This window comes from Augochlora pura, chromosome 4 (assembly GCF_028453695.1).
Source record: "Augochlora pura isolate Apur16 chromosome 4, APUR_v2.2.1, whole genome shotgun sequence".
Lineage (NCBI taxonomy): Eukaryota > Metazoa > Arthropoda > Insecta > Hymenoptera > Halictidae > Augochlora > Augochlora pura.
In genome coordinates this window covers 27,558,338-27,699,653 of record NC_135775.1, presented here as the reverse complement: position 1 = coordinate 27,699,653, position 141,316 = coordinate 27,558,338, and the positions used below count along the sequence as shown (strand labels likewise).

At 49.9% G+C, this 141,316-nt stretch overlaps 5 protein-coding genes, 1 long non-coding RNA gene and 4 other non-coding genes across 21 annotated transcripts; 5 read left to right on the top strand and 5 right to left on the bottom strand.

The window, feature by feature from the left end:
- Positions 1 to 16,082: 16,082 nt before the first annotated feature.
- On the top strand, positions 16,083 to 18,530 carry LOC144468975 (ceramide-1-phosphate transfer protein). 2 transcript variants are annotated; one of them, XM_078178807.1, is made up of 5 exons: positions 16,083 to 16,224; positions 16,996 to 17,295; positions 17,471 to 17,679; positions 17,753 to 17,928; positions 17,995 to 18,530. In XM_078178807.1, exons 2-5 carry the CDS (start codon positions 17,168 to 17,170, stop codon positions 18,115 to 18,117), a joined length of 636 nt encoding a protein of 211 aa, XP_078034933.1. In that variant the 5' UTR covers positions 16,083 to 16,224; positions 16,996 to 17,167; the 3' UTR covers positions 18,118 to 18,530. The 2 variants fall into 2 exon arrangements, with proteins under 2 accessions (XP_078034933.1, XP_078034932.1); XM_078178806.1 differs by lacking the exon at positions 16,083 to 16,224 and having other exon boundaries at positions 16,958 to 17,295.
- Positions 18,531 to 18,675: 145 nt separating this feature from the next.
- Positions 18,676 to 23,590, bottom strand: Cnt2 (Concentrative nucleoside transporter 2). Its single transcript, XM_078178805.1, has 12 exons — positions 23,140 to 23,590; positions 22,463 to 22,522; positions 21,790 to 21,958; positions 21,152 to 21,320; positions 20,908 to 21,073; positions 20,452 to 20,646; positions 20,156 to 20,317; positions 20,001 to 20,094; positions 19,761 to 19,920; positions 19,420 to 19,606; positions 18,998 to 19,337; positions 18,676 to 18,934 (listed from the first exon to the last, which is right to left on the bottom strand). The coding sequence occupies exons 1-12, from the start codon at positions 23,164 to 23,166 to the stop codon at positions 18,843 to 18,845; spliced, it is 1,821 nt and encodes a 606-aa protein (XP_078034931.1). The 5' UTR covers positions 23,167 to 23,590; the 3' UTR covers positions 18,676 to 18,842.
- Positions 23,591 to 31,224: 7,634 nt separating this feature from the next.
- Positions 31,225 to 41,924, top strand: LOC144469205 (uncharacterized). 3 transcript variants are annotated; one of them, XM_078179213.1, is made up of 6 exons: positions 31,225 to 33,953; positions 34,206 to 34,232; positions 38,746 to 38,867; positions 39,039 to 39,278; positions 39,354 to 39,586; positions 39,976 to 41,924. In XM_078179213.1, the coding sequence occupies exons 1-6, from the start codon at positions 32,557 to 32,559 to the stop codon at positions 40,030 to 40,032; spliced, it is 2,076 nt and encodes a 691-aa protein (XP_078035339.1). In that variant the 5' UTR covers positions 31,225 to 32,556; the 3' UTR covers positions 40,033 to 41,924. The 3 variants fall into 3 exon arrangements, with proteins under 3 accessions (XP_078035339.1, XP_078035337.1, XP_078035338.1); XM_078179211.1 differs by having other exon boundaries at positions 39,354 to 39,590; XM_078179212.1 differs by lacking the exon at positions 34,206 to 34,232 and having other exon boundaries at positions 31,226 to 33,953; positions 39,354 to 39,590.
- Positions 41,925 to 42,387: 463 nt separating this feature from the next.
- On the bottom strand, positions 42,388 to 74,412 carry LOC144469206 (NAD kinase). 7 transcript variants are annotated; one of them, XM_078179218.1, is made up of 9 exons: positions 74,020 to 74,412; positions 69,488 to 69,541; positions 51,861 to 51,944; positions 48,350 to 48,479; positions 47,773 to 47,898; positions 47,509 to 47,680; positions 46,535 to 46,887; positions 45,500 to 45,582; positions 42,388 to 44,606 (listed from the first exon to the last, which is right to left on the bottom strand). In XM_078179218.1, exons 1-9 carry the CDS (start codon positions 74,130 to 74,132, stop codon positions 44,414 to 44,416), a joined length of 1,308 nt encoding a protein of 435 aa, XP_078035344.1. In that variant the 5' UTR covers positions 74,133 to 74,412; the 3' UTR covers positions 42,388 to 44,413. The 7 variants fall into 7 exon arrangements, with proteins under 7 accessions (XP_078035344.1, XP_078035343.1, XP_078035346.1 ...); XM_078179217.1 differs by lacking the exon at positions 45,500 to 45,582 and adding an exon at positions 45,360 to 45,442 and having other exon boundaries at positions 74,020 to 74,411; XM_078179220.1 differs by lacking the exons at positions 45,500 to 45,582; positions 69,488 to 69,541 and adding an exon at positions 45,360 to 45,442 and having other exon boundaries at positions 74,020 to 74,411.
- On the bottom strand, positions 54,209 to 58,416 carry LOC144469207 (uncharacterized). Of its 3 annotated transcripts, none has more exons than XR_013493932.1 (3): positions 57,868 to 58,415; positions 55,432 to 55,559; positions 54,209 to 54,338 (listed from the first exon to the last, which is right to left on the bottom strand). It is a non-coding gene; the product is annotated as an uncharacterized LOC144469207 (long non-coding RNA). The 3 variants fall into 3 exon arrangements; XR_013493931.1 differs by lacking the exon at positions 54,209 to 54,338 and adding an exon at positions 54,767 to 54,895 and having other exon boundaries at positions 57,868 to 58,416; XR_013493933.1 differs by lacking the exon at positions 55,432 to 55,559 and having other exon boundaries at positions 54,211 to 54,338; positions 57,868 to 58,403.
- Trnae-cuc (transfer RNA glutamic acid (anticodon CUC)) lies at positions 59,754 to 59,825 on the bottom strand. Its single transcript has one exon. It is a non-coding gene; the product is annotated as a tRNA-Glu (tRNA).
- Positions 65,306 to 65,377, top strand: Trnag-ucc (transfer RNA glycine (anticodon UCC)). Its single transcript has one exon. It is a non-coding gene; the product is annotated as a tRNA-Gly (tRNA).
- On the top strand, positions 65,836 to 65,906 carry Trnag-ccc (transfer RNA glycine (anticodon CCC)). Its single transcript has one exon. It is a non-coding gene; the product is annotated as a tRNA-Gly (tRNA).
- Trnag-ucc (transfer RNA glycine (anticodon UCC)) lies at positions 72,868 to 72,939 on the bottom strand. The gene has a single exon. It is a non-coding gene; the product is annotated as a tRNA-Gly (tRNA).
- Positions 74,413 to 81,677: 7,265 nt separating the features above from the next.
- On the top strand, positions 81,678 to 127,903 carry LOC144468995 (uncharacterized). The gene is made up of 3 exons (XM_078178834.1): positions 81,678 to 82,991; positions 124,547 to 124,749; positions 126,178 to 127,903. Exons 1-3 carry the CDS (start codon positions 82,889 to 82,891, stop codon positions 127,723 to 127,725), a joined length of 1,854 nt encoding a protein of 617 aa, XP_078034960.1. The 5' UTR covers positions 81,678 to 82,888; the 3' UTR covers positions 127,726 to 127,903.
- The last annotated feature ends 13,413 nt before the right edge of the window (positions 127,904 to 141,316 follow it).

Below are 141,316 nucleotides of genomic sequence, written 5' to 3'. Positions count from 1 at the left end.
GTCGGGTCGGCCCCTCGTCCTTCCTCCCCCGTCCCACGATTTCTTTGATCGTCTGCCCCGCCGCCAAGTCCTCCGCCACTTTTGCAATCGCGTTCGATCGACTTCTCATCGGCGAGACATCGGAAGAAAACGCGGCCTCGATCAACCGCTAATAACCACACCGACACCCTCTAACAGGTGTTAACTCCGGACCCCGGATCATCGAGTCCCGCGGAACAACACTGACCCCACGTAGACACCATCGTCCCTCGCTAAATCATCTCACTCTCTGTCCCCTGCAGTCACCGACAGTCCGATTCACCGACAGCCCCGACCACCGACAGTGGACCACGCGGTCGAACTCTTCGGGCACCAAACAATTTTGTCGCGTAAATTCTTCGACGCGGTTCGTCGCACTTTTAAAGTCCTCCGCGAGAGCCTGAACACTGTCTCGCGGGTCTTCGCGGGTTGCGGAGGAATCCTTCGTCGGAACTATCACTCGATGGCCCGTCACACGACGCTGTCACGTTGCTGATCCGTGCCGTTCGGAGCGCGGACAGAAGTCGCAGGTTTTTCTGACCGATCCGCTGACTGACAGCCGACCAGTGCCACGGCGTAGAGCGAAGGACACTTCTTGGTGGTCGCTGGCTCGGCGGCAGCGGCAGCGGCAACTTCCACGGGGAAGTAGGATAGGGTGTTTAACTCGCGCGGTCTCGTTTCGGTTCGGCGGTGGAAGATGGCGGCTTCTGCGGTGGAGCCGCGCGGTGTGGTTGCGGTGTATTTTTGAGGCTGCCGCCCCCAGCCACCACCGAGACCACCCTGGGTAACCTACCCCTCCGTGGCGCGCTCTCTCTCTCTCTCCCTCTCGCTTTCTCGCTCGCGCTCTCTCTCTTTCCACGCCGCCGCCACCGCCGCCTGGCCGTGCTAGCCGAGAGAGAGCTGGTGGGGGTCGGTTTTTCCAAGCGGTGGGGAAAAATCTCTCTCTCCTGCTGCACCCTCTTCCGCGATCCTGATGCTGCTCCTGCTGATCGCGACTACCCGATGACAACACCCCCTTCTCTACCCCCTTCCCCTCTTCCTCACTCCTTCTCACTGTTTGCCTCTCTCCGTCTCACTCACTCACTCACTCACTCTCTCTCTCTCTCTCTCTCTCTCTCTCTCTTTCTCTCCTTCGTTCTCTGTATCTATCTGCTGCTGGTCGTCCCTCCGCCCCGCGCCCTGGCCCTCCTGTTGCCGCAGGATCGGAAGAATCGCGGAGGAATGTCTTTCGGCCGGAAGATTCTTCTGAATAGGATCTGGAATTTCTTTTCGCGTAGTCACTGTAATTCGAATCCCCGTGCACAATGGTTTTTTCGGGACGGGAACCGTTCACCGACACGCGCAGCATCGGTGTGTGCACGCGTCCCTGTGCTTATGTCTATAAAAATAGATTATAGAGCCGAAGTGGAATCGCTCGGTTGGAAACACTGTCACGGACGCGGAGCTCCCGGCTCGCGGTGCCTCCTTTGATTTCGCGATCGTTGGAATTCAATCGGTGGCTCTAACGCTTCCACGCACTCGTGGCCACCGGTCGCACTCTTCATCTTGATCGAAAGTTCTTCGCAACGATCAACGCTTTGACCAGTGTCTCAGCGATCCCGAAAGTTCCATAAAATCGAGGCGGTACAACGGCGAACGAACACGCGGAAAAATTACGATCGGTTACACCGACTCGCGACACTGTTCCGAGCTGCTTTCATTTTGCAGGTTAAATCCCACTGAGAAGTAACCGGGTTTGTTGTCATCGAAGACAGAGCACTGTGTGTGTGTGTGTCGATAATCCGAACTTCGCACTCTTTGATCACCGTTTACGAGTCCTTTGAGCAGCAGCGCTAGATTAATTACGCGTTGTAAACACTGGCTTAATTTCACTCGAACGATGGCCAAACATTTCCATAAGCTACGACGAAATCATCGAAACGTTTGATAGATTCCACGGTGTTCTTTAGTCGAAGGTTGTAACGAGGTCTCCGCTGTGTCCAATTACTGTCTACAAGACCCCCGACAATCTCCGTCTAATGGCCAATCGTAAACACAAACATAGGTCTGTCTCCGAATAACTCACCTTCCAGCCAATCAGGTATGCAACAAGTCAACGGTTCGAACACAGACCTGCCAAAGATCGCAGCGGCGATCTATTGAATCACAATCAACGGATTCGAGCCATCCGATGGACTCCGCGTTTGAACTTTGCTTGAGACGTCAAGATCCGCGCCGGCCGAAGGTCGCGGCGTGACGAGATTCCGGTAGCCACCCTCGCGCAGCGTTTCCCTGCGGTCCGCCGGAACCGGAAGAAAAAGGAGGACTCTCCAAGCCTGTAATTACCGAGTCCCTCTGATCGTTTGCAAGCTGCGGTTCCACGGTACACCGATAACGAGCTTCGCCCTTTCCCTGGCCACACCGGAGTTCTCGGATCGCGTCTCCTCGTCGCCCTCGCTCCTTCTACCTTCGTCTTCCTCGGACGATCTTCCTCACTCTCCCTCTCTCTCTTCGCTTTTCCTTTTCTTTTTTTCCTTTTCCTTTCGGCCCTTGTCACGGAGTCCTCGCCGCTTCCGTCGTTCAACGACCTCCCCGCGCGAGACTGCAAAACGACACTGGGAAGAAAGGGAAAACAAAGACGGCAGAAAGGTCCCTCGTGTAGTTGCGTTTAACACCGAGGGACAACGACGGCAGCCGGGGGAGGGGGTTGCGCGATGCTTGGGGGCTGTTCGAGGGTGCACGAGCGGAACGGAGACCCTGCGAGGGAGAGCAACGCGGAGGGTGGGCGAGGAGGGGGAGGATGGGCCACACTTTGTCTTAATGCCCCCGTCATACGTGCCCGCGCCGTGCCCCCGTGCCTCGGACTCCAGAAACGAATCTTGCCAGATTGCGAGGGTGGAGCTCCTTCAAGTGGTCACAATTATCGTTATTGCGAGCGAGACCGAGCTTCGAAGCGTTCAAAACCGACCGTGATCGCTGTCCAGAGTTCCGACGATGTCTTTCGCTACTTTGCCGAACACCCGCGGTCGTTAGAAACCCTGGCAACTTTTCGATCGTTGCCGATCGCGATGTGTTCGCTCGAAATTAATTTCTAGTCGAGGTATTGTCTTCCGATACGCTGCTTGGACGGTAGGTGAAACCTCCACTGCGATTGAAAATAATTTTGGAACCCTGTGCAGTGCAAACGGAGAGGTAAAATGTTCGAAGAACTGCTAGATTGATTTGCCGGAACTCTGCAATATTTTGGGGAAATAAAAGTACGACAGCGTACTTCCGGTTAAGAAACAACAAGGACCAACCATGAGAATGGTAAAATATAGAGAACTTCACTGACACTCGCGAAACTGGAATTGCAATTGAAAGAAGACCGGACTAGACGAAATTAAGTTCGGGCCAGCATAGACGCGTTTCTCTTTCGACAGACGACAAAAGACTATCGATCATGACGGATCTGTAGCAAGTCACGAGGATCCCAGAACGGGAGAGGCCACCCCATATAATCCTACACCCCTACGGGTAACAATGCAACGCCTCCGCGTCCCTAAATGTCGTGTACCCGAGATGCATTTCGTCATACATCGGACCCTCCGGCGATACATCGCCTCTTTTCCAGTGTTCCAGCATTTTTTTTTCGCTCCCGTTTTCGACACGCGTCCCCATCCATTCTGTTTAGGATCCCGTGTAAAAAGGAACGCCATAATTCCGTGATCGTTATTCATTCGGCCGGCAATTGCACGACATCGTTCGTCGACCAATTCGCTTGAAACGTTTGCTAGGATCTCGAGAAAAAAAGAAGCGTCGATAATGATAACGATGACCGTCTATGTTGCGCCATGAAGAAAGAAATAATGCAAAGAAATAAACGTCTCCGTTGCAGGGGAAAAGAAGAAAAGGATATATGAATAAAAATGTCTAGAATATCAGCCGCGACATGTCCACGTCCGACCTGAACGTCGCACGGACGTGAATCAAGTAAAATAAATATACGAATGATCAGAGAATATGAAAAAATTGAGTATTTCCGGCGACAGCGAATGATTCTGGAAGACGAGGACTGGTGAATTCCGGTCGCGTTCGCGGGATCTCGAGAAAAGGGCCGGAAAAATGAAATTGAAGACAAACGCCGTTCGAATTCGCAAGTCTCGCGCGGCCCTCGGCGCGAATCGAATAGAATTCGAGGACAGAAGCCGGGGCGCGCGAAAGGCATCGAATATTTCGAATAAAAACCGGCAGCCGCGTGTAGAACGGTGGTGGCGCGCGTCACTTTTTCACGGGGACGAACAGGTATTTAATTATACCGTCCGGTTCGACGTGATTTCGTGTAATTAAATCCTGTCGCCATAAAATTACCAGCCCGAAACGCAGCGACGATATTTTTCAATTAAAAGAAAAATATATTCGATTACATCCGGCCGGGGTTTCGCGCGCGCTCGCCCGCCCCCCTTCGATCCCTGCGGCCCCTCCTCGGATAACTATTTTTCCCCTCGTTCCACCATTTTTCTGTTCTCCGTTCGTTTTATTACATATTCTTTTTTATCCGTTTTAGCGCACTCACGGGGCGGCGGACGCCCTTTCGACGGTAACGATATTCCACAACCCGCATCCGACACGGTCCACATAATCGGTATCGCGGCGGTGAATGCTAGGCGATTATCGACGCACTTTTCCGTACAAATTAATTGGCCCAATTATCGGGACCGAACAATTACCTACTGGCGACCAATTAGATCAACGCCAGTCGTTGCTCGCTCGCTGTTCGCCGCTCGTCGCTCGCCAGCTCGCCCGTCCCCCTCGCGGTCCCCGGCAAGAAATAATTGGTGCTCCCGTTCGCCCGCCCGCCCGCACGCCCCTCCGGCCGCCAGCCGAAAACCGTCGACAAAATCACCCCGAAAAAAAGCTCGCCCCCCCCCCCCTGAATAGGGGAAAAAGCTGGGCGCAAAAACCCGTGGAGAGATAGAGAATCAAACCGGATACAAACAGCCAGAAATATCGGAGCAACTCACGCTGAAGCGTTTCCCTCGTTCGCGGTCCTCTTCACGATCCTCTGATATCCAACAGAATTCGGCGACGGCGGCGACGGTCGTCTCGCGCGAGTCCGCGAGTGTCCGCGGTACGTGGCACTTTGATTTTCGCGCGGGAACCGGTGTCGAGCGTCGCGCGTCCCCTTTCGTCGGATGCCGGCGGAAACGAGGGGGGCGGCGGCAAGGAAAGGGGTGCCGTGGGGTGGCTCGAAGGGTGGCTGCGTTTCCCGAACCGGAGGTAATCACACACGGTTAGCACATGTTAGCCGAAGCCAATTCTCGAAAAAGGCCGCAGCTCGTCCTCTAAGACGACCGCGTCTTGGGGGGACTGGGGGGTCGGGTCTCGCCGAGAGGACCGGCCGCGGGGGTGGAAAAGGGACGCGGAGACGATAGGGAGGCGGCGCCGGAGGCGGGTCGCAGTTTTTCACCGGCGTGTGCGCATGCGGCCACTTTTATACCCCACCAACCGGTCCTCCCGGCCGCCTTGGCGTTCTTAAAGGCTTCTTAGGGTGAGTTTTGTCCCCTACTTCCACGCCAGGCGCGGCGGCTTCGCGCTGCCTCCCCTCGTGCCGGCGGGGGGGCTGCGCGGGGTACACGGGGTGCACGGGGTGCACGGGGAGGGAACAGGATTCCGAGACGATCCCCAAAGGGTTGCACCGACGACACGATGCTTGCGGACGATGACAGTCTCGGTGAACCTCGACCCGATATGCCTTCTCGCTGACGATCGCCGATGGGATCGAATCTATTAGCTAGTCGGGGTTTGGGGTGGTTTTTCGTAGCGTCGGTAGTTCTGCAACGTGGAATTATTACACAAGCTGGCCAGGTGAGCCGATCACGTTTGCTGAATTGAAAAACAAAAATGCAAACAGAACTGCACACAGAATTTTGTATAAATTGTGAAGCTAAACGAATGCGGATAGACTGCCCCGTCTTGGAAGAATCTATCGAACTGTAGACTACGCGTCAATACTCTAGCATGGTCTTCTATGATCTCGAATCTCAATTAAATCTCGATCATCTTTGTATTATAAGTTATCGCAAAAGTCGTCGCAGGCTCGTATTGATTTTGTGAGTAAACGAAGAATCTGGCGAAGTCTAAATCTAGACGGCACATCGATGGACGGATCTTAATAAAACCTCGGCTAAATCTGCATCGCGAGTGATCGTCGGCTGTCGTTCACGATGCACCGAGCGGCGACGGAAGCTAGTAGAAAGATCGAACGCTGGCCACAGCAGTCTGTAAAAGGCCCACCGCCGTCGAATAAGTTCTCCAGCTCTGGCGGATGTTGTGCAAGTCTATCATCAGCAAGGCTCGGCGTTTCCAAGTCCGCGCCGATCCTACGTAACAAGATTGTCGAGAGAAACCAAAGGAGTAGCGCTAAGGAGTTGTCGGTCTGGAGGCGGGTGAAATCAGATTAGTAGCCAGACGCGTAATCGGGGCTTCTCGACAGCTACCAGCGGACATCGCGTTTCGACGAGGAACTGCATCGTCTAATCATCGATGCTTCTCCGTGAAACAACGAACGCCGCCGCCGCCGCCGCCGCCGCTCCGTACGTGGAAACCGTATCCGCGCCGACCTTCGCACGCAACAGCCTGAAACTTTCCTCCGGAGAAAACAAACTTCGACCATTATTCCACCCTCGGATCCTACGCGGAAAAGGAAAAGAAAAAGTCGACCGGCAACTGGCGAGGAAGGAAGAGAGAAAGGGGTTGGCAGGAAAACCATCAATCAGATTCCACCTGTTTACCAAAAGCTACCCGACGCTGGGATCTCGTCACGATTTCCACTGTCTCTACACGCTCGCCGAGGAAAATTGCCAAAGGAAGAAGCCGGCGAGGCGCGGGGCGCTCATTTTTCGATAGGGGTTGCAACCGAGACGCTAGGGCGCGAGCTGAAGAAAGAGAAAAATGGCAAGCAGAGCGAGCGAGATTGAGAGAGAGAGAGAGAGAGAGAGAGAGAGAGAAGGAAGGAGGAAGGACGCCTCGTCGCGGAGAAAATAAGAAAGCAAATTACCTAGCAGTCACCTACCCCTCGGGGGTGAGGTGTCGATATGACATGTAGGGAGACAAGGGACCTACGGCTGGCAACCCCTGGGGTTTATTACAAGGGTGGAATCAAATACACCGGGTGTCAAAAAATGAAACGCCACCCCACACCGCGTGCCTCTCTCTTCTTCGCAGCCCTATCCGCCGCGCCGCGCCACGCCGTCGAGCGTTCCTGGGGATGAGGTCACGGTAAGTTACGAAGGGGTGGCAGAGGGTGGAAGTTGTAACGGAGTCGGGCTCGGCTGGTTCTTCGCGGGCTGGGGACTGCAGATGGCTTTTCCTTTGTCAGCCGATCGAAAAACCTGACTCCAATCATTGCGACGGTGAACCGATAAATAATTGCTCGCTAAATAACCTCGGCCGACAAATAGAGAGCGCAGAATTTTTTTATTAAATCTACAAAATTGTTACATCAAATTTTCTTTTTCTTAGAAGCAAATACTTGCTATCGAATTAGTTCCAGTCACTGTGAAAGATTCAGCTGTTATTCCAAATGTTCTTTTGTGCTTTAAAAATTACTGGAAGCTGCCAAATAATTTATAATCTATCGGATATTTGTACCAATCGCATAATTTTCAGACAAATCCGAAGCTCCTCCGCGAGGATTAGGATTTTGGATTTTCGGGGTAGAACTGGAGGAGAATCTTCGCTACTGATAAATATTGGATGAATCGCAGCAAGAGCCGGTGGCAGGTCCGAAATATCCGTGAAATAATCAATTCTACCCCCGGCTTATTACAGAAAATCGTTGTCTCCCGCGGTACTGCCGTCAGGGGCGACGTCTGAGGGGAGATAGCGTCGTTCCCCCCGCATCGTCACCCCATTTGCCGGCTTCGCGCTCTTGTTTGTTTCGTAATCTTTAAGATCGGAAGGGTTCGAGGCTGCGAGTCGCCGGGAATCTATTGTCTTCCTCAACGTTGCGTTTCCTCGTACCGTTCCCACCGTCTGAAAGTTTCCCTGTCATCCGGCTAGCCTAAATTCTCGAAAATCCTAGCGACTCTACCGGTAGGAAAAAGATGTTGCTCGACGGAGGAAGATGTTGAATGGAAATCGGAATTGGTTCGAATAGCAGGGACGATTCATTTGCCGGGTCTCTCCTCGGCGAAACTTCTTGCTGGCGGGACGCCGGAACGAGTAGTGATTAAATATTATGACCAGCGCAATCTTCGAGGACGCCGCTACGAAAAACGTTACTTAGTATAATTAAAAGGACGTTCCGGCAGCGGAATCCGCGCGGCGGGCTAGCGCACCGGAAACACAATTTTCTCATTCGAGCCCCTTGATCGCGTTAATCCTTCTGTGCAGAACCGGCCCTGTGTTCCGTCCTCCACGTCGTTTACAGGAATGAAAGTGATACATGCGGAACTCTGGAAAAATTTGCACTCGATTACTGCCAGAAAAATTGTAGTTCGCTTTTACAAAAATTGTCTATGGAGTATGGGTTCGTAGGTTTGGCTGATGATTGTGGAAGGGGCATATTAATTTGGAGGCTCGTTCGGCGATTATTAACAGCGGTGTCTCGCTGCGAAACGAGTGTCCCGAATGATGCACGATGAAAACGTCTTCCAGACGACGTTAATGTCGTCTTGGACACAGGCAACCGTGACGAGGGTCCGTTACTGTCAAGAAACGACTCGTCACACGAGGGGTGCATACCCCACACCCCTATCCTCAAACTCCACCTAACTTTCTCACCGTTTCTGAGCAACCTCCGATTACCCTGGTTACGAGAGCGTCTCGAGTGTCTCAAATGTTCCGGCGGTAGCGAATCGGGGATACCTTGGCTCGCCTTCGAATCGCTCGCTCCTCGAAAAAACGAAACCGAACGGGCACAAATTATAGGCCGACTTCTCCGCGGCTTCCCTAAAATTATCAAATTTCTACTTGGCCAATTTCTCTTTTCGGCGATCGTCAAATACCTGATTGGACCTCGTCTGATTCGTGTCTTGTCACGCAAGCGTCGGCAGGAGAGATACATTTTTGTTCGACTCCAATTTTAATCGAAAATTGCCTCGGAAAAAATTCTCAAACCCAGAAAATATCGCGTGGGAGGAAGTTCAAGGTCCGTCAGGAAATCCTCCATTTTCTATGCAAAGAGAGAAAGAAGTCGACGGACAATTCCACGAGGTTATATATGTACGTGTAGGAAAGGTCAACCCCGAAGACATTTCTCCAGGTTTGCTCCGGCTCCTCTTGAACGCGTGTCCACCGTTCGAATATTAAATCTGTCCGAGTGTTCGGAACCTGCCGAATGTAGCAACGTCTTCGCAGCACCTGTACTCATTTACTGGGAGGGTGGTAGTCGTCGTCGTCGTTGCTTGGTGACCTCGTAGATTAAAGACGAGCGGCAAGTACAGCGGTCCCAGGCGACCCTTTATGTTCAGCCACGTTTCTACGGTGCTTGAACTATATAGGGGACGGAGACGGAGAATGAGGAAGGGAGAAACCGATGAGAAGAGGACGGTGCGAGAGAGAGACGGAGAAATAGAGAGAGAGAGAGAGAGAGAGAGAGAGAGAGAGTCGAGAAGATAGGAAAGCTACGGGCTAGGTGGAAGGAAGCAAGGTGGTAAGACTCACGGCAGGATGGCGGTTGGTTGGAGGTTTCAAGGTGGAGCCCTGGCTGCTGTCGTGGCTCTAATAAGCTACCCCCAGCATCGTTCTACCTTACGACCCCTTACATCCCTTTAGGGGCACGCGGGCCGGGCCGAGCCGGCCCTGCAATTTGATAAACTGTCAACGACGGAAGACCTTGCCACCCGAAACTGCCCGGAAAACCGAGTGTGTTCCTCGGTTATCGGGTTTCGTTTCGAACCCTGTCTTGGCTGCCGCGTTAATTGATGCGGAATTGTTGGGGCTAATGTCTGCCGACTATGCGGTTAATCGACTGCTGCTCCGATACACTCTCCCGCCCCGCAACAAATTTTCAGCGTGGAACTCCTGTCCGTGTGTCGCCACAAAAATTGAATACGTGCATTTACCAGTCAGGCAATTTTACACTGTTCAATTCACTAATTTCCCTGGATTAATATTTCATTTAATCTGTCAATTGTTATCACAAATCGACAAAATCGTCGGCTTAATTGCTATCCTCCAGAGTATACGTGCGCTGTAAGACTAGAAGAGCCTGCTCGAGAAGCGCATAACAAGAAGAATCTCGGTCCGAAAAATGGCGCAGACGTTCTCTCGTTCGACAAACGTTTAAGCAGCTGAGATCCAAAAACGAAGACTCCGCCGCGGAGGTGCGGAGAGAGGCTTGGCAGCTAGGGGTGGCAGATGTTGCTCGTTGGCACAATTTCCTCGAGGCAAACAGTGCCGGTGCACGCATCGAATCCAACGAGCCCCGAACGGAATAAAACAAGCGCGGGTAAACTACTCGGCTGAAATCACCGGACGCGGAGTAATTCAGGTGACTAGAGAGAGTCGTCGTGAGATGGTCCCGGTGTTTCGGAATTCGTCGTCGTTTCAGCGTATCCGACTCAGAACGCCCGGCAATTTCCATGCAAATAACCGGGCCCCATAATTCGAGCACGCGGCTTCTGGGAAAAAGATTACAGTCAGTTAGTTCCGGGCCGGGGCTCGCGTCGGATGAAGCTTGTTCTCCTCCCGTATCCACGGAGCGGGTACAACCAGCGGTCTCGTTTCCGTCGTGCGATTTCGTTATCAAGCGACGGAAGCCATCGCGAGTTCCGATACCGGCGTATATCGATCCTTATATACAGTCGATGGACCGAGAGGGCAGCTGCGCTGCAGGACCTTGAAGACCGGCCGGACCCCGAGACCTCCTGGGAAATGATACCACTTTGCAAGGAGCGAATGGAAATCGCCCCTGCATCGCCTCCGGCTACTACGTTATCTCCGTCCCCCTTTCTCACCCTCTCACACCCTCCCTCTCTCTCGCTCTCTCTCTCTATCTAGCTCTCTGTCTCTCTGTCTCTCTGTCTCTCGCGGGTCGTTCTTGGTCAGAGACGATGACGACTGCGAGGGACCGGACGACGATACTACTCTGATTAAGGAGCGGTCATGTCCCTTCGACCGTCCTCCCTTAACTGTCCGCATGCGGTGAACTCTATTCTTTGTAATTGCCGGGAGAAGTGTCAGTTTCAGCAAGCCGGAATCGCGCATTAATTCGTTCGAGACCTCGTTAGAATCCTGCGCTTCTCTAACCTTATGGGGCTGTACCTTGGACTTTGGTTACGCGTAGAGTTCCACTATGTGGTACAATAGCGATAATTTCAATTCTCTTCTCGACGATCTGCTGTCGATTAGGAAAATATAGACAGTCGAGGATTTCGATCTAGATTTACTACGAGGAGTTCACGCAAAATTACGGTGAGTTTAGAGTCATAGTTTTCCGATGTTCCATGCTCGCGATAGTTTCCTTGCATTCGTGATCGCTGCGGAACACGGCATGAAAATCTTCTACAATTTGTGCAAGGAACGAGTAAACCTAGACGGATTTTCCTAAAAACGGTGCTCGTCGACGACGCGCGACAGATCCCTTTGTTTTTTTTATTATCGTTCCCCTTTTTGCCGAGTTCCGTTGCGCGAAACCGTTTACACTGTTTCTCCGGTCCGTGTGTCTTCCGCGAAGGGAATCCTTGGTAATCCAGATTTATTTGTCCCTCGATAATGTCCAGTCGACGGTGCATCGCGAGCATCACGCGACTTTTCCCTGCGTTTTCTATAAATCAAGCAACACTTCCACCCTATAAATAAAGCCGGCGCGCTTCCGATCCCGCGGCGAACGGCGCGAAATTGATCGGCACTGGGTTAAGTCTCGATGCGTGTCGGTCCGCGCGTCACATACGGCATACGGCTACGTACCCGCCGCTAATCGTATCGATCCAGCACTCTTAATCCATTAATGAACTTCCCGGGCTCGTTTTACGCCGACTACCTGGGCTTTTCGCGCCTCCGGTCTCGACACGCGGCGTACACAAGCTGCCCGGTGCCTGGGGAACGTCTGGACTCGCATTCTGCACCCTGTCGTCCAAAACGTTTCATGGAAAATTCATTTTTCATTTCTAATGAATTTAAATCATTAAATCATACCATATAAAAAGGAAAATGTACATAACGCTAGCGAGACACCCAACGAATTATGTAATTACAGATTCATTGTGCAATATAAAAAAAAATTTTCACGAGCGTGTAGGTTGCGCGATGAAAGAAGAAGATTTGAAAAAGGTACTAAAAGATCGTCGAACGAATAGCCGAGGAGAAATCTGAGTTATGATAATTGTTTAGACGGAGGGGTGTGTAATCCTCCCCCAGCCGAATTTACCGCTTGTAATTCCCTCGGAATCGGCCGGTCGAGATATCCTGCGCCCAGGATCCTCTAGCCAGGAGCAGACGACTTCCTATTGATCCCACGGATTGATATGAGCACAGTGTAGCGTGCGGCCCTTTAGACCTCGTATGGGGGTTGAATTTTAAAACTACCCCCTGGAGAGACGCTGGCGCGGACCGTCTTTTTGAATCAGGCTGGTACACGCGGTCCCGGTGTTGCGTGAAGAACTACAAATCCCTCGGGAACACGCGTCGATATCTATTTCCCAAGCAGGATCGACCGGGAGACGTTCGACTCGAGGCGAATAGAGGAACCGCTTCTCCTGTCAGAATCGTGGTGACTTTCGCTGACGTCTTCGGACTCTTACGCTGCCACTTTTCTCACACGTTTGTTCACACTTGTACTTGTTCAGGGAAATAAAGTTTCACTTCGTCGAAAATATCTATAGTAATTTAACAATGGCAAACATTTTAGCCGGAAGAAGACATCAGATGTAGTTGATCGAGGGCAAAGTCAACCCTCGTCAGCCAATGGTATATACTTTAAGCTTTACCAAATGCTTTTCGATTAATTCATGAAGACGGTATATTTTAAGAAGTACAAGCCTCGAATTCAGAGTCATGTTTTCTCACGATAATTACAACCCGCCCCCTAACCCTCGACCTCTGTTTTCATTCGTGCTTCTCCCCTATGCCTGCTGCATACGGGGATTGACTGAAATCGTTGCTTACAGGGCTGGTAAACAAGCGATAGGTCTCCCGATGCCGGGCGTCTTCCACGACGACAAATTCCTCAAATATTTATCTGTCTTTCCCTTCGAACCCTTCAATCGTCGCCGCCCCCAAACGCCACTTCCGTTTCACGGCTCCCGGAGAGTGTGTCAATGCTGACGCCTATCGACGTATGACAAATACCTCGTCCCCGATGCTTGCACTTTCTGTCAGCCCTGACGACCGGGACAAAAGAAGGAGACGAGGGAGGGCTGGAAAGGAGTCGTCGGGAACGACTGTCGTCGCCCAGTCACCATAACCTCCCCTATTCTCGATTTTTTACGCAGAAAACATCCCTTGCTAAACGTCGAATATGACAGCCCGACCCTGCTTCGCTAATAAACTGGCACAGCTATGGCAGAATGTCGAAAGCGGAGCGAGAGGGTGGATAGAAAGCCGAATAGTTTGAAAAAATATTAACAAATTTCTGTGGGACCCAGAAACTTAAAAACTACAACTGAATTAAAAATAGGGCAATATTTTGTATACTATTAAAAGGAGATTCTATTACTTGAAAAACCTGTAATGGAATCAGCAAAAGAAAAATAAATTAATGGAATGAAGAACTGGATCGAAGAACCAAGCGGCCAACTTTTGGGACTGTTTCACGCGTAGTCTTCGGAGTCCCGATCAATCGTACCCATAGCAAGATCCCCGTGTTCCCAAAGCTTAGGCGTGTTCCTGACACACGCCGGCAGTTCGCAATTAATTTATTTTTCTCTAGTCAGCCGTTAATTGTTAAACTTAGATGGGCGGTCGTCGGCAATCCCACGGCGAGACTAAGACACCGTATGGACAAAGACGGGACAGGTGACGGGACAAACGGCAGAAAAGGATCGAGGCAGACTCGCGAGGATGGGGAAGCAAGTTGCTGGAAGGGTGGAAAATTCGCCCAGGCGGGGTGCCTGTAGAATCGAGAAGTTTCGGGAAGGGAATCGAGGCAGGAAGCCAAGGCGCGACACGAACACTGGATTGGGTTACCGAGATAATTAGAATGATGATTAGGAGAGGAGCACGCCTCGTTGACCAATTTCTTTCGCCTACCCTTCGGACCTCGGGGATCGGCTTTCTTCCAGGGACCTCGATGGTCAATGTGGCACTTGCTATTCACCCCCATAGACAGTCTACACAAATAATCAAACCTCTCCGAAAGGTTTTCTCTCGAAACGGGCCGCAGAAAGGCAAGTAAAAGACTTACTTAAGGATTGAAGAAGGATCAGTGGCTTCGTTAATTATGAAAAATATTCCTGTCAATTAAATTTGAAGAAAATGGAACTAAAAGCGGTTCTAAATGTTATGAACGAGGATTTCGAAGGACCTCGAACATTCTGTGTTGGCCAGAGAAAGGCAGTAGTCTCCTGGGTAGCGCAATGAGTATCTCTTAGCCGGTAGCATCGATACTTTATCGAGGGACGAACGCCTCTGTTAGTTACAGGGAAATTTACGTTCGCTGGTCGATGGCCGATAAAAGGGGGAGGAAAAACGCTGAAGCTAACCAAATTCATCGAAGACCACGGGTAACCATCGACCCGGTGGACCGAATGGCTGTCGACAAGCTTCGACCGGTATTACAACACCCAAGCGACGCATTTTTATGCGCCTCAGCGTGATTGGTCGTTCAAGTTGATCCCCTCGGGATCGCTTAACCGGATACGCGTAACCATCGTAAAAAAAAAAGGAAGAAAAAGGAGAGAAAGGAGAAGGAGCGGAGTCCTCCCGGGTTGACAAAGGTGAATATTTAGGTCGTCGAGCGGAATCATCGGATGCCCGGTGTCCCCAGACTGTCTTAAGCAGCCGTAAAAGATTTTGTCGAGGGAAATAGTGTCGGACAGTTACACAGTTTCTGTACTCGACGCTGCTTAGCTCCATCCGCGTTGAAGTACACGTGAATATTTGATCGGCCCTTCAACCTTCGCCTCTTTCGCCCTCCCACAAGCCTCGCCTCTTACCTAACCCTCGGTCCCAGCTGCGGTGAATTATTTAACGCCCCCAGGGACACCAGTTACCAACATACATCTTTGTGTCAGCGAGATTTTCAAACTCTTTGTTCTGCCAGCCGAGTCGATGCCATAATGGACGCGGCTCGCTAAACACCGGCGCAATGTTCAAAAAATGAGGCACCTTGGTACCCCGATCTCCCAACTTCGAAACTGTTCCGAATAATTGCGAGTTTGGTCTCCGCTCTGAGAGCTTGAGAAAATTCTGAAATATTCCAGAGAATAATTTCGTTGAACGAGCGATATCGTACCTTGTTATAAAACGTATAAATGGAACGCGTTTGGTGGAGACGTATCGATTATAATAAATTTTCAGTGATAAGCTAACTGTCCACGCGATTAATGAATATTTTGCACTCATTGCTCCCGCAACGAATGGATTCACGCGAATGAAAACGCGGTTGCGCGTACGGTCGTGATTTGATTGGGTTAATTAATAGGCGCGTACAAGGTGAAAGACAAATTCAGAACGTTTAACGTCCATTCATTTTCGATCAAATTAAGCTAGAATGGAGAGAACAAAGAGACCGACGGAAGCGATGCACGGGAAATTCTCGGGAAACTTCTGAGGAAAGGAGAGTCGGTCAAATAGGAAAATCAATATCTCCGTCGAACACAAAATTATTTAAATACGAATATCTTTTCAATAATATTGTTTAATCTTTACATATTATCACATACAAAATATAGGGGTTTCCAGACAACCAATATAAATTTTGGCAACCAAAATCGGGACTTCAGAAGCCCTATTACCATTTCTACACACATTTCCAAAATTTAAATCCTTATTAAAAATCGGGTATTATGCATATCTGATTTATATGACGACAATTTTGCAATTTGAAAATCCAAAATTCATGCGACATGCATATTCGAACAAATAGGACTTACCGGTAGTGGAAACGGCACCGCCATCTTGCGGCGAAGAATGAAGCTCCTCTGTAATGGCGCCGATATAATTCGAGTGAATGTGCCTGTCTTTCCCGCTGTGGTAATTAACGTATTTCTTATCATAATTAACGACTCCATCCTCGCCGCATGTTTCCGATCAAAACCCAACTCTGGAGCCATCAGGACAACTATGAAACACAATTGCGGAGTGAGTAGTACATTAATTCTAAGCATGTGAAGATACGACTTTGAATAGTATGAGATACGAAATGGACGAGCAAGCTCGTGAATATACGGAGCTGTAACATTATAACATGTAAAAGTTACCTGATGCAGTTGAAATTCATTGTCTCTTGATTATAATAAACATCCTTGGTAACAATTCAATGCACGTTCTCACTAACAAATTAAAAAATTGCTTACTTATTTGTAAGACACATTCCGAAGCTCGATGTGCGCGCGTTGACTCCCAGTCTTCGAATATCATTCGCAATGGTACTTTGACAACTAGCGCCACCAGTCGTTCAAATCAAGTACTTATACCGCCGCAAATAATTCATACCGCATTTTTCAATTATCTTATACCCGAATAGGCAAGAATCATTCGCGTGCATACTTAAACGCAAACCCTACAGGCAAACATAAGCCCTTATCGCATTTTGTTTACACGATGTAAGCAGAGATAAAATTCTTTAGTAAAACATAAACAATTCTATCATTAAATGTATTAAAAATGAATTTATCAATAGATATGTACCCTACCCTCTGCGAAAAATATTTAGTCCGACGGTTAGCTGAATTTATTTAAAAAGATGCGAATATCTGTTGTATTTTGTTTAAAATTTTAATTACATCTGTATTAATAATTTACAAAATACTCGATAAGGGAAAAGCCGTGCGTAAACCAATGGCTATTGTCATTTGAATCCGATTACCTTTGAACCGTCCATCTGTTGAGCGCTGGCATTGATTATTTCAGTGTCACAGCATTGTTTCAGGAAATTGTCTTTGTTGTTCGAGTACACGTAACTCAGTTTCCGTAAGAGATAAGAATGACTTCTTTAGCCAGATAACGTGGCTCAAAGTCGCACCTGCGTGGCAAGTAGTCCGATTTGTAGTGAATTGTCTACCTCGAGAACAGTAACACTGCGATGGCGGAAGGTTCTGAGCTAAGTTTTTTTGATTTGAGGCTGGTGCACGATCATTTTAATCGTGCTATGATAGACGACGACGATATAGATCTCAAAGCCTACTTGGACGCCTATCATGAGCTTTATAAGTAAGTTATCAATTAAACAACTGTTTTCTCCAGCAAACATAACCTTTCTCTGCTCTGTTTCTGAATAAAACACCTTTTTATTCACTCTAAGTCGCTAATAGTCTCTGGAGCCTCGTATTTTCTCATTTCTTTCATACGATTGATACGTGCACTGTAGTTCCATATGTGTCCTCAGGTTTTTCCAGATGATGGGTAGCGTGTTCAGCTTTGTGTCCTCAGATTTAAAGCAAAAGATTGAGATTCTAACAGAATTTATAACTAAAGATGATCAGAATTACATAACAGTCAAGACTATGATATTATATGAGAAGGAGAACGATATTCTAAACAAGAGAGATTATTCAAATGGTGCCCGTACCCTGTTGAGGCTTCATAGAGGATTAGGTAGCATTATATATTGTACTTTATATGTATAAAAGTTTTAGTGCAGAAGTATTAAAGCCTGATTGATTCTCAGATTTTATTAGAGAATTTTTGAGGCAGCTGGGTGATCTATCCGACACTGATAAAACCTCCACATCTTGCCAGGATGCATATAGTAAGACCTTAGCCAAACATCATCCTTGGATGATTAGAAAAGCAGCTGTTGTGGCCATGTACACTATGCCCACCAGGGATGTTTTATTCAAAAAGGTGAATGGCTCGGAGAACCTTGTTTTAGAAAGAAAAGAGTACATTTTCTAGACAAATTGATTCCAGGTATGCGGAACCGAGGTCCAAAGAAACGTGGACGTCTTGCCCAAGATGCTGGAAGTAACCGAAGAAGTGTTCAGTCGTACCCACAACATCTACGACATTCATCAGCTTCACAACTTGCCATAAGATTAAGGGAATTGCTAATTTATTATGGTCTCGATGGTAAAAACGTTGCACTTGCTTTACGGAGCTACTCGCGAAAAAGCACGAGCATTCCGATGTCGAAAATATTGTGATACGCGGAATTTTATGGCGGTACGGCACGACTTTGCCAACCTTTTATACTACACTTATCATTTTACACTTTACACCGTTTATTATGTATAGTTTCTGGTATTGTACAAAACGCACTCGTTTAGGATTTTATTGTTGGTACGTTCCGTAGTTTTAGTTTTCGTTGCATTTTAACAAAACTGCACGATCTGTACAATCCGTGTGATATCAACGCCAAACGGTTCGGTGCAGTCTTATTTAACAATAAAATGTTCTTATTAGAAATCAGTATTGTACAAGAGCGTCGTAAACATCTCCTATATTATTGGTAACAGAGAACAATTTGTGAAAGACACATAATTGGAGTTTGAAAGAGGCAGCGATTCAGTCTTCCGGAGTCTCAAATCTAATATTTTCCTACGATATTTTTCCCATTATTGTTATAAAAACACCCTTTATATGGAAGCACCGACATGAGTGAATGGCAACGACACCGCCATTTTATTTTATTTCCGCGAAGAATTCGTTGGTCGGTACAACGAACCCTTTAGTTCGTTTTAGTTGATATAAAATAGTGTATAAAAATAAAAATCTGCGGTGTAATCGTGAGAGCAACGACTCATTCAGTCAGAATCTCATTAGGCAAACGCGTTGGTAGTATTGGCAGCGATCACAGTTGACGCGGTAGAATTTGTAGGACTGTTGAAGGCTCCTTCAGTGACCAGCATCCCTGAAAATGACGGTGTATCGTCAGAAACAAAGTAAACAATCGACGAAGATGTTAGAATCTTACCAGCGATGCTTCCAGTCATTAAAGACACGATCGTGCCAGCCACAAACGACCTTATAATAGTGCCACTGATCACTTCTTTCTTTTCCGGCGCTAAACTGGTCATAGCGCCTAGCGTGATACCAACCGATCCCGGATTACCGAATCCGCAAATAGCGTACGTCGCGATCGCTTCTGCTCTACCAAAGAGCTTACCTTGCCGCTTGAACTCCCCTAATTTCTGGTAGGCTACAAACTCGTTTACCACTGTCTTCAAACCTATCAAGGTGGCGACGTATTCGCACTGTTCCCATGGAACTCCCATTATCCAACTTATCGGCTTGAACACCTTCGATAATATCAGCTGCAATCAAAATGCAACATATCAATTAGTGATAGAAATTTTGAAGTCTTAAATATTATTTAAAGAGGGGATGATTGCCTACCTCCAGACTTAGAGGTTCGCCAAAAACGGTAGGATCGTAGCCGACCAAGGCGCCTAGCCAAGCCAGCAACGCGTTAACCAGTGCGATGAATGCTACAAATGCGACGATATTGGCAATGATGCCCAGAACCAAGGGGATGCCTGCCATCGCACCCTTGCTGGCAGCATCCACGAGGCTTGCGTCTTCCCTGCGAAATTATAAGCGATATAATTTAACAATTTTAAATTATTATTCGAAATAATATTTGAGAGACTTGGAGAACTTGAAGAACCATGTTTCAACTTCTACCAAGTTTCGCAAGCGATCGCACGTTTGAAAGAACAGTGGCGAACAGAACTCACGATTTCTCGAGATTCACGTTTTCGCGGGTAACAATGACCTCCTCGGTCTCCGGGTAAAATAGTTTCGCGTAGCACAGCGAGGCAGGTGCTGCCATCAGCGACGCAGTTATCAGATGAGCTGGATTCGCGCCAAACTCGATGTAAGCGGCCAGCACCGTTCCTGCGTAGAACCAAGCAGATGTCATGCCGCTGATAAGACTACTCTCGACGATAACTGGATTAACGAATTCTTCAATTAACCTGATATCATCGCGAAGCCTGAACACATGAGAGCGTGGAACTCGGAGCTTGTCAGCTTGTTCAGATACGGTTTGATGAGCAACGGAGATTCTGTCTGGAATCAAGTACAGCGATTACTACGATCGAACTTGAACTCACGGTCGAATCTCTCTCACCATTCCTATGAAGATGTTGGCACAGCTGTACAACGACTCGCAGATCGACGTGCCCATCAACACCTGCAGAATTCGGCCAATGGTCAGGATGATCCATTGCATCACGCCCAAGTAGTACAGTATTTGGATGAAGAAGCTGAAGTAGAAGATCACCGGCAGCACCTGGAATAGAAGTTCTGTCGTCGAGGAAGGATTCTGTTATCGAGTCTCTTTCCGCCACAGTTCGTCAACGGGTAGTAGCTAGATCGTCGAGGATCGAAGGATGGATTCTTTGAGAGTGCGACGTGTACACTTACGGTAAAGGCGAAGACGCCGCCATTAACCAGATCTTTGCCGAAGATGAACACCGACCCGACCTTCGCGAAGTCCAGGAACTCTGCCACCTTGTCGGCCACGCACTGGCAAATTGCTCTGCCGACCTCCCATCGGATCGTGAACAGACCGAAGAGAAACTGCAGGATCAATCCGCAGAGGACTGTCCTCCAATTGACCTACAACGGTCCAGAAAAGACCATTATTTAATTAGCTGCCGGACCGAGCAAGAAGCTCGTTCCTATTTTAATGCTTCCGGACGGAAATCATTAGAATTGCATTATCCTTCATTTAACTCGAACTGGTGCATCGCTCTGCGTTCTCCGTTGCATACTTGACGGCAACGAGTCGAACCAATTCGTCGTCGTCGTAGACTCGTCAAGGCTGAAGGATTATGAAAGCTCGGCGATCCGACGATCGATATCGATATATGTACTCACGCGACCGGGATGCTTCGAGAAGATCCATCCAAAGCATATGAACGTGGCGACCCCGGCGACGCTGATCAGTCTTTCCCTCGAGTCAACGGTGTCCAAAATTAGGAACACCGCGAAAGCGCCGAATATGCAGATGTAAAAGGCCGATTGGCAAATGATTCTGCCGTATCTGTGGAAAAAGGTTTCGTAACACTTGGTTAACAGGGATCGATAGCATTATTTCGAGTGAACGTCATTGACGCGTTACCTGGTGCTCAGGAAAATTTCAAATCTCTTGCTAAAGTGCTTGGCACTTTGACCGAGCCTTTTTCCGAAATGTTTCGCGGCATGATGGTAGGCCACGCCGGCATAACTGATCACAAACAGCAGGAGCAGCATTCCATAACCATTGCACCAATTAAACCCTTGCTCGTAGCCTGAGAAAGATATTTAGATTTTTTTTCCATAGAAGAGACTGATTAAAGAGTGACTAACGCTACGAATGAATCTTCCATTATTCTACCATATCGCAACATTAATCGATTGCTTCCTACAGCAATCTCTGAGCTGCGGTTCTTTGCGCAAACAGTTCCTTATAACTTGCGTCATGATTACCCGGAAAATGGTTGCTTCTGCGAAAAAACCGTGAGAAATCTCACTCGAAGTAGATAATTTTGAAGAATCTCCAATAACGTGGTAAATCTTCCAGAACAGCTAACGCTCGAAGGCTCTAGTTACAAGTGCGTAAAATCAGGCTGGACGTCTTAAACGCCGGATAAATCTTTGATATTTTATCGTTTTCTTTCCGCGCAAAGCCTGCAGTTTATGCCTCGTCAGCTGAATTACTTCGGCTCGGTAGGATTTGTCTGCGCAGAGATTTATCTCGCCGATCGTTTAGATACGTACGGTTGTTTCTCCAGTACAGCGTGGCGAAGACGAAGTATGTCAGCAGCAGGCCATTGAAAGCGAGCCATGCCAGGATCCTGACAATCCTGCGGTGCTTCGACAGGAAGGCGTTCAACGCGAGATATCCTGCTGCTAAACAACCGGCGGAGTCGTCCTCCTTTCTCGACGCCTGCGATCGAAACGGAAAGCGTGTTTCACCAACACCGTCGAAGAACCAAGGCTAATCTATTGTTTAGCAGATAATGAAACTTTGTTCTGCCGATATACAGCGAACGCGTTCGGTTCAACGGTAACGTGCTTGCCGCTAATGCGAATCGTTTTCAGCGAACTTTTCGCTTAAAAAAGGAAGGTAAACGTTGAGGAAAAACGCGGCGATCCGCGAATTGGCGAACTAAAACAGCGTGCAATTTTCTTCGATTTTATATGAATTTTGAATCGAGGATTAAACAGTAAATACGGTTGATTATTTCTTTGCACAATCTCACCTGCTAAACAGTTTAGATTACACCGATGCGGTGGTATTGGGGAAAAGAATATGGAATCTCTTTATCAGTACGTTTCAACAGACAAGATCCCGAGGTCTATTAATAACCGCAATTTATTCCGTCGATTATCGATCTCGGAAAACACCGACATTCCGTGACAACCACGCAGCAGACAAACAAATGCATACCTTATCTTCCACGGATTCATCGCGGCAGCGGTCAATTGCTAGTACGCTCAGCTCGTTATCCTATTAAGATTACAGCGTTTAATTAATATATAATCTATCGGCCCTTATAATTAATTTTAAATTACATATTAGTTAGAACTCGTTTTACTCTTATAACAAGCATACAATTTTCTGTTCGGTTAGATTTTAGATAACCGATCAGTCCCGATATCTTTTTCATTCGGCGGCAAATAATCAAAGTAACGCGATCGAATCTCGTATCGGATTACGGTTTTAAACAATAAAGTAATCCCCCAGAAATGAAGCCAATAAAATTGTCGAACGTGGAATACATTTCCGAGACGCGAGCGTGGGTCTACAGGTGACCAAAGATAGGATAAGAAGCGGGTAAACAAAGGTCACTGCCTCGTTCCAGTCTCAAAACTTTCTAAACTTATTCGAGCCACCGTACTCCCACGAAATTTTATGTATCAACACAGTGTTGCTCCATTTGCTACATACATTATCATGAATAGTTCTAACCGAGTGTATCTATGCTATTCATCGAATTGGAAGCATCAGACGTTGTTAGCGCGGTCTGTAGAAAGCGAATTCTGCAGCGAACTGCGTTAGACGAATTAAAAAAAGAAAGGAGTAGCGTCTAAGACGATTAACCAGAATAAACTGTCGACAGGTACCTCGAACGCAGGATTGGCGGGGGCCATGGTCTGGCAGGTGTCTCAGGCCGGAGAGAAGGTGTCGTCGTGGTCAGCCTTGCCTCAGCACTGTCGGGAGCCTAAGCAACAGAGCGCATGGTCGTCGATCGAGGTAAACGAACATAGTAATTGTACCTGTCGCGGCGACCGAACTTCACCAAGACATTCGTGCGCCTCGTGGCTGGAATAAAAATCGTTCAAGTAGCTATCAGATAACGTTGATAAGAACAATATCGGGCCAGCCACGACCGATCTATCGCCTGAATCACACTTTTCGCGACCGTCCCGCACGCGATCGACCCACTTTCAAAGATCGACCGCGATCCATACTCGCGCAACGATCACCTGGAAATCCCGCGGCATCGGCGGCGCCGACACGCGAACGTGGAGGCTCACTGTGGCCCGGCCGTGGGCCATATCATTGCTCGCGCGAGCGACGATAAGAGCCGTTCGTACGACTGGAATCGGTGACGACTCTGCCGTTCGACTTGCGACTTCGATAATAAGGAAGTAGGGGAAACCGTGCCGATATTAAAATGAACTTCGAGTGCCGGAATATTGCAATTGACCTCGTAACGTGTCGATCCGAATGTCGGTGCTCGTTGCGCGAAGTCGGACGCGGCTTACAATCTATCAACTGTCGCGAATTCCGTCGACAGCCCCGGCAACGCGGTATTTGTCGCCACGATCCGCTTATCGCGCGATTATCAGTTACAAGATTCTCCTTTATTTAAGTTGTGCACTTATTTCGTCCCTGAAAGAATTGGAACCACTTTGCAACGATTCCAAAGGATTGCTGGCATTAAAAACTGAGAACTTTCTTCGCGAGCGTTAAACGTCGATGCGAACCTGACAATGTGACACCTCCGCCTGTTTTCTTGACTCGTGAAAGTTCTATCGACTCGGTCTGGGCTCGAGATTCCTGAGCATTCCTGTCGGCACGCGAGGAATCGCTGATTCTCGGAGACAATAAATCGATTTCTTTCGGCGCATATCGGAATCGCGAGCATTTTTACAAGGTAACGCGATGCAAAAGTCGCGTTAAGCTACCTGTACGTTCGGTATCAATGTGATTATTACCTTCGAGCAATTTCGACGTTTGTAGAAGCGCGATAGCTCGTCGCGCGAGCGGAATTCAGCGTCGCTGAGCAGGAAAAGCATCGTTTTACCAAGAAAAGCCGGAGCGCCGTCGCGCCGCGGCTAATTAATGTGGTAGGAAGAGGTTCGAAGGCTAAAAATATTTAACGGTGAAAGGGCGAACAGATTGAACACGGTGGCCCATAAAAATTCTTCCGGCGCGCGCACGCGTCTACCGACGCGCATTCTCGCATTGCTCGAGCGTCCGAGACCGTGGTTCGTTAATCGGGAGAACCAAACCGGAAAACGTGCCTGTAATGCGCGTGCATTGATGCTGTAACCCACGCTATCTGCCCGCGGATCCAGACGAAACGAAATTACGCGAATCCGCGCGTGTTCCAAAACGGTTCGCGATTTATCACCGGAACCGGAAACGTCTGAGCAGCCTCTCGATCGGAAACGCTAGGAAACAACCACGCTTTTCGCCTGCGATCACAGACTAGAAGCGCTGCGAATCTTCGAGAATTGTCTCTGTAAAATATTGAGTTTGAAATCGTAAAATTTCTGCAGTTATTGTTCCATCTAAATCCTAAGGTCCTGCTTAGGACCTCGTTCGACGAAAGGACGCTGTAATTTTTGAAACATGACACTGTATTGTAATCGTAGAATCTTAGCTAGTTCGTCCAGCTACTAGACACTAAAAATCATGAAAAACGATAGGCCGATGTGACACGAGGTGTCGAATTCGTTGGCGCGTGGATCGCGTGGATCACGTCGATCGCGTTATCAGCTCGTTTATTGAAACCGGTGTCCCTTGACGTCACGGGACGAAACCACGGCGTCTCTCGTATCGAGACTTTCTCCTCTTTATTCAGGAGTCAGCGGCGCAACGGCCGAACCAACGAACGGTCGTTCGACGTCGGACGATTTTCAGCGTCCGGGAGCCTTTATTTGTTTGTTTCGCGCACGCGGATCGTGATCCGAGATTTTAATCGATACCGCTCGTGGGCTGCTGGCTTGTTTGTCTGCACGTGGAGAAGAGAGCCCGAGTAACGGCCGGCCGAGGGCCGAATCTCTTCGGCGTGCGTGGAACCGGCGAAGGTCTTCCTGGAAAGAAATGGTCGTCGAAGACGGATCCCCGGCATCGACCAGAGAACGAACTACGGGCACCGTACGCGTCCCAGACGCGGCCCCAGACGGCGTTAATTTCCATCCTCCTGCCGTGGCATAAACGGCTTGAACGGAGAAAGATACACGTTCGTTCGAGCAGGAGCCCCGAGTCGAGATTGGGAAGATGACGCCGCAGCCGCAGCCGCGCCGCGACGCTCCGCTTCGCTTATCTCTCCGTGACTCGAGCAGCTCGGGCTCTAGTCACGTACAGAATTTCGTGAAGAACAACGTTCGCGCCGCCCTCGGACGCGCTATCTGACCCTGGCAAAGGGAATTCGATTTCCCAGACAGTGCTTATACAGCGGACAGATCGCACCTCGTGCACATTGTGCCCTTGATTCGCCGCGGAAGCGGCCCGGACGGAGAAGGGGCACGAGACCGGCGAGATCTCTTTTTTTCTAAAATCGACGAGGCTACGGGTAATTATCCGGAGAGCCTCGAATCTTAGAGGAAAGTTTCTGCATACGATTTCCAGTCCAGTCACGCATTAATTCGACGCCAAAGCCTCGACTAAACACAGTTGCGTAATTCGACGGTCGGTTCGGTTCGGTTCGGTTCAAACGTGGGGGAAATTTCGTGGGAGATTATTCGAACGATCGCGTTCCGATACCTAATCGAATTTTCCGAGAACGAGCCGATCGTGCCGTCGTCAGGATTATTTCAAGATCGAGCAAAGCCGCGTCGATGTTACGATCGGACGTAGAAAACGTTCACGGTACGCCTAAGACGCAATTTGCATTTTTCGTCTTGATCCGCTCGTCGAACTGTCTACGGCCTTGATAACTCTGCACGGCTCTTCTATTTTCCTGCTCTACGTAGCGGATGGTTAGGCAGGCCAGTTTTAGGTCTCTGGCGCGACGCCAGAACCCGATGAGAATAGCGAAATCTGAAGAACATAACTCGCTGGTAAACATCGCCGTTATACATTGCGTTTGAGGCTACGTCGTCGATCCACCGAAAACTACGGAGCGGGATCCGTCAAACCGAAATCTATCGTTAACGAGGTCTGTCGCAAGCGAGGTCCATCGTAAGAAGCGGCCAGAGCCGTAAAAATTCAGATTGCTGGCGTGACTCTGTTCCAGAGAGATAAAAAGGAACGGAAACCTTCGACTACGCGATATTGGTTATTCCTTGTATTTTATCGATGCGTCGTTCGTTCGGGCATCGTCTTCCCTTCGTTTCGTTGCCGTTTGCTCGTCCCACGTTATTATATTGCGCCATAAAAGCGAATCATATTTTTAACATTAAGCCGAGCTGTTTGACGGAAGCGGAATTTTGAGAACGAGTCGAAGAGGAGAAAGATAATTCCGCGGGACCGTTCGACGTCGCTCCAAATCCAGACGAGAAGGCGCAAATGTCGGCCGAAAAGATGGCGGCCGGTGCTGTGGCGGCAGCGTTTCCCACAGAGGAATGCAACGGGCGGAAACGCGTAGTTGCTTGCCATGGTGGAAACCGTAAACCGGACACGACGCGATAACCGAAGAAAATTGAAGAGCGACCCGTAGACGATGCTCATCTTCCTGTTCCTCATCTTTCCCGATCTTCGCAGCAGCCGCACGGATTCACACATTCTGCGTGCGTTTCTAAACGCGAGAGCTGGATGCGAGAGGAAACCGCGAAAAACTGATGGCCCGATGTAAACGATCCACCGCCGTGGAGCTCGACGAATCCCGAATCGGCAGCGTTCGGTAGCCAACCGTTGCGATCGAGAGACTCTGTCGTTGGTGCGGTGCATAAACAATATAAATTTATGGGTCACTGTAATTTCAGCCTCCTGACAACGCTCTAATGCATTTTTAATTGGCTACCCGCGGCTTCTGGGTACCATTAAATCTTCCCCGGGCTCGATCCGGCTAAATAATTGCGCCGCACCTCGTCCTCCGCCTCCTCGTTCTCGTTCTCCTCCTCCCCGAGGCGAGGGTTCCATCTGGCTACCGTTTGCGACGGAATGCGAGTCGCATTCTGATCCGTCGCAGCTCGCAGCTCGCGGCTCGCAGCACGCGACACTCATCTCGAAGCCCGCCGCGCCGGTGTCGGATTCTGTCCTCTAATCGTCTCTCGCGTCAGTTCCCATGTCCTTTTTATCGGGGATGATGATCGTCTTCCGAAAGCTCGGCAGCGTGCGTCGAATTTATCTCGACGCTCGACGCTCGACACGCGTCCGAGGAACGAGAACGGAGAACGGAGAACGGAGAACGAGGCTCGTGCGATCCTCAAGACAATCATTTTCATACTGGGTCATCGGAAAAGTTCCGTTCCGTCGTCGGAATTACGTCGGAATTACGTACTGGAAAATCTCTGGGCGCTCGGATCGAGAAGAATCTTCTGAAACTCGAGGCATCGAACGCGAAGAATGAAATGTAATTCTATTTCTCTGTTACGATACCAGTCGTCAACCACCAAAGATCTGGATATAATAACTGTAAACTCTTGGGGGTAGTTTCACTGCTGGTTACTACTATGCGTCGTCGACAGATCGACGGAGCAGCAACTCGTGAAAAAGCCGAGAATACGAGGGAACGTGACCCTAAATCTCTCGGCAGCGCTCGACCACGTGAATCGTCGTGTCAGAATTCTGTGGGCCCGATCGGGTTAAATGCTGGAGATCGTCTAGACGGGGCCCGTGTGCCGAATATTTTAGCTGGCCCGGTAAACACGACGCGTGGACAATAAAAGGGGGGCACTCGTAGGTACGAACGGTGTCCGAGCCGATTAGCACAAACGCGTGTTTTTCGATTTCGGCCGATCTCTCCCCTGGTTTCGAGACGAGGCGAGACGTGGCGAAACGAGTGCACCTATGCGTGGGTGCGATTGCGCAATCCGATCCGAAATTCAAATCTCCGTTCCACGAAGACCCCGGCCGAGTGCCGAAGCACCGGCGGGGACCGGGGACCGGAGACCAGAGTCCGGAGGAGAAGAAGGCGGGCCTCTCCTGCCGGATTCCAGGTACGCCTTATCTCGATTGCCGTCTGCCTCCAGGTGGGGGAGGAAGGGATGTGTACGAGCCATGCAAATTGCACCATTTCCATTTTTCCTTTTCTCTCTGTCTTCGCGCGCACCGTTCTCCCCCCTCTTTCCGAGCTCCCGCCGCTCCGCGCCGCGCCGCGACGACTCTTCCTTCCTCTCGTTTATTCCGCTTCTCTCCTCTCTTCTCTTGCCCCCTATTTTTCGGAGTTTATACAATTTCGAAGGGAAACGAATAAACGGGATTGTGCCGCGCGTGGGCGGGACACTGACTCGGATTATTTTCTCCTGCTGTGTTTGGGTGTTTGACGTCACGGGGACTGGCGACGACGGAACCGGGATGTCCGAGAGAAAGTCATCGAACCTGTCTCTTTACAGCCTTGGGATCGCGGAGCTTGCGAGAGGAACGTTCCGATACCCTGGAAGCTCCGGAACAAAACCGTGGCTGCCAGCGATGCGACCGATAGACACGTCTTGACGTTCCTTCATTGTGGGAGGAAGACAAGATGTCATCGAAATGGTGAAGCTGTTGGAACAGTAGTTTCATTTTAATGAAATTAAAGGAATCGTTTCAACTCGACGAAAGTTTCGAGGCTTTTGGCGAGTCGTTCGTCGAAGTTTCGCGGATGGCAGTCGATCCTTCTAGAATCGAATGGCCGAGCCAAGCAGACGATCGTGGCTCTGTAAGCAGATCGGCGAACAACCGTGGCGCGGAGGAGAGTCGCTCGGTTCCACCCCCGATGCACTCGCATCGATGCACTGGTGTTCGCGTGCATCCCGACCCCTCGCGCCCCCTCGCGCCCCGCCGCGCCAGCCACCTTACTGTCAACCTCGTTCCGCGCCGCGAGGTACCCGCGCGCGTTCCCATCGGCCCTGGGACACCGATGAGACACGCAGCGCAGAGAGACACGTGCACGCATTTAAATATACGTCAATCGAAAAAAGAACAATCGGATCGTCGCGGCGAGGCGAAAGAAAGCAACGGACGAGGAGGGAGCGACGCGACGGAGGGACACGGGACAGAGAAGAAGGAGGTCGCGGTGGATGGCAGAATCTCGACGATGCAACGGCAGCCCGTCTCTGACGTCACCTCCGAACAGTCCGTCGCGATTCGGACGTACGGACAGACAATCTGGCGTCTAGACGTGCCAAAATAAATAACGCGCCGGGGCCTTGCCTCGCCATCAAACCGTTGTTTGCACTCTCGTAACACCCGTCCGTCGCGTCGTCCTTGTCGGGCCCCCGTCGGGGATGCCACGAGATCCCTACGTTGTTGTTCGCCGCGTCACGCGGACGTGTGTGCATCGTGCACACCATGCGCACGATTATGCCGTCTGCCGGAACTGGATCGTCGGAGCAATCTGCAGCTTCGACGCTGGAAATGTACACCTCTGCGATAAACCACCCCTCCTAGATCGTCCGAGCACCCACATAATTAGAATCGCTCCGGAGTGCTCTCCTTTTCATCGCTCGAAAAGTTCGCCTCGCAGAGTACGAATAATATATTAGCGTGGCGAATCAGTTGATTCACACAGCTTCGGAAAATGATTCGTGTACTGTGGCGAACTAGAGCGGGCACCGTGGATGCAAAGCCATCGGACATAGTCCCGGTGATAGAAGAAGCCAAGCGCTTCCGGCAAATTCAACGGTGACACATTCCCGTCTGCCGCGAGTGATTTATTTTGCGACGGCAGACGCGCTCGCATGGCCAATGTCTGTTCCACCGTTAGACGGCCAGACAGGTTCAGCCTCGCCGAATCCTTTAACCCAATTTTACGTGGCGGGGCCCCGCCACGATTCCGATCAGGCCCCGCTCGAAAATGCAGATTTCGTCCCTCTCTCCTAAGCATTCCAATTAATTACGCGGCGTCCATTTCTCCAGCCTTTTCCTCTTTCCCGTTCCATAGAATTTCGATCGTCGTTCCATCGATTGCGGTCGCGAACGGTATTTCGGCAAATTAATTACCCAAATTTGTCTTGTCGACTGGGCCAAATCATTTTAATGGTATTTTGTTCGATCGCCCGCGATGAAGAAATTTATGGGGCAATGGCTACGAAGTGGTACGTACTTCGATCGGCAAATAGTCGAAGGATAGGTTACGAATTAGAACGAAGGTAATCAAGAAGTTCGCGGAGGAAGGGCCGCGGAGAAGGGCCGAACAAAAGAAGAAAGGAGTGAAAAATCTTCGGGGCAGAGGGGTTTCCCTTCGCCGGCGATTTGATCTCGGTCGCGCATATTTTTGCCGGCTTCTCTCCGGCGCGTTTCTCTCTTTCCGTCCCTCTCTCTCTTTCTCTCCGTCCGTTTCCCCTCTTTCCTCGTTCCCGTTCTTCTTTTTGGGCCCCGTCGTCGACGTGCGTTGCCACGCATCGTATTTTCACGCACGCACGCGGAGGCTGCATTTATTAAAAGCGATACATTATGATTCAAAGATCATATCTTTCGATTCGTCTAGACGTCGGAGAGGGAGACACCCTATAAAGTCGTGTGCGGCTGCCCCTGAAACGAGCAGCCGAATACAACAAGGTGCCCGGCTCGATCATTTCTCGCGCCTCCGGACGTCGATTCCTTTTTCCTCTCTCGCGACTGCTTCCACGCCCCCGATCCTCGTCCCCGTCGACCAACCCCTAACAAGCGGATCGCTCCGAACGTCCTACCGGCAATTAACACCCGGACCGTGGCAATTAGGAAGATCTGGGATCGCGTCTACGGGAATACCGGGAATCCACGGTTCGCCACCGAATCGAACGACCGTCGGTGTCTGGCCAGCGTCGACCGGTGAAAGGACACGGCGGCGGCGGCGGCGGCGGCGGCGGCGGAGTCTCCTGAATTGTGAAAGGATCACCGATAAGGATCAGTATGCAGACTGTCGCGCGCTCGATAAAGATCTTGGAAGGCTGGGCCCGGTGAAGGAGCATACCGCACTCTCCGGTCTATCGGCGGTGCATCGGGTCGACCAGACAGACAGACGGTCAGACAGACGGAGAAAGAGAGGAGAGGAGAGACGACGGTCGGAGCGTAGCGGCCGCTGCTGTTGCCTGGAGAGAAAGAGGAGAGAAAGAGGAGAGACGGAGGAGCAAAGAAAGGAAAAAGAAAGTAAATTCCGTGCGGTGTCGGGTGAGTAATCGAAGGAATCGCCGAGAGGCCTGCCTACGAATCGAGAGGAACAAGCAGCAGCCGAAGCAGAAGCGGAGCCGAGGAAGAAGAAGAAGAAGAGGAGGAGGAGGAGAAGAAGAGGCAGAAGAAGAGAAGGAGGAGGTGTAAGAGGAGGCGACGCGACGGTGGTTGACGGAGGAGGAAGAAGAGTAGGAGGTCGAGGAGTTGGAGGAGGAGGTCGAGGAGGAGGTGGAGGTACCGGTGGAACACGGCGAAGCGGTGCACGCGGTGTTGTGTTCGCCGGAAGCGCGAGAGCGAGGCGAAGAAGCGCGGCAGCACGCGGTGTCGAAGCGTGCAGAAGCGGATAAGCCTCTATCGCGCCGCGAAAAGGCGACCGGACACCGAGGGAAGGAGGAAGAAGGCGAACAAGACGAAGAAGAAACCGCGAGATAAAGCATCGCGGACCAGAGAGAGAGAGTGTGTGAGAGAGAGAGAGAAAACGCAGTCGGATTTCGGCGAGCGAGGGAAAGGGACAACGTGTAAAAGACGCGGCGCGGCGCGGCTCGGCGGGTGGAGTTCGCCAGCGAGCGGACTGAGCGGATCGAGCGGATCGAGCGGCATCGAGAGAAAGAGAAAGGAGGCCCTCGGAGAACGAGAAGAAGGAAGGAACGAGCGAGGACGACGGAAAAAAATAAGAACCAGTGATCGTAGTAATGCCGCGCGCCGGTCGGCTCTCGCGGGTTCGTGCTTGTCTCGGAATTAGTGAGTAGACAGAATTATGTCTGTGAGCAGGCCGGCACCGCCGCTCAGTTGATACTTACTGCTCAGCCGGTGCACACGCGTGCCACGGATCTCTTTCCTGCTCGCGCCTTCCTGATGCGATTAGCCCAACCAACCGTCTAACCAGCCGTCTAACCGCCAGCTCGTTCGCGTCGGATCGTTCGATGATCAGTGACATGGAGGACACGGTTCGTCGATGACAGTTGTTTGACGCATCGAGACCACAGTGAAAGAGACTCGAACGAGACTCGGCGAACCAGAAAAGTGTAGACATTACGATCTATCGTCGCGAACCACGGAACATTCGGGCCACGATGAAGCTCGCCAGGTGTTTGGTACTGTTGCTGGCGGTGTGCGCCATGGACGGCGTCTGCTGTCACCACCATCACCACGCGGACGACTGGAGGAGGAAGGACCAGGTGGAGCAAGACAGGAGGTCGGAGGACATGAACGTGATCTCCGCGTTGGGAGAGAAGAACAGGAGGAGCCTGACCGGCGAGGAGACCAAGGAGAAGCTGCCGTACAGCGACCGCAGGCTGGAGAAGATGCTGGAGAAGGCTATCCTCAAGATCATCACCGGCGACCTGAGCGCCGGTGACATGCTGCTGCTCAAGAGTCTCAACTACAGCCTGGAGGAGGTACTCGCGATTCGTGAACGAGAGCTGGGCAAGAAGAAGGACGAGGAGGCGAGACGAAAGGACTCGAGGTCCTGGACGAAAGCTTTCTACGGCGAAAGCGGGGAGAAGCGGCCTAGATACTGGGAGCAGAATTCCATGGAACCGAGGGCCGACGGCAAAAAGCACCGTCACGCGGACAGGCCATCCTACAAGGACTTCGACTTCGAGGCGTACAACCGACAGGCGATCCTCGACTACGAGAACCTGCCGACGAACCTAGAATTCCAGCAGTCGAGGTCCGAGGCGAGCCTCGACTTTGAGGAGTCGGCGAACTCCGAGGAGGACGAGAGCGCGCGTCGCGAGTTTGACAGAGCGATGGCTCCGCACGTGGTCTTCAAGATCCGCTACGACGACTCGGAGTTCGACTCCAGCTCCGGCTCCGATGAGAAGAACCGCCGGAAGCATCGCATCCCCAGCTCGAAGCACGCCGTTTCGAGGTCCAGCTCCTTTCACGCATCTCCTACGCCGAGTCTCGCTTCCGTTGCTACTGCTCCTCCAGCTTTCGTGCCGCTTCCTCTGATCGGTCAGCTAGGCAACGGCATTCAGGACCAGCAGACTGTTCGCTCGACCACCGCTTCAGCCCCGATCGCGAGCAGCACCGACTCCGTCGAGTCGCTCGAAGTCGCCGGCACCATCGACGACCTCTCCAGCCCCGGAGACGTCGTCGTTCAGACGACCAGCCCGAGCAACGAGACCAAGCCCGAAGAGGAGCAGGAGGATAGGACTAGGAAGGTCAGCGAGTACGAGGGACTCGAGTGGGTCGAGGACGACGTCTACAGGGTGTTGCCCGAGTTCGTGGACTCCCTCGGCTTCGAAAATAGCGGGGACAACGAGACGTCGGACTACGAGGACACTGGCCGCGATCTCCGCCGCAATTGGACCACGGAGGAGACCGAGAACGACACGTTGGAGTACCAGAACGACACCCCGGACTCCATCAAGCTGTTCATCGCCAACAACAACATCTCCGCCGGCTACATTCCCCTGGCGAACCTGACCAGCTATCAGCAAGTGGCGATAGCTCACCGGCGAGAGTAAGTAGACGCTTCGATCCTCCGGCTGTCTCTGGCCTCTGGCCTCTAGCCTCCGGTCCTCCGCCTCCGAAGCTTCCGATCCAGTCGACGATCGAATTCGCTTCTGATCGTGGATCATGGGAATATGTCCGAGACTCGGACAGAACCTCGCAGAGACGGAGGACGCGTTCTCATAGGTTCACACGTTCATGCTGCGTCCCGCTTTCGCTGTACTAGATTAGTCTCACGAAATGTGCTTTTTGTGTCTTCTAGAGGAAAGCTAACCTCAAGCTTCGACAGGTAAGCACCGGCCCCAGATGATCGCTTTTCGGGTAAGGGACTCGGTCTGCCGATTACGAACACGGATTTTTCTTTTTCTTTTTCTTTCTCTTTCTCTCTTTCTTTATCTCTTCTCTCACCGCGGGCTTCTCTTTTCGGTTTTGGATTTTTCTTTTCGCCGAGCCCTGCGGCCGGCCGCTTTCTTTCTGGCTTCGCTTGCATAATCTAAAAATACATTCTCATCGCAGTTATCTCATTGCTCGTGTTGCACGGGCCGCGATTTCGCGCGATAACGACCAGACTCCTTTTCTCGTGCGCTGCGTGTTGTGTCTGCATGAAAAAGGTAACACCACTTATTTTCTCCCTCCCTACCCTTCTCTCTCTCCCTCTCTCTTCTCCTCTCCCTCTTTCTGTTTCTGCTTCTTGCTGTTTGAGCCTCCGTCCCTCGATCATCGTGACGAGAAAAACTCGAACGGTTTTCCAGCCGTGCAGACGAACACGAGGACCACCAGGCAAATCGTTGCCCCCGGCACGTAAAAATATCTCGATGGCCTGTAAAAATATCGTGACGAAACCGAGAGCCGGGATCCGCCGACAAAATTCCGCGTCTCCCGCTGACCAACTGCCGATTTGCCCTAAACCCTTCGTCTAGCTGCTCCGAAATCAGCTAGGTCCGAAAATAAACGCGAGCCGCTAAATTCATCCTTGGTCCATTTTAACGAGCCGCGGGATTTCGAAACCCTTGTGGAAATCTGAAAAATTTGTCAGATTTCATTTTTTTAACGGCTTTTTTTTTTTAACCGACATTAGAAATTATTCAAATATTTTGGCAGGAGCACTTAACAAATTCTCTTCGGATTTCCACCGAAGGAAGTAAGCGTGATCGGAAGTCGAGAGATAAATGCCTCGAAACACTGAAAGTTTGGCTACAGGTAGAAGAAGGGCGGAACAGAGGGTGTCAGGCCGTTGCTAAGAGAACAGGGAGTCCAGCCAGGAAGGACACACGGTGGAAATTCCGCGGCGGACCCTCAGCTATGTTTTTAAATCGCTCTCCTCCACGCGCGGCCCCTCTTCGCGCGGGTGCGAAGGCGTTTCTTTTATTTTATTAAGTCTAGACGCGTAAATGCATTCGTGTCGGCACTGGCGTAGCTTGCCCGACGAGAGAGAGAGAGAGAGAGAGAGAGAGATAGAAAGGAAGAGAGTTCTCCTCTCTCCGGTTGCGCCCGTCGGATTTCTCGGTCGGCGTGCGAGCACCGGGGATCCACCGACGATCTACAAGCGGGCGACAGATAGGCGGGGAACCAGTTTTTCAATCGGTCCGACATTTTCCAGCGTCTCGACTTCGAGAACATCAAACGAACCGGGACCACGAAGGAGACGAAGGGGTTACACGTGTCGTTCGACGACCATGGGGCCCATTAACCCTCCGACGCGACGCTCTCCTCTGAGAACGATCGCGTTAAGTATCCTTTGTCGTAGTCTTTCGTCTATTCCCCTTTCGGGTCCTTCTACAAATTCTCGACGAAATTTCTTGCAATTTTTCAAAGTATACAGATTGGTTTTCGAAAAGTTGAAAATGTGTGTACGATGTTTAAGGGGGTAGTGCTATATAAGTCACTAAGAATAAGCTTTGCGAATGCTTTTCCAACAGATCGGGAAGCGGATTTTCTTAAAACTCCCAGCCGGGATATTTTCCTCGATATTTCAGAAACGTGCAAAAATGTTTTCGTTGAAAAATATAAGGCAGAACCAACAGGAAAACGCGGTTCCTCTAAACGCTGCCTGAAAGCGTGAAATACCTCGACTTAGTCAGACTCGGTCCCGCAACTTCCGTAATTCCGCGAATATTCGCGCGAAACTGCCTTTGAAATGTCCGCAAAAGCGTCGCGTTAGAATCTCCGCGATTAAAAGATAAGATCGACTCGCCGAATTCGAAGCGGTCGAGCTTGCACCGAAAGGTCGCAGAAATTTCGGTTAGAGCGCCAGCGTAGAAACACCGACGGTTCTGGCCCCGAGATGAGAGTTGAGCACCCCCGTAATCACCGGGTGTCTAGTCAGATTGCAGTCAGGACTGCTCTCTTACGAGGTTACGTAACACATTTGAATTTAATGCGCTGACCTTGTCTATGCGTCTCTCTTCCTATGCGAACGGAGAGGGCGAGAGACGCGCAACCGACGGAGAGAGAGGAGGAAGTTTTCGCACAGTGGCTCTCCCCCACCAAGTGCATCCAGACGCGATGCAACCGTGCATTTTTTGGCGGTGGTGCTTGAATCGCGTCGGGTGCGCACGGTGGTTCTCGCGGTTACACGCCGTAATGCGGGGGCCACTTTTTCCCGGGGCCACGACCCCCCCCCCCCCCCCTCCCCCCCGGCACCAACGATTCTCACCCCGCGGTATTTCTGATCTCTATCTGGGGCCCAAGCCCCTCGGTCTTCCGCGGGCTGACTTTTTCCTCGGGACAATTATAGGAACCGTGAATCACGGGATTGCTCTTCTATTTTCAGTTTCCCCGCAGTTCGCGGAATTCTGACGCTCTTCGCCGTTCCGTCAATGTTGCGCGCGGACGTTACCGTCTTTAGCTGACCTCTTTGACCCTGCACCCGCTTTCGTAACTGTTGCTTACGCGACAGTCGCTTTTCACTATTTCCACGAGTTTTACTTCTGAACTTTGCCGAACAGTTTTCGCGGAGTAAAGATGGAAAAGGAAAACTGTTTTTCAAATTGTAGTTGCAAAAATTGTCTAGGCTGTATTAAGAGAAACATTGCGTGATCGTCGTCGTTGTCGAACAACGCGTTACCTTAAATAAATGAGAAGGCGTTAGGGGTAGGGGCTGGAGCGAGATTGGCTAGGTTCAGAAAACTCGTTGGTAACCGGGGTTTCTTGGAGAAAGAGCTTGAGAAAGGTCGGCTCGACGACGACGACGGCGGTAGCAGACGATTTTCTCGATACGGTACTCGGCAAGGATCACCGGATTCATTCTCATGATGCAACGGCCTCCAGACACCCGAGTCCTTCCCTTTCCCAGACGGCAGACAGACGTGACACGTACGCAACGAGACGGTGTAGAATGCGTGACTTGGACGCAGCTAGATTAACGAGCATGTCTAGAATCGTATACAAGCCGGTGGAGGAGATTTCGTGGGGAGATTTCGTCAGCGGTGGCCAGGTCTGCGCTGGTGCTTCTCTCGCCTGGCCTGCCGCTCCTGTCCAGGTTCCTGGAAGGAAAGGAATGAGACAGGCCAACAGGATAGGGTCACCGAAATTCCTCCACGTTCGCCTTTACCTCTCTTCCTCTCTCTCTCTCTCTCTCTCTCTCTCTCTCTTTCCCTGTCTCTCCCTCTCCATCCGTCTCCATCTATCTAGCAATCCATCCGTCTCTATCTCCCTCCGTTTCTCTTTCTCCTCGACTATACCATCCTCCTAGACATCCTGTCTGTCTGGCCGTCGTCTCGTTCCCTGGAAAAAAAGCGACTTTTGTTTCTCGGCCAGCGACGAGGTCGTTGACGCGCCATTGGCTGCGCTCAAATCTTCGTGTGGGCGTCCAACGCAGCACAATCCTTGCCTGTGACGTAGGGGCAACGACGCTCCTCCTTTTTTTCTCCCTCCCTCCCCTCCTCCCCCTCCCCCGTTCGGTTAACGACTCACAGACGTCATTATGCAATCCCGTAATCTTACCTGATCCGCCGCTCTTGCCTCGGCCGCCGTAGTTTACGGCGCGAGTCCCGTCGCTTGCGGAAAGACAGACGCTGATGTCAGTTTAGGGGGACCACTGCTGCTCTGTTCCAATTTTTTTCTGTCGCGAAGGGCTTGGAAATTGTTTCGTCGGTAGGGAGCAGTCTGGTAAACCTTTAGGATATCTCGACGGATCCCCTGATCTCGTGTCCGATTTTCCCAGCCGAGTATTCGCGAATATTGCTAGGAAATTGAAGGATCCCGATAGATCCCGATGCCCTGTCCTGATTTTCCCAGCACTTCGAAGAGTCTGAACGGTCCTGCCGACCCGTCGTAGATTTTCTATTACCTCGAGAGGTTTGAAATCCGTTTCGTCGATGAGGAATGTGGTCGCTGAGAGGCGGCTGGTCGTTGGAAAAGGCTTGAGACGCGACGGCGCGAAGTGTTAATGCTTCTCGGGTAGATGGATAGATTAGATGATCGTTACACCAATGCCCTCGCCGTCTAGCCAACGTCTAGAACAGATAATAAATATCTCTGACCCATACCGTGGAGTCTATAGGTCACTGACCACCGTCCAATGGCCTGCCCCGCTCCACCCGGAAGAACTTGCATGCAACGCGAGGTGAAAATTTCCACGACGCGATAGAAAAACGACGCCCGATCCCCAGCTTTTAATACGGAATGCTTTTTGACTTGCGTATTCGTGTCCGAGCGTCTCCGCGTGACATTTGAATTTTAATACGGAGTCGTTTGGCGGAACATAGCTTGTGGTCATTGTCATGGGTTTTATAGCTTTTTTTTTGCGTCGGATGCTCGACGGTGTTTTTATTATAACGAGGCTCGTTTTGTCTGTGCAGCCAAGGCGAGAAGGCCATCGAGGATATTAAATCGAGGGTCCTGGCCCTAACAGGACGGTTGAACAATAGCGGGAGCACGAATCAGGTGCAACGGCAGAGGTTGACCATGTTCTCTCCTAGCTGTGAGTCGATTCAGTTCTGCCGATTATGCGGGATGCGCTAAACTGAGGTATCCGTTCGTACAGAAGCATCGAGACGTCTATAATTCGAACTCCGCCAATTTAGCGCACCCTGTAATTGTCGTTTAATCGAAGTCGCAACGAATGTTTGATCCCATTCGTTTTCTTGTTCAGGTCAAGTGCCAAGGAACACGGATCAGGACGCCTGGGCAGACCCGTACACGATGAACATGCACTTCCAACTGAACCTGACGTCTAACGATCACGTAGTCGCCGCGAAATTGAGGATCTTCAAACTACCGCAAGAGAATCTGACGTCGTCGACCGGAGGTACCTTCGAAGAGGACGAGGAAGACGAGAAGAAGATCCGAATATCCGTCTACTACTACACGAAGTCCCTGAAGAAGCATCGATGTAAGTTTCCCGCAATCCGAAATCTTAGCTGAAATTTTGCTGTACTCGTTTCGCTATACCAGCTTGTTCTTCCAGCGAAGAAACGTTTGATGGACTCGGTGGTGACGCCGTTGACACCAGAAGGTACCCATCTGGCCATGGATGTCAGGCAGAGTCTGCGATTCTGGAGACTGAACGCCAGAAATTCCCATGGAACCGGAAGCAACCATGGGTTGGTCGTTCTTGTGGAGGATCAAGACGGGCGACCACTGAAACCAGCCCTCTACATCCAACAACCATCCTGCACGGAACAAGCCGCGGATCAGAAGGCATGTGAGTGTGTGCGCTAACAATACTAACTCCGATCTGGAATGTTTGCTTGTGCATTTTCGAGTGATACTTAACACCGTGTGTCGTAACACACCTGGATGAACATAATTGATTCAGAAACGCGACGCCCGACGTCGCGTCGTCGCGATGATTTATTGGCGATGCTGCACGGTTTTCATGCACAGTTTTATCATCATCGAAATCCTATCGAGACCTGTTAATCTGTTTCACCAACTTAGAGCCTTAGAAATTCTGATTTAAATTCAGATTTGAAATCAATCAGACACTTGTTTTTGGTCTCGTAACGGATAGGACATATTTCCAAGGATTTCGCTTTTCCAAGATCACCAATTAATCATAATGATTGTAATTTCGTTTTTTTTTACAGACCAGCGCGTACCTGCACTTTTCCTCCGAGCCTGTGCTCGTTATGTTCGTGTCGTGAACGGTGAAAGAGTGACGTACGTGAACTGTAGGCACTAAAAATGTTCACGCAACGGCAAACATGAACAATCCGTTGACAACGTAATTTATTCGAACCGACGACGAAATAACGAGAAAAGGGGCAGAGATCCGTTTGATTAATTTGAAAATCAAACGCTCGCATAGTTGAAGCGCGGGGAACACTGGTGGAGAACTGGACCGTGGAAAGTTTAGGTAGTTTCTTCGAGCGTTCGTCGATTATAGTGACTTTTTTTAAATTAAGTAGTCGTCGAGAAAGCGATCGATTAAATAATCGATTATAGCATAGTTTAGTATACCGAGCGTCGTTGTAAAAGCCAGAATTACTTTTCCTCTTCTCTTGACACGTCTGAAACATGTCGCGCCCCCTAGCGGCATTTCCTTTGTTTCCCCGCAGCGTTTGGCGGCGCCACCATTTCGAACAGATTCGAAAATTCGAACCGATCCCAAATGGCTGCATGGTGGTGAACAGTGGTCGGCGTGGTTGCAGATCGCGGATTGCAGATTACGAATTTGAAAATTGTGCAATATTCGTTTCGTCCTGTCGAGAGGTCCTTTTCCCGAACGAGTCCAGGACAGACTGTCAATTTCGCATTGTTGCAACTTAAAGAGAGGAAACGCGTTATTTAAGTGCAGTAGCCGGTAAGTTAACTATGGTTAATACTGATTAAACGGTGTACCCGGTACGAGGCCGGTCGAAACCGGTTAGCGCGTCGCTTTTCCGGCTAACATTTAACGTTTAAATGTTAAACGATTTAACAATGTAAATATCAGCGGAGCCGCGTCGATAGGCGGATTAACTTGATTAGATTATGTTCGTTGACCTCTATGCACGCACACCCACGCATATATGCACGCCAAGCGATGGCTGTATGGCACACGTGTGCGTGTTGCGTGCAGCAGGTCGTGCCCATGACTGATGTAACCAAATGTCAATCCTTAGAGGTAAATATTTATGTCATACTTATTAGTTAAGGAACAGGCTGCCCTTATGGCCCTCTAGTTTAGATTATGGGTCAGACACGACAACAGAAAACTGTTGTCATTTGTAGACTGTGGGTGGTTATGCACTGTTACAGTGGCTGGTGGACTTACGTAACACAGTTATTGAATAATCAGTTAGTTGACACAGTATTTGTTATCTGACAAGCTGCTACACAGTGATTTGCAAAACAAAAGATCCTTTAAAATCAATGACAAATATTTTTGTATCATGATGTTTCATAAATGAGATCAATTTCTTTTAGTAGGAGTTTGCATTAATTATGGGATGATCCAATACAATGTAGTTCTCAGAGAATTATTTGTACTTCTTAGACAAAATAATATTTAGCTTTTACTAGATTCACCTTGCGATAGATTATAAGTATAGTGCAAAATATAGAGATAAAATAAGCATACTTTTAACAGCAATGGATTATATTATCTGTATATTGCAAACTCATTGTTTCGCTATCTGCCTTGACTATTTGTTAGACAATGAAACAATAGTTGAATAAAGGAAGCGACTGACTGAAGCACAGTAAGAATATACAACAAGAAGAAAGTTGCATTAATGCTTTCAAGGAATAATTAAAGCAATATTAAATTGCATTGATCGATGCACATTGATGACGCTGCAAGATTCTTAGAAACAATGAGTGCATAAAGACCTGCAGTCTAATTAGAGACTAATGCAGCAGAAAGCTGCACCAAGAGCTTCTCTTACTTTAGAAACATAATGCATCGGTTCACCCATGAAATTTATGCTACTTATCATTATACAATTGTCCAACGAAACTATGGTAAACCAGCTGATGTAACTTTTACACAATCACTGTATATAATGTATATTTAATTATCTGATTGCGCAGAAATAAATGTATTGACGTCAAATCTTAATGACATTGTTCCTCTATGGAAATCCATTAAATCTGACCTTTGCTAGCTTTAAATTTTGCAGCATATTTTATGAGTGACACTGTTCTTCCCTGATTGAAACAATTGTCCGTGCATATGCAATCGCGTGTGAAAATGTTCACAACAGTTGCTTAAAACCACCTGGCCTTCTTCTAATAGTTCTTCTAATATTCCTCGAATTTCCACGACATCGCACAATTTACACGTGTACCACTGATAAGCTATTGCAAAACTTGTGTGGGCACAGTAATTCATTTCCACTGAATCTGCATTTAAAATGAATGCAATTCTAAGTCCATTCCACCACTGTTCTGGCATTTTAACGATTTTTTCCCAACCATAATTGTGCAATTTTACCGCTGCTCTTTTCGCTATCCTTTTTTTTTACGATTTCCATATTCGAACACGAGTATACAATCCCAAGGACGACGGGGATCGATTCTGTATAAAAATGATTTTATTAAAAATTCTCATTTATAGGACAGTACATTCCACATTTTCAACAGATTGATCCACGGTTAGACCATGTTTGTTGTCGAAACTTAAAACTACCAGACAACGACCTCATTCGTCTTTTTATGTCTGTAGTAATAGTAATAATAATAATAGTAATAATAATAATAATAATAGTCGATGATCCTTGTGTGCATTGCCAATAATCAGCATGTCGCTCATAGAGACGGGAATTTGTACGGTGTACAAATTCGCATAAATCGGCGGCATTGAAATGCATCGAGCAACGTACAATAAATAAGTAATGAAACGGTGCAACTTCTGGAACGTTTTCCTTTTCCTTTTCTTTTCTGTATATCCCTCTGAATTCCGATCGCGGGTGTCGATTTGCTATTGAAATCGCTCGGTTAAAATACAGAGGCAGTAAGATATTGTCTTTTCCGCTCTCTCGGCGCGCAATACTTTGAAGACGCGTCCGCTCGATGTCATTGTTCAATTTAACAAAACAAATTCTCCTCTATCCGAGCAACGAGCGACGCATTGTTGTTACAATCAAAAGAAAAACGATTTTCACCCGTACATAGAACTGTAAATTGGTTCAGTAAAGGATTCGACGAGAATTTTTTCAGAAAGATGCGCGATGAATTTCTACAGTCCGAAATTGAACACAGCGAAGGAAACTCTCTAGACTGCGGATCGCTATGCGAAATAAAAAATTCTCAAGATCATAAAGATCATCATCATCATCATCGGTACAATAAGAATTAGTTAACTCTTCTAATTTTTCTTTTTTATATCTTTGATACGATTGATCGCCGATCGATTCGATTTCGTTTGGAAACAATGTCTCGAATCCGCAGTCTTAGCGTCCCGTTGTGCTTTTCTTTTTCACGAAATTTCGCACATCGCGAACAGGAACGTGCTTCCAGACGCACAGAAGCGAAAGAATACCCGGCGATGCATTTCCCCTCTGCGGCTCTCATGTGTTTTCCGCGCGAAAGCTATTGTGCCCGGACAATAATTCTTCCCGCCGCATCGATCCAATCGGGTGTGTCGATCGTCGCGATCTTGGACCGCGGATCGCAAAAACATATATAATCATGGTCCATGCGAGGCTCCGGTCGCTTCGCGTTCTCACAATTAAACAACATAACAACTCAATCTCACGCGGCTAAGAAGCCTTCAGGAGCCGTTCGCGGAACGGTCCAACAAAGATACTCGTATTTGCATCGTGCACACGCAAAAAATGCTCCTCGACTCTGTTCAATCATTCCGATAGTTGGCTCGATCGGCCGAAATTGCAAACAATTTACTTCTCTTACGCGATTAAGCTCGCGGCTGTTAGAAGAAGGTGCGTTGACTCATGGGTATACGTACAGAGGTCCGATCTAAACCGAATCGCTTCTATTTACACGCGTGGAGTACGATCCATTTTATCGCTATTTCGGCTCAGCTCGTCGTGACAATGCTCCGAAGTCCGTAGAAGTTCATTCGATCGTATGATTGCACGTTTCGATGAAAGAGAAAGAGAGAGAGAGAGATCAAGAAAATTGTGCTCCTGTTGAGGGCATTTTTTGGCGAACGGTCAAGCGTTATAAAAACCTTGGCATGGCCATCGATTGCTCTCCCGGGGCCGTGGAGACCTGCTCTCCGGCAGGTCTCACCTGTTCCACGCAAATGGAAAGATACCGGGCACAGCCTCGAGGTCGCGAGATCGAGAACGTCACACGGCGTTCTGACGACGTTGAGAAGGCAAAGTGCACTCACCACCGGCCGTCAGACCCGGAAGCGTCACTTGTGAATGTTTAAACGGAGGTCCGAGCATCGTGCACGATCAATTGCGCATAGACACGCGTAAGCTGAGAATCGTGAGCTGCGGGTCGTCTCCGCATGAACGAACGGTGTGGTATCTGTGACGAGTCGCGTGGTGGACCCTTTCGACGGGCGCCGAGCCGACGACGGCACGGGGATTGGTTCGACGACGAGAGCCCGTCGGGACTCGCTTGCCTGGCCTAGCTGTCGCGGTCCAGCGAGTCCAGGGTGTCGTTGCTGGACGAGTGGGTCAGGTCGCTCAGCTCGTCCAGGTGCTTCTGCTTCTTGCGAACGTTCCAATGTAGGCATTCTGCTAGCGAGTCGAACCAGTCGGTGATTTGATCGGCCGCGCAGATACTAGGCACCGGGTACACGGACGTCGTCACCCTTAGGCTGAAAACAGAGAAACTGGGTTGATCGTACACGCCTAGAGAAGTCAACACCTTACTTTGTAGCATTTAAAAATTTTTCAAACGGACTGCGGACCTTTGCGCGCTCATGGCACAACTGTGCGGATACCTTCAATCTAATATACATATCTAGTCGGCAAGAGATGTTTCGCTTGTTACGAAAGCACGAAGGTCCGCAGTCCGATCTCGTAAGCTAACGTTGTGTGACACGCAAATTGCAAGATTTCGAAATCGAATAGCAAGGCGAGGGGTTAATAAGAGCAGAACGACGAATCGGAAAAATGAAGCGAATGAAACACGCGATCGGTCGATTCGAACGAATAAATATCGTGATGTGTCCCCCGCCAACAGCCGGCCAGTAGTTAGAATTTAATGTTAAACAGTGGTAAAGAAACGTTCGAGGAGAGATACTAAAAACGGACGTAAATCGACAGAGAACAAGAGAGAGACTCTAAAGAATGAAATAGAGAAAGCCAATACCAGGAGCCAATGAGAGAAAGAAACAGAGAGGAAAAAAGAGAGAGAGAGAGAGAGATCACGAAGTCAGATAGATGCGAGACAGAAAAGAGAAACGGAATTTAAATAGATGAATGGCAATGTGTCGTAATGCGGCGTTGCAGCGTCGTGCAACCCGCCGTTCATGAGAGTAAAGATGAAAGACGAGAGATGATCATTTCTCTGGTATCTTTTCTTTTCATTTTGAATTGTTTGTTTCTTTTTACAAAATTAAACAGACCTATCCCCGACGCGCAATTCTTGCTGATTACGACCGTCGAAAGAGACGTAAGCTGTGCTACGGGCCTTGCTGTTTGCCATAATCTGGAACAATTGCGAGAAAACGCCGACGATTAGACAAGTCAGACAGAATGTTTTTACCTGTCGCCGTGGAAGAGCTCCTGTCTATTTCTACCGTCGAAGGACACCCACGAGGTGTTCCTGCTGTCCGGCGAAACAGAGATCTGCGATAGAAAGGTGGCAACGGTTAAACATAACCAGAACACAACGCTGGCTATATCTTGAGGCAACGATACGATACGGCGAGCTTCGATGAAAAATACTTTGGTTTATCACGAACCTCGGAAAACACTATCGTTATCGTTTCATCCATTGATGGACTTGGGTGCGCGGGACAACGTCCTCGAACAAGAACTTGGTGCCGCGCACCGTCTTCGATTGTGTTCGCAAATAGCTGTACTCGGTTGACTCGTGCTCAACCGTATCGTTACCTCGAAGCACAGGGATCTCGGAGAAGCAATCTAATCGGTAACATCCAGAGCCCCGGTTCGAAACGAGTCCGACAACTCGACCGTGTCGAAACTTTTCGAAACGTTGGCAGCGCACGGTCTGAGAATGCGGGCCGTCATCCGCCCGGACCAAGTTTCCTTCTACGGGGACGACCGGCAATCTTGATGCAACCGCGATAAGAATCCTCTCCGGTGACCCACACGGAAATACTTGGACGCGCTAACGCGAGAAACGCGGCTCGTTGCCTGCAGTTTCTTGTCGTCTGACACGGTTCCGATGCTGGTCCTCGAATCGAGGACTTTCTCGGTTCTTTTGCAGCATTCCTCTGTGGGTGCAGTTGACCCCGTTCGAACTTTCATCGCCCCATTGTCGCCCGAACGAAATCGATCCGAAACAAGGCTTGGCTCAAAAATGAGCCTAGAGCAAAGACGTTCGTGACACGCGTGTATTTTATTGCCGAGGAAGGAAGACCTTGGAAACAACTTGCTCAGCTTCTAAGAAGAGCTTGGAAGACAACTCGAATTTCAAGATCCACCAGAACGCTATAAGGTTCCTTGGATTTGATCGGACCCGAAGATCGTGTCTTGCTCATCGTTCGGATCGACTTATTTCGGGACACTTACGCAGCCGGAAGAAAGAAATCGACGAAGAAAAATTCGCGAATACCTTCAGCTCGACGCCGGCGGGTACGACGATCGGCCTGAAGGACAAGGAGTGAGGGCAGATCGGTGTGATCATGATAGCAGGTACTGAAGGATGAATCATGCTGGCCCCGGCTGCGACCGCGTACGCCGTGGACCCTGTCGGCGTGCTGACTATCAGACCGTCGCCCTGCACGCTGGTTACGTGTTTGCCGTCGATGAAGAGGTCGATATTCGAGAGGTACGGAGAAGGACCACGATCAACGACGACCTCGTTCAGCACCAGAAGATTCGTCGGGGGCTTTGCCGGCTTGCCCTCTTCTCCTTTGCGCATGATGATGCATCTCAGCCGGCTCCTCAGGGTCAAGGCCGCGTGACCTAAACATTGGCGAAATATTGTTAATTAAAAATGGACGCTTGAAGAACCAATGGATAAAAACGGTCCGCTTCATCGAAATTATATGAAGTAACAAATATTTTCATCTCGAACGTTTAACTTCCCATCGGAATACGTCGGTGCACGTGAACGTAACGTTGATCGTCATTTTCACATATCAGTTACTTTATTCCGATTTGTTGCTACAATTTATCACGAAAAGCGATGACTCTGCGACACTTTATCGTCGAAGTCGCGGAATCTGACGGCTCCCGACGTTCCTCTCCGCTAAACCGGAAGATAGCGAGGATTAATTAGCATGTCGGAAACAATGTACTCTCGTTCGATCTACGATAATTCGGCGTACACGATCGACGAAGATGTTTGCGGGAACGTGCGAGAAGAGTTGTTTATCCAGACAGAATAATAATAACAACAACAATAGTATTAATAATGATCGAAAAGTGGAACTCTCATGCGGTCGGGCCAGCACAGGCGTCCGATTGTCGCGTGCGCAATTATCTCGTTGACGAGGGGAAAGCTGCGCGCCGAAGGACGCCGATATTTGCGCGACAATCTCGCCGCAAACAGAGGAAAGTGGGGCTCGGGCCGATTCTACTCACCCTCTAGGACGTTGGTGACTTGCTCCTGAAAATTGTCGAACTCGAAGGGCGTGAGGAAGCCCAGGGAGCCCAGATGGAAGGCCATCACGGGCGGCACGGATTGCTGGAACAGCAAACTCGCGTACAAAAGCGTCCCGTCGCCGCCCAGACAGACGATGAAGTCGATTCGATCCTGAAAACGATCAACGGGTCAGCTGTATGCTCTCGAACGAGGATTCCACCTTCGACCGTCCTCCGCTCGTTAGGAATTTACGAGGCACTCACCTGGAGGTCGTCCGTGCCATCTCTGAAGGTCTGCAGCCTGTCCCGGACACCCTCGAACCTAGGGTCCCTAGCCAGGGCTGGATCCTCCAGAACGGATGCCTCCACGAACACCACCATCCGTTTCTCCTGCGAAACGAAATTCCAACTTCTGAGCTGCTCGATCGATTGCATAAAGATAATGGAGGATATGACGCAAATACTGATCAATGGGAAGAATAAAACGCACCGTGTCGCGTTGGTTCTAGCTCGCGAGGACGCCGCCGCCGCCGCCGCCACGCCGATTCAAACGGCTGCGAAACTTCTACTAGTCATGCTGAATCGATAAACCGATGGAGGCGCGCGCGAGGGCAATTAGACTTGAAAAATTGCGATCTGCCGCGCATATGGTTGCAATTTTGCAAACATCCGAATTTCTCGCGGAATAAATTTAATTTGAATTTGTTGTTGATCGCGAACGATTTGCCAATGAGTAAAAAACTTCGGAAACGAAGCTACGGAAGTGAAGCTTCTAAGGGAGAATACGGAGTGGACCACGGAATCAAAGATGCGTTCTCCAATTGGAGGATTTTCGACTTACCTCGATCAGCCATGTGACTAATTGAACGAACGGCGGTAGTACCGACGAATCGCGGACTTTTTTGATGACCAGGACAGTGAGAGGCGGCTTGTACCACGTCAACCTCTGGGAGGCTGGGTCCTGTATGGTCCTGGAATAAGAGAAGTTCAACGTTCCTGGGTGAACCTTGGTTGCAGAGTCGAGGGAGTCGCGGCTCTCCGCGGCGAAGTTGCAAGGCGAGACCGTGCGCGTCATGAGATAATTAATATTAATGACAAAAGCGTTCTCCGCTCGGCGATTAGCAGGAATCTTCCGCGACCAAGGACGAGGCGAACCGTTCTCCGCTCGGACAACCATCGGACTACCGTCTACAATCTACGGTGTGTGTTGCACGCGAGGGTTCCGATTGCGAGCCGAAGCACTCGATGACCAGACTATTTAATATTAAACGAAATTGACGAACGGTCCCGTACGAAGCCAGAGGGGCTTATCGGTGAATTACGGTCGCCAGAGATCAAAGGTGCGAAGGGATCGATGCATAATGCATCGCAGAGACGTCCGGAGAGGTGCGGGCCATCAGTCGTTCGGCCGAGAACTGATCCGTTTCCTTCGAACGCGACTTCAGAAATTAACTTCCGTTTCCCTTTCGGTGAATCTCGCCGAGTCATCTCCTCGAAATTATTTTAACGACACGGCGGGAAGGTAACCACGGTCGCGATGATCCGGGATCTGTAGTTTGCGACTTCCGTATAATTAATTGTTGCCCGCTACCAATTTTCTATGTTCATTTTATATATAACGAGGCGGCTCTGTGGATGAGTTAAGAACGCCTTCTTAGCATTGTAACTTTTCGTAGAAACAGCGTGCAAGGTGAACCAATATCTAATTTGCAATGTTTCGTAGCCAATTTGAATTATTTTGCATTTAAAACGATATTGTATCGCTCGTATCCAACTGTACGGCAATCCAAAGATTCGCAGAGTATAGAATTATTTCGAGGGAAAAGTTGACAATGTTAGGAACGAGTCTGGACTAAAAACGGTCGGTGCCAAAATTTATTTTCAACCAAAAATTGGCTGCGATAGAAACGTTGCTGGACCAACGATTGGCAATGTTGAAATAATTTTGAAATAAAAACTCGCGCTGTTGGAAATCATTTCGAATGAAAAATTATCATTGACCTCGCTCTAGAAGTTTATCGGCGCGACAAATGATTTCGGTTAAAGGATCGAGAATATTGAAGACGATACCGAACGAAGAACCGACTGGGTCATACCTTGTTCTCAATGGAAAAATCGATCGAAATGATCCTGAATAAAGAATGGCGAATGGTAGGAACGCTGATGACCGAATGATTTATGTTCCAGAGATTCGACAGTGTCCCGAGTGCAACGATGATCCTAGGTCCGATTGCATGAGGACGCGGATTCGAGTGGCCACCGAAGAGCCTACCTGACAGTTCCAACCATGACGTGGTACCGGATTGAGAGTCGCGCTCGCACTGAACGTGGACCGAACACGGCGGTACGTTTTTTAACGGTAAACAATCGGACGACGCGCAAGCGCGCACAGACGGTTTCATATGCACGCGATCCGTGATTATGCGAATAATACGCGCGCGGGGTGACGCGCGACACGAGGCGATACGAGGTGACGCGAACCATCGAGGCACCCGACTCCACCGATTCACGTGCGGCTCTCTCTCTCTCTCTTTCTCTCTCTCTCTCCCTCTCTGTTTTGCCTCGACTTTTCTCCACCGAGAAGCGCGACGCAATCGAATTCGCTACGCTCGGGTATACAGACTTCGAAGAAACACCCTACTTTGCACCGGGGATCGATGGATTCTCTAGTTTCCCTCCGTCGATCCCTGTCGAACGATTATATTGCTTGCTTCGGAATTGCAACTTTTTCTCTCGATCGTTTAACATATAATTGCTATAAAGTCGACGTAACATATTTCTTGCTCCACCGAACACGACGCATTGTCATTCTAGTTACAAATTGCATACAAATTGCATCTTTTTAGACTCGTTCTACGTCGCGACAGGTTAATAATCTTTTTATCGGCTGCCGTCATTATGCGATCGTAGAACGAAACTAGAATCTGATCAACTTGATCGTGGAATTTAATGAACGAAAGTGACGAATCATTTTCGCGGTATGCAAACGCGCCAAATCTATTCTCCAGGCGATAGAGAAATTAACAATAGAATCTGACATGAACCGGAGAGAGAGAGAGAGAGAGAGAGAGAGAGATAAATGCCACGAGTATGCAAAACGAGAGATGTGTAAATGAATTACTGGACAAGTTGTGCACGAAGTGCCGGAGACAATGCTGTCGTGGCAAATAAATTTGTCGGAATCTCCCGGCAAACATTGGGACTCTCGCGCAAATCATGCTAAACTCGTCATCAAAGTCCACTGCGTCCTTTATTTGTTGACCGTTTGACAAACCGACGCTCGCCGATCGACGCCGCGAACTATCGTCGGTTAATGAATTTCGGTTTTTCCTTTCGATTGCTGTCATACGAGTACGTCGCCGCTCCGTCCAACGTAATCGCTACTGCTGAGTAACTAATGAATGATACATTTTTAAAATCCTATTCGAATATTCACAGATTCGCGGCGTACCGATTGTCTCGGACACAGGGAATTTGAGTAACGCGGCGACAACCTGATCGCGAATGACTTGCGTTTACACGAAATCGTATATCGCGGGAATATTAGATGACGACATTTCATAGCAAATTAAATTTCATTTCGACGATGCCGCGTCCGTCGCGAATTCGCGAATGCAGAAGGTCGACGTAAGTTGTTCGTAGTCTCGAGTAGATTCGTTATGCAATAAATTATACAATCAGCGGAATTTTAAAACACGAGGATTAGATTATCCAACTTTATGGGAAATCAAATTGTTTTGCTGTTTGTTCCGCTTACCCTGCGCTCCACGAAATTGCGTCAAGTTTCGTCGGGCGTTACTACTTGAAGACTGAAGCGTAGTTCGCTCATTTTCACGTCCAAACAACTGTTTCGTGTGTACGCTTTGTAAGGTCGCTGTTTTTTTTTAATATTACGATAATAACAAATCCGGTCGCGAGCTGGCCGGAGAAGTCGTTGTTATGGACAATCGGGTCGTGTCGCGACGGCGACGCGTGGCGCGCCGGTTTCGAGCCGAAAGAACCGCGCTTTCCTTCGCAGCCATAACCGCCGGCAAACCGTCTTATTAAAACAAAATCGTTTTTGCGTCGCGCCGCGCGCCGCGCACGCCGTAACAGTTCCACGAGACTTTCTAGCAGGATCGAGCAGTGCCACGGTCTCCTCGGCGGATTTCTAAACAATTAAAACGTCTGCCGATCACCTATCGCCAATTATTTCGTCCGTACGGAGCAATCCGTCCGAGCTTTTTATCGCAATTTCTCGCGGCAGTGGCCGGAAAAGCTTTTCTCAAAAGTTTCAGCGACGAGAACGTGTCGAAACGGTCGGAATTCCTCGCAGAGGGTATTGTAAAAAATAGGAACAAAGTGGTACTTACATGACCATTACAGAGTTTTTCATAATGCGCCCGCATGGGCCGAACTGTTGAATGGGACTGGGCGCGTTCAGACTTCTCGTTCTCCTGAAAACAGACAGAAAATGGTGAAAACATGTTACGAATCCGAGTATCGAGCCTGATTAATCAGCTGCAAGAAATCGGCGTCGCTTCGCTGCAATCGATAGTACATGAAAATACTACCGCAAAGTTGAAGAGCGAAATTCGCAGCAGCCGCGAGTATGTAAATACGAGCTAGCGTATATAATGAATTTCTTTAGTCAATCAGAAGTTATATCATACTCTAAAGAACACGTCAACGTTTGCGCTTCCTTAGATATATTTTCTGTACGGACATCGGAGTACATTCTCGACGCATGGAATTCCGCAAAACTGTATGTTAGCAACGTTAATCCCATTAGCGAACGCTGTGTTTAGTGTCGTTTCTTGATTATACGTGACCGGAAGCGACGGAAAGATTCAGGGACAAAAAACGAAGAAGAAGAGGTAGAAGAAGAAGAAGTAGAAGGAGAAGATTGCTCATGCGAGCGGCTCGAGCGACATAACAGCATGCGAATCAATTTGTGATACATTACGTCGGCACCGGGCAAATCGACTGGAGGATCCCTCCTTTGTATCGCCGTGGACCGCGAGAGACGTCCGACGGAGAACACTCGATCACAGTCGTGCGCGCGATTATTCAAGAAAAAAAATAAAAGGAATCGTAAAATATTATCTCATCAGAAGTTTCAAGCGGTTCCTTAAATCGTTTTCTAACACTCTCGATCGAGAGAACAAACACGATCGTATTAGCGTTTCATCGGCGAAATAAACGTTCGCAATAATCGACAGCAACAGACAGAAGCCAAATAAAGATTCCATTACGAAAATAATCATTTCTCGAACGAATTACGGATAGTATATTCTTCCAATCCTTCTTCGAAATTCCAGTTGCTCTCGATGATTTACACTTGTCCGTCAACGTACCGCCAGGATGATTAATTTTTCGAAACGCGGGCTCCGTTTCTAACAGCGACTTCAATAGTATACACGTGCTTCCTTTGGGAAAACTGCTTATGCGTGGTTTCGTCAAAAGGCAACTACGTTGCTAATTGTTACGCGGCCAGATTTCATGTATATTTAAGAGAGAGAGAGAGAGACACACACTCGCGTCGAGCGGCTATCTGTGAATATGCATGGAACTGCGCGCGACCTATTCTTTGTCTGTGCTTGACGTAAGACTCGTTAAGCGTGACGCTACCTATAGGCCGGCTTAATGAGACCGTTTATTGTACTTGGCCGATCGGCTGACTTCGAGGTTGAAGACCTTCTCTCTCCGGCAGGCGATTGATTATCAACAGCAATGGTCGCCACGCCGATCCTAACTTCGCGATGATAACACGCCGGATCCGAGACCTTATATAACGTGCTCGGGAATGGATCGCGTTGGTTGAAGCGCGATAAACGATACGGGTCGCATCATCGACCGTTCACGTGATCACTGACAACGAAAGCAAATGATAATGGCACACCACGCTGCGGCGAACACGATTATGGCCTTTACTCGCACGGATTCACGACCGATTCTCGATTACAGGCGTTCTCGGTTATATCGGACCGCCGATACGGATAAGCGTCGAATCACGAGATTAGTCTGATTTAATTCACCGGATTCTAGGATTCGTGGCTCGTATCTTGCTACGAGCGGACAAATCGTCTATTATCGACTACAGAGGTACTGGAAAAATATACTTTGCGAGCCGTGCAAACGAAAGAAAAGCTATACAAGCACAAGTGGGCACGCGGTCGGCCGCAGAACGCGCTACGCGCGGAACCATGCTGAATCCGATCAACGGATCGCACGGCTCGATGCATTTACAGCAAACACCCACAGAGATACGTTTCTGTTTCTCATCGCAACGTTTACGGAAGCGGTAAGTTTCCATTCACGGAGCGGAATCAACAAACGACAAGAACCCGCAGTTCCGATCAACTTTTGCCAACGAAACGCTCTAGCGAGTCGACAGAATCACAGAGAGAGCAGTACACCATCGACTGCGTCCGAGAATTCTGCAGTTTCTTTTTTTTCTCTGCAATTTCGCCGACGAGGAATAAAAACGGTCTACCTGAGCACTCTGTTGCGCAGAGCCTGATCCGTCGACGACTTGATCGATCCATCGGCGTCGAGATGGCCGTTGCTTCTTACGTCCAGCAACGGCGACACTTGATCGGTCATTTTTTCAACGCGCACAAGCCGAAATATTCTCTCTTGACGAAGGATGATTCTCTCTTGAGGATTCAAGATAGCGTTGCGAAAGTTTTGTTTTTCACCGGGCGTCCAAAGGTGCGCCTCTATGCAAATCGCCTCGGATCTAGGCGACGCACTTTCTTGGGCAATCGGGGGAACGACTTCGATTAGGGATCCACCGGTGGTGATCTATCGCGACCAGTTACCGACGGAGCTGCCTCGGCCGGCGTCACCTATCGAACCATTTGTTTCATTCGTCAACGCGCAACGATACCGCTCGGTTTGCCAACTGGATACCGCACGGATACCCCCGTTGCTCGCTGAAACGCTCTCGAAACGATTCTCGCGAAACGCCGCCGGCTTTTTTTGCGAAACTTAACCTGCGGAACGCTGATTTATGGCGAATTAACCGGCGGCCTTCGACGGCTGCCTAACGCGTTTCAAGGGCGATTCTTTTTCTCGACGGCGGGGGAGACAGGTTGCAACTCCTTCTTTCCCTCCCACGCGGCACGCGCTGCGACGAAACACTCGCGAGTGATCAAAAGTCGTTTCTCGGTACACGTACAACACGTTGAAAAAGAAATTGCTTCGCTCTTCGATGCCGCTTTGATTTATTTCGATGCAATTTTAATTTCAATCGACCGACACGCATATACATTTATCCAACCATGTGGATATCGATCCGCGGTAATGGCTTGAAACGTTGATAACCTGTTCAACTTTAACATTCGTCTCGACGGAGTTACGTGTCAGTTACGCGTCATCTAGATCGCCGCGGAGTCGCAATGGTCTGCAACGAATGTAGGTCAGGTCACAAATAAAAAAAGGCAAGCACCAGTTTCCCTCAGACGATCGACAGCGCGACGTTTTGAAACGATTTGCTGCACGGTGAACGTAAACGAGACATTGCAAATCTGCAATTTCGCGGCGGAAACAACGACACCGATTTCGACCTTAGCCTCGCGCCGCACTGCGCACTTTTCCGTCGAAACGGGACCGTTTCGCGGCTCGCGTGACGCTTCGCGTACGCATAGAAGCAAATTTTCCGCGCGGTTCTCAGCGAAATTGACCGCGGTGCTCGCCTTGAAATTAATCCGACCGTCGGCGATCGCGCGGGAGCCGCTCCTTTGGCCACTGATTGTCTCGCCGGACGAACACGTTCAATGACAACGGCTGACTTTGTAGCGTCAATTTAGCAGCCTTGAACCTCCGCGACGATCTCGAGTGCGCGGTCTCTAATTGGATCCGTCATTGTTCGAGCCGGAAACTGCGTGGATCCGTCGGAAACCGATCGCGAAACACACTTTTTTCCCGGAGAACTTTCACCTTACGCCGCGGCGAATATACGAGGACGCGGCGACGATCCAGCTGCCATAACCGCCGGCGAGAGCGGCGAGAAGGGACCGGATCGCAAGGTGGCCGACACCGGAATGACCACCGGTCCCCGTAGCGGCCTGCAATTATGGGATTCTTTCTATGGAAGTCCGTCGGATCTCCGCGCACCGTGGCCCGTGCCGACGCTAGTCGAGCCACCACGGTTGCGCAACAATGCTCGATTATGTCATATCTTATCGCACGGTGGATCTTCCACCGAGATTAATCAACCCCTCTCCGCGAAACTACCATTGCGACACCAACGTCGTACGCGTTATCCAAACTAATTGTTGCAAGTGCGCATCTCTATGCAGCACCTCGGCGTCGTAAATCTGCTCATAACTTCGCGAAGAGTCACGTCATAACCATAAACCTAGACTCGTTTCAAAGCCTGAACCTTCTACTTTCATGTCTTGTTGTTCGTTTTATTCTATCGCGGTTCTGCGCGCGCGGCAAGGTGGCTGCAAAATTGAGGACATGGTTTTCCTCGCGAATGATAATTATTCGATCGTTTATAAAAACGGTTGAAAAATTTTTCAACGGATCGAATTTACCATGGATTTGAAGATGGAACGTTCCTCTTTGCTACGACGGTAAAGAAATTGACGTACGATTTTTTTGGGACGGTTTATCGAGCTCGGAGCGAAAGGTGTGCCGGCAGGTGTACAGAAAAACGAGCTGGTCGAATTTGCTCTCTGTTTTTGTCTCATAAAATGGGTCAAAAAAATCGTGCAGCCATTTTTATGTGGGCGTTTTAAAGCAGAGACTTTACTCTTCATTTCCATTGTCAATTCAGCGAGCAAAAAAATTTTTCAACGCTTTCACGTTGGTTACAATATTCGCAATTATTCCTCTGTTCTGCACAGTCTACGTATCGGCCGAGTATATGCGCTTCGATTGAACAAATCGTCCCAGCTAAACGATTCTAGGTTTCGCAGCGTCAGATCGAATTCCGGCCGGACGGATGATCGAAGACTTAATAAGAATTCGTCGCACCGTTTCCAAATCGTTAGGCAACTTTTTCCCTCGGTTTCACTCGATCGCCGCGAGACTTTCTCCGCTCGATTGAGAAACCCGAACGAGCAGAGTGGATTTCACGGGATGCTGCCGAGGGCTCCGCGAAGGGAACCAGCCACGAAAGACAGTGTGAGAAACGGGCTCGGTAGTTCCTAATTTACTAATCGGTGCCGAGAGAAATCCCACGGAGCCGAGAGATTCGTTTCGATCCGGCGAGAAGGAGAAAACGATCCGGTTCGGTAATCGATTGCATCGCCGCGGAATTGCTGGGATTCCGGGGATGGTTGTAACGGGGGCGCCATGGTTGCACACAGCGGAGAGGAGAGCAGAGCACGGCACAGCACAACACAGCACGAGAGACAGCACACAGCACAGCACACAACGCGGTCGGCCTATGGCGAGCCGATGGGAGCCCATGGGCCATCGGGCGCTCCCCAAGTGAAGTCGAGTCGAGAGCCGAGAGCCGAGCCGCCGAGCAGAGAGCCGGATGGAATGCGCGGCGAAAGGTGAACGCGTTCTCGCTCTCGAAGAAAGGAACAACAAAAAACGCTCCCACCCGTGCAGCCCGCGGTTCGAACAGGTACCCGGTGTCTCGTTGCACCCGCGCGAATGCATCGACCACGTACACCATCCACGCTACCCCATGAAGAACCTCCACCCTCCCCCCGAGAATTCGTCGCGAGACGGTCTAAACTTTCTAGAGCCTGCCCGACTCTAAATACTGCAGTTTCGTAGGAAGGAAAAGCGCGGCAATGAAACTGGACTGGTTTTAAAGCTCATAGCATCTACCTTGACGCACCGTTAATTAATTCTCCATAGGATTTTTACGCACGATGCAGCCGTCCAGGAATCGAAGAAGCATTCCTTCTAAAAAATGCTTACAAAAATCGTCTCCATTCAAACGTCTTCCGAAACGTCCAAAAATTTTTTTCGCAATCGAAATCCCCATGAATTTGAAGATTGAAGCTTCCCCTTTACAATGACATCGAAAAAGTTGACGTAGGATTTTTTGGGGGCGTTTTATCGAGCTCGAAGCGGAAGGTTTCCGCGCGAAATTTCCAGACACACCATGATCGGACTTCTTTCGCTTCTTCGCTTCGCCAAACGGTTAGAAAAAATCGCAGATCAAGTTTTAAGGGCTCGTTGTAAGCGGGAGACTTCAAGCTTCAAATACACTGTTGTCTCATTCGCAGAAAAAATTTTTTCACGTTTCTAGAGACGATTCAATTTGCACGGTTTTCGAGAGAAGCCACACCTTCGCGTTCCACTCACTGACTGCATCGCGGAAGAATATTCTCAGAATAAAACGAACGATGCTGTGCGAAAATAGGGGCACGAGGCTTCGAAACGAGACCAATTATATCACCGTACCTCGAAATATCGAGGATATCCAGGAAACTGGGATATCTTGAGTTCGATCACTTTCCACAGACAACAGAGTCCTTCGACACCCCCAATTTCGGCAGAAATGGTCACCCTGGCCATGCACAACACCCACTGCACGTCGTCTGCACGACTACCACTCGGTCCGATAAACAATGTCCGGTCACCCTTCTTCACAGAGCACGAGCAGTAACAAATGGTTTCACGGGGCAAGCCGTGGCACCGCTATCCGTCGGGTTCTTCAAGTCGCGTATTAGTCACTTCACAGCAGAATCTCCGCGTGATACGCTATCGCTACGCGGTCGGCGATACACCCTCCCTTGCGTCGCGTGACCATGATTGCGATCCTGCAGCAGCATCGGCTCGAGTTCCAATTTTTCGGTGCAGACGCACGGCTCGGCCGCCGTAACAGTTTCGCAGTCATCGAACTAATTGCTCGACTTTCGCAGGCGGAGCCCGGCCGAGGCGGATCGACGTCGCAGAATGGAAGCACATGTTACTAGCGAAGATTGAGGTTATCCTGCGTTCGGGGTTCGTAAACCAACACGTGCCCTACCTTAATTCATCCTCGTTCATGGGCACCAATCGTCGAACGGGATTCCGTGTGGGCTGCGACGCCGGCGGACTTCAGAGGGCCACGCTACGGCGAGACACGCACTGGCGATTCGCCGTTCCCGATTTGGCAAAGAAGCTCCCGTGGGGCCTGCCCCATGAGCAGAACGGAGGCCACAACAAGCGCACAGGACGGTACAGAACCGTGCCTGTGCGAACCGGTGCAGAGGAGCAGAGCAACGAGTCGGGAGACGCTGGCGGCGCGGCGCGGCGTCGCGACGCTCGGACCACTGCACGCATGCTCTGCCCGCGACGACCAATCAATTCTATCGCAGTCCGCACCGCGTGGCTATTTTCTAATCGATTTTATTTAACCTCCTTTTACGCAACGCCGTTTTTTCACGATGCGATAATCCACGATTGAGAGACCCCGGATGGAAGCATTGTGTCGATAGCCTGCAGCTAGGCGCGCGGATTCGCTAATTGCCGATTAAAGCAAATGTCTCTGACCTCTCCCGGATTTTTATCGATCGATGCGCTTCCCCGCGATAGTTTATCGTCTACACTTTGCTTTCGTCAAACCCTGGGGGGTGGTGTCGTCTCAGATTTTCACGAGTGGCAATTTCGTCGAGGATTAAATAGAAATTGATATATTTCTTTAAATAGGACTCGATGTTCGGTTTGCTCCAAGTTTCCAAAGAATTTGTGCAGTCAGAATTCGTGTCGATTCATCGATTTGAATCGAGTCGATTATTTACGAGGTGCGTCGAAAAATGGTACTCACCGTGAACGAAGTCTTGCGTTTCCGAATTTCCGTTCGATTACGACGACTCTACTGCCTCGGCGGTGTTTCGGAGACTTTGGAAACTGGGTTTGTGGGTTGCGGCGCGAACCGAGCGACACGGAGGAATAAGAAAAGCCTCGAGGAAGCGTATTGTTTTCACCGTGCTTGGCCTTTGATAAGACAGCGAATTCCCTGTTTTTATGCGATATGTCATGCCGAGTGGTAGGAGCGTTGAGCAAGCAAATGACTTCGGTCAAGTTTCACACGAATCGGAATCGGATTACGCGGTTCCAGTTTAATTACGAAATTGTACTACCGTAGACTGGTTTCGGTACAGCTTCGTCAGTTCTGCTTGCTTTTCACTCCGTCGCGTCGCGTCGCGTCCGAGGACTGCCTGGTCGCATCGCTGTCGACGAACGAAATTAATTCCAACGGAATAACAGTATTTAAGAAAAAAAATAAAATTCACTCCATTGTTCGTATCATTGCGCGAGATACGAGGAGCGTGGGAGGACGTCGTCGCCGGGAAAAAAAATAATTCCGGTACCGGGAATCGAACCCGAGCCTCCTGGGTGAGAGCCAGGTATCCTAGCCACTAGACCATACCGGACTGGGACGAAAGGGTTAATTCGCAACGGGAGAAAATTCAGCTGGGATTGTTCATTATTTTACCGTTAAAAATCTACGGTTTGCTAGGTGAATCAGAAATGCTGCTAGGGTACACAACATTTTTTGAGTGCCCTTTTGCAACGTGCAATATGCAAGTGGATCGCTCAGTGAGTACGCAACGAATGCAAATAGCTGTGAAGAAAATACTCCTAGCGCAAGAATAATTTTTCGCACGCAAAATAATTTTCGGCATCTTTCGGAAAAGATATCCGAGACTTTATAATTAGAACAGTTTGTTGTCCATAGTTCCATTGACATAGAACTTGATCGCCAACTGTCATCGACGATCGAATCGCAAGCAAAATATTCTTCGCGGCTTTCGAACCGAGGAGGATAATCGAGTGCCCTGCATTATACAACAACGCGTTGCCGGTCGGTTACGCGCGCGAACGCCTCTTCCCGTGAAAGTGCAGCCTGTCGGCATGGCATGGCATGGCATGGCATGGCATGGCATGGCAGTGCAACCAACGGTTTTCCAGCGCTTTCGAAAATGTTGTCAAAGCGATTACTCACGGCCATGTACCGGAACGTTTCCGGCGGCGCATTTCCGGATCCTTGTCGTAATCGTCGAGGAAGGGCTTGTCGTTGCAATGCTCGTCTACCGCGTTCGCTGCGCTGTTCCTGGCCATGCACCTCCAGTCGAGCATCTCGCTGACGCTTCGCCGGCGCGGCTTGTCCCTGACCATTTCCATTTCCATGTCCATTTCCATGGTCCCTGGATCACCGTGCGTCGGTCAACGTGCCCTCGCAAGCACTGCGAGCGTTCTGCGCATTTCCGGGGGAGCCTTCCCAGAGGAGAGCGTGCCGCGTGAACCACGCGCGATCTACGCTCGAGCACGACTACCAGCAGCACCATCCGAGCAACACGTGTTCGTTGCCGACGCGGACCGCGCACATGCTCGACACTCGAAAATCCAACACTCTCGTCGAAGTCCTTGCGTGCCACCGTTCGTTAACTCGCTCGCTCGCTCGCTCGCTCTGGAGAGATCGAGAGGAACGTCACAGACCGCCGGCTCGGATCTACCCGGAGACTCTTCCCGCCGGGCGTCCCCCGATTTCTGGAAACGATCGAGGCGACGCGACGGGATCCGACGAGCGTCGATCCCTCCGACGTCGATCAGCTGGCCACGTGACACGCCCTCGCCTCGCGCCGCTTTCAAACGGCCGCTTTCTTTTTTACGCCTCCCTTACGCAATCGGTGGTCGGGGGCCCCGCGCGCGCGCGCGAGCAGCCCGTGGTGGCCCACCGGCTCGGACGCTCCGTGTGGATCCTATTCCTCCGCGTGGTGCTGCGCGCAGAAAAAGGAAAAACTGGCGCGATTCGACCGACGAAACGGTCGTCTAAATAAAACCCCGCCTTAGAAAGCGTTGCGCAACACCGCGCCTCTGACCGCTCGTGCATTCGCGCGTTTGACCGGCCGCGGGCTCGGCCGCCGAAAATCGCGGCAAGCCGACGACGTGCTCGGGTACGCGTTCGAATTTGCCGCCGCGATCCCGCATCGCCGCAGCATTTCTCTGCGGTTTCGACCGGCAGTCGTTATCGAACTCGTTTACCCGTTATCTTATCGATTTCCGCAAATTGTATGCGCGCCAGACGCTACACGTTACTGCAAGGCACGTTCCCGCGACGTCGTTCCAACTGCGAACACGATTTTCGTAGTTGAATATTCGAGCGAATTCGCGATCCGCGAGGACGTTCAACCGCGACCGGTCGGTCGGACTATTTTTAAAAGAGAAAGCATACTTACAAGGACGATATTCTAGCTAAAAGTATAGAAAGTGCGCGTTGCTTAGGGACAACGTTTACGCGGCGTTCTAGTTGCTTTTGACGGCGGGGCTCGAGCGCGCGATGCCTCGCGGGGCCGGGGACGGGGCCGGCCACTCTTTGCCGTGGAATCGATCGGCCTGCGAGTCGCGACACTCGTGCCGGTTTCGAAACGAGGAGCGAGGCCCGCGAAAACGTCGAAACGATGCGAAACAGGCCGCGCAAAACGGTCGTCGGACGAGAGAGCACCGCGATCGACGACCGCTCCGAGTTCACTGAGCAGCACCGACTTTACCGGCCGCAGCCTCTGAAAGGCACTTAGGGCTTTCTAACTCGCGGCACTCCCCACCACCCCGTCTCTCTTCCCCAGTGCTATCTTAATGCGTGCGATAAAAAAATCGTCGCGGATATTACGTTCGTGCTGTTCAACCCTGATCGGGCAGCGCGAGCTCGTCCGATCTATCGAAATTATAGTCGACGGGCGGTTTTAGTATCCAGTTTGTCGGGTAATGCCACTGGCGGCGATTCCGACCAGATTAGTCAGAGGCGAGACCTAAATATTCTTGGACAATGACAGTCGTTTTCTTCGAGGCTACAGTATTGGGTTAATTGGAAAATAAAGACCCGAAATTTATCGTATCCCTTGATCATCAAAATCTGTCCAATCTGATTGGAACACTGTCCCGATATTGTCCTCGATGAGACTTTGCACTGTCTCAGGTCGGAATAGCATTTCCATCGCTTACTATTCCGTTAGAAGAAATGGTCATTACCGATATTTTCGGAAAACTTAAACATTCTCGAACCTTTTCTGACCCGTCATATAAACAGCAGGTAGGCGTTAGTCATTAGAATACTATCATCTTCCTGATACCTCCGATTTCCGACGTTTTTGCCTTGCACGCGAACGACCAAATAATATTCGATGGTCGAGTCGAAGGTTCAAACAAAAGAGCGTCGAACAGCACACTATTTACCCAGTAATTTCGATTCCCATGTTACTACAATGCTCAGGCCTGTTTTCACGGTTACTCGGAAACCTCCAGCCGTGGCTCGGCTGGCTCTAATTGGCGAAAGCAACAATGAGAGGCGAACGAACGATTAACTGGTTCATTTGCGAGGAGACCTTACAGCTGCGCTAGCACCGGCCCGACAGCCTAGACTCTCTGTGCCATGCTTGACCCATTTCCATTGTTCTTTCCCCGAGACACAAAAGAGACCCCCGTCCCTCTTTTCCTTCTTCAGTCCCAGGCCGATCGATAAAATTTCCTTCCAAGCTGCTCGATTTTCGAATCCGAACTCGTCACCCGTCGCTCTCGACTTTCATCCTCGCGGCACTTGAAAAGGGAAAGCGAGACTGAACGAGCCGCCATAAATTAGGATTCTTTCCTACGACAAATCGAAGGTCGTAGAACTGTTTTGCAGAGCCAGGCTTCTTCGCCGGCATTCGCGGAATCATAATTGGTCAGTAATGTTTGCTCGTGACTGCAATGTAACCACGCATTTTGTGTAACTTCCTTGAATACCTGAGTCGACTTCGTTATCGCTTTTTGCGACGTATTAATTATACTGTTTGCTCTGTTATTCATCGCCGAAGCCGGCCGCTGAAACCTTCTTCCTGGTAAAGTGGAAACGCTTTGTAGTGCGGCACTCGTTGCAGTTTCCACTTCTGCGAAAGAGGATGCCGCTCGTCGCGAGATCTCTTCTCGATGCTATTTCACAAATTGTCATTTTGGTTTTTCAGAAACAATTCCTGAGCGTCGCCTCTCGACTTCGGCGGCTTTAGCTGAACGTTTCAAGTTTGTTTCAGACTATTTTTCTTGAACTCGAGAGCCTCTCCCCGATTCTTTTCCCCCGATTATTCGGTCGGAAAGGTTACATCTTGATAAGAAGTTGGTGGTCGACTTCCGGCCGTCGCGGCTCGGTGTGACCAGTGTTGTTGAACCCTGTGTCGAACGGTCTCGTCTCGAACAGGCTTCACCTGCTTCTGCTTTTCTCTCTCTCTCTCCCTTTCTCCCTCGCCCTCTTTCTCTGTCTCTTTCTGTTTCTTGGAGAGGAGAGAACGAGCGTTTCTCGCGGATCGGACGCGCCACCACGATTGCATAATAAACAGTGATACGCAGCCGCGAGAAGTATATATAACAAGCGGGTCGCAAGGCATAATTGTAAACCAGTTGCGCGTAATGCAATTATGGTATGAAAGTGATCAAAATTTATTGCGGCCGCCGGCGCCGCGTTGCAAAACTGGACAGAGTCCGCCGAAATTCGACGACGGAACACCGTGCGAATATATGTATTCTTCATTGCAATAGGCGCCGTAAGAGATCGTTTTATGAAAATATGCTCGCATTTGCATTAGAATTTTGCGAAAATTCTAACGAGGGAAGGATCTCTTTTCATTGTCTGATAGATTCCATGCGCGTATTCTTGCAGTCGAGACATCTGCATGCATACAGTAATGAACGAAGGCGCGCTGGTCTCCGTACAGAAAACGAATACAGATTGTTTTTCGCGGTCGTGCGCGAGGTTTCTGAAACTCGGATACCGCTTCTGGACAGATTTTTTGGAATGTCCGAGCAGCCTGGGAGACATTTCAGATTCAAATCACCGTGCACAGTGAAGTTAACTAGCAACAATTTCCCCCGGAGCTCTCGTCCCCGTCTGAATGATAAACACTTTCTACGAGAAGGAAGCACGTACGGGAGTCGGTCTTTCCTGCATTCCGCGAAATTAGATACTTTCTCACAGAGGAATATAAAACCTGCGGTTTAAGGACGACGATGCGGTCGACAATGAGGCTGCCTGTCCTTCTAGAACTACGTTTGCACGCTATGCTAATGATGACCGTGGAGGGGAGTAGTCGTCATCGGTTACAACTTCTCTATTCCACTCAAATCAAATCGAAGGAGATGTTATATTCTATTCAACTACTTCAGTTTTAATTAGATTTATTCTTACTTTATTTATTATTAATGTGGATTTATTATTATTGTAAGGGTTTTCCTGTAGTGGAAAAATAAAGCGTGGCGAAATAAGGAAAGAGAAGACTTTGAGGGCGGAAGGGTCGATGGAAAAGAAAATAGCTGTTATTGTTATCCAACGTCGGGGATTTTCGTTCGTGGGATTTCCAAATAATAATCCCTACAGTATTATTACTTTAAATGCTATAATAAAGACCAACGTCGTTCCATTAGCTTCTTATCCAAAATCCTCTGCAAGCCATGACTTCACCCTTGACTCATCCTCAAACTCTGCCTCATTGGCGACCATTGTCCTTGCCGCATCATACCTGAATCTCTACCCGTCGTCATCTTCAAAACTATAACCTTATTCTTATATTTTTCCAAACCCCCACCACTTAAGTCGGAATTGGAGAAGAGCGATAATTTGTCAAAAATACTATTAGGAAATAGTTAGACGATTAATGTTTAATTTGTTGATCAGAAAATTGGGAGCAGTTTAATTCCATCGACCGAATGCCTCGAATTTTGTGGACTCGTGTTCGCAAAGGAATATAACATTTGCGCCGCGAAATTACAATAGTGAACTTGACAGCGAACAATTATACAACTCTAACCAACGGCATTGAGTTTAAATTACGCGAAAGTGTGTCAGCGGAAGCCATTTCCAGTGGCAGAATGAAAAGTACTAGCACGTGCGATGGTGGTGTAATGGCGAGCATAGTTGCCTTCCAAGCAGTTGATCCGGGTTCGATTCCCGGCCATCGCACTTAATTTTTATTTTTCGCTTTTTTCCCTGAATTTTTCAGCTCGAAACTTTTACACCTTGCACCATCCATCGTTAATTTTTACGATTAGATTTTTTTAAAGATACCTCAATTATACTCCTGGGTACTTCATACGCAAATAATTGAATAGCTAACATAATTGAGAAATTATGTATGTGATAATACTAGGTGCAGCAGAAATGTATCATTTTTAAACTATCACGTACGCTTTGAATTATACACTTAATGTTTTAGACGATTCGAGTTGGTGTTCATTCTTCGTGCATACGAAAAATTAACAAATTCAGATTTTGTAAATTATGTAGCGAGTGTTTCGGATATTAACGTTGTTGCTACCGCATTATCGTTGCAGTTGCATTAATTTTTAGTGCGATTTCAACGGCATGTTTGCAGCAGCGCGAACCGTATCTTCGCGAAAATAAAGCAGCGTCTGCAAGAAGCACTGCTGGTGTAGCGGTATCATGCAAGATTCCCATTCTTGCGACCCGGGTTCGATTCCCGGGCAGTGCAGGTTTTTTTTTTCGCTGCAAGAAAAATTCTGCACGTTCACGCGTTCCTTTCGCGTACGACGCGTTAGAAATTTTTTGCAAAAATCACGCCGCGGGCACATTCGAAAAATTCTTTGGCATCGAATTCCGACACGTTGCAAAACTGTGCACTCGCTAATTCTGCGATCGTTCTCTAAACACGACACCGACGCAATTATTTAATTAATTCGGCGGTAGAAAAATCACAAATCAGAATTTTCAACCAACTATAAAAGAAGCATAGACAGATCGAACATTCTTGTGGATACACAAGTTTACGAGCCACTCGAATCGCAATAAACTTACAGCTGGCTTTTTTTACGACTCGAAAAGACGCGACAGAAAATTAAATTTAATCTTTCCACGAAATGCAACTCGCGGCGAATTTATCGCCAACGTTCCCCACGATTAAAATATACAATTCGAGCGACGCAAAAATGAATCTGATTCTTCGGTATTCTCTCTAAATTATATAAAATTGGAAAATGTTCGGGGATACAAGCTTTTACGCAGAAGCACAGTGAATTTGTCATGGAGGCTTCTCGCGGCAAAATTTCTGGGATTTCGTCAGTTTTTCTCGTCGATCGACGTGGTACGTGGACTGTGATCGTTGTCCGGCAACGAAACGTGAATAGGAAGTGAACTGTGCGTGTGTCATTCATTAAGAATTCACAGGTCTCTGCGACGGTATCGATCGTCACTGGCTCCACACGTTTGTCCGTTCTACCGACGAATTTTCCGGCGTTGTTTCGCGACGATAGATCACTGTGCATGGTTTACCTGATGATTCGACAAGCGCTCGCGTTTCTTTTGAGCATCACAGCCCTACCGAGGATACAGCCACCACGTTGCATCACTCACTATATACCGAGCGGCGCTCTACTGAGATCGCCTAACAACGTGAACACCACTCGAATATCCATCGGCAAACGGTGCATTGTCGGGGAAGGAAGGAAAACAGAAATTCTCGAACGATAAGCGGGAACCTCGGCGATAACCTAACGTCAAACGACAAGAAAAGATTGTTCCCGCGCGTTCCGGGCACACGCTGCGCGATCCCCGATCGATCGATGGATCCCACACTCGCGGGTCGCTCGTCGTTCACTCGTGGATCGTTCCTAGATCCCCCTATACCTCCCGCTTCAGCCTCTCTAATCGTCGAGGCTGCTTTCGGGAAACAATCTGTCGAGAGTTGGCAACTCGTTGCCATAAACGGTATTGATAGTGAACTGTATTTTCCAGTAGACTGAACTCCGCGGAGCAAAGATACTTTATCTAGCTGCGAGACGGCGTATCGCTGTCACGCGAGTTTCATTCGACCAGATATGTATTCTTGATCAACGATATCGAAAGCTAATGACGAAATTTAAACAGCGATAGGGACGGCAAATATCATTTTTAATTTCCAAGCTATTGAACTTGAGCTAGCTGTACACGCTTGCTTTGCACAGATAGACTCTTCGAGAACTCGTAATCAATTTTTTACTTTCGTGTTCCGCCGTATCGAAAATCGTATCGCGGCGTAATTGCTTCGAGCAAAGGTGAATAATCGTGGTATCGCGGTCGATTAAATTCGCATATGTTCGTAGCAGGGAGGTGGTAAAGCGTTGCCGTTGCCGTTACCGTTCGGCAACGACGGTAGCCTTCGGTCCACCGCGGATCAAGGAAAACCATCGCGGTCTAGCCGTTGTCGTAATTAGCCGTTGTCGGAAGCCGACGCGACGCCTTTTAAGGAGACACGATCTGCCGTGTCGACTGGCGACTGTCGACACGGGCCGTCACGTATCTCCGTGGCCCTATCAGCTGTCAACATGGACGCCATGCTTTGCTGGCGGTTCATTTTGATATCAGCGACACGAAGCTGGCAAACATTCCTCCGCTGATACCGCGCCATTGTTAGATACCGGGATCTGCTCTATCTCGTTACCGTAGCGCGGTACAGCGATTCTTCCAGGGCATCATCTTCCCTCGGATCTTTCATCTCGTGAACGTGACCGTGCTCCCGATGCTCGCGACTCTTTTCGTGGAACTTTCGGAGGCTAACAAGCCAGCAAACCTTTTTAGAAATTACAGGATCCAATTACCGAGGGGTTGACCAATTGTCGCCCTCTTATTCTCTCATATTTCCGAAGAATTTTTCCTCGAGGATATATCAATTTTTCTTTCATCGAACAAATTTTATTTTACGAAATTTGTGTAGCATCGAGTAAGCCAGTCAAAGAGTCGACGATATTTCACAAGTGTCGACGAATTGCCCAGTCATTCGAGATTAATCGTGATAGGGGATTTGCATAAGTAAGGTGTTCGGTCTTTCAAAATTGTCAAGGCAAGAGACAGTCCACGGTCTACGGACTATGTTCTTTACTCTATCGTCTATCGTCTCGTGCTACAGCGAGCGTACATGTGGACGAGACCTTGGACAGGCATTAGACCGACTCCTGAAGGATCGATTTTTCTCCAAGAGCGCCTAGGTCTATGTTTGCGCCGCGTGCTACTGGTTGTTGTCGTCGTCGCCGTCGTTTGAATTGCATCGCGACGCGCGAGAAAGTGCCTTCTAAGGCTCAAGGTTAATTTACAACATACCTGATCGAAAGCTAGTTTCTTTTTTAACCTGTGCGCACCGGCTCGGTTATGAAAAAAAACGTCGTCCTGGATTGCTAAACGAACAAAGGTGACCGGCGTCGATCGCGAGGGACATTGCCAACGCTAGGCTACCGTTTTACTATAGTTCGTACAATTATCCGAGACAGCGGTAGCTAACTTTCTAGCGCGACCAGGTCATTATAGAATATCAGGACTTTTTGACAAGACGCGACTATTATTTTTTCATTTCGTTGATATTTCTCTCGGTAATTGAAAGTGCCTGAAACATTGGTAGCGTGTCAGGATTTTTTCTACCGCATCCCAAGTGCATCGTAATCTTTTTACCACGTTCCTCTGCAATTCTACGTTCTCCCGACTGCACCAGGATTACCTGTGCGATCTTCGGCGCACGAGGATCATTTTTACCCTCGGGGTATCGAGATCCTCGGTGCACCGCCACGTTGGAAGACATTAACAAAAAACATAGACAGTGTCGAAATCATTCTCTAAAACTACAACCATTCTACAGTCGACTACACAGCAGGCTACAGTTTTGCAAACAGGGAAAAACTGGTCGTGCGACAAAAGGACAAAAAACATGTGCGTAGCAGTGAAAAGATGTCAGAGCGACGTTGTGCTGCACGGGAAATTGGGGGGCGAAACGGGGGCGACACGTGCGGCGGAGGAGGCGCAGTTATGCGGCGTTATGTCGGACGCGGCGTGACCGTTCGCTCTTTCCTTTGTCGTCTCGAAAAAGGGAAGAGCAGAGGGATGGACGGCGCGGCGAACGTCACGGCCGAAATATTCGACCGTTACCGATATAGACGCGCCTCCGTTCCCGATCGTGTCCCCGCGTGATACTGTTAAACGAGCAACGGCGTTCGGCGCTCGTCGCGACGAACGGGGAAACGCGGTTGCTCGTCGTGCTGGTGGCGCTAGTTAACAGGGGCGTACAGGCTTTAGAGTAGACAACTGCTTTACCTGCTCGTTTCCGTCATCTTGATGCAATTCACCGTTAACTCGGACCCCGAGTTGCTTCAAGAGAAAAAGAAAAGATCATATATCAGTATACGCAGCACCATCAAGAACAATCGCAGTGTTACGATACATTTATTTTCAAGACTGGTGACGCGAATGCGAGTAATCGACAGTGATCGTCGATGGGTAGCTGCGAGAGTTCCAAAAAGATACCCGAAGAAAAGAGAAGATGCGATAACGGTGTCAGAATGCAAAATATTTGTCTGACAATTGCGAGATAAATTGCGAGAACAGCTAATTATAAGCAGAACATTGCCAACGCAGACGCGTGCATTGTTCCAAGCAGAAATACCGCGTCGCGACGCCCTGTTCTTTTTATACGATAATATTATACTGGAGTTGCAAAAGTCAATCCACGGCGCTCCATCATCGATTAGTCGCTTGGGGAATGAATAAGGTGTCTGTTAAAAAATTGATAAAGAAAGCATCGACGGAAACTATAAGTTATTCGCGTCCGTTGGTCGATCGGTGCATCGACGGACTGCCGATGCATATGCAACCGAAACGGCCTCGAAGTGACAATCGCCAAGCAAGATATCCTTGGCTCCATTGCTTGAAACTTGAAACCCTTCGCGCGTTCTCGTTGGAGATTAGAAGTAGGCCCTGCGGCGATTTAGTCCGCCGCCACGAAATTATGACGTTGATAGGCTCGCAGTGATATAAGTTGGTTGCACAGCGCGCGCCGCCCGCTACATACATATATCGTTTCCAGATGCGTTTCGGTAACCGCGAGGAGACGCCGAGCAAAAGGAAAGACATCAAAGCGAGGCGTTATCGAAGTTTAGCGGTCTATGAATACGATTGCTATTTCCGCTTTGAGAAGCGGCGTACACAAAATTATCTGGAATCTGCGAATAACGCGGAGAGCTCACTTCGAAACTTTACGTATTTTTAAAACGATTAGCATGTTGTGCAAGTCGGGTATACCTGAATAGTGAGTCTACCGACGCGAAAATAGTTTTTCGGCGAGCCGGTGACGGTTGTTTCGTCGTGGCAGCTCTTGGAAAACCGTTGCTAATGGTGGCTGGCTCGATCTCATTCGAATCGTTAGAAACTTTGCCAATCGCGGTGCATCGTCCGCGAACGAATCTATCATTTTTCTTTTAATCGACCAACTTGGCGGTTTTTGAATCATCAACGTTTACAAAAATATAACAGAAAATATATGAGCTTGGAGTGAACGCGAACTATCTGGCAAGTTTCGTCGCTATTCGGTACGATGATCTTATTAGACGCAAACTTAATAATGACAACAACGGTATACGTGACAGTCGAGGTGTGAACTCGTGCTTAGAGGTCTGCTAATCGTCCAAGATATTGCAAAGTAATCGTGACTTGTACTTCCCTGTATGATTAATCGTTAGTGGTGAGAGCGCGCGTGTAATATAATTGGATTCTAATCGTTCAGCAATTATCCAAATTGTTTAGGATACATATAAAACGAGCGCGTTTCCAAGCCGCGAAGCAACGAGCTTAAAGAGACTTTTAACAATTGATCGTCGTTTACCCGGTCGGTACAGAAGGGTTGGCAACGCGTTCTATCGAGGGAGGAGAGAGAGAGAGAGAGAGACTCGCGCGCAGATCCGTCGCTCTACAATTACGTACACATACACGCTGTTCCGCAAGGGAGAGTATTGTCACGAATAAGAGCGGCAAGGTCCGCTGGCAGCCTTGGCCTAGATCGCCCAAGCCCAAATCATCTCGGTGAAGGGATTCGATCTCACCGCGCGACCGAGAACGCGCCGCGCTCCAATAAAAGAAACGAGGTTAATCAATCACCCGTCCAGATTAGCATGCCGCCATTATCACCATGCTGGAACCACCGGGTCGATCGGCCTACCGTTAATGAAACCAGCATAATTAACCCATTATCCGGTGCAGAGCTCATTCTTTCGACGTTTTGCGCAATTTTCAATCGTTTCCTACTAACTTGTTTATTTACAGAAATTTCATCGATCCTTGACTTTACGCGAGGTCGGGATTTTTATTCATCGATTGCGGGAACTACGGAGTTTATCTTTTTTTTCTTTTCTTTTTTAATTTTAACGAGCCGCATGAATATTTTTTGTACACTATTAAGGTAGACGCTTTTTTTTTCTAAAGTAACAGCTATAAATAACGTTTAAAGAAAATGTGCGCACGCTTTGAAAAACGGATTCATGTTTAAGCGAACAGTTTCGCAACTGTTCAGTTCTTTGAATTTTAATGCGCTCATTTCACTTAAGGATGCATACAATTCGCAGTTCAGTCACGACATATTTAATATTTCGGCAGTAAATCGTGACGAGTAGCGTTTGTTTGATAGCAACTTGGCCGAATGAGGGGGCAACGATAAATATCCAATTAAATATAATTATCTGTTCGATTGAAATGAAATTAGCGAGGGCAATATTTGTTATGCCGATATGCACGTGTCAATACGCTCGTGTACTGTGTAGTTAGACTCGCATGGAACTGTTACCGAAGACTGACTGACCACTGTGTATTTAGAGCTTAGTGTTACAAGTGTGGTCTGTTTATTAAATTATATCCTACGTTTTATGTTCTATGAGTGCACGACAATTTCTACCACAAAGAAATCGATTGACGTCAATTTTGCTCCTTAAACAATTGATTTCTGGTTCTACAGCGATAGGTGTCGATCAGAATTACTGTGACAAGAGACTACGAAAATAGAAATGTTGATATATTAAGAATAAGTTTTTGCTTCCACTACCTAATGAATTTCTAATTCTATCGAATAATTTCAGCTTATGGCTTCTGACGTCAGCAATGCGCTTGAAAAAAAATAGTAGAACGCACATATGCAAATTTGCCAAAAAAAAAAAGAAGTACAGAATGCAAACAGTAACAATTGACCTACTGAAATCGTATTTGTAAGTTGCGTTTGCTGTTTGAATGATTAATTGACAATATGGAAGAACTTTGTCAATTTTCGAAGCCCGATACTACTCTTGGCAAATTGGTTTGCAAACGAATTAACTATCGCTGTTTTTTAAAATTACAGGAAATTTTAATTCTCCATGATATTCAAACTGAAGGTGATCAAAAATAGTAGCATTTCATGTTCGGGCATTGAGTCGCAAATAGTATGTCTCTATTCGACACGATTTCCATAAATTCGCATATATTTCCTTCGACGAGACTAAAAATAGTCGTCGATAGTAGAAGCATCGATTGGTCACGCGAAGATTGGGGTGCGCATTATCTGGCTGGCGGATTGAAAGTACACCCTGGCATACAGGTATTAATGTTCGTACAAAAGAAATGAAATAATTAATGGAGGAAACTGCGACGAATAAAGAGAAAAAAAAGTAAACACGTGCGATGGCCGGGAATCGAACCCGGATCAACTGCTTGGAAGGCAACTATGCTCACCATTACACCACCATCGCACTCGCGAAAGGGTTGCCTAGCCGTCTGTGACCTATCGCGCGACATAATCGATACTCCGAAGCTGGTCTTGGACTATTCCGTGGCCTTGACTTTTCCTCGGACTCTCGGGCCGAGAGAATTTCGCTGATACCGTATTTACACGTGGCTACCTGCTGTAGCGGTCCGTGTCCGCGTCCAGAAAACACGATCAATGAGCGGTTCATTTATTTAAGAACGGCGGACGTTAGCGTCGTCGCACGGCAACGAACCAGTTCCCGACCCGCTGCCAATTTTATTTCTAGTCAACCGTCACTATTTATTCTTCCTAGTGCATTTCTCCTCTCCTCGCTATTCTCCAACGAGAATCACAGCCGGCGCGCATGATCGGCCGCAATTCGAAACTGATCCCCGGGAGTGCCGGGGCTCGATCGATCGATCCAGCGATCATCAAAAGTTCATTCCGATTGCCCGGCTTGTAAAACTACGGGCAATATTTATTAGTCCGTCTGTCACGTTCGTCCGTGAATTGCAGTGCTGCGGCAACGTTGTCGGTAGAACGAATGGGTATTCTTATATCGTTCTCAATTTGTTAAAGGGGGAGATACATATATTGCTTTCGAACCTCTGCTTGGTATAATTCATACAGACGATTGAATCGTATTTGGCTAATAGAAAAAATAGCAGAAAAAATAACTGCACATTGTATTCCAAAATTCGACAACGTTCCAACAGCGTAAACAAATTTCGAAGCAACCCCGCGACTTGGTAAAAACTGTGGCGGAGGGTTAATTCCGCGACACGTTACGGCGATTAGGATTTGAGAACGAGAACGTAGTAGAGTGGACAGCTTGGACGACGTAGACGGCATTAAGTCAGCCAACCGGTATATGCTCGCGTGTGTCGCGAAGGGGTTGCGGAGGCGGGAGACGGTGTCCACAAAGGCGCTATCGCGTTACCGACTCCGGTTTGCTTTGGTGTACCGTCACACGCGTTCGGATCGAAAACCACAGTGTCCTTCGACGATCTGTCCACCGTCTCTCTTTTGCATGCACACAGATGATACATACACACGCTCCGTGTTCTCTGTGTGTCTCTCTCACCTGAAGGTCTGTTGCTTATCCTGCATCCTGGAGACGGTGGTCTTCTTCTGCGCGGTGTCCTCCAGCTGGAAGTCCACGATCGCCTTGGCCAGCTGTAGGTCGCTTTCATTCATCTTGAACGCCGGTTATTATCGGTGCAAGCTCCTCTGTTGTGGTTTCTCTCGCGGTGATAATTTCACGATGAGCCCGGCGCACTTCTGGCGAACGGTGTGGTTCGTGCGTGTCTCACAGGGTCAGCACGCGAGAGCGGATCGACGAAGGAAATGCGACGGACGAAAACGACGGACGAAACGACGACGACGACGACGACGACGACGACGGGTGTCTGTCGAGTCGCCGAGAAACTAGTTGCGAGAACCACACCGAGAGATGTCTCGTCCCGTACTGAAACACCAGTCGCCCAGACTTAACCTCACACACGCCGTCCTGTTGCTGCGAACGGATTCGTGGCGTGGCTCTCCTCTAATGGGACACTCTCTCCCTTTCTCTCTCTCTCTCTCGCTCTCTCTCTCTCTCTCTCTCTCTCTCTCTCTCTCTCTCCCTCTCTATCTCGCGCGCGCGGACACCCCTCTCCCGGCCCCTCTACTTTGCCGAATAATATTGTCTTGCAAATGAGACGCACGCTGGCGCACGGCGTTCTATTATCGGTCGCGACCGGGGTCCTCCGTGGTCTGCTCCTCTTCTCACTTCGGTATTATCGGACTCGCCTCCGCGTCTGCACTCTTTGAATCGGCACGCGTTTCCCGCTCGAATCGTTCCCCGATCGAGATCCCCGCGTCCCGGTGTCTAGATCGTTCCCCGGATCGAAGCCGCCGCTCGTTTACTGCGTCGGATGCGCACCGACTAGCAGCATCCTCGTTCTCGTCGTTCTCGTTGCATCATCGAGAGCCGCTTTTCCAATTGCCACGGACGTCGTGTGCAAAATAACAGAGCAAATCGATTCGGACGCGGACCATTGTTTGTTCCGGGAATTGGGAACTATTCGCGAGGGGCGTGGTATTGATCGGTTGACGAGATTTTTATTGCGATTGCAATAGTTTCTTGGTGTGCGAGCAATTATAGTTGTATCGGGGTTTTAAAGGTCACCGAGTCTGAGAGCGCAGATTAGGCGAAGTCGTCTATGAGTTATCGAGTAGATTGCGCTGGCAGCTTGTTCTTCTTTTTATTTCAATCAATTTTCTTTCGCATTCAAGCTCTAGGAACGGAGATACGTCGAACGAAAAGATGTTTCAGCCAAATCGGGTCCAATTTGTAAACGCGGCGAAAGGTATGATGAGTGATCGAATTAGGTCAGCGATATCGACAGCGAATTGTTGCGCTCGTAAACGCGAACGCGATGTAGCTAGAAAGTTGCATGAATTTTGGATCGATGCCCAAATTCAGCTACTTTTCGCTTGAAATAGCCGCCTGCGCGACTCTGCGATTAACTGCAATTCTCGTGAACCGTTCGTCGTAAAACTAGGGAATCCGCTGCTCCGTGGATAATCGGAACGAGCTCGGATCGCCATCTGTGACGGCTCGGTAAAAACGACGCAAACTGCGTTCTCGTTTTGCGCTGTTTAAATTGTTGCAAATCCGCGAAACGTTCGAACGAGTTTAGCCAACAGCAGGAAAGCGGTGTTTGCGATGGGTATTATATAAACGGGAGCACGTGACCAGCCGAGAATAACATCCCCGCGTCCGGTGCTCCGCGCCGCGTCGATTCGCAGACCAATTAGTCAATCGTGATTCATCGGGTTGGCTGCGGTCTTGTTGTTTTCGGCCTGATTCGACCACGAGACGCAGTTCGAAAGAGAAACAACAAAGTGGCGCGTGGGTTCATCATCCGGCGCTCCGCGGAGAAATTGCGCGCGCGGCCCCTTGTGCCACCTTGTCGCTATATTAAATCTTTTCCGCATAAACGAAACGAAGATTTGTGGCCCGCTGATTAACAAGCCTCGTTAGTCACGTACCGCCGCGCCGATGTCAAAGTTCATCGACGCTATCGAGTTTGCATCGGCGACCACGTACGGTCCTGCTGTCGCTAACAAATACGATATCGGACGCGATGCACCGGCTGTATCGGCAAATTGAATCTCCGTCGAACGCCTCCAATTATCCGAAATATGTATCTCCTAATAACGAACGCGCGAGGTCTCGCGTGGAATCATTTTCAAAATTCCTCTTCATTTTGGGAATACCTTCTCAATGTTCTCTGACTCTTCCTAAACGTTCGGCGCATCTTGACGCGAATCGGTGCGTAATAATGATTACAATTAGACAATCTGCATACTGACGAGTCTCGATGATTTTATGCTCTCCGACCCTGAGAAATTGGACACAATTGCTAGAACTGGAACCATGGTTATCCCAATTGCTCCAAATCTACGCTTTCTCACATTATTACCACCGGACGGTTTCGCGTACAATTTGAAGCTCCAAAAAGACTCGAGGGATTGCAGAAATAATTTTCACCGCGGTAGAATCGAGCGATGTACATACTGAGAAATACATCAGCTATGTATACACTGTCTAAAAGGACTGCATATGTGCTGGCAAAAATACATTTTATCGATTGGACAGCTGGTCGAAAGGAAAGAATTCCAATTACGCGAGTCCGAAGCGCGGGAACGAAATTCAGGCGCAAAACATCGAGAAGCGAATACCGCGACGATTTTGGCGAGTCGATCGGCGGTCCAGCGAATTCTCTTGAGCGGAAGCTGGAATTCATAAGCGCGGGTATCAAAAGCGGCGCAGTGCGGCGCGCGGCGTCCCGACGGACGAAATCCAAATTTAGCCGGTTGCTTACGCGTCGTCTGCGCACTCGTTAGGTCGCTCTCGCGACTCCTCGACATACCGATCCCGAAATTTCTCTAAACGTCGCCCCTGCGCGTAGCCCGCGCAGGTCGGCTGGAATCCCGGCGCTCCGTTGACGGCTGTCGATGCCAGCCAGATAATGTTAATCCGTCTGGAAGCTCGCGCAAGCCACGTCGCTTCCGATGGACATTCCAGAGTTTCGAAAGCCGGTGGGCACACGATTGACGGGTTCCGAAGGGAGCTCGTTCGTTATCGTTAACGACCTTTGTAACATCCTGCGACGTGGCATCGGTGAAAAGCTGCCGGGAAAGTTTCCTCGATAAGCTGACGCGGGAAAAGGCCGTTTCCTCCTGTCCCCGGTGCAGTTTTACTCCGTTGAGTCATCGCGCCGCGCCGCGCCGCGCCGCGCGCCGTTGCAAAAGCGCCGACGGAAACGCACGAATTAATTGGACCGTTGAGGATTTTTATGGTATAACGATGACGAAAACGGGGCTCGCCCTGAGCCGCTTCTCAGAAAACCGGTAGTATGGCTAATCGCTTCATCGGTGCCCACCGATTTCGTTCGTTTTATCCGCCGATCTACGTTCGAGTGCTCTGACGTCAATCAGAATGAATCGAGGAGACGATTCGCTATATTTCCATAAAGATCACAGCACAATCAGCGCCCCTTTTTCTTGAGTATCGATTCTCCTTGAAAAGAAAGCCATAGAGATTTAACGGAAGCATCTTGCAACCTACCGTGCATCTTTTGCTTCAATGACGCATTAATATTCGCCGGAAATGACAGCTGTATGATTCACGCGATCGCGTTAGCTTATCGCTAAACCGATCGGTCAAGAACAAAGATAGCAGGGATTCCGTCGATTTCAATTATTTTTACGTTCACGCGAGCTCGTTGCGTCACCTCGACTCCGTCCAATTTCACGCGTGATTCGGAGAGCCTGGCTCCGGAGAGAAAATAAACGAAAATCGAGAAGTTCGGACGCAACCACGCGCCGCGCCGCGCCGGAATCGTTGCTTCAACCAACAATGCCGGCGTTCTTTTGAAATTATTAATCGACGCATTATAATTGATCCATAAAGGTAGCCTGCCGTAACGAACGGCGTGTTACGCGTTTCCTCTATGGTGAAAGTAAAAGTGGACGGTTCACCCGCAGCCGGAAAACCGTCGCGTCGGTTTTGTCCGTTATCGACCCGCACGGCTCTTTCTCGCAGTTCGATAAGCATCATGGGACCCCATGGAACACCGTCGAACTCAACGAGACCCGAGCTTTTCCGTGAAACCGTGGATACCGAGGAAACCGGAGCGAATCGCGGAGAGTTTCTCTCCCGCCCGCACGATTTTTATCGAGGCCTCACCGGGCCCAGTGTTCCGAACGCCTAACCGCGAACTATGCGACGACAATAATTGCATCCGGCCGACCGGCACCGGAAATTTAGAATTTGCTTTCCGGCCACCGTTTTCCAACGGCCGCTCTCTCTCTCTCTCTCTCGCCGTTTATCGCCGCTTTACGCTCGCGCGGAATTAAGTGGTTCGCACCGAGCGCGTTAAATTAATCCGCATCTGGCAACGGACGGACCGACGGACGGACGGACGGTCGCCTCAGCGTTTTCAACTGGGTTACAGCATTGTTGCGAAACGCGCGCATTTCTTTCGCTTATTGGCGGTGCCCGTCGCTCGCCGGGCCGTTGACCCGATTCGGGGCACTTTGCTTTACGATTCAATCGCGGTATCGCAATTTTATTCGACGCGATACGGGAACACGCGAGAACGCGGAATATTTCCGATCGAGCGATCACGGTTCTATCGTAAACTTGATCGAGAAAGAACCGATCCCCGCGCCGAATAGAAACGTGAATTCGATGACCTTATTACCAGGTTGTTGCACACGGGACTTTCTACGAAACGATGCCCGCCCCGTGCGCGTTCGCACCGCCGACTCCCCGCAACAATTCTCACCCCTTCTAGATCTCTCCGTCCCCCTTGTTTAATCGTATTTGCCCGCGTCCCCGTTTCCGTTCGATTAAACGAGAATCCTTTCCTAGTTTTCCCGAGTCAACCGAAAGCTCGAACTTCATTCGGTGTCCCGGCGACCGATAAATCAGTTCACCCCTGTCCCGGAAATTCAGTGAATAAGCCGCGGCGCCACCGGTCGAGGGCTCATTAAAAGGTCATTCTTTTTCGGATACGATCGGATCGGACACGGTCGAACGTCGCCGGTGGAACGTAGGGGGGTACTCGATCGGCTGACGTCAAACTGTCTCAAGACCACCGAGAAGTCTGCAACGGGCAAGGAAAAATGAAAAACACGCTGACACACTTTCACTCTTGAGCGCCCGTGCAACCTGTTACACGCGCTCATGCTTGGACGCTATTGACAATCCCTCTAATTATGCGCGGACCGCGCAAACACATCAACCCGATCGGCGACAGACTGGCTGACTCGGACGTCTCGCCTAGATCTGTCGCTGCATCGCCGCGCTATCTATTCACCATCGATCATTCGCGCGACGTCTCCTTTTTGGTCAAACTACTTTTCACCGGAGTCCGTTCGCCTTCTGTCCCGTTTTATTTCGCCGCGTTTCTAGAGACAGCTCACCGTACCGCCGCGTGATCATTTTCCATTGTGCGAGCTTGCTTGTCCAATAACTGTCGAAACAATATTCGGAATCGTTTCATTGTATTTTAGATCTGTCATTTCGTTGGCTTTCATTCACGGTTCTGTCGCTCTATCTCCTTTCGTTCTCATGTCATTGAATTTTGCACAGAACCGAGATTTTTATATCACGACACGTGACGTCAAAATTTTCAAGTAAAATTTTCTTCACCCTCGTTGCTATTGCCGCAATAATTATTCGTCCCCCGAATCGCTCCCACCGTTTCGAATATACTGATCGCTGCTCGGGCAAAGCTTCGGTTATTTCCGAAGCAAAAAAAAAAAATAGAAAAAAAAGATATTTCGAGCTGTGAAAAACGCAGCGGGGCGACGGCGACGTTACCGTTCACCGTGAAAACCGTCCACGTAGGTTATGGGTGTTGCTTTTATTATCTGCCGGGACGAAACACCATAAACTCCGGAAACTGTCACATAGTGTTCCCCAGCGGAGCGTGGAATTGTGGCGACGACATATTAGCAGCTTCTCATTGTGCGGCCGAAGAAAAGATTCGCCGAGGGGCTGGAGAGAGATGCGACGGAATCAGTCCGCCAAGGGTTGCCACAATACGGACAGGTGAAAAAATAGGGTATCCGATCGACGCGGGGCGGAATAGGATCGCGGGCATCCGGAAATTATTAGATGCAGATCGGGGAATTCACGATGTTTGCTGTTCGCGTTAGAGCGCGGACAATGGGCAGCCATTGATGCGCGATCGGACGCATAAATTATCGTTTCTCGCAAATAGAGAGTCGCCGGAACCTGAAGTACCATTTACAGTTGGACACCTTTCGGGTCACGTGGAGATTCGTAACTCGCGCTTAACTTTATTTCTTCTATTCAAATAATTTTCAAGTAGTAGCTACGTATAATAGACGAAAAAATGGTTACGTTTCCATCGATAGCGGAGGTAAAACCGAGCGATTCTGGAATTCTTGGAGAACGATAAAATAAAATAAAGAGCTCCAAGAGAGTATACATCGGCGCATCCGAGATCGACGAGGGCGGCGCGCGGGACCGAAAATTCTAAAAACAGTAGCACTATTCTGGTCGTCGGCGGTGATCGGAGTGTTAACGCCGCTTTATCCTGATATTTCAGCCGGTTATTTAACGAACGGGCCAATAATGGGACTGTCATCGGTTGGCCGTGCGATCGAGCACGACATAGATAATTGGACAATGCACCGATCCATATCGAGGTTGCATTGTATCGACAATGGTGCAATACGATGGAGAGTTCTCCGATGTCGTCTGCGATTCGATATCGGTTGTTCCCAGCGTATTCGAAGAACAAAAGAACGCTTCGAGTGCGACGCTTTGGCCGATCCACTTCGCAGGGCTCGCTCGCCGAGCGATCCTCGCTTATAACGACGTTGTAAAAACCGAGAGAGAATCGATCGGAGTACCTTCGTTAGAGACGCGAGAAAAATTCAGAGCGAGATCCGCGCCCGAGAGAAGCGTTTGAAAACGAGGGGCGAAGAACGAGAAAAGAAAAAGAGTGCGCGCGCCAGAAATATCCGAAGTCGAGCGCTCCGATTCCCGCGGCGCGAAACCAAGCTTTTCCAGCTGGAAATAAAATTCGCCCTCCTGCTGCTGTAGCATAGAGTACGTTATGCTTCCTGGTCCAGGGATCTAATTCGAACCCGTCGCCGACCCAATAATCACGAACCCGAGAGGCTGAGAAGTCGCCGGGAACGTTTACGGACCACCTTTCGATTTTATCGAGATCCTAAAGATTTGCTGTATCCGCAAATTGCTATTTCTTCCTGCTCTCTGGCAACCGGATTCTTGATTGAATTTTCCGGTTATCTGGACATTTTATTTTACGTTGCCATCGTTTATTCGTTAGATGACAACCGATACAGCGGCGTGTCGAAAAATTTGTCAAAAGTGAGATAGAAACCATAGGTTCTCCTATTAATAAATTATTGTCAATAATTCTTGTTTCTGCTGATTAATAAGAGTGCATCAGAGACGAAACGATTCCAGATCGCTGGCATTATTTTCAAAGCGAAATTCGTCGTGGGTGGTCGATCCGTGAAAAATCGTGGACGCTACGAAAAAGATCGAGTGCCACCGGCGAAACCGAACTCAAAGGGCTGATCGCGATCCAAAGGAGGAAGCTTCAGGGGTTGCCGAAAGGGGGAGAGAAAGAGAAACCCGACGACCGACGACGCGTAGTGGGGGCACGGCGAGGAGAAGCGGTGGGCACGATGCACTCTCTCGCGTCTGTTTAGTTTAGTCGTTCGCCGTGCGCGCGCCATGCTGTATCGACGATGTTAGTTATCCCGGTGTCAGCTGCGAGCCAGACCGTTCTTTCCCAGGGTGATCCACCTCGGGCCCGTGGGTCCCAGTGATCGTTGACAGCGCTCTTCCGTCGGGGGGTTTGGGGTGTCGTTCGCTGCGAGTTTCGTCCCTTGACCACGAAACAACACGGATTGTGACAGTGTACAGTGACGATGAAGAGACTTGACAATGTCTCCGAGTTGTTTCGGAACGTCGGAGCTGCTCCGCGACGGTGAGGAAGAAGAGCGGTGAGAGGCTCTTAGTTTGAAGTGGTTGGACAGTATCCAGGTTGCCGGTGGAGTCGAATCGGGTCGCTTGTAAAAATTTAACCGTACGCGCGTATCGAGAGCTGACCGATACGCGAGCTCATTAACGGCTCGTCGAAGGCGAAACCGACCGATAACGTTATCTCCGGCAATTCCAGGCTCCGCCGCGACCGCCATTGTCGTGGAACGGGAGCGATATCGTTTACCACGACGTCAACAGGTGATCCTATGCCGCATCGGTTCTAAAGCGCCGGCGAAGCTGCGGTGCCCGATTACCCGTCGGTCCATCGAGCGAATCCCGATCCTACGGAGTAACGACATACGATCGCCCGGACGAAACGCTGAAACGCGAGAGAGAGAGAGAGAGAGACGCGCGACGAAATTTCCGTTTGACTAGACTCGGCCGTTCCGTCGGCCGATAAGGTCACGCTCGCATGTGCCAGGGGACAACGGAGATAAGCCTCTAAACAGAGTGTGGAAAGAGGGGCCCGGCTTCGTCTGGCGCCTTGTTCTACGCGCTAAAGTGACACGTCGCCTTGGCCAATAAAGCGACAGACGGTCTAAACTGAACGGATCGGCAGCTGCACTCTTTCGCCGCTGTCCCGGTCCCGGTGTGCCTCGTTCGTTGGCCCCTTACCCGACCGGGTTAATTTCGGACCGAGTAGGCGGTCCCCGCGAGGGAGAAACGATCCTCCGCGCCGCGCTGCGCCGAGCCGAGCCGTGCCGAGCCGAGCCGAGCAGAGCCGCGCCGAGCCGCAAAGGAAAGATAGAATAGAGCAGTGGTTGTGCCCCAGAGTGCCGGATACGAAATGACTCGCCAAAACTGAGCCGCGGGAAAGAGGAGGATTCCGGAGGATATCGGCAGGATGATGATGGCGCCGCAGGTTGTGGGTGTCCTGCTGAAAAAACCAGGACAGCAGAGCCAGCCGCGGTTCCCACCGCTGGATCCGCAGGAGACCAAAATTAGGGGTGAGTTTCGCTATCGCTTATATCCTTTTCATTCGCTGGTTTGTTCATCGTCCTCGAATGAGCGGGGGGGGGGGGGGGGGCAACAGGGGCGACTTACCCCAGCTACATCTGCTACCGTATCGTTTCATTACGGATACTCCTCCATCCTTGTCCAGGAAGTTGTGCGTGCTTGATATATTGTTAGGCAACGCGAGCGTAATCATTCCTAGGCTTTCACTCGTTTAGCTGGGCTGTGTTCGCTCGCTTCGAGAACTGTGTTCCGAGTTCGCGCTGTACTCTGTCGAAGAGCACCGGGCATTACGAAGGAGCACGATAACGCGTCGCTTAGAAATCGGATTGATCGGTATTGCGGAAAATTTGAAATCGTCGCTCGTATCCTCGATAAACATCGCGTAGACCATGTATTAGGAGCGTCCAGTTTGTTCACTGATTTAGACGCTGCACCGCGTTGCACTTTGAACTACGTAATCCAAATGAATCGACAATCGCGAGCAAACTATGTCTAGAGCCTGCTCAATGAAACGGCCGCTAGACTGTCCGTACTTTGAATGAAGTAGGCAAACTGAACGACCATTCGAGAGATACCTAATCTAGTTTAGATAGAATAGGCTGTATCGGACCACGAGCGCGTTTAGAATTCTAGAAGTCACCGAAATCTCAGCTGCTGTTCTCTGACTCATCGTCGAAGCTGTTTCAAGTCCTCCTGCAATCTCTCCACAAAATAATTAGCAAAATAAATAAACGAAGACCCCCCGAAGCGAAAGAAGAATCACCGAATCTATGGAGCACGGTAGTCGCGATAGGGCGACGACCCAAACCTATTATACAAAGTTTCGGGGACAGCAAACTGTTCGCTCGGCAAATATTAGCCCGACTAGAAAATCGACGTCCGAGTCACGACCTAGGCCACCGTTTCGCCAGTCGTCTAATCTTCGTTATCGTGCTACCGGCTCAACCGGGCCTGAATAGCCACGTTTTTCACGATTATCACCGCGTTTGAAGCACTTGGATCGATAACTGGTTGATCAATCGCAGCATCTCTCACTCGTCCCCTCTCTCTTTCCTTTTCTGTCGGGAATCTATTTAGAAAATCGATGTATCGGAGAGCACGTAGATTAGAAGTTTCAGGGATCAAGCGAGCGTTCACTCTCGTTATAAACAGCGCCTCGAGTTACGACCTGATAACACCGGGTGTTGTAACAACACGGCCCAATGAATCATAACATCGATAATATTACAAGGATTGGGGCCGAGGAGGCCGGTGAATGGTGAGTTGATGTTTTCGCGTGCGACGAGGAACGTCCTCGCTCTCCTGTCGCCAAGCGAACCGTGTTTCTTCGTCTAGTTCTAGCAGTTTGTCGTTCCGTCCTCGTCGGGCCATTCGTTTGATCGTTATTCGGCTCACTGATGTAATAATTGGAGCCGTTCGATGTGTATGCGAATCGTTAGGACATCGATTATTAAATCAGCGTGTTCTTCAACGTTTCCCTTAACGTGGGACAACTTTGCTTTGCTTTATAATTCTTGTTTCAATTTTCTTCCTTAACTCTCGTAGAATGATAGAACACTAAGTCTAATATATGTATAACAAATATATCAGTGTTAAAAATATCCACTGCAGTAAGTCCGATAAAATTGCGAGAGCGGAATGGCCCATAAATTCAACTGTGTCAAAAGTTCAAAAATAACGCGATCCGTGACAAATCCTGCACAATCCGCTGCTGACTAAGCAGTTTGGAACGGCAATCCGAATTCGCGTATCGCGCACGGAATGCCAGGTTTACAGGATTCCGGAGGACGCGTCGAACGCGAAGGACTCGAATAAAACTCGCCGGACGTCGCCGTTTATGGCGCGAAATTAGCCCAGGTGTCGTCAACCCTGACATTACGATCGCGGAGACGGTGTCAGGGCTAGGATCACGATCCTCTCCTCGAGCGGGCGTGCGCTGGAAAAAGAAGCGGCGATCGGGCCGCCGCTTACTTAGGCCGGCCAGTTTTCATGTTCCCCGGTGCGGGTAACCGCGTAAAAGTATCCCGTTACACCACGGTAGCCCAGATACCGGGTTACGGTGCACGAATTGTCAATCGAACCCAGAGGTTGCGAGTTTCCGTCTGCTAGCCGGCGGAAAAACGCAGACCGCAAGAATTTCGTGGTGCCGATTTTTTTTTTCCCCGACGACCGCCTCCAGGTTGTTTAGAAACCTCAGTACCGAACCCTTGAAATTCTACTTCGATTCCACTCCGAATCGAGGTCAAACGTCAATTTTCAAACCCAGAAAGGCTTGATCGCTCCCAATCCGAGTCGACGAAATCAATTTTCAAATATCTGTAATCGCGCAGAACACGGTAAAAATTTCTGTAAAATTCCGAGACAGTTTAATCCAATTTGAATATTAAATTCAGGTTGGCGAAAAATAAATCGCGTTCCACGAAGCTGAGTTTTTGCTGGCGATGCACAGTAGTCGGCCGAGGAAGTGGATTACGTGGTAATGTTCCTTTTTTTTTTTTTCGCCGGTTATTCTAAAAATGATTGAACTACATAACTGAGCACCGTGTCTTCTTAACGTTTATCATTAAAGTCCGGCCAACGAGAAATGGGGCGTGTCACCGTTTCCAGTTCGCGCGAAACAACGACGAGGCGCGTAGACGAGGTGTATTTCGATCGCGTACGACTCGATTTATTTGCGCGTCGATATGGAGCCCGTATCTAATCTGGGATATACATCTTCTTCGAGTATTTGTTACGCGGCTTCGTTGACACTGCGATTACAATTAAAGGAGTCATCGACGGAACATAAAGTAATCGAGCGGACTGACTCAAAAGCCATCGAAATTGACACAACAAGAGCGTTCGTCGTTATTTTCGAAAAGTTTTGTCAGCCACGCGGAAGTTGGCGCTCTCGAGAAGCTAATTGGCTTTTTTTCAGATAATTGGAGCTCACTGCTCATTGTTCTATGAAAGAGATAACCAATTGGAGCGTAAAATTGCTATCTCGAGCACAATATTTGATATACCATCTTATTTCACTCTTCCAACTGGAAACCTAATCCTCGAAGTTTTTTATTTTATTGCCATCGTGCGCAATTAACCAGGCTTAGAAACTCTAGAATTTTTCTATAGAAATGAACTTGTTGAAACGCTTGTCACCGCCAACACGTTCCGTTTCTATCGTATACCGCGTAGCTTTGCACCGGTTGGATGGAAACTCGTTTCTTCTCCGTAACTATTTTAATAAGTTAACAACAACGCGGCAACGTTGTCGAATTCCCCCCTCGATACTTTCCCCGTTCCGTCTTTCACTCGTCTCCCTCGGAAATGCAGGAATTCGCAGTCGAGGCAGCGACTCGGTTCGCATCGGCGAGGTGAAAATTAGAGCCGCGCGCGGCCCGGATACGTCGAAATTGACGGATCCCGTCGATGGTTTAGGTCAGAACGTTTGTTATGCGGATGGTTAATTGTAGCCGGCAAGTGGAGTACCTAAATTCCATCGTTTACGGCAGGTCAAGAAACAGTAAAAGGAAAGCAGGTGAGTCTATTAACGCCGTGTACACACCTGTACTGGTTCTGACGCGACCGAGACCGAGACGCCGCGTCGCCGAATCCCTACCAATCCCTGCCGTTCCTCCCCGCGCCCGCAATTATCCTAGGCCCTTTCTCTTCTAACGGCATCCTCGTTGAGCCCGCCGGCTTTTCCGACCTCCCTCGCACCCTCTCTCCACGGAGGGACAATTAATCCCGAGCGTGGTAGGAGACGCTTTTTCCTTTTCACTTGTTGACTGTCGATTATTTCCGAATTCTTTATCCTTTGGACGATCTGCGAGCCGCGTATTGATGGAAGATTTAGCGAGCCTACATTTTATTTCATAATTGGAAGTCTGATTTATAATTTGCTGGTGCTCTCAATGAATTATTAACGATCCTCTCGCGAAACTTATTAAATATGTTTTAACCTCCTCGCTGAAATATTTTTCAAGTTCTTTAAACTCCGCGAACGCAACGCGTTCGAATATCTGCGAAATGAATACTTTATCTACCGGAAACATACTAATAAGCATTTTAATGTACGAAAGAAGCTTAACAATCTGCGTGCAACTAATCTCCATCTCCAAAGAATTTCCTAGATGAAATTGCACCCGAGAAGTCGTTATTTCCTGTATCAAAGAGCCGCACCGGTTAAACAATTTTTAGTTAACGCTAAAAGGGTCCGCTAGAGAGGCGTTGGCCACTCTTTCGCATTTCGAGCGCTCCTCCGTTTCTGTTCTTCCTCGCCTCGGGGGTTCGCGACGATTTTTCGCGAAACGCGAGCTCGAGGGCATGGAGACGGCTTTTCTGAGGGTAAAATAGCCAATGGGACCCCATCGAAGGGGGGCGCACGCACGAGTGTCCGCAAATGGTGACACACGTTTCACACTTCGGTGTCCGCGTGTGCGACAACGGGGAACAGGATCTTCGAGGTGTCGGGGCTGCTAACTCGATTTTTTTTCAGCCGCTGCAACCTTGCCGGAGGATTCCCCATCGAATCCCCATGTCTGGACTACTCGAGGCATCGATCTCGGGACGAGCGCCGGCCGGTGAGACAATGTTGCGACGATCGCAACTGCGTCCTCTCTTCTTCAACCCTGTCGGTGTCCCATTTATTTTACGATTTTCCGTCCTCGCGTCTTCCTTGGAATAATACTTCTAGTTTTAATTTGAAAATTAAAACATTGCTTTCCGTTTAGAATATTTAGAATTTTATCCAATTATTTTTTCAAAACAAAGCCAAAGGCTTACTTTGTCACGAAGAAATACGTTCTATAGAAAACTCGGATGGAATCGAAGAGTTTGCAGTTTTTATAAGGAAAATTGAATTCAACTCGAAGGAGACGCGTATCGTCGGTCCATCGTGCTCTTCGCTCGACAGGAGGATGCAACGTCGACAGAAAAATAGAGATGCGCGCTGTCGGGAACACGGAATCGAAGTGGACGTAGAGTAACTAACGAGGCAACTGGAGCGTGCTCGATTTATCAAGATCGTCGAATCGATCGTAGGAAGGATCCGGATAGATCCGTGGCTGTTGAACGATCGCGGATCCTCGAAAACCGCTTACCTGCGGGATTACTCGGCGTAGATCTATTGACGCGAGAGGGCAAACTTCTCAGGAGGATTGGCCGTGCGCTGTGAAAGGATTCGCGGACAGTCGAAGAAACTCGACGAATGGGGTCCAAACATTATCTCCGTGTATACATCTTAATCCCCGGTCGCAGCGGGTTTTCGTCAATAGCACTTGTGAACCGTACTTAATTCGACGCTCTGACCTAAATCCCCGGCAGCGTGCACGCAACGGGAATCACAGATCGCGATCACGATGCAGCGCCGTCGCCACGAGGATACCAATTTCCGTCGATCTCGTTGGAAACGACGCGCGCGCGTTCCTTCGGTATTTCTGAAATTTCGCTTTAACCCGACCGAAAACGGTGCTCTCAAATTACCTCGATTATCGGATGCGCGCGAGACTGCTTAATTTCGAGCGCTCTTCCAATCGGAGCCTCGATTCGTTAGCTTTGTTTTATCTTGTAATGGCTAAGTGCCAGCAAGCGGGTCGTATGCAGCTATTTATGTAAGACAGGATGCCCGAAGAAACTGTGTTGCAACGGAGGATTGATTAAACGTCGCGAGTGAAATACTCCGCAAAATCTCGAGCGGCAAAAACATAGAAATTACGATGACGCTGAAGAAACTGTCGGATCTGGAACACCGAAAGGATAAAGTGAAATTTAGGAAACGATACGGACAGAACAGTTCTTTCTCGGTGGACAAAGTTTCACTGAGTATTAACTTTCGAGTTTCAAGCGTTATTCGATGCACGGTGATTCGCGATTAATTTCATAAAAATCTGATAGAAGGAAGAGTCGAATAATAATGCTTGCGCGTACCCAAGAATGCAGAAAAGACTGCGGTTGCGAACGACACACTGGTGGTAGGCCGTTCTAACACCTAATTAACGAAATGCCACGGGATCAACGAGCTCCAGAGACACAGGTATCGAAGACACAGGAAACCAGCATCGTTGGAATACCGATCGACTCGATCAGCATCCAGTGACTAATGAAGTCGACGCACGTCGATCGGAACCGTCTCTCAAAGGCGAACGCGATCGCCAAAAAGAGTCGAAGGTGCTTTCGAGCGACGCAACGATCGGTTGTTTAAAATTTCACCGGCGTCCGGGATGATGGAACGATCTAGAGGAGTGGAGGAGACGATCGACCCAAACGATGAAAAATCGTGTGGGGAAAAGAATCGTAGTGGCGACAAGTCGTCGAACGCGAGAGGATCGAGTGCAAGTTGCGAAGAAACGACATCGTGACTTAGGTTCGTCGATCGAATCGAATCTCGGCCACGGAAGACTCGCGTTCTGCCTTTCACTAAATGCTCGGCCGTCTTCTTTTACACTTTACACGTATTCGGGATTCAAATGGTCGACCCCGGTCGTGCCATTTACCATTCGAGGCTCCTCTGTGTGTCGGCACCGCGCGCGCGCGCGCGCCTCGCGCCGCTCTTCTTCGCGTCGAATGGAGACGGAGACACGGGGGACCGCCACGTACGAGGAAACGATCGCCTAAAGCCCTTCTCACACCTGGCGCGAACCAAGATCCCTCCGCGCGGACCATATTCTATAATTCTATAGATGGAAGTTGCCTGCGTCTCTTCCTTTCTTCGAGAAATCTTATTAATCGCAGTCGTGGAGGATCCTTTATTTTTTTTTAAATAAAAATCGTACTTTTCCTCTGTGTGATTAATTTCAACATTATTACGGAGCTGAGAGCTGCACGGTTACGAGGCAGTAGAGATTTTAGAAATTAAATTGAATTGCGTCGAGCCCATTTCTCACAACTCCGTAAAACAATCCGCAGAATTCCTGCAGTCCACTAAATAATTCACTAGGAATCCTATTATCATTGAAAGGAAAGTATTGCTGTAGAAAAATAACGCATTCGAGCAACTTTATGCCCCTTTCACGATTGGCCTGTTTTAGCACGAACAACTATAAATTAAGCGACGTGTTCCTTGCCTTTGGACAAACTTTTGCAAAAAAAATATTATTAGTAAATTTATTGAAGAAACATATTTTTTTAAATCGACTATTAAAGACAAACTAGCGATTGCTTTTGGAAAGAAATATTCGTACGAAAGAATTTAGTACGCTGCGAAGAAAAGCGCGATCGCCGCAGAAGAATGGGACACCGAACAAACGTACGAACAAACGAGTCCTACTCGTTTTCACACGGAGAGCGAAGAACAATCCGCAGGATTCCTCAGAAATCGATACATCTTTTTATCTCGCAGGAGAATCATAGTATTTGAAAGTGAATGCATGAGTAGGTCATTGTATGTAGATAGTTTTACGGAGAAAAGAAAATATCGTCAAGCCCGTTTCACACTGGATGACCCGTTTAATCGTGTAATTACTATAAAGCCCCGATGCTGATTAACATTAATATTGGAAAGTGAATTTATGAATAATATCGTCCTAGATTGGTAATCCCATCGGAGAAAATCGGCGACGTTAAGCCGTCTCCACACTGGAATCGCACGATCGGGTGTACATTACAAAATACGGTTCATATATTCCATGGAAAAGAATACCAGCTGTACTCGGTGCAGAATTACTGTACTCGCTGGTGTTTACTTCGAATTATCGAAGCGCACGAGGTTGGAGATTAATTCGGTAAATTGGCACGCCGGGGATCTTATCGACAATGTAATGCACCGATGCTGGGGAGGCAAAGAGTGCACATTGCCGCGAATGCGCACAATCTACCGTGCACTCGTCGGTGAGTCATTGCAAACACAATTGTTGCGTTCGCAGCAATTCAACAAACGAACTCTGCGCAAATTTACATTTTTATGTAACAATTTAAGCATCGACAGGTTATACAAATTTCAATATTATTCTAAATTGACTTCAGTGATTCGAAAATGAGGAAAAGCTACGTTAAATGGATGTTTTACGGATTCTCGACGATCGGCGCGCATCCGGGCGTAGGAAATCCGCCGAGGAAAATATTTTACGCATTCGAGACACGCTCGGCTCTACGCGTTCGGGCGAAATTTCTATCGGAACGACGAACGAATGACGGGCTGGTCAAAAGCCAATAGAAACTGTGTGTGTTGTCCAGGGGAAACCGTGGAAGCGGAACGAGACTCCTCTTCTAGCTCTTATTTGCAGGTAAACAGGTGTCCGAGAGAGGGACGTGGGCGTCCGGCGTCCGGCTTCGCGCGTCGTTCCGGTGGGCGACTTCAATGATTCACTTTCATCGGCCGCGGGCCTACGTAAAAGAGACGGAACGGCTGCTTTTGGAGGTGTATCGGCCCGCCCGTACTGTGATCTTGAAAGCGAGTCCGAGAAGAACCGACCTTGCTTCGCCGCGGAATTGTAACTCGTGTTTACGGCGGGGCCCGTGCAAAATCTGATCGCTTTTCAACGACCGTCGAAGAAATTCCATCGTGCCGAACGAAAAAGGAAGCGGAGGAAGATAATTAAAATCGCAGGTGCGGCAAGGTGATCGGTAGATCTCCTTCGATCCCCACCACGGTTGCAGTAATCGGAGGTAGTAATGATAAGCGGCGATCGCGAGCATCGGCCTCGGAGCACAACATTTTATCGCGTTACATACCAATGCGAATTTATCGATGCCGATGCAAACCCTGGACGAAAAGTTAATTTTACAAAAAAAAAATTAATATTTGCTGCATTGCTAGCGATTGGAAAATTGCCGCGAAAGAATTCAAGAGATAAACGAGTTTCTAAATGCCAGCGGTGCAGAGGATGCCTGGTCCAGCAACAACAAAAGAAATTACAGTTAATTGAAGGAACACCGTTCGCGGAGCAAAAGCGTTCGAGTCTCCGTGGATCGAGAAGAGAATCGATCACGGATCGATCATGGATCCTGTCGCTCGAATGCCGTGGCACAGGGCCGCGCATTGCTGCGGTGAAATCCTGTCGAAGAAAACTCGACGCGCTTCTTTTTTAATCGATCTCTACCTTTCTGTCTTTCTCCGAGCGTCGATAGATCAGAATTAGCCAATGAGTGGAGGCCTTAATCATATTCGCTTTCTAATTCCAGAATTCGCGGCTGCGGAGCCCATTCCGCCGGCTTCGATCTTTCCGCGATCGATCCGAGAACGGTCACGATTTTTCGTAATTAAATCGACGAAATCGCGTTAATTGCCGGAAACCATCGCCAGTCTTCCGCGTTCGTTCCATTCAAACGTGAAGAATTTATTGACGTTAATTGATTGGCGAATCGATTGATTTTTGGATCAACGTCGACTCTACCCGTTAATTGGACGAGGAATCAAACGACTTCGATGATTGGACAAATAAAACGCAGGGGGCATTTTAAAATTAATTGTATCGCAGATCGCACGGTTTTTTGTTGCTAGAAAAATCGAAAGTTCTGTTCGCGTTAATTGGACGGTAAATGGATCGGTAATTGGTGAAAAAAAGGAATCGCACATTTTTGCGGTTCACAATTTTTCCTCGTCGTCCGAAAAGAAAATAGAAAGAATTAATCCGAGTTAATTAATTGAACGTTCTAATTACAACGTATAAATTACATACTCGAGTAAACAAGTAAGAGTTGACTTTCCATTGACCCAAGGAAAGGGTAATTCGTGTCTGGCGAACAAAAGATGATAGAATTAGTTCGTATTAATTAGTTAACAATTTAAGCCGGTTTCTCCTGTCGATGTAATAAAAGGCAGCGGAATTCTCGGCTATCCACTCGCATAGAAAAATCAAAGAAATTACGCTGAATCGACCGATCGCGATTTCCACGTTAATTGGACAAAGAAGGTCCGAGGAATCGAGAAAGCAGAGCGAATCGCGGGACAACAACAGACAGCTCCTGCCGTCGAAGGCTATCGCGGGACGTGCGCGTCTGCGTACCGCCGCGCCGTCGTTCGTCAAACGTGTATTAATTATTCGCGACGGGCCTTATCTAAATGGATTTTGCATAGAGTTCAACTGGTTAAATACGAGCAACCGTTGCACGCGATCCCCCGGCCAGAAATAGTAGCACAATGGTGCGCCGACTCTTGTTCATACGCAGAACCAGCCGCTATCTCGTTGTTCCTTGCTCGTTATCACGGCCACGGTTGATAAAGCATCCGGAATTATTCAACGTTCAACGAACGCTGGACCCCGACTCCCTTCATCCGCTCGCTGCTGTCAAACGGTGCTGGTAAATGCCAGCTGCCGACAGATTTTTTTCTTTTTTATCCCCAAGTAAAACATCGCGGGCTCCGCCGTTGGTTTTACAAATACCAACAAACGGGGTGCTCTTTTCCGAAGATCCTGTTCAAGTAACCTAATTCGTATCGGTATCTTCGACTGTCGGATGCGGAGCGCAATAATTCAAAGTCGAAATCACGAAGAGAAGAATCAGGACAGCGCGACCTAGACGGTCGAATTTGTTTTCCGCAGTGTCGACAGCTTATTAATCAGGTTTCCCTCGGCCAGTCTCGTTTCCCGGTCGGTGGCGCGCAGACCGGAAACCGAAGCGCGTCCGATCGAGAAGAAATCGTCGCCCGATTATTCGATCCCGCGGTGTAGAACGCGGTGCTTTCGAAACTTTTTGTCGACTCGCCGCGATCTTTTCCTCTTGGAATGTTTATCGAGTCGCTCCCCCGTACCTCCCGTTCCTCCCGTTCCTCCCGTTCCCCACGTAAGATCCTCCCTTTTTTCCCCCGGCGCTAGGCCATTTTCTCTCGACAGCCTCCGACGACGAGTTGCTCGTTGCTCGTTGCTCGTTGCACGTTGCACGTTGCACGTTGCACGTTGCTCGTTGCTCGCGCTCCGACCCCCTTAAGCCGGATTTCTACGAAGCTGCAGGGCCGCATCCTATCTCTCCCAATTCTTAAACGTTTCTTTATCAGCCCCACCCTCCACCTCGAGCTCTTAGCGTTTCTACGAAAATATTCGGCAACAGGTGGGACCGCGAAATCCCTCCGACAAGGAGTGATACCGTTTAAAGAAGTTCTCGCGGTTATTTGTATCGCAAGTTACTGTAAATTGAACAATTGCTTTGGTAGAAAAAGTTTCGATAGCGAATCACGAGTTGCGAAGGTGAAAGTTCAAGCGCAGATAGTCCCTGTACAAATTGATCTCTCCTTTGAATTAGTCGAAGGCCGACCGAGTCCGAAATCGTTCTTAAAAAAGTTCAGTGCCTTTCCGTCTCCTGGATCCATTTGTTTCAATCTCAAACAATCTTCCAAATTTAAAATACAGTTTCAATTAAAATCCGTACTTCAATCAAGCTTCGTACTCTCTCGGTTCGCATGATTTTTCTGCCTTTTAGATCGAAATATCTTGACGACGCTCTCAAGTTAAATCATTGTTGTTCGGTTGAGGCATAGTCGAAGAATTGTTCCGTGGACGGTATAAGGTAGGGCAGAGAATTTTGATGGCTGAAATTTTTGTGGGCCTGGGATGAGACACGGCCCTGAAGCTCGCGGTAGAACCGGGTTCCCTCGCTCCCTGTATTCGCAACCAGTCCTCGCGAGGGAAAAGCGGTTGTGAAAATGTCTCGGCTCGGCTCGGCTCGGCTCGAGTCGGCTCGGATCGAGCGCGAGTCGTGCCCGCCACGATCTACGCGATCCAGGATCTACGATCCGAGGCGAGAAGAGAACCAAGCCTCGTCGTCGTCGTCGTCGTCGTCGTCGTAGTTGTCGTCGTCGTTTCTTGCAGCCTCTTCCGAATCGAATTATATTTTCTTGTTGAAACATATGTGCGCGAGAGCCTTTTGACTGACTGGCTACACTTTCACTGTGTTTCAAACTGTTCCACGATGCTTTGCGCATTCCCTTCTCTCTCTCTCTCTCTCTCTCACTCTCTCACTCTCGTTCGGTCCCCTCCCTCCGACTCTCTCGCTATCTTGCTGCGTTTTTCTCCACGGCTATCTCGACGCAGTTTTTTCGTTACATAATTTCGGAATTATGTTGCCGGGAACGTAGAAGAAATTCCTTGCGAAAAGTTTTATGGTGTGCTCTGGTTCCGCGCTATCTCTCGACTTACGTAATTTCTCGTTATTGGGTGCCGATTGCTGATACCGTGCTCCAAACTGTCTTCGAGGTATCGCTGCGGCAAGTGTTGCAGTTTGTCTTCGCGAATACCGATAACTTTCAAGCGTGTACTTGATTACAGCGATTATAAACAACGATTATACTTGAAAATGTCCCCGGCAAATGCCAATAGATTGTTCGAGGACGTTCTAACAAATTATAGCGTTCGTTACGAATTGGATGGCACCGGGCGCGATCGATCGGTCTCTGTGCAATTTGTTCGAGGATCGGCTCTGGGAACGAAAGAATAATATACAATGGGGAATAAAAAGCCAGGTTTCCCCTTAGACAATCGGCCAGCGGCCCGCCGCCATTATCGTCGCGCCGTTCCGCGCCGCATGTATAATTAATAAACGAACTGTTTAAATGCAACCGGTAAATATTTTCGCTATTGTTTAATCGCGATCAATATTAATGACCGCGCGATTATTTTCACGGTTCGCGGGGTCCGTCGAACCGTCTGAAAACCGCGTAAACGTGTGGGGGGACACGCGCACGGTCGCGCACAGTCGCGCGCGGAGGAACAAGCGCGTCCACACATCCGCGCGCATACACGCGCGTATCTCGACGAGATCGTTTTCTATTCGGACGCACCGTTCTCGGCTTTCTCTTTCCTCTCCGTGTGCACCGTCGTCGTTTACATCGCTCGTCGCCGAGAGCTTTGGCTTTCTTTTCGCTTTGCGCGCGACGTCGCTCTCGCGGTCGCCGCGTTGAGCCGCGTCGAGCCGCGAGCGCTCGCGGACGGAGCGAGGGCGTCTAATTACACCCACTTGAGACCGGCTGCGACTCTCCTCGTTCGTCGGCCGTCGCTAATTAATTTGTGGACGACGGCGAAACACGTGCGTCCGCAAAAAATCCGTCGACTACGCGGCAAAAACCCGCGAAACCGGCTACGACGATCCGAACGGGGCTCTGACGTTTCGCAGACGCGCCAGAACGTATCCGGCGTTTTCATAAAAAGAAGTTCCGCGGAATTCCTCGAGTAGTAGTAGCCTCTTTGAAGTCGGACCTGAAGAGAGGGGAGTCGCGCGCTTTGAGCAACTCCGAAAGATTTTTTCCTCGAACATTCAAGTGGACCGCTTTCAGACTTTCTCGAATTTCCTGCCAGTCTTTTTGCCGTTGGGTATTTTACTCGAGCGGCTGTGTTTGATCATACTTATTGCGCTCGATGGTTCTCGCGAAATTTCCGAGCACGGGCTTTCCCGACGTCTTCCCGCGTACGCGTGCACTCACAGAATATGCTACAGCGTATTTAGAATAATTTCGAATAATTTCTCTAGTTAATCGAATTTTCTAAGCTTCTCTGCTGCTCGCCAGCAACGAAACAAAGCATAGAGCTCTTCTTCCCCGTTTCCTGGGCTTCCCAGTTCCGGCTAGAACGATTCGACGGTAACGAGTCCGCCGGAATATATTTTTGCCGCATGCAAATCATTTTTAGAAAGCGGCGCTACGCTCGAAAACTGATTACAGTAAAATATGATATCTGCCTGCCGGGAACCAGCCGGTTCTACCGGTGAAATGCAGACATCCTGCATCGCCGTTTCCGATCAACTTAACGAGCACTCCTCGAACGCGCGCGTTTCGGAGAACCCTCTCGATAATGCACCGCGGGCACAGATAGCGAGCATAGTTCTGGTGTTGCGCAACGCCAGGTAGGAAAGGAAGCGTGAACCTAATGGGGATTCTGTTTCGGATTCCGTCATCCTTCGGAAATTCTCTGAATCACCAGGAATTCTCTTCAACTCTGCGATACAGTCGTGCCGGCCGAAGAATTTCGATTTTTCCAAGCAGAAACATAATTTGATGTTTTTGTTTCACCGATTACGTATTTACGGTCTTCGACTTCCTCCCACTTTAGCCGTTGACACACAAATTCAACGCGACGTGACCAAACACTCGTTTTATCGTTCCTCCAACACGTACGCCATCGCGGCACCGACAAACTCAAACATTTCATTTAATCAGAAAGCTCTGCGAAATTAGGGACGTACAATCGATTAACGCAGAAGGCGAATTTTGAGTTCTGGGAAAGCAGTTCCGTCAACGATACGTGGGTGTGACGCGGCACTACTCAAAGCGTTAAGCTGACGAAGAGCTTCCATGGAAATAGATACGTCGATGTAATCGAAACAGTCATACGTCGCCGTTCGCTGGCGAAACGAAATAACGTCTGACGTCGACGAGAGCAATGTTTCTGCGTTAAGAGCGAGAGGTGTTCCGAAACCGGTGTTCCCAAGCAATAAAAATCGTCCGCGTTTAGTCAAACGTCCCCGTCCGTTTCTAGCCGATGGCGTTCTAATCGCGGACTGTAATCGGATAATGGTCGGCCTAATCGATTACGAATGCCGCGACTTTCTTCATCGATCCGAGAATAATGGTAAAGGCCGCCGATCTAAACCGGACACGACGCGCGACGGTCCGCGCCGTCCATTAATTCTGTAAAAGGATCGTTGCCAAGTGCCAGTCGAGCTTTCTCGAGATCCGCGAGCGGCCAATAATTCATCGAACCCGGTGTGCCTAGGAGAGGTGTCACGCGATTAATCATCGTTTACGCGGGTTTCTCTGGCTCGGATTCGACGAGCGCGCGCGCCGGGCCCCCGTTGCCGGGTCCGTTCACGTTGCCGGCGCGGACTGTACTTCATCAAGATTGGGTTAACTATGTAGATGGGAAACATCTTGCATAGCGGGGCGTTGGTTCAATAATGATAGAGCAGACGCGATAACGGGAACGAAACAGACGGAGCCGAGTTAACGAGACGAGGACGCCGAGTCTAATCGTTCTCTAGTGTGCCGTTTCGTCGTCCCCCTCGCCTTCTCCTCCTCTTTCGCTGCTCTCTTTTTCTACCCGCGACTCTCTTTCCTTTCCTCGTCCAGCCACCGACTTCTTCTTCTTCTTCTTCTTCTTGCTCTTCTTTCGCGTACCACTTTTTCTCTCCGCTGTCTTTTACTTCTCCACTAGATCTCCGTTCCCTCCTTCCCACTTGTCTCCTCCTCCTCCTATCTTTCTCTCTCTCTCTCTCTCTCTCTCTCTCTCTCAATTTTCCCTGATTTTATCTCGCATATTGCGTAGTCTTCTAATCGGTTAATTGTTCTTTTCCAGCGTTTAAAAATTTCCGACTACGCCACTCTTCGACTCGCTCTTCCCTTTTGCTTCTTTCCCTCCACACCTCGTTCGCCCCGTTTCAATTTTCTACTTTCTCGTTCCAACGTCACCGTTTTCTGTCTTTGACTTCTTCCTCCGCCTCTATCTTTCCCGTCCATCTCTTTAACGCGTTCCCGTCGCCTCTATCTCCCCACCTCGATCTCTCTTTCCTCTCTGTCGTCTCTCTTTCTCCTTCCTTCCCGGCCGACCGTGTCTCCCGTCTCTGTCCCGTTCCCGAACAGCTGATGAGAATAATGGGTACTCGGCGGACAGGAAATGGCCCTCTCCCTTCCTTTCTTTCTGGCTGCACGCGCGCGACGATAAAGCGAGGAGGAGGAGGAGGAAGGGGAACGGGTTATGAAATTCATAAAGAGAAAGAATCTAGAGGGAGGGAGAGAGAGGGGAGAGAAGGCGATAAAGACGCACGAGCATCTGGATGGAAGGCTCGGCTCTTCGCAGGTTTTAATTAAAAATTCGACGGGCGATGCTCTACGAATTGGTGGCCATTAGAACGGGTCCGGAGGATCGCTGGGTCAATTAAGAGCGACAAGAAATACGACGGTTAACGAACGAATTACGTAAATTGGGATATTTATCTGTATTATGCTGCTCGACGCGGAGAGCCTCTGAAAAAAAAAATTTATGGACAATCTTATAAATCATGGGCGTCCTAACCCTTTGTGTCTCGCTTGGAATTTTATTGCGATTAATTGGTATCTAAGCGTGTCATCGGGAACGTCTCGGATACATCTCTCGGCCTGTACCGTCGACGATTCTTTTCGCACGTGGTTACGTCGCTTGATAAAAGGAGACTAATTTATTTAGCAAGTGCGAAAACAAAACGGCCTTCGATATCGGGGCAACGTGTTCGAGCTACCGTTACAGGAGGCAAGATTTCCATACCGGAACGATTTAGCCGAACAGAGAAGCGACGATCGAACGGGGCACGGTCTCCCATGGCTGAAAAAAAAAACCGTCGAAAAAACGGGTGTCAAAGGGTGTAAATAAATAGCATTCGGGCAGGGGCGGAGTCCCGTCGAATCTCTGTGTCACGAAACAACTGACAAATAACGCGGAAAGTCGGTCCCAAAACTTTCGGAGCCCGGTGAAGTCACGACGGAGAAAAATCGTCGTCGGATCTGTGTAATGTCCTTTGCTCGACAGGGCCGAGGGAGGGGTTTAGGAGGGGAAAGGTGGTTTCGGTAGAAAAATCGCGGGGGGATCGAAGGAGTCAGGCGAACAGCTGACTGGCACGTTTCACGTGGCTGGCAAAGCCACAGGAAGTTCCGAGTTCCGAGGCGGTTTAAACCTAGAGGAAGCGCGGACACTCGAACAGGGGGGGCCCCATAGACAAAGATGGGGCACGAGGGGGACCCGGTTGGTCGACGAGAGGGAGAGAGAGAGAGCGTCGAAAGAGATGAATGAGAAGGGTACGCGAGGATCGGAGAGAGAAGAGGACAGGGAAGGATCAGGGCGTTGCACCGTTTGCTGTGACCTAGTGTCCCTCGTGTGCTCGCGCTCTCGTGCTCTCCTGGCTCTCCCGGCTCTCTCGCTGCCTCGTGGACGACTCCTCTCTTCTGCTTCCTCTTCGACCCTTATGGTCGTGGGCGATCGTACGTCTTGTGGTTTTTTCTGTGACACGCTCGCCGGCCGCAAGATAATGCTCCTTTCAGTGACGTCAAGGCATTCCTGTTGCGTCTTCTCTGAACGTCTTCGTCGATTTTATTTAGAGTGGGCTCGATAACGATGAACTTCGTCGATTATGAAGGCAGCTTTACGATCTTCTCTGTGGATTATTAATCGACACAAGAATTGTTACAGCTATGACATATGTACAAGTAGTAATTAATTTCGAAATTACGTGGACATGGAGCCGAAGATACACCTTTCAGTGCTACGCGATTGAATTTAGATCTCTTAACTACGCTAAAATGTAACGAAGAGAACGACGCAATTATCGCGAAGCAAACTCCACCAGTAAATTTCAGGTGATTTGCAGCGAAAATTATGCACCCGACGGTGCGATCAATTACCAAAAATATCGTGGCGCTTCGTCCAGCGCAATCGGCACGGAAAATGTTCGCCTCTCGCCAAAATACGCAGTCCGACGTAACGGTACGAATGAGCCAGGAATAGTTGCACTGGACGCCTCTGTGCATCGCGAACGCACAAGATCCGCAGTCTGGTTATAGAACAGTTCGTGGGTACCGGTGTCCGCCTCTCGCCGCCTCTCGCCGCCGCCACGATTCAGTCATGGATTCGTCCTTGAAACTGGTCTAGGCATCGAGGAGTATCGATCAAACGAAAGAGAACGACATCGTCGCAAGAGTTACCTGCTCGCGCTACCGCGATCTGTCACCGCGAATAGAAACCGCAAAAGAAAATATAAATTCGCCACGGTTCTACGCAGTCCGAGACTCCTTCGATCCGTTAGATTTTCCACGTCTCGAACTTGATAAACAAGCATTTTCTTAGACAAGTAGCCAACTGGAACGGGGGAGGGGGCACTCGTGAAACGGAAGCGGGCACTCCTGAACGGTTGCCCTCGTTTTCTGGATCTCGATGCCTCGAAATCCAACGAGCTCTCTTCGAGATATCTACGCGGCCACACGCTATCTCCGAACAATTTTTATTCCTACCTCGGATAGTCGCTGGAGCCCGTCCAAGAAAGTTTATGACGTTTTTGTCGACACTTTGCGCGCAGGAAGTTGAAGCTGACAGGCTTCCGACACAGTCGTGCCACTTTGAAAGGACACTATTTTTTTTCTTTCTTGGATCGGAGAATTAGAGAAAATGGCGGCAAAATGCAAATCATTTCTGAAAGGTTTCGAGCGGTCGATAGATCGAGGATTGAACAACATTTAATAATCGCAGGAGGAAAGAACGTTGCAGCGTTGCAACTGTTGGAGCGGTGGCCCGCGCGCGGCCGTTCCACTTATCTTTGAACATAGCGGAATGCCGGGATAGTTAACCCACAAAAAAATCAAATGCAACGGCGGATTCGAGCGCAGCCTTGCTGAAATAACGAGCACGTGCACAGCCAGTTACATACGCAGGTTCGCGAAACCATGGACGTCTAAATCGCCCGAATGGGGACTGAGGGGGTGGGGGGACAAAGCGACCGATGCTTGTCGGTTCGACTGGCCCGGCAAAACAGCCATTAATCGGAAAAATTGGAATTTTTTTCATCGAGGAACGATTTTCCGCGTCGCGATGAAAACGGCCCGACCTCCGTCGTCGATATTAAACACGCTCGACTGGTTTCAGCGTTATTAGAGGATGCGTTCGTATTTCGTTTTAATTCGTTTCGCAGCGCGGCTTCCATACCACGGCGCGCGTTCCTCCCGAACGCATCCCATTGGATCCCCCCTCGTTGAATCCGTTTCAGGAATTCATGAATTCGTTTGAAAAATCAGTTTGTTGCATCGCCAGGTTTAATTAACTCCGATCCTGGTTAATTGGACGGTCGGACTTTTAATGCAGTCCTTCGCAGCGAATCTCACTCTCATTTAATTTGCTTTATCAAACGAGCCTGCACAAATGAGGAATCTCTGAAACGTGTGTTAGATTTGATATCGTAAAACTTCAGTGATTCCCGAACGGAAATATTTGATTTCATCCGCCGAGAGAATGGCGATCGTTCTATTATTTAAAAATCGTTCTCGATAGCGGAGACAGAACTCCAAGAAACTATAGTTCGAGGAAACTGTCGCCTCGAGATAAATATGATTTAAAGAACAGAATTGCTTCGAGCTAGATGCAGCAGCAAAATAAATAGTGCTCCGGAAATAATCTCGCTCCGAAGGCAATCTCGTTCGAAAAAAGACTATATAGCGCCATAAACCGAGAGCACCGAAGCAGAGCAACGAACTGCCAATCATGGCGACATTTCAGACTTTTTACTGCCCAATAAAACTCAACCGAAATCGAATCACGCTGCGATAAAAGAAGCAACTAGATCCAACGCCGGAATTCACCACAGCTGCAACAAAGAACCGAAGGAAATCGACTCGAACCGGCTGTAACAAATTGTCGGATAACTAAATGAGAAAGGGAGAGAGAGAGAGGAGAAGCGAAGAGTGTCCCATAAGACGGCGCAGAGGGAGCAATAAAATAACAGTTAAGCGCGGTCGAAAACGACGAGAGGCAGGGGGTTAAAGATGGGAAAAAGGGCCCCAAGGAGGACGAGAGAGGCGGCTCTCGAGGAGCACGAGCGCGCGCTAGCTCGCTGGCGCGAGCAAGACCAAGAGCGGCGAGCACGAGCACGTGGAACCGAGAGGCGACGGTTATGGCGATCGGGCGAGTTAGAGTTTCTACTCGGATGGACACGCTCGAAGGGACACCGTTCTGAACTTACGGGAGCCCGTAGCGGCGTAATTGCCGGCCTGGGCGCGTTGGATCGACGTGATTGCACGATTGCGTGCCGCTTTCCTTTTGCACGTTACGCCCCTGGTTTTGTCGCAACGCTCCGCGGGCGGCGCGGCCTGTCTTTCGCTACACAAGCTCGCCTCCCGAGTCCGATTACAATTTCTGGGCCGTGTCTTTTCACCTGGCCGCGCCACCGTGTTTTGGGCACAATAATCGTTTCCCTCCTTTGTCCCTTCGCATTGTCCCCCGGGGCCCTCTCCGCCAACCCTTAAGTGGGCCCTCCGGGGAAATTGCTGCGCTACGAGATCATTAACGACCGGCCCCGAACATAACCGTGGCCTGGCCCGATTTGCAACATTCGCGAGCTACGATTTCTTTTGACATCTCAGAACAACCGAAGAAGTAGTTTTCCAACGGAGAATGGCAGATGGATCGATCCTCGAGCGTACAATACGCGTAATCCGCGTGTAAACGAGCGGATTAGGAGACTCGCCGCATGTTAATTTCTCCGAAATTTCCGCCTCTGTTTCGGCCGTCGAGATCCGCAGAGCCCTCCTAGTCCACCGTCGAAATAAATGCTCGCCGTCGTCGTCCTCCTCTGATTCTTTTCGAGAACCAGAATTACACGCAGAACTGGTCCCTCTGTCTCTGCTGCTGGCCGAAAAATCCGCTCGCACGATGCACACGTGCACACGGTCGTGTCACTTCGTGCTGCTCTCGCCGCTCTTGCTGGTCTTGCTGCAGACGGCTTGACGTCACCGCCAGGATGTCTGAGAAACGGCTGAGAATCTTCGGGCTGCTCTCCCTCGCTTTTTCATTTACACCCCCTATTCTCGACCGTGTTCCGTTCTTCGCCATTTTCCAGACGAACTTGCGTGCAACTTTCGAGACGACGACGACGTCCTCTTCAGACGTCGGGATTCCGCCGTTTTATGCAGATTGCGCGTCGCCTGCGTCTCAGTCGCGTCTCGATGCGTTTGAATAGGAATGCTTGACACACGGGAGAACACGTCGGCAGTCGTTAGCAAATTGTAGATCCTCCAAGTTTAGCAGCAAAACAAGCGTTCTATTACATCATTGGATTTTCGTTCGAATTCGATCGGTTCTACCCACGGTATTACCTAATACATAATAAAATTACATCGAACGATCCGTTGAACGGAGGAAAATTGCTATATCGGGCACACACAGCATCCATGTTACCGGGAGCAGAGTACATAATTACTCGTTACGGTTTAAGAAAAGTGCGTGATTACGTGTGGAATATGGGTGCGGGTCAGCGATAATTGCCGCTGCATTATCTAACCGTAACTCTAATAACAGTGTTGCATAAAAGACACGTACGTCGTGATCGTCGAACTAAAAAACCCATAAATTGCATGAAATTAAATCGAATGAGATCCGATAAGCTGTGCCCGTAATCGCACACTATGGAAAATCGATCGATCGATCAAAAGAGTGTCCTGTCGCTTCGGTGCAGTTTGAGCACGATAGAACGCAGCCGTGCCAGTGTTTTTTAGTTTGTAAACGCTCCGAGCAGCAGCAGCAGCAGCAGCTGTATTCTAGCAGGCAGACACGAGCCAGTGAATCATTCCCCTAAAAGCTTCCTGCTCCGACGCTCGACGCATGTAATTTCCTCTTTTCCGGCATTGTCTCCGGCGGCCGGGCCCGCACACACGGCCACCATGGGACGCGAGTCCATTACAATCATTTTCATAATCCTCCGCGTCTCGGCGATCAACGGGGACTGGCCTCCATCCAAAACAAGCACGGAGCAGCTGTCGCAACAGCAGATAACCCAGATCCGTCTAATATTTTCGAAAGGAAAAAAAAACGACTGACAAGCGAAAAGAGAAAAGCGTAGGATCCTCCTCTCTCTCTCTCTCTCTATGGTGTGTGTAAATGTATACTTACTGCATGCGACGACCCCGGCTCTCGTAATCCAAACTACACGGTGCCCCTCTAATAATTGTCACGTGACGAGCCGGTACGCCGCCAGCTGTTGCTTCAGTTTCGCCCTAGCAGAGAGAATGAGAGCGTTTCGATGATTCGACAGGGCTCTGTCAACCCTTCCTTCCGTCCCGGCTCCCCCCCTGAAAATCGAGCTGAAACTGGCCCCCTTCTTCCTGGCAAATCTATGCACGCCCACGGTGACTTCCCGGTTCCTTTTGCCATACCTCTATGCGGGGAGATCGAGCAGAATGTGTTCAGATAGCTTTCAGTTGCTAGTGCCTTACAAACTCTTCTGAATCGACTCTGCTCCGCTCCGAAACACCGCACTGTCGTCGTAAAAGTCAAATCGTCCAATTCCGAGTCTTTATAAACTCGGGACTAAGTAAGCTTGGTTACACGTCTTCTGTTTTTATAATCTTTTCACGAACCAATTTAGCTAGCTCGGCTATTCCCCGGCAGTCTCGCCCCGGAGGATTAATTAAAAATGCGAACAGCGAAGGAGAGACGCGTTCTTTGCGGATCAAATGGCCGGGTTAATCCAACTAGGTGTCCGCTCGAATAAACGACTTGGAAAGAGCTCCCGCGGGCCGAAGGCCACGGTAGCCGAAGATCCGGCAGCCAGCCGGTTCTCGGCGCTTCCGCAAAGCGGATTACATCCGAGTCCCGTCATCCGATTGTCAGGCTCTGCGACGGATTTCCTCAAATGGACAGCCAATTTGTAGGGGCTTATTTTTCATCGTCGGGGTGTAACGGTCGCGCGATGGAGGCGCACCCCTCGAGGTCAATTAGGCGTCCTCGAGGCGTCCCGGGTGTGATACCTGCGTCGTGTTACGGCTACACGAGATCGAGGCGGGGTGAGAAAAGGTGGCCTGCGAGAGGCCCCGAAGGAAATAATTGGATTCTTCGAAGCCACGACGGAACCCGCGAAATGGCAAATTTCACCGACGATCCGAAATAGATCCTCCTCCCTTTTTTTCTTTTTTTTTTTTGCGGGGAGGAAAAGAATCCTCGAGGCCCGGCGGGCCGCGGTCGGGATTCGTCACGGAGACGGCACGGTGTGTTTTTCCGCACCCCAGTGTCCATTAATTCTGGAAAGGAAGAGTTGGCCTGTCTTCGGTGGCTTCTGGGAGGGTCCGGGGCCTGATATCCGGGGATCGAATCGACGTAATGGCGGCGCAACCCTTTGACCAGATGCTCGGCACAATGGCAGTCACGAAAAATGCGACACGACAATGTTATCTCGATCTGCTCGGCTCCTGGGGTCCTGGATTGAGTCGTCAGTCGGGGATGCTGGCCGCAGGGGTTGCCGAACGGGATTGATCGCGATGATAAACGGCGAACTGCATTCCTCAACTGTGATTCGTGCCTACCTCTTTCCTCCGTATAATAGAAAATCGAGTCGGACCAGGCGCAACGCCGCCTACGAATCACCCCATCGGCTGGGCTGCGATTCAGCCGAGCATCCTCTTTATTTTTGATACAGACACCGACAGGGGTGAAACAGTTGGAGGGTTACTCGCAGCGAACGGACGAATAAATCCTCTTTCGAATGGCGCGCTGAAAGGACTAACCCTTTTTTACTCGTCGTTCTCGACAAATGCTGGATATCTTATCTGCTTTGCTGAGTGGACACAAAGGGACTTTAATCTGGCCGAATTAGCAGGTTTATTTGCATAATTGGATTTTTATTTCGGTAAAATGGACAGCGTTCGTCCGAACTGTTCTACCGAAGCTGAAAGAAGATGGAACATGGTTCAACAGAGGGTCGTTAAACGGTTGAACCCCATGGTCAATTTAATGCAAGAGTGGAATAAAAATGGGTGGCGATTGTAAGAGAGAAGCGAACTCCCCGGGGTAGCTCGCGCGACGAAAAAGCAACAAACAGATCTCGAAGACGCCCCGCGATCCCCTAAGCTGGATTTATCTAAGCACTCGAGCTAAGACAGTAGAAAACTGGCACAATCGCGAGAAAGGGGTGAAACTTGCGGGGCCCTGTTAGGGCAGCTCGCATAATAAAAGGGCAACAAATTAGTCATCATTTGGTGTTGTAGCCGGTGAAAAGGATTGCGGCACAAAGCGGTGGTTTGGCTTTCAGGAAAAAAGCAAACAACGGCCTAGCCGAACCCTCCTGTGTTGCTTTCTCTGGAGAGAGGGGGTGCGAGAGGAAGAGTCAATAGGAAAGCGTATTTTGGTCAGCGATTCTCTGAAGAAAAAGTAGGGTAGCCCCGAGAGAGAGAGAGAGAGAGAGAGAGAGAGAGAGAGAGAGAGAGAGAAGAGGGACAACCGGTCTTCCACGACGGTGCCACTTTGTCCTCGCTACCACTGTCTCCTCTTTGGCTACCGCAGTCTCGTCCTTGGCGCTCCTAATTCGATGGCCATCGGTTCTGCTGGTTGACGCGCAGCTCCGCTAGAGTTCCTCGAGCCGGCAAGAACAGCCGCGAGGAAAGGAACTCGAAGAAAGGATTGGAAAAGCGAATCAGGTTTTTGCGCGGATGGCTCTCGCCGAGCTTCCCGCCGAAGAAGCAGGCGACAGAAAATCGTAATCACCGACAAAAGGCGTCATGCCGGGCTGCCATGCCGCGTAGACAAGGCGACTGCACCCCTTTCTCACGCGACACCTTAGCATCCTTCCTTTCTTGGGGACCGAGTCCATGGGGGGCATCGGTGATTACTCGATCCGAGCACCCCGAACAACGCTCTGGTCCCTTTCACCGAATTTTCGCGAATTTTCGCGTTTCCGGAAGGACGCTCAAGAGAATATCAATTGAAAAGTATTCGACCAACCCTTTCACCTCAAGACTTGCAAATTAATTTCAAGCCAAGTGCTCGCAAATTTTTCGCATTACCGCAACGTTGATAATCTTATAAATTGTTCCAAGGAAGGATAAAGAGGGGACGAGGGCTGGCAGAATTTTCGCGTCGACAACGGAACAGCAACGTCGCAGTCGGCGATCTTAAAACAAAGGGAAAAGTTTGAATGGTCGTGGACCACAAGGTTGATTATTTCACGGGGCGCAGCGCTCGTGGGGTTCGCCGGTTGATTGGCCTGCAGCTTTCGCACCGCACGAACCGCTCCTCCGAGGCGGGCCGATTGTGATGCAAATCCCGATCACACGCGTACACGAATCCTTCCCGGTGTCGAGCGATATTTTTGCCACTTTATTGCCGTAATTCCGTAACGGCACGACCAGGGGCGTCCCAACTTTCGGCCATGTGATATTCCATCGAAATACGACTCGAATCCGCCACCCTTTTCTCGGCCTCTACTACCCCGTCCTGATTTATGGGAGCCGGCATCAATTGTGCGCAACTATGTGGCCACCCCTTTAACGCTGCTTTCGTCACTCCCTCCAGGATTTCGATCGACGAAGGGTCGCCACCGCCGAGATCGAGACGAGCGTGGAACGAGCGATTCTACGGGTTCCACTTCCGTCCACATTGCGTGTTTGTTTTCTGGGGGGTTTCTTTGGGATTCCGGACGATTTATTGGGCGGGGAACCCTTTCCGAATTTTGATAACAAGTCTTCGGTCCTATCCAATCTTTAATTATTTTTCGACGCTACTTTCGAAGGGAGTGGAACGGAATATTTTTGAGGGAAAATGTTGATTCCATCGTGATGAGAATTAAGGACATGGAATGAATTTTTAAATACAGCTCGATGGATTTAATAAATGTAATCCAATGAAGAATATATGGCAGGCTTCTTTATGCGTTCACAAATAAAATTGGAACTATCGGGGACAATTTACTCGTCGGGGTGTCATGTGACAGAGTCCTCGGAACAGGGGCGGCCCAATATTTCAACAAGGTCCAACCCGCTCTATAAAATTGTTGCCCGAGTCCAAAGCGGGTCGTGGTAGACAAAAGGGCTGTCGAAAATCGGCGCGACGGTTATGCCATCGAGAAAGGGAGAGGGAGAGAGAGAGACGAAGAAAGATCCTCTGGTCGAACAGTTCGCGATCGCCGGCGCCAATAATTCGCCGAGTAAATTGCTGGGAAGAGAGCAAAAGCCTCGCTCGGAGGCCAATGGAGGAAGCCCCGGTTTCGTAGAGGCTTTCGACACGGTCATTTTCCGACCGGTAAATTTCCATACAAACAGCGGGCCGCTGCAGCTTCGCAGCGGGGTTAAAATTAACTGACTTTCGCACCGCGCCTGTTCCACCTCTCTCCCTCTTTCTCTCTCTCTCTCTCTAACTATCTCTATCTCTCTCTGCATACGTATTGCCAGTTTAGAGGCTATTACCGCGATCATTAGAGCAACCGTCGCCGGGGACGCAGGGATCGCAGCGCTGTGACACACGGGGATCACGGTCGGTTTCCATGGCGAGAGAGCAGATTTAATTGCGGCCCCGGAAGCTGGAACCTTACCGTTTCGTCCCCGGGAATCTGGTGACGATGACAATGATTTCAAACGCTATAGTATACTGTTCCGGGGGTGAATTCGTTCGTGCGTCGATCGATTTTTAGATTAGATTTTCTAAAGAAAACACGGTGAGAGAATCGACGAAATTATTTCCGTAATCGCAGTTTTTATGTTCCTCCTGTTACAACTCGGATCTCGACGAACATGTATTTTTATAGTTTTCCACAGAAGTTGCATCTAAAGACGCTCTCCCCGCAGAAAGTTTCTATAGGAAGCGCGAGAAAGATCCAATTAATTCACGTGCTAATAGAGGGGTAGATGGGCAAGGCGATCTTCAATCTAGACATTTATTTGCTATGGTTATGGTGCCAGAGATTTCGTCGGGATCTACGAAATGGGTGAAAGCGAAAAGAAAAGTCGTGTGCAAAGCGAATTTTCTCCTTTCAATTCCTGTTTCAATAAACCGCTCTGCTTTTGTGAGATTTTATGGTCTAGTGCTGGTTCGGTATTTTTTTACTTTCTTTCTCACCGAGCTAGGCCATTCATTCGGACAATGAGCTGCTATCCAATTTTTCGAAAGCGAGTTCGCGATGATGCGATCTTGCTTAATCGCTCGCTATCGCGCCATAGAAATTCAGGCGCAGCTTCTGCTTTCGTTGAAAAGTGAATTTCGATCCTTGAAACGTTGACCCTTCTTTACCTCGTTGACTCTTCTTTACCTCGACGCTAATGAACGATCGATTGCTCCAATTATCGATAAAAATGAAAATGAATCGGTATGGCAGAGGAAGATGAATAATGAATGTCAAGAAGCGTCTGGTAGTAGCATATGTCAGTCACGATAGACACGCAGCTTCCTCGATACCTTTTATTAGCACGGAACGCTGGTAATCGCGATTAATTAAGGGCCGACGGCGCAGATTCCGGAAGTATCTCTGCAAAACCGATTCCCACAATCTACCGGCAATGCGAACGTGACGAATCATCGAGCCGCGTTGCCTATCCTCGGCATTGTAACAGTAATCCAAGGGTACCTGTTGGTTGCGCGATCATTAGCGTTCTCATCGAGGTGAACAATAACCGGCCGCGGCGCGGCGCGGCGCTCTTCCTTAATTAGCGCCGAATAACGCCTCCGGTTGCATAATCCCGAAACGCCACGTTTCAACGCGCAAGTTCACATTCTCACCGTATTCTAGAAACCATCAACCCTTTTGTCTTCTAATATCCCGTCTGACTAGACTCGAGCGTCTCGAACAGCGTTTAATAAATATGGATGCTGCGACGAAACGAGATTAATTGTGCTCGTCCAGCGCGAAGGGAACGACGTTTGAATTATTAGACAAAATCGCCGCGGGTTTTATGCATTCGCGAGAGATCTAAGCGCGTGCAATTTAAAGCAGCAGAAAACCGGATCCGTTATTTTCGGCCCGTTAAAATAATTATTGTATCGTGTTTCGTTCGAACCGGTGCGCACGATTAATATTTCCCATAAAGATACGTAATCTAGTCGCAAAGAAATATCACCTATCGGGAACTCCGCGCGGACCGTGCAATTATTTTCTTTTAGAGAATAATTTAGTTTTATAGCGGAAAGCTCCGTCTGCTCTCTAAATGTTAGCCCTATTTTCCCGCGGCTTAAACGTTCAGGTTTGTTCGCGCAGTGTTCGATGGAAGGAGCAACCCTCGTTGCTAATGGATCCAAGACAGGATCATTGATCGATCGTCGCGGAGAAATGAAAGGCGAGCCGAGCTTAGGGAAAAATCGACCGGTGTCGTTGAAAGGTTTCGCGTTACTGCCCGCATGCTGCACACCACACCCCCATGGCTTCCACGGCTCCGGGGCTACGCTCGCCGTGAACCGTGAACCGTGAACCGTGAACAGGCCACTGAACGACGACTTAATAAAATTGTTGCGCCGTCGCGACCGTCGACGCGCCACGCCGTCGTGCGTCGCGCCGTCGTGCCGTCGTGCCGTCGTGAATCGCTCAAAGAGAAATGGATCTTTCTTATTCGGCCGACTGGCCAACTGGCTGACAAAAGATTCGCAACGCTCACAGAGTGATTGCGGGGCCGCTGCAACGCTGCCGGTTAATGACGAGTGACTCGGCGGAATGACGTCGGACAGATGGTAATCGGGAGGGCGACGCTCTTCCGTGACGCGGTTCTTTGAAAAATGAAGACGCGGTGAATCTCGGACGGAAAATTTGCACAGCTTTTTCCGTGACGAACAAGGGATTCTAACGATGCGGTCGCGTTCTGTTTGCTCATCGCTCCGACGTGCTATTTTAATAGTTCTCACCCTACGGCGGTAACTTCGTTCATTAAATTCATACGGTTTTTTAGGCGGTGCGCCGTATTTGGGGAAGCAGGGTGCACCGTGCATCCCTTTATTGTATCTACGCGATGCATATAGTGTTCGAATTTACGAGTAGCTTCGAATAATCGTTCGTTCTAGACTTTGGCATTTTAAAGAAACAAATTCTACCTTTGACGTCACTTTTCTCTTTAAATAGTAGAATCTTCGAACGAAGTAAACATCGAGCACATGAAGCAAAGAAAAACGATCGAGGGTAGTTTTAACATGCTAAAGATTTCTATACGATAATCTGATCGGTCCTGGAGCAAGCACGGGCCAAGCAACGGGTAAAAAACTGTCGATAGGAATTAGTGGAAGTAATTAGCCGACCCCTGCGGGCGCTAGAGCGGCGTTAAACAAAGGTTCGCGCCAGATGTCCGGTATTTCAACGATTTCTCAGATACAGTAAAAATTCTAGCAAAATTCCGCTGTCGGCAGCTGTCGCTGGCGGGCCACTCGTTCGCCGCACGTGAGCACGGGCAAGACCTTTGTGCCATTGTTTCGCCGGCATAATGCACTCGAATTGTGCGCGACAACCACGCCGGTGGGAGCAAGACGGCAGGAGACGGGGAGAGAAAGGAGCGAGGGAGAGAACCTGCGAAGCTTGAGGTGAAGAACAAGAAGACCGGGAGAGAGAGAAAAAAAAAAGAGGGAATCGGTTCGATCACACGATCGATCGCGAGGAAAAGAAAAGCTCTCTCGACTCGAGTCGGCGACGAGTGCACTCGGGGAAAGTTGAATCGGCCTCTGGAGGAGGGAAAAAGCGTAGGAACGTTTGACAGATGTCGTCTCGCCGCAAGATGGCTCCTTGTACGAAAGTACCCTCCGTCTTCCACCACGGAGAGACAATAACAAACACTGCGCGGCAGCGCCAAATACTCGGCGAATTAATATCTGGAAAATGGTAGATCCCAGCAAGCTGCGATTTTACTTCTGAATTCGTAGGTGCCTCGACTAGCGTCATAAATTTCTACAGACCAATATATGCTCAAGATCGTGTAATATATTCCATAGAAAAGTATTTAGGATATTACATTAAATGTGTATAAATGTATGTGAGAAATCACAGCGAAATTGGATCGATAGTTTCCTCTAAATTAATTCCCACAGATCGACCACGTGTGCATATATGTACGTTAAACTACCCTCCGACATGGCTCCTCAAGTGGACGAAAAATTCCCACCCGACATCGACCCACCAGGAGAGGTCCTCGAGGACCAAGGAAGCCAGAAAAAAAGATCTGGCAGGATCCGAGCAGTCCTCTAATGGCGATCGAACGATCGCTCGGGACATCCTGCGACATTGGCCACAGGACCCTTTCGGATCCCGATAATTTCCTGGGTAAACAGTGGCATTGTCCTGTTGCGTGTGTTTCGTCGCCCTTCCAGGGACCGCCTATTCTTTCGCGACGTTGCCTCGTCGATCATTCGCCTATCGTTCGGCTATTTGTTCGAGCGACCGTTGCATTAAACGCTAAACGATCCCCCCGGCAAGTTGTCCTCCGCTAATTCTTCCTACCAGTCATCGAGTCTCGATCCATTACCAACCTGTTGAACTTGGGTTGCAGTTTCCCTTTTTCTGGCTTCTGAGGAAAATTTGTCTGAGAAGAGAGAGAGAGAGAGAGAAGCAGCGGATCGATGCGTTTCTTTCTCATGTTTCGCCGCCCTTCGCCGCTTCGTGTGTCACCTCCTTCGTCTGCCACGTCATTTTCTTCGTTTCTGAATCCCCGACACGTTCCTCGGCCAAAAGGGTGGCGACCGAATGTTTACCGTGAGTCACCGTCTATTCACGGCCTCGCTTTTCCCCGGTTCGGATCAAAATCCGCCGCGTATAAATAGATAACGTGAATTAATCGCGTCCGCCGAGACGCGTCGCCGGAAATCGGCGAGATTACCGAGTAAGAGCCCCGGCTGGGATCCGCGAACGCGGCGCTCGATCTGCGTGGGCTTGATCGATACGGGCCTCCCGATCCAGGCCTTCCGCTGGAATCGCCGTTTCAGGGTCGATTGCACGCTCCGGAGTTTTACGAGTATGGGCTGACTCACTGGATCGCGGATCTTCGCGCGAAATCAAAATGTTCTGCGTCGACTGCGAGGCTCTCGAGTCGAAGAAACATGTACGATCCTACCTTTGTCAGTTTCGACGACGTCGTGCCGCTAAATGTCCACGATCTTTCCAACGATTTAACGTTTCGTCTAAAATTGTTGCTACAGATGTTGAAGCCTGTTTGCCAGTGATGTCTGGACAATGATCGCGACAGGGACATTCCCACGATGGTAATCGCGGGCGCGAGCTTTCCCGGTTCGTTAGCGGATTAATTCCGCGTGCAATTAGCCAAGTTTCCCCGCGGACACTCTCCGAGGATAGCAGAGCGAGGGGCGAGGACGGAGGAGAATATAGTAGAGGGATCCTACAGCGAGGGAACACGTGTCGTTGTTCCATGAATGCTCGCTCTGTCTTCCCGTATCCGTTGGTCCCGCGGTCTCCACCGCCTCCCGCGCTTCCTCTTCTTCTTCTGCTTCTTCGCGCCTTCCTTCCACCCGCTTTGCTTTTTTCGCCTCTCTATCCGCTATCTCTTCTCTCCTTTCTCCGCTATCTCTCTCCTCGACGCCCACGAACACGGATCGTCCCGGACAAAGTGCGTCCGAGGAAAAAAACGGGGCGCGAGATCAAAGGACGGGAGGATTCGAGAGAGAGACCGTGTTCCGGGAGCGCGATAATTGCGTTACTGTTGCATTACGCTGATACTCGGCGGAACAGACCGCGTCTCTGTCGGAAGAGTATCGGGAATGCGCTCCGCGAATGCCTGCGTAATTATTCCGCAGCCGAGTGGACCGTCGTCCCTCTTCGCTTCCGCGACCCTGCTGTGCAACCCTGTCGCGACGACGTCTTTCGCGATTTTATTTCATTTCAAAGCTTCAGCGGCCTTCGAGACTTTATTTTCGGTCCCCTTTGCACGAGGAAATTTCTCATTCAATATTTATCCACTTTGCATCCACGAACAAATTTTTTCAACTCCGGTGCAAAGAATTTTATACCTTATCGAATCGATCTACGAAAACCTCTGCAACCCCTTGAAAAAAATGCTGACCGATCAAAGCCAGCTAGCGACGTAGCTTCGTTGTCCACGATCGCATCGGTTTGTTCGCAATCGTCCGAGGAAAGCTTCGCTTGTCAGGTTCAACAAAATGGCAACGGGGACAGGCGCGGTAGAATGCTTTGGCATCGTTGCTCCGGTTCAACGAGGATTCGTTTACCAAGACTTCGTCTCCCCGCGATTGTCATTCCCGATTGTTCTTCTTCGACGTCGTTGTCGAAGACTCGCAACAATGGCCTTTGTCGCGGCGCGAACAATCCAACGGTGTTTATCGGAGAATTTTCCGGTCGGGAAACATTTCACCGGACGGATCAATGGGGAAACAGAAGTATTGTGCGGATTTGCATGTCACTATTTTTAGACACCAGGGAATCGATATTAATTCTCTGTAGCTTCGGAAAAAAAAAATTCTACGAGCCTTTATCAAAAATGCCATTTCACTCGACGACTGTCGTTTTTCATCGGAGCTCCATTTTGTCGCGTTCTTTAGACTCGCGTTCTACAGATACTCGTATTTAAAAGCTGTAGAAGAGTAGTCTTCCCTTGCCAATCGGCTTAATTTTCGCAGCCCAAAGGATGCATCGCATTTATAATTGCAGCTCATCGCGATGTTCATCGTATTCGCATTTTAAAGCGTCTTAATTAAATTCGAATAACTGGAAGCTATCGCTTGAGAAAATCTGCGACACGAAACGATCGCTGGTAAAAGTTCATAAACGCGTTAAATTAAAACGGTCGGGAAATCGAGCGCGTCTGTAACCCCGGTTAAAAGACCACTATAAAGGCGTCTCGCATTAACATAAAAATCCGCATCGCGGCAATAATGTAGTCTGCAGCCAACGCTCGAGGATTTCATTATTCCCGGGCCGATTAACCCGGAAGGGAACGGCGTCGCTCGTTAATTATCGGCGCGGATATTGGCCGATTCCGATCCGACGCAGCGTGGAAACCGATCTCTATAATCCTGCTCCCCGACGACGATGTTCGGGGATTAAAATATGCGAAGAAGGGCGTCGTCGGCGAGAGAGAGAGAGAGAGAGAGAGAGAGATAGAGGGAGAGGGAGAGAGCGGAACTGGCCGACCATCCCCTTCGCCTTCCTCATCAATCTTCTCCTGTGAATCGAGCGCTCGTCTTCGAGCTAGTCATTTATTATCATCCCGCTTTTCATCCCCTATCCGCGTGTCCCTCGCAACCACCGTACTCTCCCGGCTCTTGCGCGTTTCGTTTTTCCTTCCCTCGATCTTCGTCCGTGAGACACCTTGCGGCGACTGGATCTGCAGCGACGCTTCCGGCAACGATCCACGCGAGATCCGTTCAAAAAGATTCTGTCACCGTTTTTATTCCACCACGGGCTTCCCCTTCGAGCCGTCGCTTCGATCAGATTGGATATCCACGGAAACAGCGGCTGAGTTCATTCGAAAGACAATTTTTCCGACTGAATCGTTTGCAGGCGAATTTTATATCATGTACCGTTCGGAATGAAATCATTTTTTAGCAGGCTCCAAATTAATCTGATTGGGAAAAACATTTTTGTTTCCGCGATGTGGATGGAAATATATTAACAGAAGTTTTGAAACAGTTGCAAGCAGGAACAGCGTCTAAAGTCGACAAATTCTGATAAGGATCTACATAGGTGTTCCGTCGACGGTTCTGTGGCCTCGCCGGCGATTTCCATCTGGTCGATTAAATCCCAAAAGACGGAGGATTGGTCTGGTGGGACAGGGCCGGGTGGAAGGCGCGTGACCCGTGAAAATCGTTGAAAACTGTGGAAAAGCTTTCTGGAAAGTGAGAAAGGAAGGCTCGCCGTCAATGGGGGGACCGAGGAAACGATCTTTCCAGGCGACCGGATTCCCCTGGAGAAGTGGTCGTCCCCTTCTCTGAGCTCTCTCTCTCTCCCTCTCTCTCTCTCTTCTTCTTTTCGACTTTCCTGCTCCATTGTGCGCCAGGCATTCTGAAAAGTCAAAACGTACCGTTGGAAGCCGGAGGACCGGGGTGGCAAACGCGTCCCACGTGGAGTCACTCTGGTGTGTGTGTGTTGCTCGAGGTGTCCTAATAGCCAAAAAACAGTGGTATCCATTACGGAAATCGTGCCTAAGATAGAGGGTTCAGGATTTTTCGAAGAGGGAGAGAGAGAGAGGAGAGGCTAAGCTGAGTCAGTGTAGGCCGGCGCCCGGCGCGCGGTGTGAACAAGCCGGCAAAAACAGCCGGGATCCCTCCAGAACGGCCCCTAACGGGTTTTGCCGTGTAATTACCACTAACGAACCGTTTGTTTCGCCCGACGAGACGCACGGTGACTCGCAGGTGTGCCTGCAGTGCTACCGGGAGCCCGGCGCCTAACCGCGCTCTCGCCGTTGCATAATAAACGCCGCGTTGTCGCCCGCGAATCTCGTATCTCGTATCTCGTATCTCGTATCGCGATTCCCGATTCCCGATGCCATTCCGCGGCGAAACGGGAATCTCGAGGCGATTGCTCGTTACCGAGCCTTCGATAACGATATTACTCGCAATCGGAGTGATCCGACGCTGGAAGCTGACTCTGGATACAGGACTGTTCAAACGAGATGGATATATGTACCACGATGCTATCGCCTCTAGAACGGAAGCGTCGTTTCATCGACCAGCCGCAATTCTAGTCGACTGATTTTCTTTGCATTACTATTTTCATAGTTTCACAAATCCTTGTCGTGGCACTTTAGAATTTATCTCAACGTAAATTCGTAAAATTTGTTAATGGTCTTGTTAGGAAAATTGTGGCCATTTTTGTGGATGCGTTTTAGGTAACATACTTTAGCCTAGTCTTACTTGCACCCCGATGCGCGGGGCGGAGGTTAATAAAGCAGTACCATTACGTCGTTCTTCTTTTTACAAGAATGGTAGATTACGAGGACGGAATTACGTGAACGTTTCCGGTACTTATCGGTATCCCAAGAAAAACTACCTAATTTATTTTGATTGCTCCTTGATTTGCCGTCTTCTTTATTTATCGTGCTCATCTCGAGGCTGCTTGTTCCGATGCGCCGGCGAGTCAATAAATCCGTATATGTGCAGGACAAGTTGCACAATGCCCATCGAAGAACGATGGACAGGACACGGGGTGGCATTACTCTGTAACGACAGAACTGAGTGAGCGGAATAAATAAGTGTATTTGTATAAGATATTATTTAAGATAGCGTGTATCTCTCGACGAGAGAATCGAAAGGTTGCGGTGTTCGGCCGGGCGACTTGAAACGTCCTGTAGATCGGGCAAATTTCCTGGCCGCGGCCGTTTCGAAATAGAGAACCGTGTTGTCGGTGGAAGTTATGGGGTTCCCTGGAAACGACATCGTTTTCACCGCTCGCCGCGATCGCGGGTTGACGCAAGGGGTTTTCTGATCGGAGTTGCAACGCGAGGTGCAACGCGAAATGCAACGCGAGGTGCAACGCGAAATGCAACGGACGCCAGTCGGAACTGATAACCACTGATGCATTACTGTTGCGAGGAAATTTATTCCGGAGTTGGTTCACGTGTGCACGGTCGTGTTACGAAATTCCTGTCCGGACCAACGATCGCTGATAGATCATTACCGCTCGTACCGCGTATATCTAATTAGTAACGATATGACGTCTCTGTTGCACACCGTTCGACGCGACCGTGGACACGTACGAATCTTTGAAACGGTGGCGAAACAACAATTAGCAAAAATTGTACGAACAGGTTCGAGAGAAGGAAACAATTAAGCCAGGAATAACATCGAATTATTGTAGCTTGCCCGAGGAGGGTTCGGATAATTAGCGAAGCCAGCAATCTGGCTCGAAATTAGGTTTCACTCGGTGCGCGCATTCGTGTGCGAATTTCATGAATCTGTTAACATTCGTCGACGATCTGCCACGTAATTCGACGATACACACGACGGAAGAACGGTTTATTTATCGCCGTTTATTTAACGCGCGTTTCATTCCGTATTTTATATCTAATTTGTTGAAAAATCGATCGGCCGATCCACTTATTGACACAATGAACGGAACGCGACGGTCGAGGCCCCCGCAGCGACCGTGTTGTCGCAAGAGAGCAAGCGGGTCGAGCATAACAGTAAACTAATTAGGATTTCGAGCATAGATGACAATCACAGGCCGGGTATAATGCCTAGGTTGTGGCTGTCGTGCTCGCAGAAGCACGCGGTACTGTCACGGTAATTCCGTGGATAGCAGTGCAGTAGTGTACATAGAGAGCGGTATAGCAGTAATACACGGGGACGGTAACGGTCGCCGTTTTTCCGTCAGCGTTCCTCTCGTTTCGCCTCTCGTTGACAGTCGCCCGCCCGGACTCTCGCATGACGACTGCGAATGCCCGCGTGTGCGTGCTTGTTCCCACCTCTCCGCTTCCTGGTTCCTCGCCGGAGAGCTTCCGGTCTCGTGACAGCCCGTCCTGGTCCACCGCTCGTTCCGTCCTAACGTTACGGGTTTGTCACTTTCACGTCGCGTTTCACCTCGACGTTGACTCGGTGCACGCTTCCTTCCTAGTGCATTAGCGGCTGCAGCACAGCCTGCTGCTGCCCAGAGAAACTCGACGATTCGGTGGCCATACAACCGTGGATCGCCTCCCTAACCTTCGGGAACGACGATCCGGACCCTCTCGACGACCACCGGGAATTTATGCGGGAACACGATCCAACGCACTGCAGTTTCACCAATGCGTTTGCTCAATTTTCAGTTTCAAAGTTAGCATTTTTTGGATGCGGAGAGTTGATCTTCTAGAAATTTATCCAGATCGCCCGAATCAACTTGTCTCATCAACCCTTTCGTTTCTAACGAAGGCTGAGCGAACGACACCTCGCGGATTCCCAGAATTATTAATTCGTGTCCCCCCAAAATGGCTTAAGAATCTCGAAACGAATTGAAGGAAGCGTTCAGAAACGAGTCGGGATCGAGACGGAAAGGCGCGATTCGAGACGCGCGGTTTCCTTTGCGTGATCCCGACAGAAGGGCCCGCATCGATCCCACGAAGCTCACGGGTCGAAGGTCGGGGAAAAAAGGATCGGTTCCAGCTTTCCGTTACCTCGGTCAACATCGAAAATCCTGCTCGACAGTCCGTCGGGCATTTTTCACCTCGTTCGTTCACGGTGCTCTGCCTCCTGTCAGGCCCGGGCACGTCATCCTGGTCGAACAGGACCCCACGTGATTCGTGTTTTTTTTTTGCCGCGTCCTCGCGGAACACCATGAATTATTTATTTACCGGGATCATCAGTGGGTACACCCCCCTCGATTTTCCGCAGCCATCCACCCGGGAGCACTCTCTCTCTGTAACGTCGACGAGCATGATTTTTTTGTGCGCCCGCACGGAGCCCTTTGTCAGCGCAACGCGCGCAAAGGTGACTGACGGCGATGCACAATGCAATCGAATTTTGTGAGGGCACGTATTCGCTGTGGACGATACCTATCTTGTTCCACGCAGACTTTCCTTTTCCAGGAAGATCGTGGCGCACTGAGATTTAAGACGTGAAATCAGATATTTTCGGTTTCGCGCGAGGATGTGGAAAAATCAATATTTCAATAGATTTTGACGCCACAGGTGGTTGAACAAAAATTCTGGACGATGTATCATCAGCTTGAAAATGACAAAGTTAAAATTACAATAAATGCCTATATCGATCGTATCGGCTTAATTTGATTGGTAGACCGGATAAAATAATTATTCTTGAGGAAGCTTCGTAATTGCGATATTCAAGTGAAAATATTAATTAACATCCTAGAGATAATAATATAAAAATTGATATGGTATAGAGGAGATGGTAAATAAAAGTAAGGCGAGCGACTTTTCCGGTGGAAACGGATTCGTGGAACGCCGCGCGTCAACGGGAACGGGTTAACGGTATCGATCCCGTGGTCTGGTCAAAACCGAGACGGACACCCGGTATACGTGACAGCCGTGCGTTATCCCAGGATCTAAGGAAATAAACGGTTTCCTGAGTGAAACGTGCTACCGCGGGCGTGGGCCCGGCCCGGCGCAGCAACGCCACCACCAACAAACGGACAGATAAAAGCACGCGCGTCGGGGAACCTCTTTCCGCGCGCAGAACCGAGGAACGATGTTCCTCCGGGCTCATAAATATTCATGCGCTTCCGCAATAAAAAATTCGTGAATGGAAAAAGGGAATTGTCCTTGGCCGGGCCGTGTCTCGGCAGGAAGAAACGCTTCGGTTGCGTTCACCTCCTCGTCGTCGTCGTCGTCGTCGTCGTCCCTGTCCTTGGACGGCTTGAAAAACTGCCGTCCACTTATGGCAGATGCGGCGACAGCTCGCCATTTTTCCCCCCCGCCGATTAATAATCAAGGCTGCGGGTGGACGGCCGCAACGAGACGCGCGTACTTCCTGCCAATTTTAAGGGGATTCGGATTTGAAATTCGAAATTCGCCATTGCGATTATTTCACTGGCAATGGACGAAACCTTGGCGAAACCGCGAAATCTGATACATTGATAAAGCTCATTATCTTGAGGCTACACTTTGAGAATTCTCGAGGAACGACAAAGTTTACACAGACCAAAAAAAAAAATCATGCACGTAAAAAGTAAAATATAAAGCAAAGAATACGGGTCTTCTGAATAAATGCGTAAAAATTCAAGATAAAATCGTCGCAACGGCGAGCCGCGCAAACGCGCGGCCGTGGTTAGAAAGTACAAGTGACGAGGAGAAAATGTAAAACCTAAAGGGGAACGCGGCGGGGTACTGGTCGAAAAAAAAGAGGCTCCGACGAGATCGCGGAATCTGGGATAACAATAATCGGATCGACAGCAGTCAATTTACAGATAGAAAAGCAGCGTCGCCGGCACCAGAAATAAGGTCACATTCTCGTGTCAAGTATTACTGGTTTATCCGAGGAACTTTCGGATCGGCAGGATGCGGGTCTAGAGAGGATCGCCTTATTTATGGGGCGTTCACACGAACGCCTCGCGTACACACGACTTCTCAGGCTTAATGGACCGTGAGAGAGTGGACGCGTTTTCCTTCGGGATCCTCGAACGTCGAACACACGTTTTCTGGTACGGTGACCCGTCTAATGCAAACAGTGGTATAGAGGCTGTCCATCGAGAGACACCTTCGAAAAATCCAATAGAAATTTCCTCGACCAGAAAACACGACCACGGTTGGAAAACGTCGGACAGCTGTTTTTCCAGCGTCGAGCTGGCCGGCTGTGTCGCGCGCGACAGGCGAATTACTGGACCAATTAACCTTAATGGGTCAATACCGAGAGCGCGGCGACGAGTTTAGACATCGTGGGATTTTTAGGTTTGCTCGCGAACGCTATGTATTATAGATCAGTCGCCTTGCTTGCGTTTTCCAATTTTCTACCATTTCAGAGTGCTTCTACCGCGACCCTGTCTCGCCCGAGCCTCTCTTGAACCTATTCCGATAGACCGTTGCATTCGGGAGGTTTTATAGAATAATCTCACACAAGACTCGCTTCGATAGCCCTGCTGATCGAGGCGCAAAAAATTCCGAAAGTCGAAGATCGAGTTACAAGATGAAAATCCGTCTCTATTGTCAGTGTGTTTCTTTCAGAAATTTTGCACGATAGAATCAAAAGCGATGATCAGTGCCATATATGATATATGAAGAACTTGGAAAAATCATGTGCGATTTTTCCGCGCGGCAAACGGGGAAAGAAAGTTGCAACGCGTCGAATACCGGGACCGAGGAAATCGGCGGGCAGCGCGTCAAGCGACACACGAGGACCAGTTCGGAGCGCGGCGCGAGAAAGTGCGAATTAAAAATCGCAACATAAATTCTTGGGGCTCGTTCGCCATGGTCCGACGACCGCCTCGGCGGGCTCCGCTCGGGAAATCGGCACGCGGCGCTTGCATACATTACTCAATGGGGGGAATATGCGGCGCGCGGCGGTCGGCGCGGTGACACGCGAGCCTAACAAGCTGATCGTGACGTACGTGACAGCCTGGAAGAACTATCGGGATTACGGTTGTGTCTCGTCGGGCCCGAGAAATCCTGTCGTCACCGTGAAAGTTCCAACGAGAGAACCGACCCGCGGGCCCCCGATCGTCGCGCGCGCCGCTGGAAAAATCTGCGGTTTCGCGCGCAGCGCCGCGACACGCCTGGAAAAGCCGCCGCGCCGTTTCTCCGAAATCGGCGAACCCATTTTCTAATTCGCGGCGGCGCTCTGCTCGCGCGGCCGAACCAGTCCGGCGACGACGATGAATCACGTTTCAGGGTCAGTCGCGATCGTCCGCAATTAGCCGCGAGATTTTCCTGGAACGAGCACGGTGCGAAACCAGCGTGAATCACGAGATCGCGACCGGTGAAACCGGCAACGGGCTGTGCAACCATTTCGACTTCGTTGCTCGTGCACCTGTTTAAGGGATGAATCGACGCGCTGATCGAAAGCGTGATTCGATCGAACGATTTCGAGGGCCATCCTTCGATCTCTGCCCACGCAATCTTTATTCTATCTTTATTCTATTTTTAGGCTCATTGATCGGCGAGCCCGTGCGGGACATTCGAACGGGGTTGGCATTGAACGTAAAACCCCTCGGGTTCCTCTATCTTTAGCCATCGGATCGATGCGGGCGTGGAAATAATCGCAGGCTTATTCGCGCGAGCCATCAGCTGCTCTCCTCCACGAGCACCAGGTGGGGGCGTGTGTGTCGTGTGCGTGGCCTGCGACGTGTGGAACGCGCGTGCATCAGGCGGTTCCCGGTGGAGCAACACGCGGCCCACACCGTTGTCCATCTGTGCCGTCGCGCCGCGCCGCGCCGGAATGCAGGTGAAAGACCCCGACGCCAATTTGTCGGTATCGGGGCCGAGCACTCCAGGAATCCGGTCGATCGCGTCCTTTCGATAACGAGTGCGAGCCCGCGAACGTCCTTCGGGGCCGCTGATAAGACATTCCTGCGTCGGCGTTTTAATGGACGTGCCCCAGGCCGATAGTTTTCCGACCACTTTGTACGCCTCGGCGACGCGCGGCGACGGAACCGGCGCGTGCTCGATACCGCTGCCAAGATAGTCGACTGACAATTGCGCAACAGTGTCCGCCGGTTGACAGTCGCCGTCTCGGACACCGTCGGCGACCGATTCTTTTGGCTTCGATTCCTCGCCGATCCACGATTCTTGTACAGCCCCGTTGCGCGTCGACGCGATTAGAATTTTATACGGGGGTGTATAGATCGAGGGTGGAGCCAGTCCCATGAGGATTAATAAAATTGTCGTGCGTCGACGACAACCACCCCCGAGCAAACAAGAAACGTTGACGTACAATTTCTATCTTTGGGCGGAGCGAGAATAGTCACGACCGAACGGCGCGGCGCGGTGCGGCGCGGCGCGGTGCGGCGCGACGTGGGCGTGCTTCGGTACCATTTCGAGCGGTAATTACTCGGCTGAATAGAAACCGGCCTAAGGGAGACCACAGGGTGTCTTCGTGTGACACTCGGGTCCATCTTCACTCCCACGCTGGCTCGTTCCGATGACGTCAATCCCCGGATCGTGTGTGTGCCCCGACTTACGTGGTTTATCCGTTTTCGTGATTGCACGCGGTCGTCCCTCGATTGTTTGCTCGTACGTAAACCGATCGGCTCTCGGTTCTGAACCTCCGCCGATTAACCCAATTAACCCTCGCGTTTCCACAAGATCCACCGCCCGACGATAAATACGGGCACGCCGCATCCTCGCCCCAACACATATTAATAGGAATTGATCTCGAGAAGTTGCCACCTGAATTTCTCAAGGAATTCTCGATTAATTAAATTTAGTCTTCAAAGGACCCATTGGACGCGGCAGCTAGAGCGACGAAATTCACGGAGGCGCGTAACAGCGCCGCCAACCCCTTCGGAAATTTCCAATCTCGCTGAAATCTCAAAAGGAAGAAATTCTATATTTATAAGCTCGCCTACATCCGGAGTAGTCGACCATATCTAGACGTTGTAAATGTCAAGAACAGCGTCCACGTTCAAAGGGAAACACGTCTCTCGGTTGGTCGTCGACGTGAACCGAGTCGCACGACATCGTATAAATTATGCACAGTCCGAGGGGTACTTTTAATTAGATATGATTGGGGGCAAAGGTCGCGGGGGCCGGGTATCCCCTCAATTACCCTGGCCAGGACCGATCAATAAGTCCGAATCAACGTATCGCTTTGTCTGATTGATCCTCATTAGGCCGGCTGTTTTTTGCTTGTTCCAGGCGAGCTGTACGTGGAGGATCTAGGCGAGAGACGGGTCGTGTCCATCAGGATGGGTTGGCTGTGGGTCGAGGGTACGCCGATGAGGCTGCCCCTGAGGGCGTTGAACCTGAGGCAGGCTGCGCCCAGCCTGTGCCAACCGCACACCCTGGCACTTGGCTTTACCCTAAGCAACTCGCAGGATCATGCTCTTGCCACATTTTGGGTAAGTTCAACCTTTGTCCTACTTACGCGACTAAACCATCCATGCCCTCGTTCTCTATACATACTCCCACAAATCTCCTCGAGGACCTTATTATTTGATCGATGAAATTTTGATGGAGAAGATGCGTCGAACAAGTATCTGTAATGCAACGAATCGCAGCAGGAGGAAGTCGAGACGTATAGTATAATCGCTGCGGCGCGCAATGTAATCCCATGTAAATGACTTTTATCTGCGGCACGATCCGTTTCCTTGCCCGTAAACACTTTCTCGCGCGCCGCGGCCTCCGTCAGCTCCCGTTTTGTTGAACCGCTGTAACTTCTAATTACGGCCCCGTCGCCGTTCGATTTCCAGATCGTTATACAATCCCGCGGCCACGATCCGAGTCCCGGTCTCGATTCCTAGACCCCGCCAAAAATTTCGTTTCGTCCGACTTTCTCCGCGCTGCTTTGCATAATGTGTCTCGGGCCGCGCTCGATCCGAGGCGGTTCCGTTCGACGACGACCCAGACAATTTTTTCAAACTATGCTCCCACCTTTTTAACATCTCCGAACGTCCGAAAAATTTCTGAAAGTCCCACAAGCGTCGAGGGTCCTTTAACTTTGAAGCGTCGGATTCTTCGCTTCCTGTTGGTCGATTTGAAAAAAGAAAAAACGCGATATTTTCCGCCGCTGCTGGACGCAGAAGAATTGGCCGGACTTCCGCTTCTATCCGATTTGAAATTGACTCGACCTTTGGAGAATCTTATCGGCTCGATTCCCAGGAAGAACTACTTCCGACGCGTGCCCGCGCAGCGAGCCGGATAAGAGAGGCCGATCGGTATCGGCGACTTGCCCGAAGGTCGATTCGTGATAAGATAGAGACGAATCGGCGAAGGACGCGTCCGAGATGATGTAACCCGCATCCGCGCGTGGTTCGTAAGGTAATAAGGTCAGTAGGCAAGGTTAAAATCCGCCGGCGCGGGTCTCGACGATAAACGGACGCGTGGGAGATCCGCGCGCCATTCTCCCGTGACCCGGCATTGTCAAGGAGTCCCACCATTCCTCCTTTCCTGGCGAAGTTCCTTCGCCCCGTTCGCTTAGTCACCGAAAGGACGTCCGCGCCGATCGTCTCGTAATATCTTGATCGTGCCGGGGATTGGATTGCCAGGGCTCTGCTTTCGGAAATCCGACGGCTGGAACAGTCATTTTCGAAATTGCCTCTGTTACGAAGCCTGTCCCATCCTCCTCCGAGACAATAGGGAGCTCGGAGAGAGGTTCTGCTACCATTGGATCGCATTGTCGGAGCCTCGCGTGGGAGTATTCCTCTTCCTCTCTCTCCCCCGAATAACTATGTCCTCGGCCAGCGTTCGTGGGAGCCGAGGACCAATAACGATTGACCGTTAAAGATGATTTGCCATCGATCTGAAAGATTCGATTTTCTGTCTTGCAGGCAGACACAGAACCGATTTACTGGTCCTGGGTGCGAGCAATCGCAGCGGAGCTGGTCAGACAGACCCCGTTTCGAGCCCAGCGCTGTCTCAACTTCCTGGAGATCCTGACGATCTGCCCCAGAGGGCCGGTCCCGCTGCCGGACAGCCCCACGGAGTCCCGGAGACGTTCCAGGAGCGAGCTGCGATGCTGGCCGAGCGACTCTCCCATGGAGAAGGACACTCGGACCACCGCCACGATCCTGGAGGACTCTCGGAGACGAGCGAAGAGCGAGCTGAGGGGATGGTCGAGCAGCAACTCGAGCGACGAGGACCTGCTAGGCGAGTTCCGCAGCATTCCTGCGATCATCGCCAAGGAGCAGCCGGTGACGAGGACGTGGGGTTGCAGCGAGAGCAGCGAAGGCAGCGACGACAGCCTACCGTGGAGCGGAGTTTGCCGGTCCAGCGTGGACTCTGTGGACTCCGCGGTCTCCCTGCCGGAGCCGGAAACCAGGGAGCAAAGGATCCAGCGGTACAAAGAAGCCAGACGTCGGGAGAACGAGGCCAGAAGCAAGAGGGTCCTCGAGGAGGACGCCAGAAGAAGGAAAGCCAGAGCAGCCGAGGAGAACAATAACGACATCCTGAAGACGTACGGATCGAGCAGGTCCAGAAGCAGGATTTATTCCAGCAACGACAACGACGACCTTCGTCTGACGTCCCCGAAGAAGGAAGAGATCCTCCACGACACCACCAGGTTGATCAGCTCCAGGAACGAGAAGAACGTGAGCAGGCTGCCTCCGGTGAAAGCCAGCGAGTCCACGGTGAGGTTCGAGGATGACCAGCGCAACGAGGACGACAAGAGGAACAACAACAGCCCAAAGAGCGGCTCCAGCCCCGGAATCCTCAGGACGGATATCAGCGAGAGGAGGAGCAGGGCCAGGGAGAGAAGAGTGGTGAGGAAAGAGGAGCAGCTGCTGCCCCAAATCGCGAGTCCGACCGTGGAGACTCTTCAAGAACGCAAGGAGAGGCTGGCGCAGTTGTCCTCGAGGATACCAGTGCCGCGGCAGGCTACCCAGACCTCCAAGCTTCCGGAAGTCGCCAGCTCGACCGGTCTCCCACGGTCGTCGACTTCTCTGACCGTTTTGACCGAGCCGCCTTGCGAGGAGGACGTCGCCAGGCTTCTGGAGAGGTGCCAAAGGGTCGACCACTACGTTCCGGTCAAGGAGAAGCTGACGCTGTTCGAATCGCTGTCCAGACTAGGTGGCAGACTGGCTAGAAGCACCGAGGACCTGGGCAGATCCTCGGCGAAGCCCAGTCCCAGGGGGAAGCAGCGCGCCAGGTCGCTCCACGACCTGAACAGAGGGACCAGGGCGGTCCCAGTCAGGGAGATGTGCAGGTTCTTCGAGGGCGACGTGGAGCACGAGTCCAGCGTGAAGGCCAATCTTGCCAAAACCAGGTTCAGCGATCCCGTCACGCCGACGAGGAGCACGTGGAAGGACGCGAGTTCGAGGGTCAGCGAGGCTGCGCCCTGTGTAAGGTCCTCAGCGAGGAAAAAACATTACTTCAAGTAGCGGTCGTGTTAGGTGCAGCGTCCTCCTGGTGAATCCTTCTTGCAGCTTCGCGCTCGATACCATCGGTGCGTCGATCTCGTGCGAACACTTTTGCGGTAGTTTCAAGGTTTTGTGAAAAGACTGACGCTGTGGTAGGGAAGGTTTCCGTCGTTGCGATTGAACCGTCGAAGTTGAATCGATTTTCGATTCGTAGGTCGTGCTCGACGGAGAATGAGCGGATCGCTTGTGGAAAATTGCTTCGAGGATGTTCCTACGAGTCGGGTTGATTGTTTCCTTTTTACTAAAAATGTTGTATCTGTCCGTTCGCTTCGCAGCGACTCCGCGCTGTTCGACTGGAAGCACAGTCTGCTCGCGGAGAATCGTCGCATTCGTGTCGGGAGAAAGTCGCTGCCCGGAGCAGCTTTTTTTCCTGGCAGCACAGGAGTCGATCCGGGCTCGATTCTCGCCGCGAGTCGAGTTAAATCGGCCGTCTAGCGTCCTCGATCATCGGGGACACCTAATCTCGCGATCGATTCTTTGCTTCGTCATATTTTTTCGGCAATCTTTCTGTGGACGGAGAACGTCTCCGTCGCGAAATTTCATGAAATATTCGCGACCGCTGCCGGTTGTCGAATGAAAAAGCTGTCTTCGATGCAATGGCAGGGGGTAAAAATTTATTTGTTAGTTTTGCGTTTCCTTATCGTTAAATCTCAGCTATTTATTTGGATTCCGTAGAATCGTGAACGCGATCCGAAAGCACGTGGAAGGAGTACGCTCGTGTCGGATGAAAAAAATCTAGAGAGAGAGAGATGAAGGGGGAGAGAGAGAGAGAGAGAGGGCATCGGAGAAACCGGTAATACCCATTCACCGAGCCATCGCCGCGCGATCTTGAACACCTGTCGAACGCAACTCGCAGATTATCGAAACATGCTAGCCCCCCCTTTACTTTCGGCAACTCGATCTCTCGATTATTTGCCGATCGCGGCAACGCTCGATTTCCGCTCTCCTCGGTGTAATCGATGATATCCGAATCAAGGTATAAATTACAGGTTGCGAGGAGGAGCGAGCAAAAATCGTTATTGGAGTATCGAAATCGATGCCGCGTAGCTGGTGCATCGCGGACGTTTGCTGCCACAGAAAGTAACATAATTATTCAAAAGAATTATAGAAAAATTTTGTTCTTCCCAATTGGAACATCTCTGTCTGGAAAAATAAAATTTTAATTGAGTTACAAAGAAATGAATTCATGCTAGGCAGGTTCTATTCGTTAGAAAAATCTGTTTAGTTTGCTTTCAGAGATCATTGGGCAAATGTGCAGGCGTCCGCAGTTCGATCGAGCGAAATTTCAACGTACGTCGCACGTTAAAAATAAAAATTCATCGTAACGCAATCAAGCTACGAATTGAATCTAAACATGGACGAACGATGAAATTCTCTCGTACCTGAACAAAATTCGCGCGAAGCAGTCGTTCCGGCAGACTGGTAGATAATTGATTGAGACGAGTTTTGCCAGGGGAGAATATCTGTCGCTCGAATTTCGAGCATCCGTTTCGAGGACCGACTAACGTCAGCTTCCGGTCGTTTCGGATCGGGACGATCATTTCCGTTCTCATTTCCCCTGCTCTCTCTCACTCTGCCTCTCTCTCTCTCTCTCTCTTGCTCTCTCGTTATTCCCCCTTTCTCTTGACGTTTAATCAATAAATAAATCCCGTCGGCCGGGTCTCGTAAATCCTTAGCAATTTCCACGGACGGATTACTACGGCGAAGCTGAAGAGGGAGCTCGAAGGATGATATTAGACGACGACGCAACAATCCCGTTTCGTTTTTTTATGGAAATCACACGCCGGCTGTCGTCGCGCACCCGAGGCGTCAAAAAATTACGTTGTCCAACCAAGTGCCAAAAAGAAAAAAAAAAAAATAAATAAATAAAATGTTTCGTTTCTCGCAACGAAGCGAGAGAGGAGTCTGTATAAAAATCGAGGAAATGGATGAGTGTTACGGATATTTGTACATATAAATGCATCGTTTTGGTCTAGGACGTAGACGAAGGATAACGAATTTTCGTTGAACAGAAATGGAGCACTGGATATTCATTATTTATTGTACACGCGTAGAATGAAAACCGATACCGTATCGTAGTAGTCCCCTTTCTATTCTCCGAGAGTCGATCGATTTCCGTCGATCATTGTAAAACAAATCGAACTCTGTTGGCAAAACGTTTTCGATCCTCGTCGATCAAAGATGTGCCCCCCTTCCTTTCCCATCCGCTCCATCGCCCTTCTTATTTTGGTATTACAGTATGCATATAAATTGTATACGACCGTGTGACCATGTGCGCGGATCAGTGTGCATTGCATAGAAAATTGTAACCCGACAGAGTAATAATAAGGATCGTTGGAGAAAATGGAATTATTGAATGGCGGATTCGATCGAGCTTTGTAAAAAAAAATATGTCGAACCTGTCGGCTAGACAAGAATGAACGTTCGAGAACAATTGATCTCTTGATGAATATTTAGCAACAGTGTAAAAAAAGAGTTCAGAGCTTAAAGTAGAAGAATTTTTGCGGCGGATGTTCACGCGTTTCAATGTCTGTCTGTGCGGAATAATAAAGCAAATGTTGGAATGATATATCCTATTCACTGCTACACGTTCTCCCAACTCCCAATTTCATCGCCACGTTTGATGGATACGCTCAGAAAGCAACGACATCTCAATGAAAAATGAATTAAGCCAGCCAGAGCACCTCGATCCACTCCAACCACCTATCCGCGACACCATCTATCACCGGTAATCGATTTTCCCTTCGAGGACCAATTCTTCCACCCCCCAAATCGCACAGATACCTACAGAGAGAGAGAGAGGTGGATCGCACAGCTCAAGAAAATCCGAAGACGCCGAGGCGAGGTTCGATCGCATAGCTCGCAGGGGTGAGTCGAAGGAACAACCCCTTGCAAACTCGGACACACCTTATCTCCGTTTTAATGCCGCCGGCAGGAAACGCGATACACGAAGGGACACAAACACGGAGAGAGCTACTTGCACGGCAAAGGAAAGAGGGCTTGTCTGTAAAAATCGCGTAATTCCGAGTGGTCGGACTGGGCCGAGGGGACGTGAGAAGTCATCCGAGGGGCAAGGGGGTTGCCGTGAACCCGGTGAAAAAATGGAAAAACTCCGCAGACGGAGGCAGACGTTGTTGTTCGGCGGAAACCCTGTAGAACCGGTCGATCGGCGAGGTCCCTTCTTCTGCCAGCGAAGATCCGAAAAGAAGAAGAAGAAGACCCTCGCCGTCCCTTTGCCCTCGACGCGCTGCCGATTTCGCGAGCCAACCCCTAAATCCCTCTGCGCTCGCTCGATCCGAGGAATAAATTTGCTCTCTGCCGCAGCTCGCCGCGGTTGTTCCCATTTGCTATTTACGCGTTTGTTCTAATAAAAGGGACGAATAAAATGCCGGTTACATAAAAGTGATTGTCGTTAGAAAGTCGAGCGCCCATGGAGGCCTTGGCAATTCTCGCCGCCTTCTTTTCCGCTCGCCGTCCCACCCCGTCGGCCGCCTAACGATCCGCGATTTGTTCGAGCTCCACTTTGTTCCACGATTTACACAGCGGGTTAGCATAGTACGCAATCATTCATACGAAGATCTTGCTTATATGTGGAGCACTTGACGATCCTTAAATAGCCAGGTGCCATTTGTTCGACCGCTTCAAATTGGCAAATGCATTCGGAAATTTTTCATACGATAAATTCATTCTCTTCTGTTGAAACTGGAATAATTAATGCTTGGCTCCTTGGAGGTGGAGATTTTTAGCGACACTAGAATAAGTAGATTTACATTCCTTTATTTTAATAAATCAGTTATGTCGGTTATAATAAATGTTGCGACGATCAGCATTCATTTTTCCTTCATATTTTTAATAATAGAAAATTTTTGTTTCCTGTATTGTCTTCGTTTACCTTCGCTTCTATACTTTGATAACAGAAGAATTTATTTTCACTACAACCTAGCAGGATTTAATAATATTCATATTTAGTAAAGTTTCCATAAAATCTTCACCACGAGTCTGACTCGTTATCATAGTGCAAGGGGTTAAATAATCTACCAATCACCAAGTAGATGCTATAGAAGACACAGCTAACTATGGAAGAAAATTAGATAATTTTTGTCTTCGTCTCGATTGGAACTCGCTCGGGTATCGATGGACGACGTAGCGATGCGACGAACCCATAAATCGTGGAAACGGAAAACGCGTGACTCGGCGGTTAGTTTCAGGTTTACGATGACGCGCGCGCGCGCGCGCGTTCCAGGAGCTAGCTCGTTTAAGGTCGACGAAAAGGGGGCTCGTTGCACCGAGCCGGCTCGGCTCGGTCCACTTTCACGCGCGGACCACGCTCGCGAAACCGGGAATACTCCCGATACAATAATTTCACGGTGCTGCGTCGTTGCGCAAGGCCTCTCCTTTTCTAAAGTTCACCGCCGCGATCCTCGCCCGCGATCTTACGAAAAACCCGTGCTAATTAGCCGCGGGGCCGCGTGCCGGCGACGATTGTGCAGCGGGAGGGTGAGAAAAATCGGCGGGACAAAGAGGTGCGTGCGCGGCCGTACGCGTTCGGACGCATTGTTCCGATGCCGCGGATTCGCAGACGGTTTCCTCGTGTTTATCGAAACAGCGGGCGCACGTTCTGGTACAATAGGAACGAATTAGACGAGCTTAGAATCTGGTTTCGCAAGAATAAGCCAGAAGTTGGAGCAAGGTGCTGATCCCCGAAGAATTGTTTCGTCCGACGCGTATTTGGTGGAGCGCGCAGGACGCACCTGCAGGTAGATCGCATTTTGTTTGTTTGACGATCGTGTTCGCTTCGGTGGTCGGGCATCGGCGTGTCATCCTGCACCGATTCCGTTCGCTTATTTCGTCCGTTTTGCGACGCGGCGTTGCGTCGATGTCCTGCGTGCACCTTGCACGCCGCATCGCGCTGCGTCCATCGCCGCTGTGACCCGCGGGTATCCAGCGATTCGATCGAAAACGCGAGCCGGGGTCGTCGACCGTTTGCCGGGTTTCGTGCCGACGGCTAGGAGAGCTTTTGCTCGTCGGACTCTCGTCGACGGCGATAGAACGCGACGCGTGCAGCTCTCCTCCCATTTCGCGCTCGCCTTTTATTAGGCTCTCCGTTCTCGCGTTACGTCGATCGCCTCCTGCGCGCGACTCCACGTCGTCGGCCGCGCAAGAAACGCGGGTAATCGAGTGACCGACCTTGATGGGCGCGGGTACTCGCCGAACAGGTACGACAAACAGTGCATTTCGCGTTGCGCCGGCCGTTCAACTCGGAAAATGAAATGTTGTCACGCGGCGGGATCGTTGCGAGCAGCGATCCGACTTGTATGGAACTTGCAAGTTAATTCAGACGAAGATGGTGACTTCACCCAATTGATTTTTGGTTCGTCATGGCGTGTTGATCGCTTCGCGTTGGCTCCCTTAATTTTTCCGGAAAAATTTGCGAATGCGCTGCAAAGTGCAGCGATTGGAAGCGATCATCGCGCAATTGCCGGGTTGCAGACAGCTTCGCAGGTGATGTCCAGCTGAAAGTAAAACGCGGCCAGGTAGCCTCGCCGCGTTAGCGTGGCACGCAACGATAAATCAACGGCCGTGTAATCCGTAATACCGTTGTTGGCAATCGTATTAACTATCATCGGCGGCGGGAGCGAGGCGATTGTTGACTTCGGCGAGCGAATCGCGGATGGTAATGGAAACGGTATGCTCACCGGCCCGTGGAAAAACCGCCCGTGCCCGGGCACACTATGCTTTTAAAGTGTATCGATCCGGTGCATAAGAGACGCGATGCACTCCCTGAAACACGATACCACTGCAGTGGCACGCGATTCCAGCTTCGAACGCAGCATAAACACCGTCGATTTACACGCGAACCGCGAACCGACGAATTCATTTCGACGCTAAGCCGTTGCGAATAAAATCGCAATTGGAAAATTTATTCGAGGTAATGCGCAACTTTGAATCAAAGTTTCATTTGCGACGCGTTCGCGCCATCTGACGGCACCACGATCTTCGTGGTAAAGGCTGAGGATCCTAACGTGTCGGCTATAGTGCGTTTATGTTGGATAAAAGACGGAATTGCTGATAAGGTACCGGCTCGAACGAAGTATAGCCGACTGTTTGATTTAGGCAGCGAGTCCAAGCACGGACTAGGTATCGGAATAGACCGGGCACGATTCTTGCTAACGTGCCTACGTTTCGTGAACTATCGGTAATGCTGAGCGCGATACAAAAAGTGGGAAGAGAAGTCTAGAGCCCCCCTTCTGAGATAACAAAGCCTATAGAATACAATGTACGGATCTGTACAGTCTGCGGCAGCAACGTCTGCTTTATCGACGATATTGATCCTAAGATCGGAGATTTCTCTACCCTCCAACGAGGGCGACACTATCCGTGTGTACCGCAATTTAAAATTAAAACACCACTTTCGATTAAAAACGCAGACATCATTTTTATAGGAAAACATTTCGCAAAAATGTTTTCTAAAAATTTGAAAAATTGTATCGAAGCTCAAAGATCGGCATTTCAGTTGATTTCGCGCGTAGCGCTGCTTCCTCGACCACCCCCGAATTCCACCCCCGTATGAATTTCTCTGGGAAAGTAGGGAGCAGCGAAATAACGCCGGCGTTGATTAATGCGGGGATTCCAGCGAGATTCTCCCGTCTAATTTCTGAATAACTCGCGCCAGACATTGTTTCCGCAGAGAGAGGAGATCGATCTCCGAAGCCGGGGCAGCTCTCCCATTCATCTCAGACGGTAATTAAACGGGGAAATTAACCAGCGTTATCCGCGGCAAGGAAAGAGAGCGGAATTCATCCGTCGAATCGATCATCGCCTCGATCGATCAGCGAACTTCCGTCGACGCTTCTCGATCCGTGAGAACCTCGCGAGACGCATTTAGGCCGGCCGTGAGAGCACCCCGATGACGCGGTCTCGGGACGCAATAGCGATGGTCCGGAAACTCGTCGGCCACCGTCGAAACTGCATAAATAACCGCCGCGGTTCGCGTTGCATAACCCGATGCATCGAGCCTAGGGAGTCCGTGACAACGTCGTCCGGACTTCCGGCCGAGCGGATACGGGACGCCGCGACGGGACACCGGAAGCCTGCACGGAAAGACCGTCCCCGAAACGAAAATTACAAGCGTGCCTTTTATAAGCAGGTCCGACTGATATAGTGGGGGTGGCGCAATGCGGCTGGCCTGCCTCGCATCCCTAAGAGCCGGGCAAACACGTCGACGGAGAGAGAGATCCCCGTGACGGGAGAGACTTGTCGCGCGTCGCCGGGAATCCGTCCCCCGGCATTCCACCGAGACTGTCCCGGACATGTGTAAATATGCGCACATGCGCCAGCAATCGCGGCGATGCAATCGAAGCCAGTCGATCGGAGACTCGAAAGTCTCCCTCCTAGCAACCTCCTCCTCCTCCGCCGACAAGGCTCTTCCGTGAACAATCCCTTGTCGGAGACGGATTTCTAGAAGTTCAACGAGAGATTTACAGCTCGGCGTGCATCTGATACGACGATTCCGTGGCTCGCTCGAATTCTGAGGAAGCGACGCTGCTTGCATTGACCGCACTTTATCCGAGACGTGTTCGATCATTTTATTTTAATTAATTGTTTCGAAAAAATTTTTTGAACAAATATCGTTCGTTTAGTAAGTTTCTAGAAGATTATTTCCTGCGGGTTTTCGATCTTAAAAGAATTATTGGTAGACTTTCGGTAGCTAAAAAGGAAATGTACTGGTAGCGGACCGCGGATAGGACCGGTAAGATGAACGGTGAAGAGGACGCTCGAAGTTAGCCTTCCTCGGGTGGAATCGCGCGATGAAAGGGGGCCGCAGGTATTCCGCCTCGGTGGGCCAGCCTTTCGGGGCCACTTCGATATAGGCGAGGCTGGGCGCGGAACGAGGAATCGTCTCCGTGTCCGCGAGCCTCTTCGGGACTCGGTATCCACTCGACGTATGCCTCTCTGCCTCTTCTCTTCACGCTTCGGAATCACGCGACTCGCTCGAGCCGCGCTCCGCTTTCCACTTGCGCGTGCTTCTGCTTCTGCTTCTAAGAGCTACGAACGGCAACTCGCATTGATTTATCGCGGTCAACTCTTCCTGGAGGAATAACCTCGGGGGACTGTTGACAACGCGGTCCGGAACACCCCCGACTCCCGACCGACGTCAACCCCTTGCCTCGGTTGGTTAGCCGACGTCCCAGAAACATCCCGGCGAATCCCGAATGCCAAACTCGATCATTTTCTAGCACCATTTTCCATCAACTATTCCAATTCCAAAAATTACGTCGAGCTCGTTCAATTCGTGTAATCGAAATTGGAACATTGAAATTTACTGTTGAAATTCGTTAAAAATTAATAATAGAAAAATCAGCATTGATTTAAAAGAAATAGAAAGATTTTCGGAATAGGCTGGAAAAGTAGTGGATTGGATTCAGCCCCATGGCTGCCATCAAATCATCGATAACGTCGACCTGCCGAGGGTTAAATCGCAGGAGGGTTAAACTCGTGAAAAATGACCAGCATGTCGGAGTTTCGGCCGATGGAAGAGGGAAGGGCGTGAAAGTTGGCCGTCGCGAGAACTCCGAAAAGGGGCTCATTTAGTCCTCAATCAACGGAGCCCGTGTGTATTTTGACCCCGGTTTGCAGAGCCACGTCCGTTGCGCGGCTCATGGGGGCCAACTATAGCCGCCTGCTCCTTTGTGCGCTCCGGGTTGCTAAGAAACATCGCCGAGGAGCTATACGTCTCGTCGGGCCGAGCTTAGAAAATGGATGAGGAACAGTCTGAATGGAGTAGACGTCATCCTCTAGGTGGCTGGGTTAGGTCCACAGAAAGGTCTTCCTCGGCGCGCTTTGATCGTTTCTGGCTCGTCGATAACCGGTCTCGCGAGCCGTGCACGAGCATCGTTTTGCGCGATCGTCTGCAACGCGCGGCAAAGTCATTTCATCATTGCAACTTAGTGCGCCGCGTGTTCCATTGTTCCGTCCCGCTCTTTGTAGCCGGCGGAGGAGGTTCTTTATCCCGCGACCTTTTTTCACCGTTATTAACGTCGGTTGTTTCGAACCCTTTTGAACATCGCGCATACACGTTTTATCGAGCGTCGAAGAAACTGGGTTACGGAGGATTAGACAGTGAAAAAATAGTGAAAGTCCCGGAAAGCTGGCGACCGAAAATTTCGCGGAACGTCGGCGACTGGAGGAACGCTCGAGGAACGCTAAACACTGAAAATTGGCGGAAGCTGTGCAAGGAAATCGGATCAGCGAATCCGAGGCGACCGATGAAACTAAAGAGCGGGGCAAGGCGGGCGCGCGCTTTCGCATTCGCAGGACGATCACCTGATTAATTGCGCGAGAGGCCGGCCCGAGCGCGGAGGCGGAGGCGGATCCCGCTCCGAGGTTTATTTATAGCGGCGAAAAAGTGAGATTTTGATGTTTTATGGCGAAACTGAATGCCAAGTAGCCCCGGCGGTGGGGCCAAAATACGTCAGCCTAGTTCTTTGATACAGGACGAGAGAGTGTGTGTGTGTGTGTGTGCGCTGGTGGCATTCACTTGCAACGGCGTGAAAAGTCTCTCGTTCCACGCTGCCTCCCTCTCCGTCGCTTTCTACCCCCGCCTCGCGCGACCCCCTGCCACCCCCCCTGTCCGCCCCGCGTTCCCCCCGCGCCCCGACAGAGCCCCTCGACCCCCTTGCCGAGCCACGGCCGATGCTACAGAACCTCGTTCCACGTTTCCTCCCTGCCGGGGTCGTGCTCTTCTTTGCTCTCGTCTCTCGGTGAACCAGCCCCCACCACCGGATCGCGGTGTATCGAACGGGCTATGACGTCATTGAACTTTCTGTGACGTCATGCCAGTGACGCTCAGCCGACGGCGACCGCGCGCTCGGCCGTGTGCTCGTCGACGACGCCGCGACGCGACCCGCGAACCCTGCCGTCGACCAGCTTCGAAGAGCTTCGAAGCTCTTCAAGGATCCCGAACGCATTCGTCTAATTCCGATCTTCGCCTTCTTCGAAGTGAAATCATTTTTCTCAGGATTCGACCACCCTCCGTCCTTTATCAACCCCTTCGAAATCCTACATACCGCGATTCTAGCACCTGTCCGACTAGCCTGATCGTTGGTGAATCAGGGCTGGGGACGTCTAGAGCTTCGAAATAATTCCTCTGTATTTATGTCAGGGACTCTGCTCTAGGATCAATTGCGTTGGCACTTTGTGTGGGCGCGAGTATGTCCTGTGATTAGTGGGCCATGGTTCCTTCGATAAATTGATAACCTGCGTATCGAAGCGTGTTCCAGCTGAGGTCTCGTGGAATAATCGAAATCCTCGAACGATGAAATTTCGAATGAAATTCTAGAACTAAATAAATTGTCTGGTCAATGCCGCGATTTTTCGACGAAGAACGAACCGCAGGTCAAATACCATGGAAAGTGCTTCGTTCCAAGCTTTTCTTGATTTTATAAATATAATCGGAACCATTCGGGATACCCTAAACTCCGCGACAACCGAGGAAATACCTCCAAGCAAGCGTCTGAAAAATCTCGAGGCGCAACCCGCAGCTGAAAGAACGCACGCGGCGAAAGCGGCGTAAGCAGTTGGACAAAGGAGCCGTTCCCGTTTCCGAGCGGTTGCCAACCACCGACTATTTTCCGTACGTCGATGGGGAGTTAGCGAGGAGGCTGGCAGAACCGCGGAAACTGATTAGAGCTTATCTCGAGGCGGCTGATGGTGCCATTGTACGCTTCGTGTCCTCGGTGATTAGATTGCGGCTCGCGTCCCGCCGACTCGCGCGGGCCGGGATATTCGCGGAAGTCTCGAGGCTTTCCAGACCGGAGAGTCCCGCAGTTGTTTTCCCCGGGGGGGGGGGGGGGGGGGGTGGCCGTGTGGTCGTTGCTGGCTTCTCGCTGTTTGCTGCGTGCTGGTTGCTGGTGACTGGTGCGCACGTGCTCCAGCCGTTTGTACGTAGGGCTGTGCAGCCGGAGAAGGCAGCGTGCCGGCAACCCCCGGGGACCATTGATCTGACGTTCCACGGTGTGACGTCACGACCGCCGGAACAGAAGCGGGTCAAACGTCACGAAAAATGGCTCTGCTTCGCGGGGCTCTGCTGGCTGCGATTCAAGGATGTATTGTATTTCACTCTCATAAATCGATCGTTCCACGCCGTGCCGCCGGTAGACAGCCGCCGGGTAGCATCACGTTTGCATCCGAAATCACGGGATCCGATCGATCCGTGAGAGACCAGTCACGGTCCTACACGCTCTGCTCGCCGAAACAAGACCCTGGCGGGACTGTGCGGGAGCACGCGAACCCCGTCGCGACGCGATCGCGCCTTACCCAGGTCCGACCCGGTGAAACGGCGTCAGACCGCGAATTTCATCGCGTCACAAGGAAATCCTGCGATCTTTGCGACGTCACGATCCTGTAATTTCGCCGCCAAGAACCGATAGAAACGCGATGTTCGTTACAGGCCGGTTGTTCGAGCCCCGAAAAGTTTCGCGAGTCGGGCTTCGATCGACGCCCGTTATCTATCGGATCCGTCGAATTGAAACCGTAAACGCGATGGGATTGCGTTATTTACGTGAACGCAGGTCGATTTCGATGGAAAAGGTCAGAGAGTATAGTCTAAACTGTCGGGCCTGCTCGCGTGGATGGTCCAGTGATTCGATACCGTCGGAAATTGTTTCGGCATTTACCCGAACAGGCGAGATCTGATCGCTGAGCACCGATGTCGCCGAGCACGTCGTCTCCGCGGACGTGGCGAAATCCGAGTCGCTTTAGACGAGAATCCGCGTGGGAAGAAAATCGAGCGACGGAATAATGAGCAGAAGATAATGGGCGCATTATGAGCCAGCCAAGGATCCATCCGGGCCGGGCCGGGGCGGGCCGGCCGCTGCGCTGGTGGCTCCGTGTGTCGTCGTCGTCGTCGTCGTCGTCGCGCGCGTTCAATGCATGCTTGTAACGAGTGCGAGTTTCTGAGGTCCCCTCGAAATAACGAGGCCTCCGAACAAAAGTGCAGAGGTTCTTGTGCACCAGCCATGGACCGCGCGCGGCCGGGAGTGCGCCGTTACGTAATAATATCTCTGAAAATTCAACGTGTTATTACTCCCTGGCACGAGAGCGCCAGAAACAGGCAATTGAATCCCCTCGAGCGCGAAGGACCTCTCCACAGTGCATTCCTTCTTCTTTCCGCTCTGTCTCTAGCCGCGGACCTAGGACCCTACGTTGTCGCGATACATTCGCGAGAGCTCGTTAACGGAGATAGCCCATTCACGAGCGTTCAACCGGCACCGAAAACTATTTGCTGTAATCTCGCGAAAGAGAACACCCGCGCGCATCATCCGTCTTCGCTGGATCCGTCGTTCGTTCGCTTCTCGAACGGATCGCGCGACGATACGGCCGGCGAGGAGACAATCGAAGACGTCGGAGAACTTCCTGTTGCTACCACCATCGAGTCCTCTCGAAGATAAATGATCGTCGTCGACCAGCGAGGCCAATTAAGGCTACCCACAAGCAAGGACCTACCAAGGATCGAGTTCGCAACTCGGGGAACAATTTTCGAGGAAAAAGGCGGCGGACCGATTGGAGGCGGCGGTCGAAGGAGATTGGAATCACAGTCTCCATTTAAGCCGAAGTCGTCCGCGCTGAAAAGAGGCATCCGTTCATCTGTGTCGTCCCCGAAGTTCACTAACCCTAATATCGTCCCGGCTACAGTCCCAGGAGGGACGAGACACGGCTGTACTTCGGGACGCACGGATAGACCCAGAAGTAGGTGGAGAGGGATAGGAAAAAAAACGGCGAGATAGGTGGAGAGTGAGAGGAAACGCTGGATGAGGTTCCAGGTGCAGAAGGGGAACCAGAGAATAGACCGGCATCAGCGGGATCCGCGAAACAGTCATGCGTTGTGGGTGCGAGAGGAGAGTGTGCCCAGAGAGGAAACGGGGGGAGGGTGAGCGAAGAGAAGAGAAGAGACGAGAAGAGAAGAGAAGAGAAGAGGGAAAAGGGGTGAGGGCGCAGATTCCCTCGTTTCTTCCCGGGTGGTTCTATCCCTCCTCCGTTTATCGATCGCGGTCCGGCCGCGGCGTCGGCGGCGGCGGCGGCAGTAGCGCAGCATCGTCGGCAGAAATCACCAACGGTGGTCCGTACAAGCTCAGTGGGCACCCGGCCACAACGCCGGCAGAACTGCTTCGATCGGTGGTTGTACGATGCTTCTCCACGCATTGCGTCACGCAGCCACCGTCAGCTGCACGAGCGCAACCACGGATGATCAATCCCGAGAGCCCTCCACGGCGACACCGCCGAATGATTGACGTTTCCAGAAAACATTAACCCCCTGCGCTGCATACTGTTTCGGTCAGCGAGACAGGACGCGCGAGCAGGTCCTCAAAATGCGAGGACATCCTCCTTTCGATATCCTCTAGTAATTTTCAGACTCGAATCTGCAGCTAATAATCTGAAAAATCGAATTGGATAAACCCTTAATCGTTAATGAGCAAGGAGCATTTGCTATAGCTGCCGAATGGCAGTAACATTTCGGCTATCTCAAGATTGCCCTTCCCTACCCACTCGATAA

Bases quoted from the DNA above. Each gene is read 5' to 3' on its own strand.
- LOC144469206 (XM_078179216.1), bottom strand. From the start codon at position 60,594: ATGGAAATGGACATGGAAATGGAAATGGTCAGGGACAAGCCGCGCCGG. The intron at 48,480-51,860 runs GTAAGTACCACT...CTCTTATTCCAG, and splicing joins AAAAACTCTGTAATGGTCAT to GACCATACAGGACCCAGCCT. The intron at 46,888-47,508 runs GTGAGTAGAATC...GCCAATGTTTAG, and splicing joins AGTCACCAACGTCCTAGAGG to GTCACGCGGCCTTGACCCTG.
- LOC144469205 (XM_078179211.1), top strand. From the start codon at position 32,557: ATGAAGCTCGCCAGGTGTTTGGTACTGTTGCTGGCGGTGTGCGCCATG. The intron at 33,954-34,205 runs GTAAGTAGACGC...TGTGTCTTCTAG, and splicing joins GCGATAGCTCACCGGCGAGA to AGGAAAGCTAACCTCAAGCT. The intron at 39,279-39,353 runs GTAAGTTTCCCG...TTGTTCTTCCAG, and splicing joins GTCCCTGAAGAAGCATCGAT to CGAAGAAACGTTTGATGGAC.
- LOC144468995 (XM_078178834.1), top strand. From the start codon at position 82,889: ATGATGATGGCGCCGCAGGTTGTGGGTGTCCTGCTGAAAAAACCAGGA. The intron at 82,992-124,546 runs GTGAGTTTCGCT...TGCTTGTTCCAG, and splicing joins GCAGGAGACCAAAATTAGGG to GCGAGCTGTACGTGGAGGAT. The intron at 124,750-126,177 runs GTAAGTTCAACC...TCTGTCTTGCAG, and splicing joins ATGCTCTTGCCACATTTTGG to GCAGACACAGAACCGATTTA.
- Cnt2 (XM_078178805.1), bottom strand. From the start codon at position 23,166: ATGGCCCCCGCCAATCCTGCGTTCGAG. The intron at 20,647-20,907 runs GTGAGTACATAT...GGACCGTTGTAG, and splicing joins TCTCGAAGCATCCCGGTCGC to GTCAATTGGAGGACAGTCCT. The intron at 20,318-20,451 runs GTAAGTGTACAC...CTTCTATTCCAG, and splicing joins GCGGCGTCTTCGCCTTTACC to GTGCTGCCGGTGATCTTCTA.
- LOC144468975 (XM_078178807.1), top strand. From the start codon at position 17,168: ATGGCGGAAGGTTCTGAGCTAAGTTTTTTTGATTTGAGGCTGGTGCAC. The intron at 17,296-17,470 runs GTAAGTTATCAA...ATGTGTCCTCAG, and splicing joins GCCTATCATGAGCTTTATAA to GTTTTTCCAGATGATGGGTA. The intron at 17,929-17,994 runs GTGAATGGCTCG...AATTGATTCCAG, and splicing joins GGGATGTTTTATTCAAAAAG to GTATGCGGAACCGAGGTCCA.